This window comes from Budorcas taxicolor, chromosome 17 (assembly GCF_023091745.1).
Source record: "Budorcas taxicolor isolate Tak-1 chromosome 17, Takin1.1, whole genome shotgun sequence".
Lineage (NCBI taxonomy): Eukaryota > Metazoa > Chordata > Mammalia > Artiodactyla > Bovidae > Budorcas > Budorcas taxicolor.
Window position 1 is genome coordinate 42,289,651 of NC_068926.1, and position 144,179 is coordinate 42,433,829.

General features: G+C 38.5%; 1 protein-coding gene across 1 annotated transcript; it reads right to left on the reverse strand.

The window, feature by feature from the left end:
* Positions 1-11,706: 11,706 nt before the first annotated feature.
* Positions 11,707-102,403, reverse strand: GLRB (glycine receptor beta). Its single transcript, XM_052654786.1, has 9 exons — positions 102,282-102,403; positions 63,544-63,650; positions 61,799-61,866; positions 44,492-44,721; positions 44,301-44,383; positions 42,201-42,341; positions 34,343-34,495; positions 23,182-23,474; positions 11,707-12,003 (listed from the first exon to the last, which is right to left on the reverse strand). Exons 1-9 carry the CDS (start codon positions 102,401-102,403, stop codon positions 11,707-11,709), a joined length of 1,494 nt encoding a protein of 497 aa, XP_052510746.1.
* Positions 102,404-144,179: the final 41,776 nt, after the last annotated feature.

Below are 144,179 nucleotides of genomic sequence, written 5' to 3' on the forward strand. Positions count from 1 at the left end.
TTCTCGGCATTATACTTATGTTTTAGGTATTTAACAAGCCTTCTTCAATAAATGGATGAATACTGTGACTATAATATCAAACATATTACCTTAAGGAGAGTTAAACATGGTTTTATTACCTAGAGGTTGGTCTCACACATTTTTAATGTGAATTCTGAATGCAGCACATTACCATCTATATGGAACTGGTTAATTGGATATTTTTTAATTGAGAATAACCATTGTTCAGTAGTTGAATTACAAATCTTCAAAGAAGGAGAATACAATGAAATATTTACACAATAATACTATTGACATAATTTAGTGTTCTCTCTTTGTTTCTGAAAGAATTTTGCAAAGATGTAGTTTTCCAGGATGATCATTATGGGCATTAATTATCTTTTATTAGTACCATACATGCATGAGTTATAAGAGATCATGTAATGCATGAATCACTTCCATACATGCATGAGTTATTATAGCCTTCATTTGTACAGCCTGTTTAATGCATCTTGGAAATTCTTTTCCTTATTCTTTTTTTTAAATTCTGAAACATTCCCATTTATTTATTTTTCTTTTTATAGGATAAATGTAAACTATTACCCTTAACTATGTAGATTCTGAATTTTGGACATTCCATTGCCCACAGCCTAATTCCTAAATTATGGATCTCCAATTAAATAATCCAAACACTCCTTAAAATACTCCAAGAATATTTTAATGTACATTGATATTTCCTGCTATTGCTACTCTCTTTAAATTGTTTTATATTCAAAATCGAGCTCAATGATTATGGATGTCAGTGCATATGATTAGCTAATAGAGAGATTTTGCACTAATGAAGAAATTTTGAAAGATTGAAACTTCATTAAAAGTAGTGTAGTGCTAGAAATAGTGTAGTAGTAAAAATAGATAAAAGGAGATAATAATAACCATGATTTCCTGCACACTTACTCTGCACTGGGAACTCTGCTGAGTCTACATATAATAATACATTACATCCTCACATTAATGTTACTATATTCTTTTCATTGGGGAAAGTGAGGCTCAGGATGTTAAAAAATTTGCCAACATTTACTCTAGTGAATGGGACGCTACCTCAGACTACCTGCTTCAAAGTCTTTTGTTGTAAAACACTGTAAAAGATAGAATTGTATGCTGTAGTTGGTAATTTTTAGATTGTTTTTAATCCCTCTTTGAAAATAGGGTAATTGAGAAGAAGATTCTTTAACAAGGTCAGCAGGGTTGTAAATGACAAACCCAAAGCGATAACCACACACTATTATTTCTTTTAGCCCAATCTCTCTACTCTCTCCTGCTCCCTCTGTGATTACATACTGGATAGGCTTCTGACATAGCATAGACTCTGGGATTATTTCTGTAGGATGCATGTCCCATGTATATTTCTTGGGAAATTTCACATTTTTATTTGGACATTTAAGTTAATTCCTTGGAAATTTGAACGCTTCCGAGATGCCAGTGGACTGGTAGGAGACTCTAGTGATTTTTGAATGAAAGGGCTTTTGCGTATACAAAGGAATTAACCAGAGACAGGCAGCTGTGCTTAGAAACAGGCTTTATAATAGTCCAAGGCAAAATTTATTAGGTATTCCTGCTAATGAGTTCCATGTTATATTTTCTCAGTGAGTGAAATATCATCTTTGTAGCTGACAAGCCAGCAGATTCTGACTTAGATTTATGAAAAAGTGCTTACCTTTGTTAGTAAGCAGCAGAGATGCTGCTGCTCTTGTGTATCAAGTTCATGTCCTCAGGAGGTTTCTAAAAGCTTTATGGAACTAGGTTGTGGTCCTGCAAGAAAAGCAGCCAGAGCATTTACTATTTTGAAATGCCATGTTCCTTTGGCTACATTTGCAACTCCTATAAACACTTAAAAGCACATCCCTTGAGAACATACAATAAACTCAGCTGAGACTTTCAAAAGCTAAAATCACTTGCCTCTTCATCTTGTTTACCATCTAACAAAGTAGGTTTTCTGTTATGTGTCAGCCAAGGCATGGGGGCAAGGTAATGCTAATTGACTAATAAAATCCCTATTTGATGAGGTAATTGACTGCATTCTCACTGCATCACAGAGCACTCTGACTCCTGCTCGCCTCACTGTGAATCATATTAACTGAACTGCCATTGCCTCAGGCTACAAATGGAACTTTTTTTTTTTTTTTCTGAAAATTGTTTCAAGTTATAGGATTAAGATCAGATGGGGATTTTGGTTAAGAAACAAACACTAGGTAAATGTTCTACATCATCAGCTATGGAAAGTTTGCTTTCCTGTTCATTATTTGTTCCGTCACATTAACTAGGAAATAAAATTCAAATGGCACTTTAACTTTTAATGGCAATGTTTCTACACTTTACAGTTAGGACTTTTTCTTTTAGTTAATGTCCAGCTTCAAAATTCTGTGATCTGTAGTAAAATGACCTTTATTTGGCTGAAGCAATTTTTACTTATTTTTCTTTAAGACAAGGTATTTAATTTTAATGATTTTCTTCTCTTATGTTTTTAAATGATATGCATTATGCATTCTGATTTGTATTATAGTGATTTCTGCAATTAACATACTTATCTCTCTCATACTGTTGACTATCAGTAAGGAGTGATTCCACCATTAAATTTTTCTTCATTTTAAGCTAACACAAGACCTTGAATGTTTTTAAGTACCCAATAAGCATTTATGTATTTACAATTTTTTATTTACTATTCTACACTGAGAAGATTTAGAAAGACTGTTTTGGGCATGATACATGTTCATTTCAGTTCAGTAACTGATTCGGGTCCAACTGTCTGCAACCCCATGGACTGCAGCACATCAGACTTCCCTGTTCATCACCAACTTCCTGGGCTTGCTCAAACTCATGCCCAACAAGTCGGTGATGCCACCCAACTATCTCATCCTATGTCGTCCTCTTCTCTTCCTGCCTTCAGTCATTCCCAGAATTAGGGTCTTTTCCAATGAGTCACTCCTTTGCATCAGGTGACCAAAGTATTGGAGCTTCAGCTTCAGCATCATCCTTCCAATGAATATTCAGGGTTGATTTCCTTTAGGATTGACTGATTTGATCTCCCTGCAGGCCAAAGGACTCTCAAGAGTCTTCTCCAACACTGTATTTCAAAAGCATCAATTTATCAGCACCAAGCTTTCTTCATGGTCCAACTCTCACACCCATACATGACTACTGGAAAAACCACAGCTTTGACTAGATGGACATTTGTTGGTAAAGTAATGTCTCTGCTTTTTAATATGCTGTCTAGTTTGGTCATAGCTTTTCTTCCAAGGAGTAAGCATCTTTTAACTTCATGGCTGCAGTGACCACCTGCAGTGATTTTGGAGCCCAAGAAAATAAAGTCTCTCAGTGTTTCCATTGTTTCCCCGTCTATTTGCCATAAAGTTGTGGGACTGGATGCCATGATCTTAGTTTTTTGATATTCAATTTTAAGCCAGCTTTTTCACTCTACTCTTTCACTTTCATCAAGAGTCTCTTTAGTTCCTCTTTGCTTTCTGCCATAAGTGTGGTGTTATCTGCATATCTGAAGTTGTTGGTATTTCTCCCGGCAATCTTGATTCCAGCTTGTGCTTCATCCTGCCTGGCATTTCGCCTGATGTATTCTGCATATAAGCTAAATAACCAGGGTGATAATATACAGCCTTGACATACTCCTTTCCCAATTTGGAACCAGTCCATTGTTTCATGTCTGATTCTAACTGTTGCTTTTTAACCTACATATAGGTTTTTCAGAAGGCAGGTAATGTGGTCTGGTGTTCCCATCTCTTTAGAATTTTCCACAGTTTGTTGTGATCCACATAGTCAAAGGCTTTAGCAAGAAGAAGACCTTTTTCTGGAATTCTCTTGCTTTTTCTATGATTCAACAGATGTTGACAATTTGATCTCTGGTTCCTCTGCCTTTTCTAAATCCAGCTTGAACATTTGGAATTTCTTGGTCCATGTACTGTTGAAGCCTGGCTTGAAGAATTTTGAGCATTAATTTGCTAGTGTGTGAAAAGAATGCAACTGTACAGTAGTTTGAATATTCTTTGGCATTGCCTTTCTTTGGTATTGGGATGGAAACTTACCTTTTCCAGTCATGTGGCTACTGCTGAGTTTTCCAAATTTGCTGGCATATTGAGTACAACACTTTCACAACATCCTCTTTTAGGATTTGAAAGAGCTCAACTAGAATTCCATCACCTCCACTAGCTTTGTTTGTTGTGATGCTTCTTAAGTCCCTACTTGACTTTGCACTCCAGGATGTCTGGCTCTAGGTGAGTGATCACACCATTGTGGTTATCTGGGTCATGAAGATCTTTTTTGTACAGTTCCTCTTTGCACTCTTGCCATCTCTTCTTAATATCTTCTGCTTCTGTTAGGTCCATACTGTTTCTCTCCTTTATTGTGCCCATCTTTGCATGAAATATTCCCTTGGTATCTCTAATTTTTTTGTAGAGATCTCTAGTCTTTCGGTTTCTATTATTTCCCTCTATTTCTTTGCATTGATCACTGAGGAAGGCTTTCTCATCTCTCCTTGCTATTCTCTGGAATTCTGCATTTAGATGGATATATCTTTCTTTTTCTCCTTTGCCTTTCAGTTCAGTTCAGTTCACTTCAGTTGCTCAGTCATGTCCAACTCTTTGCAACACCGTGAATCGCAGCACGTCAGGCCTCCCTGTCCATCACCAACTCCCGGAGTTCACTCAGACTCACATACATCGAGTCAGTGATGCCATCCAGCCATCTCATCCTCAGTCATCCCCTTCTCCTCCTGCCCCCAATCCCTCCCAGAATCAGAGTCTTTTCCAATGAGTCTAGTCTTCGCATAAGGTGGCCAAAGTACTGAAGTTTCAGCTTCAGCATCATTCCTTCCAAAGAAATCCCAGGGTTGATCTCCTTCAGAATGGACTGGTTGGATCTCCTTGCAATCAAAGGGACTCTCAAGAGTCTTCTCCAACACCACAGTTCAAAAGCATCAATTCTTCGGTGCTCAGCCTTCTTCACAGTCCAACTCTCACATCCATACATGACCACAGGAAAAACCATAGCCTTGACTAGATGGACCTTAGTCAGCAAAGTAATCTCCCTGCTTTTGAATATACTATCTGTGTTGGTCATAACTTTTCTTCCAAGGAGTAAGCGTCTTTTAATTTCATGGCTGCAATCACCATCTGCAGTGATTTTGGAGCCCAAAAAAGTTAAGTCTGACACTCTTTCTACTGTTTCTCCATCTATTTTTCTCAGCTATTTATAAGGCCTCCTCAGACAACCATTTTGCCTTTTTGTCTTTCTTTTTCTTGGGTATGGTCTTGATTACTGCCTCCTGTACAATGTCACAAACCTCCATCCATAGTTCTCAGGCACTCTGTCTATCAGATCTGATCCCTTGAGTCTATTTGTCACTTCCACTGTATAATCATAAGGGATTTGAGTTAGTTTATACCTGAATAGCTTAACGATTTTCCCTAGTTTCTTTAATTTGAGTCTGAATTTTGCAGTAAGGAGTTCATCATCTGAGCCCACAGTCAGTTCCCAGTCTTATTTTTGCTGCAATGACTATAACCAACCTGATTTTGGTATTAACCATCTGGTGATGTCCATGTGTAAAGTTATCTCTTGGATTGTTGGAAGATGGTGTTTGCTATGACCAGTGCCTTCTCTGTTAGTTTTTGCCCTGTTTCACTTTGTTCTCCAAGGCCAAACTTGCCTGTTACCCAGGCATCTCTTGAGGAGAAGGGCATGGTAACCTACTCCAGTATTCTTCCCTGGGAAATCCCATGGACAGAGAAGTCTGGGGCACTACAGTCCATAGGGTTGCAAAGAGTCGGACATGATTGAGTGACTAACACACACACACACACACACACACACACACACACACACACACACACAGAGGTATCCCTTGACTTCTGGTTTGAGAAATTAAAAAAATACTTATGCGAGTCAAAATGCACTTATTTTTTGGAGTATAGAAATTCCAACTAGAACAGAATTCATGAATTTTCTCATTGCTCTTACTGGGTAAGGACAAAATTTAATAATACGTGTGTGTGTGTGTGTGTGTGTGTAGAGAAAATGCGTGTGTCTGTATCAAAATTAAAAATATCAAGTTTATGCATATTACACACACTGACATTATAATCACCTTTGAATATGGCATCTCTATTACCCATTAATATAAATCAAAAGTCTGTAAAGTATAGATATATGCTCCATTGATGTAAAGAAAGAACTGGGCACTAACCTCTTAAAAAGTTAAGACTAGCTTCATAAAAAATAAAGTTAGAGGGGAGTGAGTGAATGCTAGATCATTGATATGTTGTATAAGCATATGAATTTAATTTGAAAATATAGGTGGCAAATTCTGCTTTTCTAAAGCAATGTAATGATATTCTAACAATAAATCCTTACTAAAGGTTATAAACATTGTTTCAAACTATTTCTCATCTTAGGCTTGGTACTTTAAAATTTTATACCCAACTGTTTATTGAAACTGAAATTTTCCATTATATGGATGATGATAAATTGAGTGGGTTTTAGAGCAGCTTAATCTTTATACTGCATATGTAATGGTAAATATTTTAATTTCATTATTTAATAGAGAGGAAACTGCATAACTGAAAAATGCTTAATGTTGAATAAAAACACTTCAGTTAAAATAAGTGTTTGAAGACACACCATCCAAGAATGACCCACTTTAGAGAAATAATGAGACGTAAAATTAACCACTAGCCTAAAAGGAAAGGAACCTGGCTGAACTTAGCATTCCTGTCAGTGCTAAGTGTGAACATAAAGGTCAGCTTCAGTTTGGTTAGCATTTAAGACGTGAGCAGTATGAAATGGCTATAAAGTAAGTTAAACATTTAACAATCTGAATTCTGTATGTCAGAGAGTGGGTTTTTTACTTAGTTCATTGGGCAACACAAAGCTCTAAAGATACCTGAGCAGAATGCCATGATCTCAGCTTTGTGTGTGTGGGGGGTGAGGGGTGGGTGTGTAATCTCTAACTTTTCCTTGTTCTAAATTCAAGGGAGGATTTTCATTCTGGAATTGACTTTCCTGTCTTTTTTTTTTTTTTTTTTTTAATGGCTGTCCTGGTTCTTCTTTGCCATGCTAGCTCTTCTCTAGAGGTGGCGAGCAGAAACTACTCTGCAGGTGTGGTGTGTGGGCTCCTCATTGCGGTGGCCTCTCTTGTTACAGAGCACAGGCTCTAGGGCGTGCGGGCTCCAGCAGCTGCTGCACGTGGGCTCAGCAGTTGAGGCTCCCAGGTTCTGGAGCGTAGGTTTAACAGTTACGGCCCACAGGCTTAGCTGCTCTGGAACATGTAGAATCCTCTCAGAATAGGGACTGAACCCATGTCTCCAGAATTGGCAAGGCAGATTCTTTACCACGGAGTCACCAGTGAAACTGACTTTCACCTTCATTTTAAAGGAATTAACATCATGGCAACTAAGTAAAGAATGTGATATTGGATTGCATCCTGATCAAAAAAAGAAAAAAAAAAAGGTGGGACAATGGGCAAATTTGAATAAAGTCACTAGATTATACTAACTCATCAATGTCAGTTTCTTGATCTGGGTACCTAATGCATGCGTACTTAGTCACTTCAGTCGTGTCAGACTCTCTGCCACCCTATGGACCATGGCCTGCCAGGCTCCTTTGTTCATGGGATTCTTCAGGTGAGAATACTGGAGTGGGCTGCCATTTCCTTCTCCAGCGATAAAGTATGAAGTGAGTGAAGTGAAGTTGCTCAGTCGTGTCCGACTCATTGCAACCCCACAGACTGCAGCCTACCAGGCTCCTTCATTTGTGGAATTCTCCAGACAAGAGTATTGGAGTGGGTTGTCATTTCCTTCTCCACTGGGTACCTAGTACCACTGTGATTATGAAAGGAGTTTCATGTTTAGGAAACACACATTGAAGGGTGTAAGTGTAAAGGAACATCATCATATCTGCAACTTTCTTTTAAATGTTTCAGAAAAAAAGTGTCTCCTTAGCACACACAAAGTGAGAGAAAGAAAATAAAGCAACTGTCATGAAATACTAACCTTTGGGCACCTGGATGAATGGTGCACAGGAATTCTTTGTAATATTTTTGCACGTTTTTTGAAAGTTTGAAATAATCTCAAAAAAGTGTTTAAAAAAGAAAAGTAGTGTGTCCACAGCATACAACAGGTTAAGAGATGGCTAGGCTGTGAATGTTTGCACACAGCATCCTGACAATCTACTTTAGAGGAGTTTTGGAAGGACTTTTAGTAGAAACTACCAGAATTTAATGGGCTTTCCAAGTGGCACTAGTGGTAAAGAATCTATCTGCCAATGTAGGAGAGGCAAGAGATGTGGGTTGGAGTAGGAAATGGCACCCCACTCCAGTATTCTGGCCTGGGATCTTCCAGGAGCAGAAGAGCCTGGCAGGCTACATACCATCCATGGGGCCACGAGTTGGTCACGACTGAGCACACACAACAGAAATTAAAACACATTTTTCAACTCAGTAACTCCTCTTCTGATATCTACCTTGTGGAAATATATCCATATGTGAGCAAAAACATTTAGTGCAATGCTATTTTGCATTAGAAGGGATAAACAGAACGTCCCTGATGGTCCAGTGGCTAAAAGTCTATCCCAAAGCAGGGGTTCCAGGTAAATGACTGATCCCTATATTCCAGTTGCTGCAACTAAAGATGCCATGTGCCACTAAGATCTGGTGCAGCCAAATAAATATTTTTTTTTTAAAGATAATTTTTTTAAAAGAAAGCAAAAACAATAAAAATTTGTGTTTAAAAAGTAGCTAAATTCAGGTATATTCACACTGAAGAATAAGAGAAGGCCAACTATAGATGTGAAGAAGGAAATGGCAACCCACTCCAGTATTCTTGCCTGGAGAATCCTATGGACGGAGGAGCCTGGTAGGCTATAGTCCACGGGATCGCAAAGAGTCGGACACGACTGAGCAACTTCACTCACTCAAATGTAGGGGTATGGACATCTGATATGACTCCAAATAGAAAGATCCCCAATAGATGAAAAATTAATAAACTGAAAAACTGTACATATTATAAAATTCCATTGATGCTAAATTATTCTTTATATTTAAAAAGTAGATACAGGTTGTAGATGCCTAGAGTAAGGTCTAGATGCTCAAAGACAGTGATAACCTCTGGGAAGAGAGGAGAGTTTGTAGAAAGAAGGCAATAACACCAGCATTAAGTGCTTACTTTAAACACATCTGTTTTTCTAATGCAACAAGATATCTATGTATTACTTATGCAATTAAAAAATAAACATCACAAAGTAAATTCAAAAACAGAGTTATGAAGGAGGGAGCCTTCAGACTGCTGTAACAGTCTGATGAACATAAAAGGGAAACAAATTGGGTGGTGTTTGCAGAAATGGAGACCAGGTGGTCAGCGTAAGGGAGAGAAGTTTAGGGCTTGGAACTTGACATCGGGTACCATGTGAGAAAGGAAGGTGGATGGACCTCAGAGGACTGAAATAGTGAGGTTTTTTTTTTTTTTTTTTTTTTTTTAAATCAGGAACAGAAAATAAGAGAAGCCACTGATTTGTAAGGAGAAGATCATTTTTATTTTGGAAAGATCAAATTTGCAACACTGATATCCAGGTAAACACTGCAAGTTTCCTAGAAAGACATAATACTTAAAGTACACAGATCAGAACTACCCTGGGGTTAACTGGCTAAATTCTCAACGTAATGATAGAAAGCAACTGTTAGTGGACACTGATTGTACTGCATTATGGTCATTGTGTAATGTTCTATTTGTAGTTATATGTACACACTTAATCCTGGGGTAGCTATTTGTATATATTTGGGTAGTAAAATGGATCTTAGGAGGCTGCAATATTATATTACAGAAAGAAATTCATTCACATTATTTTCAAGAAATAAATTCTTACAAAATGAGAGCTATTTTCCATTGGGTACATATCCCACTTAAAACTGTATGGAAATCAAACTCCCTAATATGAATGAAATTTGCAAGGAGAAAGAAAATAGACTATAAGGAAGTATAATTATTATTAATACAAATTTAAATGGTTTAAGTCTTTTTCAAGACACTTTTTTCCTATCACAGTACCATTAAGATACTACTGCCCTGGGTCCTAGCAGGATGTTAAGTCTACCGATAGGGTGACTTGTGGCAATTTTAAAATGATTCAGATGGCTAAGCTTTTGCAACTAGAGGGTGCTGAAAGACCACAGAGGATTAGATACATCTCATTTTGTAAAGATTTAGTAATCAGTGACTCTTTTACAAATTAAAGTCTTCAATAAAATAGCCTTGAAATATAGGTTGCAGTTTGCATAAACTGTATGTAAACACACTTTATTATTGAATTAACCATCCAAGATCTCAGCTGCTATGAAATTCTTCACATAATGTAAATATACTTATTTGGCCTCATGTTTATGTTACGTGGATTACTGATAGTCCTAGTATCAGCTATGGAGAAATAAAAAGGTACTTTGGCTCTGATATTACTAGGAAATTCAAGTCTTATAGACCAGAAAGTACTTATTTTCAAGTTGGAATAAGATCAAAGCAAGTAAATTTAAGTAGTCCAGACTTTTAGCAAGAAAGAAAATCCAACTAGAGGTGAGGCCTAATGAAGTAATCATTTACTTAATTGTTAAATGTTTTGTAACAAGTCAAACATTATTCAAATAAGAAAAAAGGAAATGAAACAAATGAATTTTACTTTAAAATATGCTAGCATTTTAATAAAATAAAGAAGCTAAAATCTTTTAATGATTTTAATTTAATGATTATGGATTTTTTTTCCTAACTCAAGTTACTTCTAGTAATAAGGTATTTTCTTCTTGGTTTCTTAAAAATGGTATGAAATCACAATATTCATTACTATATTCCAATTTAAAATATTTATGACTCTTTAAGGCACAATGATTCTGTATACTCTGTATCAACAAAATAAAATCCATGAAAATATATTTAGGTTTTAAAGTGGACTAAATAGAGTTTCTTTTATCAGAAATATTTAATCAATATATCTACTTTCTTATCAGAAACCAGAATTCAGCATGAATGTAGGTAAATCTAGATTTCCCTTTGTTTCAAAAATGCTTACTGGATTTTATTTTCTGGCATTGCCAACATGGGCACACTTTAAAATTAGCTGACTTTACAAATTAGGAATCTTTTTGAACTTTATTTCTCCACAGCCCCCACATAATTATAGCTGATATATTTCTACTTATAAAGTTATACCATATGTAATATAATTTTGCTTTATCTGTAATAATACCATCTAAAATTATACAAGAATAAGATGGCTTTCTCTGAAAGTTACAAGGAAGATTTGAAATGCTACATACATTGGAATGCTGATCTTAACAGGGTTCAGCGTGCATACCATTTTATTATCAGAATTATCAGAAGTGTTTGCAATTTACACTAACTGGAGAGAATTGTTTAGGTTTTATTTTATGTAGTATGCTTATCCTTCATTTATTCCTGAAGCAATTATGTTTGCTTTACTTAAGTACATCATGATTAGAGCACAGACGTAACACAGTCATGCTGCCATTCCACATGAGGGTGCCATATTTGTGTTACAATCCCATGGCATCCAAAATGCAATACACTGCTATGAAAATGCAAAGATTGTTCACAGATTGGCATTTATGAAAGAGGTTGGTCACAATGCAATGGGATTTTACTTCATATGAATGGAAAGGGTTTATCATAAATATATAGACCAGTAGATAACGTTGAAGAATAAGAAGCAGAAAGGAAACAAGGCTCTCGCGTAAAGATCGATTCTCTTTGCTGCTGTCGGAATAATGGGTTTGGCAGGAGGCGGCTTCTTGTTGTTCTTGGCCTGAGACTTCCCAAGTCCGTTGTTGACCTCAATGGGTTTTCCATAGCAGTCATAATTGGACAATTCAAAATCTCTCGGTAAGCTTCCCACGATGCTGAAGTCGTTAGATCTCAGATCAGACTTGGACGTACAAACCTTTTTGCATCTGGTCTCACCAACCTGAGAATAACAATTAAAGACAGAGGGTATTGAGAATTTTTCTATTTATAAAGAATCTTCAAAAATGTATTTTTAAAAATTTGATGGTTTATTCAGTGGGCTAGTGTCTCATTTAATCCACTAACAGAAATAATAGTCCACTGATTAAACCACCTAATTACCTGAACATGCAGGGCTCTAAAATGTTGCCTATGTAACAAGGCTTAAGTCATGGACATAAACTTTCAGGAGGCTGTTTTATGTTAAGGGATCAAGGAATCTATCGTCATTTATCTTAGGTGCTCCCAGGCTTGTGAGAGTTCTCAGCTGAAAGACTGATTAATAATAAAAATCCAACATTGAACTATGACACATATCATTAGTAGACGATACAGAATACAAACATCTGGTGCTTCTAACCTTTGACTTTCCTAGGGATTCTATTTCCAAATTGAGTGGTTTATAAATGACTGAAGCATGTATCCCTTCAGTGAGACAGACTGCATCTATAAACCACACTCACGAAGAACTAAAAATGGTCACAATGATCATGAACCAAAGACTGATGAATGAACGGCACTCACCACTTGTTGACTAAAGATAAAATAGCTAGAGAATCCAAAGAAATTGGGTATATTTCAACCAGATTATATCCTACAGAAAATATTCAGTTGATCATCTCTGAATTTCTAAATTTGACTCAATTTCCTATAATATACAAAATCATTATTTCACACTGAACTCTCTCTGGCCATCAGAAAAGTTCCTGGAAAAGACAGATGTATAGTGCTGACCAGTGGTTTAAGAAGTGCCTCCACTGCTTAATCTTCCACTGTTCCTACTTTCAACCTTTGTGATTCACCTTTGGAGTCTTCACTAAAATATTTACTACTTTTACCAAAAAAGGAACCCATGTTACCATAACTCTCAGTATACTAGAGTTACACTAGTTTTTGCCTTATTATTATAATATGTTGAGTAATTTTTTGAATTCTATTTATATTTACTAGATTACGCCTGGGTAAAAATGACGCTCAATGTAAGACATAAACAAATTATTCTCCAGCAGTCTTCCAGGTACCAGGACACTGTCCTTTATCTGAACAGACACTGAGGCATGTTTTCTGGGCCAAGTCAACTGGCAGTGTTTAGAGGTGGATAGCAAAGACAACCAACATACACTGAGTCAAAAAACAAGTGAAAACACATTTACACATCATCCTGGCTTTGTGCATTTAAGTTATTTCTATATTTTTCAATCTTGAACAAGCACTAGCAATGTTTCTTAAAGCTGGTTTACAAATGTTGGCTTTACCATTATATTAGACCACACAGATATTTGTACAGTCCTGTTGGGTAAGAACTTTTGAAAAAGATGTTTAGGTAAATAAATAGTTTAGGTAATATCACAGGACAAAAGCACACAAGAAGTGGACTTCCCTGCTGGTCCAGTGGTTATGAATCTGCCTTCCATTGCAGGGAACATGGGTTAGACTGCTGGGTGGGGAGCTAAGATCTCACATACTGCACACAAGCTAAGCCTGTACACCCACAGCTACTGAGCTCACACGACTCAACTAGAGAAGCCCACGCACAGCAGCAGAAGACGCCATGTGTCTCAACTAAGACCCAGCGCAACCAAAGAAAGAAATAATAACACGCACCACAGCAGAAGACGCCATGGGTCTCAACTAAGACCCAGCGCAACCAAAGAAACAAATAATAAACAGGGAGTATACAAGAGACTGTTAATAAGTGGGAATGGGATGGAGGCTCTGGAAGTTCATCCTTCTTGAACGTCTTATATATAAAAAAAAAGGGGGGAATCATCAACATATTAAAACATTTAGAAAATGCCTATTTAGCTTCATCCTGGTTTGACTGGACTTTGAGCTAAAGGAAGCAAACCTGAAAAAAGGGGATTCCTGATCCCCATTTTTTAATGTGCAATTTCAGTCACCCCAGTGTGAGAGCTCAATGGGGCTTAAAGGGGATTTATGTCTTGATGGAGTCACTACTGATCCAGAGTCTGATCCAAATCAATTTTACACAGCATCTAGGAAAATGTCTGGAGAAAATAAAGACTCATCAATATAATGAGACAGAACAATGCTAGAAAATAGAATCGAAGTAACTGAAATGCAACTTTGGGGAATCATTCATATATATGCATGAATACATATATTTAAAATTTACTCCCATGTCATCTATTGAAATTCTCCAATTTGAAATTTTAAAAGGTCACTTTCAGCAAGCAGTCCATCATCATCTCACACACACACACACACACACACACACACACACACACGTTTCCACTCACACACCCTCCCAGTAAGTGTCACAAACAGAAGACACAATTTGAAGCTCCAGTTTTTCAGTGTAGTTTGAAGGATGTGTAAGCGAACTGCATAAAAATTGAATCACAACCTGCACTGGAACAGAAACTGGGAACAGCCTCTATGTAACAAACCTTTGCATTATTCTCACTCCCAGAGCAGCCTTCTGTTGGTACTTCAGACTCTTCCTCCCTTTAGAATCCTCCACTCCAAAAGCACTAATGATGCTTTGGAATCCACATATCAAAAGAAAGGAGGACTTAAGCTTCTGAAAGTAAATCAGGAAGCATGATACTTATCAGTTTCTTTTTCTTACTTTTTCACAAAGAAGGCTGTACACGTTTACTACAGAAATGCATTTACTCTGAGCTGTATTTTATTCATGACTTCACGAATGGTTTCATTATCTGTAAGTAACCAGACAAGTAGCCAAACTTATATGATACTATAATCGAAGTCATACATTTAAACACCTCAAATTTTCTAGTTTTTAAACATAATTTATTCTTATTACTAGATTCTGCTGCCACTCCAGTACTCTTGCCTGGAAAATCCCATGGACAGAGGAGCCTGGAGGGCTGCAGTCCATGGGGTCGCTGAGGGTCGGACACGACTGAGCGACTTCACTTTCACTTTTCACTTTCATGCACTGGAGAAGGAACTGGCAACCCACTCCAGTGTTCTTGCCTGGAGAATCCCAGGGACAGGGGAGCCTGGTGGGCTGCCGTCTATGGGGTCGCACAGAGTCAGGCACGACTGAAGTGACTTAGCAGCCAGCAATGTTAATCATTATAAAATTATATTAATATCTACACAGTTTATTAAAAATGTAGACAATGCACGTTATTTATTCTGAAAGATTGTTTAAATATAGTAAATACCTAAAAGAAGAATAATTACTTCAATGTTAAAGTGATAACATGAAAAAGCACCCCTAAAAGCTTCAGTTTGGTTACACTAAATTTTTAATCATTTAATTTATTAAACCCTTTTCTATAAATGTATTTGGAGATTTTGATATTTGAAATGAGGAGTGTGAGTATGTGTGTGTGTGTGTGTTGGGGGGGGAATGTCTACAATGGAAGTAATTTTCAATGATGTGACAGAATTGAGTAAGGAATAAAATTAGGTTCACTACCACTCATAATTCTTTATCTAGTTAACTGGTCTCGTCTTCTTCTGCTCATCAAAGACTTTATACAAACACAACTTTCTTTAGTTATCACTCTGCACATCGATATCAAATCAAATCTTTACACAAGAGTACAAAGATAAAATAAATACTATTTTGTACTTACAAAATAAACACTATTTAATAAATACTTAAATATCATTTAGTAAATACTATTATTGACAAAATAAATACTATTTTAAGCATCATAATATCATATGCATAGGGACTAAATGAACTACTTAAAGTAAGACAGTAACCCTAGTTAACACATTCTTAAAGGTGATCTTGGTACTATGATTCTCTAATTTATAATTCCCCCATTGCACCTCTTATGAACATGTGACTCATTTACTTTCATCATATAAAGTTGTCATTTCTGAAAATTACTGGTAGCAAAAATGAGGTATTAATGTTACGATAACGAGACTGTTGAGGATGAAAAATGATGCACATAAGAACTTCCAAAGGCTCCCAACTGTAGCCTCTAAGATTGTCTTTGTGGTCCTTCTCAGCTTGAATCTTTACACATGCAAAAGCGAATCACAGTAAACAATGTTTTTGTTTTTGTTTTTGTTTTTAATTTTAGGGAGATGTTGGCTGGAACAAAAAATAAACTCTTTTTCTCTTTTTTTCAATGATGATATTTCCTGGCCAGAAGACTTAGGTGTGATTTCATGGTGATAAAGTTATCCTCTACAGATGATAAAGATTCTCAGAAGGGAATAACTCTTATATACTTTACCATATTTAAATCAATTCTCATTTTAAAGTACATATCATTATCATAAAGAAATAGCAATCATATTCGTGCTTCATGAAATGCAGCTCTGACTAATCTGGTGGATGCTAGTGGTGGTTTAGTCACTAAGTCATGTCTGACTCTTGCGACCCCATGGACCCCGGCCAAGCTCCTCTGTCCATGGGATTCTCCAGGCAAGAATACTGGAGTGGGTTGCCATTTCCTTCTCCAGAGGATCTTCCCGACCCAGGAATCAAACCTCGGTTTCCTGCATTGCAGGTAAATTCTTTATTGACTGAGCTATGAAGGAAGCCTATGAAGGATACTAGGGGTTGGAAATAGGTTCATGTGAACAGCAATAGGTCCTCAACTGTTTTGACTGAATAAAAGTAGAAATATATGAATGAAACAAATCAATAAACAAAATATTAGGATTTGTGGAGGAAGTACCAGATTTGGGGAAGGGAGAAACCTAAACAATTATATATGCCTGATGGCAAGTGATCTTAAAAATCAGTATCAAAATATTTCTACAATTCAAGTTTCACTGTGTTTTCATTAATCACTATTGTTATTCTGTCTGAAAATAAGTGATATATTCCCTGATTGAAGTTACTGAGCAAAAATTTGTATTTTGAAAAGCAAAATATACTAGAACAAAGTATTTTGAAACTAAAGTCATAATTATATTTTACATCAGCAAATTCAATAAATTAAAAGGGCAATGGTTTCTAAACTTCCTTTTTCATATTTTCTTTCATGTGTCAATGTATAACAATCTTCTGAATTTGTCAATCTTACACATTTGCTGTAAGTTGGATGTGCCTATTAAAGTTGAGTTATTTTTGGACTCATTTTCATTTTGAAGATTTTTTCAGGATACAAATTTCACATACGTTCCTGTGCATCTTTGAATGTTCATTTTGTAAGAAATACGAGTATCTTAAATTGATTTCCGAAGATGAAAAGTGAAGTCAGTCAGTTGTGTCTGACTTTTTGCGATCTCATGGACTATACAGTCCATGGAATTCTCCAGGCCAGAATACTGGAGTGGGTAGCCTTTTCTTTCTCCAGGGGATCTTCCCAACCCAGGGATCAAACCTAGGTCTCCCGCGTTGCAGGTGAATTCTTTACCCGCTGAGAGACCAAGAAAGCCCAGGAATACTGGAGTGGGTAGTCTATCCCTTCTCCAGCGGATCTTCCTGACTGGGGTCGAACTGGGGTCTCCTGCACAGCATTTGGATTCTTCACCAGCTGAGCTACCAGGAAAACCATGGAGATGAAAACCTCTGGTCAACTTTTCAACTCTAAAGCATTATTCTATGACTTTAGTATCAAAATGTTCTAGTAGTTTCAGAATCCAGGCATGTATGCTATTACTCGTTGCTAAAAACATAGAGAATAAAAACATAGGAGTTTTAAAATATGTTGATTTATTTAAGTGTGTGTTTATTTAAATTATTTAAATATGTTGTTTTATTCATTGGGTAGTTATTTTAAAGCTTGAAAGCCAAATTTAGGATAATTCAGTCTAATATCCTGGATCCTACTTATCTTTTATATCTATGTTCACAGATCATGCTGGCATGTTCTCTATTACTCTGAAAATCTGAGTGTAAAGAATCTGCTTCCACCAAGGCACTGGTTCGTGGAATTAAGACCTAAAATTCTGCTGGCATGTCAGTAAACAAAGAATGTTGCAGTCATTAACCAATCATGTAACAGCCACCACCCTCCTCTCTAGTGAGCCCTGAGGGAACTCAGGACAATAAACGGGATGCTCTTCATTTGGCAGTCAGTCCCGCAGCCACCCGCAATGATGCATCCGAAGGAGACTCAGGATGAGAAAACACAGGTGCACATCAGAGAAATGACTTCACTAAGCCCAGACTCTCGCATCTTCCCTTACAGAGAAAAGAGTAAAATTCATTACCTTGAGAAGTCTGGTTTTTAATCTGTTAAAAGATTAACAATAACCTTTTGTTCCACCCACCTAGTCTTTTTTGTAAAGACTCTTGTGTAAGCTGGCTCCCCTCTTCCTCTTTGGAGCAGTTCTCTCAGGGTTCTCTGAGAGGCAGCCTCCCAGGACTGAAGTCCTAAGAATACCCCCCAAATAGAACATAAATCTCAACTTTTAGTTTGTGCATTTTTCTCCAGTCAGCAGAATATGTTAAGATTCCAAGTTCATGGGACATTCTCTGTGATTGGGAATTTCTGCAGTTAGTCAGGTCCCAGGACATTTCAGTCAACGCAGCTGACTCTGACACTGCTGGAGATCGGACACCTATTCTTTAGCACAGCTTCACTGTGTGAATCCAGATCTCTTGACCAGGGTTCAGGTCAGTGCATTGGGGGATCAGTGGGCTGGAAACATGAGGAAGTGGGAAAAGACAGGGAGACATGAATGGAGTGGTTGACAGAGTCAAAAACTCAAAGAGTGAACATCACCCTGGGGTGTAAGGGCCTCAGGGATCCCTCCTTCTGTTAGTGCCCTGGAGAAACACGTGTATGTTTCAGAAGGAAATCCTAAGCTTCTCACAAAGAAATGCCAGTTCTTTGATGTGCCAACACAAGCCTTTCATCAGTCATTGGCTCTTTTAGGTACCACTGGGTGGCACTGGTGGTAACAGAGAAAAAAGTAAAATCCTGGGAAAGAGAACCGTGATTTCTTTGAGAAGGTGTGTTCCTGATGCATGAAGGCAGTCGGTCTGAACTGGATTAGTAGATAGGAGGGTTGCAACATGAACAGATGCTTAAGAGCAGCCCACTGATACAACTCTATTCACGAGAATGAAGGAGGCAAGGTACAGTTACAAGGAATGCTGAGGGCCCTTGAAAGAACATGGGGCCCTTCTGCTCCCAGGAAGGTTGAGGGGGCACACCCTGGACATTATAAAAAGCTAACATAAGGCTGTGGAGGTGGAGAAAAGGAAGCAGGTCAACTGGAGACCTTGGGGGCCAAGGAAGGACACGGTGGTGAGTTCTTGCATTTCTTTTTTGCTTCAGATGTCCTAGATTAGGAACTGAAAATGCCAATGGGTATAGACAGAAATAGCCCCAATAACAGCCCCTCCTTCTAGACAGAGGACAAAGGAAGGGGCAGCTTAGGGAGACAGAAATCTTTGATATAATAACCTCTCTACTGGAGCCCAGCGTCACAGAAACAGCTGTGGCCCCACCCCTATTCACACCAGCAAGGACCAGGCAGGTAGCAGCATCCTGCCTTCCAGATGCTGTGACAGGTGCCCAGCCCTCCCTGGAGGGTACTGCAGTAGGCCAAGCAGGGAGCTGGCCCTCATTCCACCTGGACCAGTAACAAGGCCCTGCTCCCTGGGGAGCGGTGGGTGTTGGAGGGGATGGTGGAGGCAGGGCTGCCTCCCCACCCAGCAGCAAGCACCACATTGCTTCTCCCCTTCCCCTGGGTCATTGTCCTAGGAGGCAGGGCTCTCCCCATGGCCAGGCATACGGAGGTACCCCAGTGTCAGGAGGCTACACCAGGAAGAAAAGATGCCCAATGCCACCAGGCAGCAATGGGACCCCTCACCTAACTGTGAGGGGCCCATCTAGCAGCAAGGAAAAGCAGTCTTCCTTCTCCTGGAAGAACACTCAGGGGAAGGCAGCAACAACAGAAAGTTTACAAAGATGCAGAACCTTATCACATAATATGAAATGTCCAGGTTGCAACAGAAAAATCACTCATCATACAAAGAGCAGGAGAAGATATAAAATTGAAATTAAAAAAAATACAATCAGTAGAGATTAACACCAAGGTGAAACATGTTAGAATTATCTGAGAAAGGTTTTAAAGCATGCATGACAAAAATGCATCAATCAGCAATTATGAGCATGCTTGGAACAAATGAGAAATGGGAAGCCTGAGAAAAGAAGTACAAAATCCCTGAAAAGACAGACAGAAAAGAAAGGAAGGAATGGAAAGAAAGAAAGAAAAAAAGAAAAACCAAATGGAAATTTTATAACTGAAAAACATGTTAAACCAAAATATCAATATCAGTGGATAGGCTCAACAGGAAGATGAAGGGTGGAGCAAAGAATCCATAAACTAAAGATATAACAGGAGAAATTACTGGGTCTGAACAAAAGGCAAAGAACTGCCTAGGATGATGAGCTGAGCATTGGTGACATATGGGCCCATAACAGAGCATCTAACATTTCTGGCATCACAGTCCTGAAAGGACTAGGTAAAGGTACTCAAAGAAATAATCACTGAAAAATGTTCCCATTTGGCAAGAAGCCTAAGCCTGCATCTTTTTTGTCCTTTTTTAAAATTAATTTAATTGGAGGCTAATTACTTTACAATATTGTAGTGGGGTTTTTTTTTTTTTTTTTACCTATACAGTTTTGTTTTTTTTTAATTTTTTTTTTTTTTCACTTTACAATACTGTATTGGTTTTGCCATACATCAACATGAATCCACCACAGGAACTTATGTACAGCCTGGATCTTTTTATTTTAAACTTTTTTATTTTATATTGGGGCCTGGAAAATCCCATGGACAGAGGAGCCTGGTAGGCTGCAGTCCATGAGGTCTCGAAGAGTCGGACACGACTGAGTGACTTCACTTTCACTTTTCACTTTCATGCATTGGAGAAGGAAATGGCAAACCACTCCAGTGTTCTTGCCTGGAGAATCCCAGGGATGGGGGAGCCTGGTGGGCTGCCATCTAGGGGTTGCACAGAGTCGGACATGACTGAAGCGACTTAGCAGCAGCAGCAGCATAGCCAATTAAAGATTTAATAGTTTCAGGTGAACAGCGAAGGGACCCAGCTATACATATGCATGTACCCATTGTCCCTCAAACTTCCCTCCCATCCAGGCTGCCACATAACATTAAACAGAGTTCCATGTGCTATACAGTAAAGCCTGCATTTTTAACAAGCTGAACAAACCCCAAACAGGATGAACCCTAAGAAAACTGCATCAAAATATATAATTAAACTTCTCAACAGTAAAGACAAAAAAAAAAAAAAAGTCTTAAAAGCATACAGAGAAAAATGACTTTACCTAAAGAAGAAAAACAATGTGAATGAAACAGAGTTTTCAGAAGTCACGGAGGCCAGAAGGAAGGAACACAGTATTTTTTAGGTGCTAAAATAAAAGAATCATCAACCAGGAATCCTATTCCCAGTGGAAGCATCCTTTGGGAATGAAGGGAAACCAAGACATTCCCAGATGAAGGAAAACTAGAAGGACCTGTCACCAGAAGAGCTATCTAAAATAATGGATAAAGGAAATTCTCTAAAAGGAAAGAAAATAATAAAAGAACTTGTAAAATTACAATAAAAGAAAGATCAAAGAAATGAAAAGCATCCACAAATACAAAAAAGTTTCCTTCTCCCTTTGAGTTTTCCAAATTATTTTTGATGGCACAGCAAAAATTATAACAGTTTCTAATTAGGTTCTAAGGAATATTTTCAATAATTCTGTCATATAGAGAGGAAAATAAAAGGTGTTAAGAGAGGTAACATCACACAAATTTGTAACATAATGACATTAAGAGTGTGAAAAAGTCATGTATATATATAATGCAACACCTAGAACAATGATCAAGCAAGGTAGTGATACACTTACAACCAATACAGGAAACTCAAAATGTCATGCTAGAAACTGTACAAGCAATCCACACAACCGGGGAAAAAAGAAAAATTTAAAAAATATAGAATACACAGGAAATAAAATATAAAATCAACTGAAGCCCTAACATATCAATAAATTCATTAAATTTAAATGATCTAAACATAAAAATTAAAACATGATCACAGCAGAGAAGATTAAAAGCCATCAGCCAACCATATGTTGCCCACAAGAAACTCACTTCACATAGAATGATATAGACATGATGCATGGAAAAGGATGGAAAGAGATATGTTAAAGACACAATTTCGTTAAGGCCATGATAACTCCACATTAATGGATATTTTATACTTATTCTTCATGAAGAGGAATAGGGTATAAAGAGCTCTAGGGCCTGAGGAACCTCCCTACAAGGTAGCAATGAAGAATTTGCAAGCAGACTTGACTGAAGGCTCAGAAAATGAGTTGATGACTTAACAGAAAAACAAAAAAAGAGCTGCAGGCAGAACCACCTGAGAACAGTTTACTGGCCTCTGTATCTAAAAGTGTGTCTAATACTCTAGGGTTCACTGGTGGTGGTGGTGATGAGCAAATGGACATGGTCCAGGGCCAGGGTAGGCAGGCAGGCAAGCTTTCCCAGCTGCAGAATGGTCTGGACCTGTTAGTCTCCTGTGGAACTTCCCATGCTAAGTTCCATGGAATTGGTCCCCTGGATAAGGGTCTTCTCGACTTGAGGATATCAAGTAGGCATAATGGCATAAGTGGACAGGTGTCCTTAACCCATGACATTGCCTGTGGCTCAAGGACTTGTCATTTCCTGAATCTGGAGGCATTGTTCACTATTCTTAGCCTGATCACCAAGTGACAAGGCAAGGTTATGTTTTTTCAGTTCTTCTCCAGCTACTCACCCTGCACTGGATATATACCAAACCATGGGCATAGTTTCCCTATGGGCCAGGCATCCAATAAAGAAGTAGCCTGCCTGACATGTGCTTTGTGAATCCCTCCAGCTTGATGAGGAAGAGGTGGGAGATTGAATCAAGAACATGGACTCCCTATGCTTTCAGCGCTCCCCTGACAGCCCCCTGGCTGTTCATGAAGGATTGGCACATGAGAAACTGTAGGAAAGACTGGAGTTTGGGGTCTGGAGTTCGGGCAAGACCTCCACATTTGACTGTGAACATGATACTGAAGGAATTTAAGCATCCTTGAATTCCACGGAAGTCATCTAGCAATTTGATGGTTGATTCGGCTTAATCCCTTCTCATCTGTGAGCAATAAATGAGTGTGAATCAATTCTACAAACCTTTACACCCACAGAACGCATTTCACTGGCCAACGTCAGACACCATCCTTACCTGCAAGGTGCTGATGTGAACAGGTGTGCCTGCGCCATTCACAGTGCTCTTTTTAGCCATGTTTCCCCCCTTCCCATCTGCTTGCTCAGCCTTGGCAATTCTGGCTTTTTCTGCTTCAACTCGCTTGGGGTTATTGAGCATCACCTGGACGACTGCATACTCCACCAGGGACGCAAACCCAAAGAGGAGACATGCGATGAGCCACACGTCCAGCGCCTTCACGTAGGATACCTTGGGAAGTTCTGCAGCCAGGGTTGTGCACTCAGAGGCCAAGCTCAGTACTGAGAAGATTCCTGCAGGACAGAGACCAGAATTCAAGATGCTTCTTGTTGCTGCTGCTGCTGCTAAGTCGCTTCAGTCGTGTCTGACTCTGTGCAACCCCATAGATGGCAGCCCACCAGGCACCTCTATCCCTGGGATTTGCCAGGCATGAATACTGGAGTGGGTTGCCATTTCCTTCTCCAATGCATGCATGCATGCTAAGTTGCTTCAGTCGTGTCTGACTCTGTGCGACTCCACGGACAGCAGCCCACCAGGCTCCTCTCTCCACGAGATTCTCCAGGCAAGAATACTGGAGTGGGTTGCCATTTCCTTCTCCAAGATGCTTCTTACTCCCATGAAATGTTCTACAATCACTGCTCTTTGATGAAATCTGTCTCCAGTAACTGGAGAAAGAAATGGCAACCCACTCTGGTATTCTTGCCTGGGAAATCCCATGGATGGAGAAGCCTGGTGGGCTACAATCCATTCAGGTCACAAGAGTCAGACATGACTTAGAGACTAAACCACCACCACCTCTCCAATAACCCACTGTCACTCAAGTTCCTTTAAAGCAAAAAGAGTAGAAGAAATACTATGTATATAATTTTTATGAACAAATTATTTAATGTGAGTGAGGATGCATGTAAACACCTAACATGTTTTAAAAAATAAATATAAATGTAAACCAAGGTATAAAACCCACCATTTGGATCTTATCTAAATATTAAAGATATCCAAAACTATTCCATAGTATCTCTAAGGAAGCCACAGAGCTCTCTGATTAGAGAAGTTATTTCACTTCTTAGCTTTACTCTAAACATTTATAGTGCTGAGTTTTGCTTGCTGAACCACTAAGTCAGAACAAGAATAGAACATATAAAGCAATTTTCTGATAAGGTTCAAAATTTTTAAAAATCTAATAGAAAAGACAGAGCAGAGAACATCCTGGATTATTTCAGGGAAAACAAATGATTCTAGTTTTTTAAGGAAAGAATGAAATCTTCCTATATGTTTTATTAACTTCTGTGGGATGCTAACTATTTGTGTATCAATTTAAGACAAATAAGTATAAAATCTCAAAGGAGAATAGCAATAATTCACCTCCCTCTTTCTCTCCCCTCCTGCCACACTCCTAAGCTTTCCCCGGGTCTTCCTTCCTCAGTATTTTCAGAAGAGGGGCTGGGAAGCCTGACTTGTTGGGAAAATCACCACCACATACTGGGCTGAAGCCTCAGGGAAAGTCAAGGAAGCCTCACTCTAAGTCAAGCAGGAGCGGGTTTTACCTCGGCTCTGAGAGTGAATTTCAATTATGGGGCTATGTGCACCTTTCTCTTCCTAGATGTGACCACTTCTGAGAGCCAGTGAATATATTACCCTAATGATTAAAGATGTACTTGGCTCTCTTTGCTCTTGCACTGGGAATACAGTAAGTACTATACTAGGATCAATAATCAGCTAAAACATTGAAAAATATATATTCCATCAGTTGCATCATTTCAGAGGCTTCTGAGAGGTGTAGAGATTTTTTATATTGAAGAAGAGCTAAGAGACTCTCCCAGAAAGAGAGACTTTTTGTAAAATATAACTTCTGCAGATAGAAACAATATTAAGTATATACATATACATATATAACAATATTATATATATACATGTATATAATAATATTACATATATATTTAGGCTTGCTAAACATCTCATTTGCTATTATACTAACTATCCTTCATCCTGATGATAACTAATTATGTAACAGCACTATATTTTAAAAGTTAACATAAGTTTTAATGTTTTCTAACCTGGAAGTGAAAAGTAGCATAAAAATCCAAGATCTTCTCAATCATTGCCCTAACCTCAGTTAATTATACTTATGGGCACTCATTTGGTAAGTCATTTTTCCAAATCATTTTTTCTTAATTTTTAATCAAATGTTATGTCAACTTAAGTAAAAAGGGGCCTTGAGATAGACTATACTGATCGTTCTGTGTTTTCATAGCATTTCATTTTCATCAATAACAGAATGTATCACATTGTAGCAAGTTTCGTAGCATACCTTAACCTTTATCTTGACATATTAGCAACCTTATGAATGAAATGGAGAATAGTGCCAGATTATAGAAGGTCTTGAAAGTCCTAGTGTGGATCTCTAATTGTATTTGGTAGAGAAATGATATTATCAAAAGAATGTTTCAGTAATGCCCCTCTAGTAGGGATATAGAAATAGACTAAGAAAGAGAAAATAGGAGATGCAGAAACAAAGAATAACAAAATGAATGATAGGATTGATGTAGAAAGAGGGATTTTGGAGGAAACATTTTTTAAAACTTGGTTACTGATTAAAGAAAGAAGGTAGACTGAGGCAAATCTCTGCACAGAACGACTGGGGAAGCATGAAATACATAATAGGAGTAGGAGGCCATAGAAAAGATGTGACTTTGAAAGGAAAATACCTAGTTAGGTCAGATAAGGGTCTAGAAACAAAAAACTGGTAACCACCACTCAGCACCAGGCACCTGGGAACTTGTTAAAGGACAAACTGGGCAGTCAGTATCATTCAGGGGCGTCATGGTGAAAAGGGGAGGGACTCAGGAAGGGATGCTCGGGCGTCAGAAACAGGGTATCAAAGGAGCAGAGAAGAATTAGGAGGAATAGAATATTAATGGACATTTGAGAGGTATTTAAAGTCCTGGGTGTTAAGTGAATAAAAACCATGGTGGCCAGTTCCACTAAGATTTGTATCATTTTGAAGAAGCAGGAATGGAAATGGAGATGAATTGAGGGACATGACTGTGTACCTTGTTTATAGGAAATCATTAAAATAGGAAACGTCCATTTGCTCTTTTATCCTAAAATAAGAAATTTGAGAAAGTAATATTTCTCTAGACAAATAATTCAGTATTTTCTTAAGACAGCTGTCAGATGGGATTACTTCACTTCCAACTAACCCATAGTGAAATTTTGCCTGAATTTTACTATATTATGAACCAATAAAAAGAAACGTGAAGCCCATCATTCATACAAATGTGGATTTTTATAATTTTAATATTGTATTCTTAATAAAATACCCCTATTTAATGGAGCACCTCTCTAACAAATGTCAGGACTTCTTGGTTTAATATTTCTAAAAATAATATAAATTGAAGCAATAATAAATTACATGAAGAATTGACTTGGACAAAAACATTTATAAAGAATTCAGAGTGAAGAGAAAGTTGTTTAGCTCATCAATATAAAGAAAATACTACAGTGATAAAATTCTTACAGGACCACTATTTTATAGTGAACTCTGATTGACTGCGGGATGTCCAGAGAGTTCTCATTCGGCCAATCTCAGAGGAAACATCTGTAGGATGATTCTTTAATAGCATGTATGCTAGGAATGCACTTAATTAAAGAGAAATACCCAAAACTAGAAGACCAAAAAAGGAAAAGAAGAAAAAAAGGAAAAGTGTGAAGAATGGAAAGGAAAAGAAAGGGAGTTCTATTCACAACAAACAGAACCAACAGAGCGAGTTTAGGAGAAATTGTGCATAGCAGCTACTATCTAAACCTAAAATCCTTTTTATCCCACACTGAAATGAACTACAATACTCTCTAAATTCCTATGTATGTAGTTGTTATTAATAACATGAAAATTCATTTAGAAATACTGCTAAATTATTATATCAGCATGTTATCATTTCACATCACTCTAACCAGAGGACAGTTAAAAGCAAAACTACAGTTGCTACCATGTGCAAATCCAAAAATACTTTTGAAATTTTTGAAGGAGTTTCTTACAATCAAAAAGATCTTGAACCATGCTCCAGATGATAAGAAAAGACTATAAGAATCAAGAAAGGTACTATACGTGGCCTGCTAGAGATCTGAATTGTGACCTGAGTTACTCATCTTTTTACATTTATGATTGAAAATTATTTGTTTTTAAAAATCCTTTTTTAGCAGCAACGAAAGCATTTTATCTACCAGGGAAAAAAATGTTAAAGCTTACTTAGAGTAAGAAGTATAAGACATTCCTGCAACAATCACTTTTATAGTTAAAGAAATAGCTAGAGACAAAGCCTACGTAAAATTCACAGAAGCTTTGATTTTTGTTAACAGTGAAGAATGTAAATCAAAAAGACAGGAAGAAAAATAAAGCTAGAATACAAAACCGATCCTTTTTTAAAAAAGCAAAATGAATCTAGGATAAATGATACATGTTTTTCTCCTAAATTTTGAAAAATAATATGAGCCATCCTAGGAAAAGATTGGAAAATTAATTTTGTAATCTTTTGAAACAATGTAGGGAAAAAATAGAGAAAGGAAATATACACTGGGGCAAAATAGCCATATTGACAGAATATCCTGAAATTTAATCTAAGTCAGTAACATGATTTCATTTTTCTTTTTGGGTAAAATTATAAATATGTGTAAGTCTAACATCAGAGCTTCAAAATACCTGAAGCATAATTCCATAATTAGAGTTGGAGATTTTAACAATACCCTCATCAATAACTATGACCTAGACAAAACACAGGAAAGATTTTAAAAGTACTGTCAACTAACTTGACTGCATTCTTATTTATGAATACCACACCAACAATGACAAACAAGCATTGCAAGTGTACCTGGGATGATGCTAGGAAACATATGCTAGGCTGAGCCATTAAAAAGGCTCAGTAAACATAGAAGTATTGAAACCATAAAGTTTGTTCCCTGATAAAATTAAAAACAAATTGTATTCAAGTACTTATGAAAATCCTAAATATCTGGAAACCAAACTACACATATCTAAAAAATCCATGGGCCCAATAAGAAATCATAATGTACATAAGAAAAAAAATTTAATGAAAGAAGGTAAAAATATATCAACATTTGTGCACTTCAGCTAAAGGAGGGCTTATAAAGGAAATTTGTAGCTTTAAGTGCTAAAATTAAAATAGAAAAAAGACCTAAAATGAACTGAGTTTCTACTTTAAGCATCAAAAAAAAGATCAAATAAAATCTATTAGAATCTAAAAGAGAGTAGGTGTATATTTCTGTATGGCTGATTCACTTTGCTGTGCAGCAGACACTAACACAACGTTATGAATCAACTATGCTGCAATAAAAATTATTGCTCCTAACAAATTAATTTTAAAAAATTAAAAATCTAAACTAAGTGAAAAGAAAGAATAAAGAGCTAAAATCAATGAAAAAGAAAAATAAATAGAAAAAATGAATGAAATCAAAGCTGATGTTTTGAAAATACCAAGAAAATGGAATAAGACTTTAGCTAGAGCAGTAAAAAAAAAAAAAAAAACTCACCAGTTAACAATATCAGGAATATATAGGAATGAACATATTGCTACAGCTAGACATTAAAAGGAAAAATCAATATTATGAACATGTTTGCACTAATAATTTTTTCCAACTCATCTATCATCTAGGAATCAATTGGTAAAATTCATCAAATAAAGGGAAACAACATAAACATTTAAACATACACAGAGAAAGCAACTGGCAAAATTCAACAGTCATGATCAGTTCAGTTCAGTTCAGTCACTCAGTTGTGTCTGACTCTGCAAGTCGGAATAGAGAGCTGGTATGATATGCAACAGTGAATGCTTCAACTATTGCTACCCAGGGTCAGGAATAAATATCTCTCACAATTCTATTCAACACTGTACTAGAGGCACCACAAGAAGACACAAAAGTTAAGTGTTTGGGGAGTATGTGACAGAGGAGTATATAAAACAAGCAAAATGATATCATTACATTGATAAACACTATTTTAGAAAAGTAAGACATACTTTCCCCATAAAATGAAGAAATCTCATTTCTAGGTGTTTATCCAAAAGTAATGAAAACATATGCCCTCACAAAGGCTTGCACATAATTATTCCTAGCATCATTTGTAATACTCCAAAACTGGAAACAACCCAAATCTCCAACCACTGTTTAACAGGAAAGCCTACTATTGAAGTGGAGCAGGACCCTATGGTCTTTGTCCCTCATGTCTTCTGTCTGCCGTCTGTCTGTGGAAAAACTTAAGCCAAGGAATAAGTTTAATCAGAGAAGTGAGAAAATGCAGAAACAAAAGAAAACAAAGGACACCAAATGATAATAGTTTAGTCGTTAAGCATAGTCAAAAACCTTTGGCTTCCCTAGTGGCTCAGCGGTAAAGAATCCTCCAGCAACACAAGAGACTCAGGAGATGCAGGTTCTATCCCTGAGTTGGGGAGATCCCCTGGAGGAGGAACTGGCAACCCGTTCCAGTACTCTTGCTGGAAAAATCCCGTAAACAGAGGAGCCTGGTGGGCTACAGTACATGTGGTCACAAAGAGTCAGACATGACTAAGCATGTGTGCATGCATGCACAAGAATCTATAGTTCCTTCTCAGAAGCTAGAGATAATATTCTGAGTCATATCTTGTGAGCCGTCATGGAGATGATGAAACCCCCACCAGGTGGAGAAGTTAACTACACGATTACCAGACTGTAGCCATGACATGTGCACTTAGCTTAGTCCTGTCTGACTCTTTGTGACACGACTCCATGGACTGCAGCCCGCCAGCTCCTGTACCCATGGGATTTTCCAGGCAAGAATACTGGAGTGGGTAGCCATTTCCTTCTCCAGGGGATCTTCCTGACCCAGGGATCAAACCCAGGTCTCCTGCATTGCAGGTGGATTCTTTATCGTCTGAGTCACCAGGGAAGCCCAGCTATGACATATGCTACCAACATATTGACTGATCCCAGTTTAAATTTATGATCATTGACCTCAAGAAGTCCAGGATCCTACCAGGTAGTCAGGGTGTATTTCCTCTGTTCCTTTACTACTTTCTCTCTCCCTTCAAACCCACAACACTCTCTCATACCACACCTGCAACTCATGATTTTTCTTACTACTTTATTAAGAAACCAAACTCAATGACAAGCCCCATGACCACATTTGTCCACGTTCTCTTTGCCCACTTGCTCTGCCCTCTCTCGTGATCCTACAGACCAGGGTCAGTCATCTCAATGCACAGGGCAAATGTAACTCACCACTTATTTCTATAAATCAAGTTTTATTGGGACACATCCTCATTTCTTCAGCTATGTATTGTCTAAGGCTGCTTTAGCACTATGACAGAAGATTTGGGGGGTCTCAACAGAAACCTAAAATGTTTACTCTCCAGTCTGTTACAGAAGGAGTTTGCCGACCCCAGGGAAAAACTGACTTTGATCTAGCAAAGGCCAGTCTCTCCCTTCCCTACCACTCATCCTCCCTCACTACTGCTGCATTTCTTCCATTGCTCAGTTTTTCCTTTCCTACTGATTATTTTCCACCGAAAATAACCATGCACTGATAGTCTGCCTTAAAAAAAAACAATACCAAGAAATCTTCTTGACTCCCATTACCACCCTTACCATTTACCCATCTTCTTTTACTTTTGGCACCTAACAGTGTCCAACAAGTTGTTCACACTGCCCATCTCCAGGTCCCCCTCCTATGCTCTCCTGAAGTCACTCCCACCAGGCTTTCTCCTTCTCACTCCATGGACACTCTTTGTCCTGCACGCCAGTGACTCCCCAGGCTGCTAAAGCCAAGGGCAATCTTTAGCCCTGGCCTTGACCTACAGGCACTGACTGGTCACTCTCCTTCCCTGAAAACACATAATTATCCACTTGGCAGGATTCTAGGAAACCACATCACATGGGTTGTTCCTCATCTTCTCAATCTCAAGGATTTAGCCCTAAGACTCCGCTACCTCCATTCCACTCATCCCTCTAAATACCATCCAAATCCTGAGAAATCTCAAATTCATATCTCCAATTTTGTTTTCTCCAAGACACCCTAGACTTGTACAGCCTACTGCCTACCTGCTATCTCCACCTAACAGATATCTCAAAGTCAGTGCATCCAGAACCTCCCCACATTCTCAAAACTACTCTACCGGAAGCTTTACTCACCTCTGTTAATGGCAATTTCATCTCTTAAGTTTATTCTACTTTCTTAAATCCCACATGCAACACATTACAAACCTCTCTTTACCACATCCATCATTGAATATTCATAAATACCTCCACTAACACTTCCTGGCTCACACCAGAGATTACTTCAGGCTTCCTACCTGCTGTCCTTGCTTCTATTTTTGCCGCTTGCTGCCTTTCAGCCTATTCTAAACAAAGGAGTAAAGAGAAACAGTTACAGTTTCAGTCAGATCATACTCGAAAGCCCTCAGGGCCTTCACATTTCACTCGGAATAAAAGCCAAAGTCACCAGAATTCCTTATGAAATGTTCCATAGCCCATCTCTCACCACTGTTAATTTTCTGATCTCACCTACTGATTCCCCCTTCTCTCACTGGACTCCTTAGTGTCCTAGGGAGGCTTCTGCCTCAAGGATGCTGCCCTGATCACTAACCGGTCACACTCCCTTCCTAGAAATCCACAGTGGTCCACTCACTCCCCTCCTTCCTGCTCTTCTCAACATCACTTTCTCATTGAGGCAACTCTCCACAAGCAGGCTGCTGCCCTCAACTTTCCATTCTGTGTCTCCATCTTACATATTATATGTTGTACTTATTTGGTGTCTCCTTCTTCCCAAGAGAGCATAAATTAACTGAGGCTGAGTTGTGCTTTTTAAAATCTATTTTATAAACTATTTTTTCACTAGTTACTCTTTAACCACATCCCCATCATTTTGCATAGTACCTAGCCCATAGTCAGTACTCAATAGGTATCTCCTGAATAACCCAGAATGTGTCTAAGTGCTTTGCAAAGTAATATGTAAATGAGGCACATTATGAACTCATAGATGGGCTTAACATTCACTTTTTTCCCCAAACTTCCAAAAGTCCCTGCAGTACTTTTCCATCCCTGTTGATGTCCAAGAGTATGTTCATAGAGGCTGGATCTGATGGCTAGTTGTTACAACTGGTAGGCACAGAGATGGAATTCAGGCCTGGTTTGATTCTAGAGATTGATATTTAACCATTAACTTCTTTCTGAATAGTGGGTCTGCTGGATGCTAAGTGATAGCTCAAGAATTTTATAATCAGAAGTCCTACAAGAGATGAGGGTTTACAGAGAGTTTCCTCCAAAAAGAAGTCAGAGATTGGGATGTCTCCACAGCATCCTTGGAAGGCTGATATTTCCATTTATATCACTGCATGAGAGTAAGAGAACTCTTAGCAATTTAAGGGAAAAGCATGATATTTTTGACAAGCACAAGACTTTAAATCAAGTTTGAGGTGTTTTAGTCCCCGTACAATATCTACAAAGTTAATTCTACTTTCCTACAGGATTAATCTATCAATTGTATTGTCTTCATTAGAGATACACAACTCTTAGGATGAAATTTCTCACTTTTTTTGCTTATTAAGATATAGATCTGGTCTCTGTGGTTTTTATTAGAGAAAAATCACCAAATTTCTTATCTGGATAAAATTGTCATTTTCATTGGCTCTTTCCTGATTTCTTATTCTTTAATATCTGTATTTCATTTAATTCCTCCAGTAAGTCAGGAGGAAGGCTTGCACAAGGCCTTTTTGATGATAGGAAAAAAAAAATGCTGAAACTAATCAGGTTGCTGAGAGGTCAGATATTTCATAGACTTACCTATATAAGTTCCATGTGATGTTCAGAAAACACACACACATACACATGAGCAAAAAATTTTAAAACTCTCCACGCAATCAAAATGTGTTGTTACGATGCTCTTACTTTGAAGTTTATTCACTTTACCCAGAATAAGACTCTCAATTATTTTCCCATTGAAAGAGACACATGTACCCCAATGTTCATCTCAGCACTGTTTATAATAGCCAGGACATGGAAACAACCTAGATGTCCATCAGCAGATGAATGGATAAGAAAGCTGTGGTACATATACACAATGGAGTATTACTCAGCCATTAAAAAGAATTCATTTGAATCAGTTCTGATGAGATGGATGAAACTGGAGCCGATTATACAGAGTGAAGTAAGCCAGAAAGAAAAACACCAATACAGTATACTAACACATATATATGGAATTTAGAAAGATGGCAATGACGACCCTGTATGCAAGACAGGAAAAAAGACACAGCTGTGTATAACAGACTTTTGGACTCAGAGGGAGAGGGAGAGGGTGGGATGATTTGGGAGAATGGCATTCTATCATATATACTATCATGTAAGAATTGAATCGCCAGTCTATGTCTGACGCAGGATACAGCATGCTTGGGGCTGGTGCATGGGGATGACCCACAGAGATGTTGTGGGGAGGGAGATGGGAGGGGGGTTCATGTTTGGGAACACATGTAAGAATTAAAGATTTTCAAATTAAAAAAATAAAAAACTATATAAAAAAAAAGCCTTAATACAGATATCATTTGCAACTCTGGCAATTGGTGTTTCTATGTCACAGAGCATTAAAAATAACAAACAGGCTTGATATACATCTATAGGATCGCCAGATTCTATTTTCTCTAGCTCTCCTGATGGTACCCACACAATAATTAGTGTTCAGGAAAATGATGCCAAGTCATTTTTAAAATGATAAATGTTATTACACATTTCCTGATGAAAAATATGAGATAGTATATAAAATGATTTAGAAAGATTTCGACCCAAATAGTCATTCATTTTCAAGCTTGGCACTACTGGGGATTTTAGGCTTCCATTATCCCTGAAAATCGCTTATTAATAATTATTTCATGAGCATCAATTTAGGATGGATTAACTGCTTAAAGTACCCCAAGGACACAAAAATAGAAAACTTGGTTTAATTATAGAATGCATAAACAGAGTGAAAATCTAGTTCAATGTCAAGGATTGGAGAAAGTATGAGGAAAAGGTTACAAACCATTCCAAGACTCATTGTTTCTAAATGATTTAGTATGAATTCAAAATTATGCAGTCACTTCTATAAAGACGCAAGCACGCTCCTGACCCCCCAAGAGAGACACTTTACCCAGGGGCACTCTGGCAGCACTGGCATCGGGGTTGATCCAGAAGGAAAGCCAGGAAAGAACCACGATGAGCAGGGTCGGGGCATAGACGCCCATCATGTAGAAGCCCACCTGCCTCCTCAGGGTGAAGATGACTTCCACGCACGTGTAGTACCCTGCCAGACACAGAGGCAGATAGGAGTGAGGTTCCTGACACATCCGACTGCAAAATGAGTGTGCACATAAATTAGGAGTCATTTCTGCTTCAGGCAATTTCACAAAGTGACCTCCACCAAAAATGGAGTATTTTTTTCTGTAGATATACATCATTTATGTGATCTAAGAGGATGGAATTATGGGACCTGTTTCACCCAACCTTTCGCAACTTCATTCTGAGATTGAGAAGCAGATATCAATGCTGCTCTGTGATACCCAGTCTCAAATTTTAAGTCTTTGTTCAGAGATTTTTCAATGACTTAAACTTTTTATTATCCTTGGGTACTCAGAGCCACTGGGAATAGCAAATCGAAGCAGCACAAGTTTACAAAGAAACACTCCTGGATTATGCATTGTCAACATAACTTTCAGCCCTGTGAACCACTTCTTATCTGGGAGGACTGGCCAACTACAGTAGCTCATATGCATCAGTTCAGTTCAGTCGCTCAGGGGTGTCCGAATCTTTGCAACCCCATGAATCGCAGCACACCAGGCCTCCCTGTCCATCACCATCTCCCTGAGTTCACCCAGACTCACGACCATCGAGTCCATGATGCCATCCAGCCATCTCATCCTTGGTCGTCCCCTTCTCCTCCTGCCCCTAATCCCTCCCAGCATCAGAGTCTTTTCCAATGAGTCAACTCTTCGCATGAGGTGGCCAAAGTACTGGAGTTTCAGCTTTAGCATCATTCCTTCCAAAGAAATCCCAGGGTTGATCTCCTTCAGATTGGACTGGTTGGATCTCTTTGCAATCCAAGGGACTCTCAAGAGTCTTCTCCAACACCACAGTTCAAAAGCATCAATTCCTCGGTGCTCAGCCTTCTTCACAGTCCAACTCTCACATCCATACATGACCACAGGAAAAACCATAGCCTTGACTAGACGGACCTTAGTCGGCAAAGTAATGTCTCTGCTTTTGAATATGCTATCTAGGTTGGTCATAACTTTTCTTCCAAGGAGTAAGCGTCTTTTAATTTCCTGGCTACAGTCACCATCTGCAGTGATTTTGGAGCCCCCCAAAATAAAGTCTGACACTGTTTCCATTGTTTCTCCATCTATTTCCCATGAAGTGATGGGACCGAATGCCATGATCTTCGTTTTCTGAATGTTGAGCTTAAGCCAACTTTTTTGCTCTCCCCTTTCACTTTCATCAAGAGGCTTTTTAGCTCCTCTTCACTTTCTGCCATAAGGGTGGTGTCATCTGCATATCTGAGGTGATTGATATTTCTCCCAGCAATCTTGATTCCAGCTTGTGCTTCTTCCAGGCCAGCGTTTCCCATGATGTACACTGCATAGAAGTTAAATAAGCAGGGTGACAATATACAGCCTTGATGTACTCCTTTTCCTATTTGGAACCAGTCTGTTGTTCCATGTCCAATTCTAACTGTTGCTTCCTGATCTGCATACAGATTTCTCAAGAGGCAGGTCAGGTGGTCTGGTATTCCCATCTCTTTCAGAATTGTCCACAGTTTATTGTGATCCACACAGTCAAAGGCTTTGGCATAGTCAAGAAAGCAGAAATAGATGTGTTTCTGGAACTCTCTTGCTTTTTCCATGATCCAGTGGATGTTGGCAATTTGATCTCTGGTTCCTCTGCCTTTTCTAAAACCAGCTTGAACATCAGGGAGTTCATGGTTCATGTACTGCTGAAGCCTGGCTTGGAGAATTTTGAGCATTACTTTACTAGCATGTGAGATGAGTGCAATTGTGCGGTAGTTTGAGCATTCTTTGGCATTGCCTTTCTTTGGAATTGGAATGAAAACTGACCTTTTCCAGTCCTGTGGCCACTGCTGAGTCTTCCAAATTTGCTGGCATATTGAGTGCAGCACTTTCACAGCATCATCTTTCAGGATTTGAAACAGCTCCACTGGAATTCCATCACCTCCACTAGCTTTGTTCGTAGTGATGCTTTCTGAGGCCCACTTGACTTCACATTCCAGGATGTCTGGCTCTAGATTAGTGATCATATCATCATGATTATCTGGGTCGTGAAGATCTTTTTTGTACAGTTCTTCCGTGTATTCTTGCCACCTCTTCTTAATATCTTCTGCTTCTGTTAAGTCCATACCATTTCTGCCCTTTATCGAGCCCATCTTTGCATGAAATATTCCCTTGGTATCTCTAATTTTCTTGAAGAGATCTCTAGTCTTTGCATTCTGTTGTTTTCCTCTATTTCTTTGCATTGATCGCTGAAGAAGGCTTTCTTATCTCTTCTTGCTATTCTTTGGAACTCTGCATTCAGATGCTTACATCTTTCCTTTGCTCATATGCATATTTATACCTTAACCCTGAAGACAGTGTTAGAGGTAAACATTAGCAAGGGTAAGAAATGAATGTCCCCAGTCCATGGAGATGAAAGGTGACAGACAGCAGACATCTGATATCTCTCCCCAGCCTCCCCTGGCTCCACTCCAGGACGTGGAATGTTCCCTAACTGAGGGAAAGGATGTCACTTTCACAGACATAGACTAAAGCAGACACCACTTTACATCATTCTAGAGCTACCATGATATCAACTAGTCTCCCAAATTAATCACAAATTATGGCCAGCCTCATAACAACCTTTGCTGACTGGAGAAAGAAAATAAGTGACACAAATATTCTCACAGCACTGGCATAGAAGAGACATTTCCAGATGTCTGAGATGATTTCTTTTAATGCTTACTTTAGATAAAAATGTCATTTCCCATTCAACAAAAGGAAGGTTATGTATGAACTTCAAAAAGTTAAAATATTCTCAGCTGTGCTCAGCTTAAACTGTACAAAATTATTTTCAAATGTCAAAACAAATGAATGAACAGTGAATAAATAAAATAATTATGGGGCAAAAGGCAATATTACTTTTTACTATGCTTTAGTTTAAAAAGTTGGATTTATCTCTTTTTGCTAGTTGGGAAGAAGACATATACTTCAGATGCTAGAATAGTTGTCATGTCATTTTTATTCGTTAGTAGTATCTAGATTAGTAATGGCACACAATCCACATCTTAAAAACTGTTGAATAAAAGAATGGCTATTTTTATCCTTTTATCAAATAGCTTAGACTAGAAATCTATCCTTTTCCTAATGTGAATTATAATGATTGATACCTCGGAGAGATTAGAAAGATATTAGGGCTAATACATAACAAATATAAAGAGCTGATTTGAACTGAAGTAAATTCTAATTATGCCAAATGTTTCCATATTATATCAAAAAAAGCAATGCACAGTGTTTGTCTTTTTTAAATTTTAATTTCACTGAAAGTGAAAGTGTTGACTGCTCAGTGTGTTCAACTCTTTGTGACCCCATGGACTGTAGCCTGCCAAGCTCCTCTGTCCATGCAATCATCCAGGCAAAAATACTGGAGTGGGTTGCCATTCCCTTTAATTTCATTAAAACTAAGCAATTTGTGAAAATCGTGCACAGGTTCTAAAAAGACATGAAAGGCAAACCGATGGAAACTTCCTCTCCTTTTTCAATGCCCATCTCTTATTTCAACCTCTTTCCTGGACAAATAAGAACAAAAGCTTCCAACTAACAAGCATGTTCAAAACTTCCAAAAAGTCATCTTTTACAAGTCTATTTGCTGTGATCAAGAAGGCCCACAGAGTTTTCTATGAGTGGTTCTGAAGTACCTTGCTTTGTAAGAGCATCACTTTTTCATGGTAATTTCACATCCACCTAGTGCCCATGAAGTAGGGAAGGACACATATGTGTTTATTATGTATCTTTAGGAGCCTGGTTCCAAATAGGAAAAGGAGTATGTCAAGGCTGTATATTGTCACCCTGCTTATTTAACTTATATGCAGAGAACATCATGAGAAACGCTGGGCTGGAAGAAACACAAGCTGGAATCAAGACTGCTGGGAGAAATATCAATCACCTCAGATATGCAGATGACACCACCCTTATGGCAGAAAGTGAAGAGGAGCTAAAAAGCCTCTTGATGAAAGTGAAAGTGGAGAGTGAAAAAGTTGGATTAAAGCTCAACATTCAGAAAACGAAGATCATGGCATCTGGTCCCATCACTTCATGGGAAATAGATGGGGAAACAGTGGAAACAGTGTCAGACTTTATTTTGGGGGGCTCCAAAATCACTGCAGATGGTGATTGCAGCCATGAAATTAAAAGACGCTTACTTCTTGGAAGAAAAGTTATGACCAACCTAGACAGCATATTGAAAAGCAGAGACATTACTTTGCCAACAAAGGTCCGTCTAGTCAAGGCTATGGTTTTTCCTGTGGTCATGTATGGATGTGCGAGTTGGACCATGAAGAAAGCTGAGTGCCGAAGAATTGATGCTTTTGAACTGTGATGTTGGAGAAGACTCTTGAGAGTCCCTTGGACTGCAAGGAGATCCAACCAGTCCATTCTAAAGATCAGCCCTGGGTGTTCTTTGGATTGAATGATGCTAAAGCTCAAACTCCAGTACTTTGGCCACCTCATGCGAAAAGTTGACTTATTGGAATAGTCTCTGATGCTGGGAGGCATTGGAGGCAGGAGGAAAAGGGGACAACAGAGGATGACAAGCCTGGATGGCATCACCAACTCGATGGACGTGAGTCTGAGTGAACTCCGGGAGATGGTGATGGACAGGGAAGTCTGGCGTGCTGCGACTCATGGGGTTGCAAAGAGTCGGACACGACTGAGCGACTGAACTGAACTGAGGAGCCTAGGTTGTCACAAATATCATAATAATTTTCTATAAGAACATCACTTTTTCAAGGTAATTTCACATCTACCTAGTGCCTATGAAGTAGGGAAGGACACATATGTGTTTATATGTGTGCTCACATAAGTGAGCAGCCAACAAAATACAGGCAAATGTATTTTGTATCCTATCCCCTCACATTTAGATGACAGCCTAGAAACTTAAGTCCTTCATCTGAAGGCAACCCCCGAGGGAACTTCCTAGGACTTGGATGCATTTGGCAGAGAAATACATGCTTGGATATAACAGTGATTAGCTCCATAAGCTTTTATCAGAAACATTTCTTGATCTTCTTTGATGTTTTTGTGGTACTGTTAAATTTATTAGAGGCAGGTGGGCAGCTAATTGATATAAATGTTCATCGGCGAATTCAATTTACTATTTCCAATGAGGCTTTATTTGATTATTATTCACTCAGGCTTCCAATGTAAGTAGAGAAATTGAAGTTGGAATTATACTTGCATACCTGTATTTTTCTCCACCTGTGTAATTTCTATAATTACAAAACAGTAATTTTTAATAAAGTTAAAGCCAAATCATGATTTTTGGATGATTTTATACAAATTAAAGAAAATATTGGCCATCCTTTTTGTACATGCTGCCCTCTGTCTTATCTACTATTCTACACTGTTAAGCATTCCATATATTTTGAATGTTCTATTTTTCTACATACATTTCTAAGTATTATCCAAACACTAAAATGTTTCTTATAGACATACAACGATTCATATAAATGTTGATAAAGCATGTTTACTGAAATACAGTTTCAATTATTACTCTCTTAGCCATGAGTTTTTATTTTCTGTAAATAATGAGATATAATTGACTCATTTATGATAAATCAAAAAATACCATACCCAAAAATCTAGGAAAGATTTACTAATCATAAATCTTGAGTATTTCCCCAAATACTCTCCACCACAGCACACCCTAGTTCCTTCTTCGAAATAAAAGGGATTATATTTCATTCATTCATTTGCCATTGGATCTATAAAAGAGCAGGGGTCTATCCTTTATTTTCTGCTGAATCCCCAAATGAAAACTTTTAAATGCAGAGCTTAAAGGTGAAAAAATGAATAACACCAGAGTTTTCAATGCTTTTACATAATTTTATACTACATAAAATTAGATATAAAATTACTAATTTTATTTTCATCTCTAGATGAAGTTTAAAACTTCAATAAAAGATATTTCAAGCTTCTCAAAACAATTTAGAGATTATTCATTTTAAAATGTGAAGCATATAATCTGGATGTGGGTAACTATTTTCCAAGTAAAATAACACTCACTGAACTCATAACATTCCTGTGAGGATTAAATTATGGAATTCCTACAAAGCACTTAAAACAATGCCTTACAGCAAGAACTCAAAAAGCCATCTACTAAATGTGTTTCTATACAACAATCCTCCCAAAAATACCTCTCTCAGCTTTCAAGTTCATTTTTTCAGTTGATTTGTAAAAATCCCTAAAAACTGTAGTCAGGCTCTATAATTTGAGTGAGGAGCAGAGAGAGGAGAAAGAACACTGTGCCCAGGTCACAGCTGACAATGACTTGTCCCCTGACATTCAGTAAGTCATTCGCCGTGTGTTTTAGTTATTTTATGTGTTCAATACAGGAGCTGGCTCAGAATGAGCAAAAAGATCATGTCCATATCCGACAATCATTGAAATCTATGATTTCTTCATTGAGTACACTGACGGTCAGATTTTTAAGAGTGCTCCTTTTTTCCAGTAAAAAAAAATTGGCAATTCTTTCAGTAGTGTATTTGCTTATTTTGCTTCTTGTCCTAAAATACTATAAACTCTACAAGAGAAGGGACTCTTTATATATAAATGTTATATAATCTGTTAATTTATTTGAAGGTCAGTGATAACAGATGCTTAAACTAACTTTATTTCCGACCTGGCCTCTGTCATGTTTATTACAATGATGCAAATATGCAACTGTTCACGCTTCTATTCTAGTGTCAGATAGGAATGTTTTAAGTCATATCTTGTCCTTGCTTAATGATGTCACAATGGCAGAATTTTAGCGGAAACATTTGATCTCTGTAAATTTTCCACAATCACACTATGTATTTTTATTTTTGCAAAGTCAACATAAATGTTGCAAAATCTTAAACTTTAATTTCATCTATTCATAAATATCTCTGATTTATTTCCTGATATAGATTTAGAACTGTATGGTAATTTACAAGTTAGACTGATTATTAATATGAATGTAATGATCAAAATCAATCATCTTTTTATTTACATTGCTAAGGGCAATAGCACTATATTTAATATCTAACATCCTCAATAACCTATAACTACCATAGGAGACACAAAGGTTTGAATACTAATCATATTATGAAAGTATTGATCAGTGAGTACTGCATTTTCACTTCTGCAAAGCTTGATGTAATTTAATGAATGAGATTAATTCGTGGAGATTTCATAATTGGCTGTTCCATAACCTAGGCTGAGAATATTATGTAGTGAATATTTACCAATGTCCAATTACCTCATGTGCTAATTATTTCCTGCAGAGTATAAAGATGAATGCTTTTGAAAATCAAGAATATGCAGTCAACTAACATCAAAAAACTGCCCTAATGACAACAGATGACTATAAATGGGTTACAAGGTTCACATCCATAATGTCTGGCCCTTGCCAAAGCAGAATTTCTTGGCAACATCTAAGAATATCACTGCCTGGAAAATAAAATATAAAATAAAATAAAAAAATAAAAATTTAAAACTCTTTTATTTGTAATTATATAAAGAAAAGTAAAACTATCTACTGAGTAAAAAAAATGTTTAACTTTACTGAATGTAATTTTATGAAAGATTTAAATATATCAGTATGAACCATCTATAAATTTTGAACTTTTTAACTAGTTTTCTCTATTCTGTCCTCAGCATATACAGTATTGAAATAAATCTTTGGAATAGGACTTCATTTTGTTTAATTTAAAGGACATTACTTACCAGTGCCTTTATAGTATTTTGTGCAGTTACCATATTCAATATCTTCCTTTTTAATATCAAATTGAGGCAAGGCAATTTTTTCTAACTGGACAGGATCCCCCGACTGCCAGATAAATCTTAAGTCATCAGTTGTGTAACCAACTATAAACAAAAATAAACAAAATACTAGCTTGGGATATAACATTAATACTTTTTCAATATTGAAACATCCAAATATTAAATATAGAAATGGTAAAACAATAGGCCATTCTTACATGAAACTTCTGTTAGAAATGTAAAGAGGTAAAAATCTATGGCCACTAATGCAAGTATTCATACAAAAGTTACAGATAATTGGCTTAAAGAAATGACAAGCTAAAGTAATCAGCATATGGCAAATGGTTAAAATCCCAGGGTGTCAAAAATGGTAGTACATTTGTCATTGTCAGAATTCTGAACTGTCATCAATAAAATAGTAAGAAATAAGTGATACTAGCTTCCTGAATGTAAACATTGACAAAACATGCCCATATGCTACCTGGAAATTTTTAGAGAAACTTAAGCACCAAAACAAATTTTCTGGAATAATTAACTACCAACTTCCTTAAAGGAGTTGCATGACCTCAGAAAAACAGTAAAACAGCTCCTCAGAGGGACATCACTCCATCACTAGTGCCTCTGGGAGCCCACACTGTGGGCTTAGGTAACCTGGCTATAATGCAAGGGCCCATGGCTTTATGGTATGTAATAGCCTACCATTCAACTCTTACATGCCTGTATTTTTAAAAGCCATACTTTAGTGTATACAGTAACAGAAGTGAATATATATACACATTTGAAATTTATACAAATATATACTGATACACAGACACACATATACAACACATACACAAAGTACATACATACACTTCCATCTGCAAAATCTCAAATTATAGTCAGAAAGCAATAAATATTGCTCAAATTTAGGATCCAGCTTCAGTAAATTAAAAATAAATAGCAACAACAACAAATAACCACTAAGTAACTGTAAAGTGTATCATCAAGTACATATAATACATTTTATAAGGTTATTCTCTGTAGAAATAGGACACAGAATATGGGTATTCAGGCTGAAGACTCCTTACACTAGTGTTATTTTTTCATGTTTTATTACCTACTTTTATTTTCACGTGACAAGATTCATAGCAATTTACCTTATTTTAGAGCTAATCCTTTTGGTGAAGACATATATCTTTCAGAAACTGAAAAATACATGATCACAGAAGCAAAGAAAATACAAAATCCAATTTTGTAAACAATCTTTTTATAGATCCATAGAAAGTGAATGCTTGGTAAAATTTAGTTAATATTTTTTCAGGGTTTTCCAAATTTTTTGCTGTGATAAATATAGTTTTAACATTAGAAAAGTTATTAGGAGAGACATCATCTTCTCCTTTACATTGTCTATATTACTAATTCAGATGAAGATGGCAATTGGAATAAGTTAGAACTGTACAACTACACCTAAACTGAAATTTTAGAAAAACTAATAAAATGCCAAAACAAAATAGCAAAAGATTATCTTAGTACAAATTATATAGTAAAACATAATTCTAATAAAATATAAAATATTTGAAATATAAAATTTATAATTTCCCTACATAAATTACTCTAATGCCTGAGGTGATCTGAAAGTCACTCAGTCATGTACGACTCTTTGGGACGCCATGGACTGTAGCCTGGCAGGCTCCTCTGTCCATGGAATTCTCCAGGCAAAGAAAACAGGAGTGAGTAGCCGTTCCCTTCTCCAGGGGATCTTCCAAACCCAGAGATCAAACCCAGGTCTCCCACATTGTAGGTGGATTCTTTACCTTCTGAGCTACCATTCTAATGCCTGAAATGAAGTGAAGTGAAAGTCTCTCAGTCGTGACCGACTCTTTGCGACCCCTTGGACTATACAGTCCATGGAATTCTCCAGGCCAGAATACTGGAGTGGGTAGCCTTTCCCTTCTCCAATTCTAATGCCTATTTACAATCAAAAGCATTAGTTTCAGCATTGCTATCTATGATATTAGTAGCACGTATTGTCTCGAAATTTTAAGCATTTTATTCCTATAGTCACTTAGGGTCTCATTTACATACAGCTCTCAAGTTGCATCTTGCAACGCTGTGTATCCATGGGAAACAAGGTCAAGTCCAAAGGGCAGGAAAGAGTAATAGATAACCTGAAAGCAGAAGCAGAGGTCTTAGAACTCATTTAACACATGCCTCAGTGACACATTGATTTTTAAAGAAAAATATAAATCCACAAATATAATCCATAAAAAGAGTACCTCATACTGACAAGGACATCTCCATCTCGAAAAATGAAGAGAAGTATGTTTTCCTGGGTGACATCATGAAAATTGGCACTTTTTTCATTTGCAAAAAATAAATCAGGTTTCCACAGACATTTGTACATTGTGGGGTCCACGGTCAGGGCATCTGAGCCCCGGAAATCACTAGGGAGCTTCAACCTGGGATCGTTCCATTTTTGCCTCAGGAAGATGTTGACTCTATAATCCTGGAAAAAAAATATGCGTGCATGTGTGTGTTTATTGCTATTTTTAAGAACACGTTCAGCACCAGAATAAAATGGGTTCAAAGATTAGCAGCACAAACATGCTTGCTCGTCTAACATCAACTAGGATCACAATAGCTTGGGTATCGTTTGTGTCTTTCTAATGACTCTACAGATATCCTCTTAGCACTTGCAAGTTCAAACATCATCACAGTACTTTACCAATAATTGCTTTACCCTAACACAAACACTAATTATACCAGGGGGTTAGTTGGTATTGCCATAAAAGCATATGGACTGCTAAATGTTACCATTATTCTTCCCACCAAAGTAGGATAAATTTTAGTTAAAAATAAACAAGAAGCCAAGAGAAAATATTTCACTTGTCTTTTACTCAACAGCAAATTATGAAAATAATTTATATATATATAAAACTACAAGGGTGGTGGTGGAGGCATGAAGTGGGAGTTTGGGATTAGCAGACGCAAACTATTATATATAGAATGAATAAACAATAAGGACCTACTGTACAGCACATGGGGAACTATATTCAATATCTAGTGATAAACCATAATGGAAAAGAATATGCAAAAAGACTATGCCTATGTATAACTGAATCACTTTGCTGTACAGCAGAAATTAACAGTACAAATCAACTATATTTCAATAAAAGTAAAATAAATAAAAATAAAACTATATATAACACTGGATTATATATATATTTGAGAAAGAAAAGAAAAATTATCCTCAATAACTCATATAAGTAAATGATTAGAGAGGTATTCAAATAAGATTTGGATTATGCAAAAGAGTAGAAAGTATGTACAAAAGTATGTACAAAATTTGTACATGTCATGCTATATTCAACAATAGTAGAAAAAGGTTTGGAAATCCACTAAATAGCTGCTTACCTCAGTTTTTTGCCTCTCTCTAAAGTTTTAATTTTACAATTTTGTAAAAGGTGAATTATATCAAGACACAGAGATTCTAAGAAGATATGACCCTAGAAACATATTTAACACCTTAATACATTTATTTGCCAGTGAAATGGCATTCTGACACACATTGGCTTGTTAATATATAAACTCAAACTCAGCATTGTGGCATCATGCTCAGGTCTTTTTTAATTTTAGATGCTGAACTGAGAATACGCACAAAAATGTCCAAGGTGTAAACCACTTTGACTTAAGCATCCTTATTTTCAAGTATTCAAAATTCACAAAATATTACCTATCCATAGCCTTTTGATATGATAAAAATGAAATAAATCATCATTTTCAAATCAAAATGTAAATATTTAAACAGGAAGGGATAATAGCTTATCTTTTATTAAATAATAAGATCTAATATTACTATTAGAAGTGAGAAATAGCTCCACCCATCAACAGAAATTTGGGTTAAAGATTTACTGAGCATGGCCATGCCCATCAGAACAAGACCTAGTTTCCCCCTCAGTCAGTCTCTCCCATCAGGAAGCTTCCATAAGCCTCTATCCTTCTCCATCAGAGGGCAGACAGAATGAAAATCAAAATCTCAGAAAACTAACCAATCTAATCACATGGACCACAGCCTTGTCTAACTCAATGAAACTATGAGCCATGCTGTGTAGGGCCACCCAAGACGGACGGGTCATGGTGGAGAGTTCTGAAAAATGTGGTCCACTAGAGAAGGGAATGGCAAACCATTTCAGCATTCCTGCCTTGAGAACCCCATGAACAGTATGAAAAGGCAAAAAGATAGGATACTGAAAGATGAACTGCCCAGGTCGGTAGGTGCCCAATATGCTACTGGAGATCAGTGGAGAAATAACTCCAGAAAGAATGAAGGGATGGAGCCAAAACAAAAACAACATCCAGTTGTGGATGTGACTGGTGATGGAAGCAAGGTCTGATGCTATAAACAGCAATACTGCATAGGAACCTGGAAAGTTAGGTCCATGAATAAAGACAAATTGGAAGTGGTCAAACAGGAGATGGTAAGAGTGAACGTCAACATTCTAGGAATCAGCGAACTAAAATGGACTGCAATGGAAGAAAAATAGCAAGACCATCTCCAATAAAAACAATTGCAAAAAAGCAAAATGGCTGTCTGAGGAGGCGTTACAAAATACCTGTGAAAAGAGGAGAAGCAAAAAGCAAAGGAGAAAAGGAAAGATATACCCACTTGAATGCAGAGTTTCAAAGAATAGTGAAGAGAGATAAGAAAGCCTTCCACAGTGATCAATGAAAAGAAACAGAGGAAATAATAGAATGGGAAAGACTAGATCTCTTCAAGAAAATTAGAAACACCAAGGGAACATTTCATGCAAACATGGGCTCAATAAAGGACAGAAATGGTATGGACCTAACAGAAGCAGAAGATATTAAGAAAAGTTGGCAAGAATACACAGAACTATACAAAAAAGATCTTCAGACCCAGATAATCACAATAGTGTGATCACTCACCTAGAGCCAGATATCCTGGAATGTGAGGTCAAGTGGGTCTTAGGAAGTATCACTATGAACAAAGCTAATGGAGGTGATGGAATTCCAGTTGAACTATTTCAAATCCTAAAAGATAATGCTGTGAAAGTGTTGTACTCAATATGCCAGCAAATTTGGAAAACTCAGCAGTGGCCACAGGACTGGAAAAGCTCAGTTTTCATTCTAATTCCAAAGAAAGGCAATGCCAAAGAATGCTAACTACTGCACAATTGCACTCATCTCACACGCTAGTAAAGTAATGCTCAAAATTCTCCAAGCCAGGCTTCAACAGTACATGAACTGTGAAATTCCGGATGTTCAAGCTAGATTTAGAAACTTCAGAAGAACCAGAGATCAAATTGCCAACATCTGCAGGATCATGGGAAAAGCAAGAGAGTTCCAGAACACCCAAAGCCTTTGACTATGTGGATCACAACAAACTGGAAAATTCTTCAAGAAATGGGACTGTGAGACCACCGGACCTGCCTCCTGAGAAATCTGTATGCAGGTCAAGAAGCAACAGTTAGAACTGGACATGGAACAATAGACTGTTTCCAAACTGGGAAAGGAGTACATCAAGGCTGTATATTGTCACCCTGGTTATTTAACTTATATGCAGAGTACATCATGAGAAATGCTGTACTGGATGAAGCACAAGCTGGAATCAAGTCTGCCAGGAGAAGTATCAATAATCTCAGATATACAGATGACACCATCCCATAAGGATGGCAGAAAGCGAAGAGGAAATAAATAGTGTCTTGACGACAGTGAAAGAGGAGACTGGAAAAAGTTGGCTTAAAGCTCAACATTCATAAAACTAAGATCATGGCAGCTGTCCTATCACTTCATGGCAAACAGATGGGGAAACAAATAGTGGAAACGGTGACAGACCCTTTTTTTTTTGGCTCCAAAATCACTGCAGATGGTGGCTGCAGCCATAAAATTAAAAGACACTTGCTGCCTGGAAGGAAAGTTATGACCAACCTAGACAGCATGTTAAAATGCAGAGACATCACTTTGCCAACAAAGGTCCATCTAGTCAAAGCTATAGTTTTTCCAGTAGTCATGTATGGATGTGAGTGTTGGACTATAAAGAAAGCTGCTGCTGCTGCTGCTGCTAAGTCACTTCAGTCGTGTCTGACTCCGTGAGGCCCCATAGATGGAAGCCCACCAGGCTCTCCCATCCCTGAGATTCTCCAGGCAAGAACACTGGAGTGGGTTGCCATTTCTTTCTTCAATGCATGAAAATGAACAGTGAAAGTGAAGTCGCTCAGTCATGTCTGACTCTTGGCAACCCCATGGACCACAGCCTACCAGGCTCCTCTGTCCATGGGATTTTCCAGGCAAGAGTACTAGAGTGGGGGGCCATTGCCTTCTCCTGAAGAAAGCTGAGCACAGAAGAATTGATGTTTTTGAACTCTGTTCTTGGAGAAGACTATTTGAGAATCCCTTGGACAGCAAGGAGATCCAACCAGTGCATCTTAAATGAAATCAGTCCCAAATATTCTTTGGAAGGACTGATGCTGAAGCTGAAACTCCAATACTTTGGCCACCTGATGGGAAGAAGTGACTCATCTGAAAAGACTCTGATGCTTAGAAAGATTGAAGGCAGGGCAAGGGGAAAACAGGATGAGTTGGTTGGATGGCATTATCAACTCAATGGACATGAGTTTGAGTAAGCTCCAGGAGTTGGTGATGGACAGGGAAGCCTGGCCTGCTTCTGTCCATGGGGTCGCAGAGTCAGACACAACTGAGCAACTGAACTGCACTGAATAATCCGTCAAAATGATTGGTATTCCAAAAGTATATACACTAAAAGCTATTTTATTACCTCCTCTAACTGCTGTGGAGGGTTTTCTTGGTGGCTCAGATAGTAAAGAATCTGCCTGCCAAGTCAGGAGACATGGGTTGGACTCGTGAGTCAGGAAGATCCCCTGGAGAAGGAAATGGCAACCTACTCCAGTATTCTTGCCTGGGAAATCTCATGGACTGGAATTTCCCATGGAAAATCCCAGAGGAGCCTGTCAGGCTATAGTCCATGGGGTCACAAAAGAGTCAGACACAACTTAGCCACTTAAACAACAACATAACTACTGTGTCTTATCAAATCATCAAAAACTGCATCTTTAATCCTCAGTATCTCAAATATGCATTTGTGGTATTATGATAAAATACCATGTCCTAAAGTTATATTTAAGGGTTAGATAACAGTGCCGATGTATCTTTTATAAGTGTGTTATTAAAGCCATGTTATCTTATTTCGGTCAGTGATCATGACATGAAAATTTTGAAGATGATTTAATTTTTCACTTGTTTAATCCATATAAAACTATAATATCATTATACAGGTATTTACTGTGTGCTAGGCATATTTGATCTAAGTGCCTTACAAAAGATCTTTGTATATGCTTCCTATTACTGGGAAATACAATGTAAGCCTATCATCATGTTTTCCTTTTTGTCTGGCATTCAGGGAACTAAAAGCTAAGCCATAGAGCCCAGCAGTCCCCAACCTTTTTGGCATCAGGAACTGGTTTCCTAGAAGACAATTTTTCCATGAATGTGGTAGGGAGTGGGGTGGTTCAGGCGTAAGGTGAGCAATGGGGAGTGGCAGATAAAGCTTCACTCGCCCCCCCCACCAGCTGTTCACCTTCTGCTGTGTGGCCAATTTCCTAACAAGTACTGGTACTGGTTCCCAGCCTGGGGATTTAGGGATCCTTGTTATAGACAACTGAATTAATGCATAGCTCACTTCCTGATATGAGTATTATTGTTTGCCTGCTGAACATTTAGTACTATTTCAATTACTTCGTCGTATTTTTGTTATTATTAGATACCACAAATCACCTCTAGAAACAGGGCTGGATAAAAATGAAGTAACTGTTGAGACATTGCCACATACTGACAAGAGTCTTTCAGCATTATTTAGGCATGGCTCCCAGGCAACTTTGCCAGTGTAGCTGCTAAAATCAGGATGATGGTTCCCTTTTTAATGAGTTAAATGAATCACTGACATGTCCTCACAAAATGCAGTTGTTTCAACCTTTTAAAAATTGTGCTTTGTTCTCAAAAAGCAAAACACAAAAGTACCATATGACCCAGCAATTCCACTCTGAGTCATGTGCTCCTAAAAATTAAAAGAAGAGACAACAACTGATATTTGTACACCCTTTTTCATAGCAGTGTTAATTATAATAGTGAAAAGGTTAAACAGTGCAAGTGTCATCAACAGATGAATGGATAAACCAAGTGTTGCATACACATATACATCATAGATTATTACTCTGCCATAAAAAGGAAAGAAATTGGGGTACATGTTACAACATGAATGAATCTTGAAAACATTACCCCCTAAAAATCAGGACTAAGGAAGAATTTGCCTAGTATTACTACTTAGAGCAGGGATACAAGGGCAAAGCTAACCCTGGGGAAGAAAAGCATTTAAAGGGCTGGCTAGAAGTCTGAGAAAAGGTAGGAAACCCTGGGAATGTGATTTCACCAAACTAGAGTCAAAAGCTTTAAGATGGTCAACAGAGTAAACACCATCAAAGGTCAAATACAATCAAACTGAATACCTTGAGCAAATGAGGAAGCCACTGACAATTTCAGCAAAAACCCTCATGGAAGGACAGAGGAGCCTGATGGGCTACAGTCTATGGAATCACAAAGAGTCAGACACGACTGAGTGACTACCCACAGCAGAGCGGCATATAACGAAAGAAGATGGCAGAGGGTTAAGAGGTGAACAAAGATTCCTGTCTATCAGATGGAGATAAAATAACACACCCACAGTACAGGGTTTTCATAAGGAATAAATGGGAAAACATACGTAAAGTACATGAACTTCACCTGACTATATTATGTGCTAAGCAAGCATTTTGTTTTATTGGGACATACTCATTATGTTGCTATTCTTTTATAATGTTGGTAATAGTGGTTAATAGGCTTTTTGCTAAAAAAAAAAAACCTGCCTATACTGTAATTCATTGGGTTTGCTCAGTACTGTGCCAACTGACCTACAATTGCACTATTTAGTAAGCCCTTTCTAAGGTCACAAATCTTGAAACTGTGCCTTGAGCATCTACTGAAATTCTTGCTTCTAGCTGCACTGGGATAAGCTCGAAACACTATTAGTTTGGGCTCTCTACTATAATCCTGTATCAAATTTTATTTCTTAATAGAACTCCAGAGTTGTTTTAGAATGAGCATCACTGAAAAACTGGAAATCAGTTACTTCATTGTATTATTCTTGGTCATTACAATTTATTATCTCATAATGAAAGTCCTTCCAAGATGCTTTTCTATCAGCTACGTAGCTACATATTATTATAGTGAATACAAGTTGTTGCAAGTTTATATAAAGGGTGTTTAAAATTTTTACAATTTAAATTAATAGCTTTGGCTCCACATTCATTAGAAGATAAAAGCTTATTAGTTAGGATGCTTTCGTTCATTTTTTTATGAGCATTTCTAAATAATTGCTAGTTACTGGCATTTCAAATGCTCTATGTTAACTAATTTGGAAACCTATTTATTTTCATTTTCAATTACTCAATCACTATATTTACAACTCTATCATATTATTTTGCAATGAAGAAATTCCCATCAGAAAGACTTCTTTTATCACTGGAAAATTACTTAATTGTTTTGAAAGAACTTGGTGACAAATACTATCATTGTTCATCACAAATAGCACACTAACAGTCATGATCTGGAAAATGGATGTTCTCCAAGATTTTCAGTACCAATTAACACCCAAATTAAGCTACTCCTCAAGGCAATAAAAATATCACAAGAAGACATTAAAACTAGTTTGTTTCATTAATGATATTTTAGTTTTAAGAACTGTTTTATATCTTGTGTTATCATTAGGATAGTTAGCATGGTTACTTGTAATTTTTACCTAACACTTATATATGCAATTTTTACTCTTTTATTTTCTTTATGATAAAAAATTGGTGTTCATGGAAACAAAGAAGATCAAATCTCATGGTATCCGGCAGGATTACATTTAAAGTTCTGGCAACAGAGCTTGTTTTTCAACCAAGCCTGGTTTGAAAAGGATTTAAATTTAATCCTTAGTGAGGTTAGACATTTCATGCAAGAACTGCAAGCTAACCAAACGTCAGTAAAAATTCTTAGGTTACACTTTATTTTTCTCAATATGACATTTTAAAAAGTTTTATTAAATACTGTTCTGTAACACCATATGACTATCTAAATTTTTCTAGAGCTATGCCAATATTCCATTTTGATTGGGGGTACCTGCTATGTGGTGCAGTGTGGCCACTTTAACTATAACCTCCATAAGCGTTGCAATCTGCCAGATCAGATACACAGAAAGTTCTCAATATATTTCTGTTAAATACAGTAGTGAAGAAGTAATTTCCATGACATTTCAACAGATTAGGAGATTGGTCCAGCATTATTTACACCACTTATGTAATGGTGCAAATTTTCTATATCAGTTGATAGTGACAAATTACAGGAAGGGAAAATAAAACTGGGGTGTTTCTCATCCTTCCTGATGGTCTAAGACAGGTGACTTTTGCACAACGCTGGGTTAGTAGTGCTTACCCGCCATGCAGCTAAAAATCCACATGTAACTTTATTGTTGGCCCTCTGTATCCATGGATTAAGCCAACCAAACAGCCATACCTCATACACAGATAGTACTATGGTGAAAACGGTAAAAGCAGACCCATACAGTTCAAATTCGCGTTGTTCAAGAGCCAACTGCATAATACTATGACTTATGATGTTGAGTCACCAAAGCTTCTGAACAAAACAGCTAGAAGAAATAGAATAAAAAGGATTTACCATCATTTTGAGGTAAATCCACTAAAAAGTAACTGACAAGGAAAAGACACAGAAATACAGTATATATTAACTAATAAAAACATAGCTTCTCTTTCTGGTTATGTCCTTTTGATGATTAACTTGAGTGAGACTTTTAATAATCACTGCACAAAAAATGACTAGCTATTTTGGCATTTCCATATATGGAAACAGTAATGTATGTAATCAGATAGCCCTCTAGCAACATTAGGGAGAAAGTCATATGTAATCAGAATATTCTCCGAGAATTTGGGAGAAAAAATTATTAACTTGTGTCCACCAGCATGTGTATCAGTTCCTGAATGCTGCTAAAACTATTACCAACAGTCAGTGGCTTAAGGCAAGACCAATCTTGACCTTCTAGGTCTGGAGTTCAGAACATCAGAATCAGAGTCACTGAGCTGAGGTCCAGGCTGGTTCCCTCTAGGGGTCTGAGCAGCCAGTCTGATCCCTTGCTTTGCCCAGCATGGCAAGGCTGTCTGCATCCCTTCACCTGGATCCTCTTCATGTCACCTCCCCTGCACTGGTTACATCACATCTCCTGTTACTGACTCTCCCTTCCTGTCTCCTCTCCTAAGGACCCTGGTGATTATACTGGGCCCACTTGATGATCAGGATAATCTGCATTGCAAGACTTTTAATTTAATCACAGATGCAAAGTCTCTTTCACTGTGTAAAATAACATATTCACAGGTTCCAAAGATTAGGAAAAGGTCCTCTTTAGGGGACAACTATTTAGCCCAGCACAGGGCACAAGCCCTGAAGATGAATAGCAAGAGAAGAAATTAAATATTTTAAGATTCGAGTATCTAAGATGCAAAGTAGACAAAAAAAATGGGGCAAGCATGTCAATATTATCCTATAATAAATGAAACAACATTGGAAAGTTAATAACAAAAGCAATAATAAAAATTTAGATAGTCATATGGTGTTACAGAACAGTATTTAATAAAACTTTTTAAAATGTCATATTGAGAAAAATAAAGCAAAAAGCAAAAAGAATAGTAAACTAAGACAAGTTTTAAGAAAAGAAATTTAAATTTACATATAGAAGAAAATATATAAAATAAAATTGTTTTAAAACAACAAAGATAAGTAATTTCCAAGAACCAGAATTAAGCTCTTTTCAGTTCAGTTCAGTCACTCAGTTGTCTCCGACTCTTTGCGACCCCATGAATCGCACAGCACTCCAGGCCTCCCTGTTCATCACCATCACCCAGAGTTCACTCAAACTCATGTCCATCAAGTTGGTGATGCCATCCAACCACCTCATCCTCTGTTATCCCCTTCTCCTCCTGCCCCCAATCCCTCCCAGCATCAGTGTCTTTTCCAATGAGTCTACTCTTCACATGAGGTGGCCAAAGCACTGGAGTTTCAGCTTTAGCATCATTCAATCCAAAGAACACCCAGGGTTGATCTTTAGAATGGACTGGTTGGATCTCCTTGCAGTCCAAGGGACTCTCAAGAGTCTTCTCCAACACCACAGTTCAAAAGCATCAATTCTTCGGCGCTCAGCTTTCTTCACAGTCCAACTCTCACATCCATACATGACTACTGGAAAAACCACAGCCTTGACTAGATGGACCTTAGTCGGCAAAGTAATGTCTCTGCTTTTGAATATACTATCTAGGTTGGTCATAAGTTTTCTTCCAAGGAGTAAGCATCTTTTAATTTCATGGCTGCAATCACCATCTGCAGTCATTTTGGAGCCCCAAAAAATAAAGTCTGACAATGTTTCCCCATCTATTTCCCATGAAGTGATGGGACCAGATGCCATGATCTTCATTTTCTGAATGTTGAGCTTTAAGCCAACTTTTTCACTCTCCACTTTCACTTTCATCAAGAGACTTTTTAGTTCCTCTTCACTTTCTGCCATAAGGGTGGTGTCATCTGCATATCTGAGGTGATTGATATTTCTTCTTTCTTTCTGGCAATCTTGACTCCAGCTTGCGCTTCTTCCAGTCCAGCATTTCTCATGATGTACTCTGCATATAAGTTAAATAAGCAGGGTGACAATATACAGCCTTGACATACTCCTTTTCCTATTTGGAACCAGTCTGTTGGTCCATGTCCAGTTCTAACTGTTGCTTCCTGACCTGCATACAGGTTTCTCAAGAGGCAGGTCAGGGGGTCTGGTATTCCCATCTCTTTCAGAATTGTCCACAGTTTATTGCGATCCACACAGTCAAAGGCTTTGGCATAGTCAATAAAGCAGAAATAGAAGTTTTTCTGGAACTCTCTTGCTTTTTCCATGATCCAGTGGATGTTGGCAATTTGATCTCTGGTTCCTCTGCCTTTTCTAAAACCAGCTTGAACATCTGGAAGTTCACGGTTCAGGTATTGCTGAAGCTTGGCTTGGAGAATTTTGAGCATTACTTTACTAGTGTGTGAGAGGAGTGCAATTGTGCGGTAGTTTGAGCATTATTTGGCATTGCCTTTCTTTGGGATTGAAATGAAAACTGACCTTTTCCAGTCCTGTGGCCACTGCTATTTTAGCTGAACCCAAATATGAGTTTTTTCTTGTCAGGTACAACTGTGTTGCCCAAACAGAAATGAAGCCTACTATTAAAACACATACAAAACTCATGCAGCAGAAAGGCATAGAAAGTTTGGCAGGATCATGGATTGTAGTGTAAGAATAATTCGATATAATTACAAAGCATATCTACACTAAAGAAAATAGATTTTATAAACAGGCTCTATTTCCATGAAAGAGTTCTTATGTATTTCTGACAAGGCAAAATATGTATATAGTTTGTTATAATATATCATAATACTTAACTGTCTCCCATGAGTACAAAAGTTTACATTTTCTATTATAAAAACCCACAGATTTCAGTCAAAGGTAGGAATCAAATGGAGAAATCAACAAATATTTTAAGCATAACCGTAGAGCAGATGCCACTTTGCCTCTAACAAACCTATATTCTCACTGATTTGAGGGTCTTAGTTCAGTTGTCACCAGCAGTAGCATATAAACTGATATAATAAATGACTGTCGTAACAACTTCAAAAGAGGATGATTATATTTATTTGATGATTTTGGTGAAAGTGAAAGTGAAATCGCTCAGTCATGTCCAACTCTTTGCGACCCCATGGACTGTAGCCTACCAGTCTCCTCAGTCCATGGAATTTTCCAGGCAAGAGTACTGGAGTAGGTTACCATTTCCTTCTCCATTGGATCTTTCCAACCCAGGGATTGAACCCGGGTCTCCCACACTGCAGGCAGACGCTTTATCATCTGAGCCACCAGGGAATTACAGCATTAATCATAGACCTTACAGAAATGGAAGGCAGCAGAATGTAGATGAAGACAGACATGAGAAATAGGAACCATAAAGCTAAAAACTGCGATGCGAAAACTAGCTGAAGGAGCACATAGCCCTGGAGGTTGGAGAGTTTCAGGAGTATTCATATGGCTGTGATTTTTCTTCTACTACACAGTTACAGATTGTGAATAAATGTGAAATTGCTTTCTGTTTAGCCATTGACATTTAGCATCTGAATTAAAAGACAAATAAGCAGGAAGGAATGTTTTACAAACAGAATTGGCTAAAATATCATTACAGTGTTAATGCCCATCACTTCAATGGATTCTTTGTTAGATAATGAACTTTATACACTGGGGAAAAGGGCTGCCCACTTCCTTCAAAGGTTGCTTCACCTCTGTCTGCAGCTCTTAATGTTGCATCCACCACCAGGCTCTGGAGTTAAAGCAGAAAGGCTTGAACTGCAGAGGAAAGCTCTGGCCAATACTGAAGCTTCCAAATTTTAGGACTTCCTTTATTTCAGCAGACCTTTGTAGGGAAATTTCTAAGGGGATATTAATAAACAAAACCTCAACTGTACAACAGAGTTAGTAACAAATGGTTCATTTTCTTTAGGATGAGATTCTACTGTAAAATATGACATTAACTTGCAGATGCATCACAACCCTACAGTCAATGTCCTTTAGGGTGGCGATGCCAGAAAAAATATTGTTCCTTAATTTCTGTAGTTTTTTCACTCATTTTAGGGTGTAACACATCAAGTACACAAAAGATTCAAGCACAAGCCTCTCTGTTCAGCATACTATTACCATGAACTATTACTATATAACACTGTTCAGCATACTATTTCCATGAACATATATTCTGTATTTAGACAAATCTAAGTCTCTCTACTTTTCCAGCCTCTTGTTCTGGAGGTATCTTTTTGCTTATTTTCTTTTGTTTTTTAAGAAATATGCTCCTTCAGTTCAGTTCAGTTCAGTCGCTCAGTTATGTCCGACTCTTTGCGACCCAATGAATTGCAGCATGCCAGGCCTCCCTGTCCATCACCAACTCCTGGAGTTCACTCAAACTCATGTACATCGAGTCCGTGATGCCATCCAGCCATCTCATCCTCAGCCGTCCCCTTCTCCTCCTGCCCCCAATCCCTCCCAGCATCAGAGTCCTTTCCAATGAGTCAACTCTTTGCATGAGGTGGCCAAAGTACTGGAGTTTCAGCTTTAGCATCATTCCCTCCAAAGAAATCCCAGGGCTCATCTCCTTCAGAACAGACTGGCTGGATCTCCTTGCAGTCCAAGGGACTCTCAAGAGTCTTCTCCAACACCACAGTTCAAAAGCATCAATTCTTCGGTGCTCAGCTGTCTTCACAGTCCAACTCTCACATCCATACATGACCACTGGAAAAACCATAGCCTTGACTAGATGGACCTTTGTTGGCAAGGTAATATCTCTGCTTTTGAATATGCTATCTAGGTTGGTCATAACTTTTCTCCCAAGGAGTAAGCGTCTTTTAATTTCATGGCTGCAGTCACCATCTGCAATTGGCTATTACCAAAAAAAGACGAGATCTAACAGAACTTTGTAAATCAACTATATGATAATAATTTTTTTTAATGAGAAGCAGTAACAAGTTCTGTTTAGAATGTGAAGAGATTATACACTATTAGTGGAAATTCAAACCAGTAAAGCTACTATTGAAAACAGTATGGCGATTCTTCAAGAAACTAAAGATAGAACTGTCATAAGATCCAGCAATCCCACCTCTGGGTATATGCCCAAAGGAAACGAGACATCTAGAAGAGATGCTTGCATTTGCATGTTCACTACAGTATTATTTACAACAGCTAGAGTATGGAAACAACCTAGGCACCCATCAATGAATGAATGGACAAGGAAAACACGGTACACACACGGACATATGCATACATATAAAGTAGAATATTATCCAGCCTTAAGAAAAGAAGGAAAATACTATCATTCACAACAACATAGATGAACTTGAAGAGCATCATGCTAAGTAAAGCAAACCAGACAGAGAAAGACAAACACGCCATGGTATCACTTATATGTCGAATTAAAAAAAAAAAAAAAAAAAGGTCAAATCCATAGAAATGGAGAGTTGAAAAGTGATTGCCAAGAATTTGGAGTATGAGAAACAGGGAGAGGTTGGTAAAAGGTATAAATGTACGGTTATAAGATGAATAAGGTTTGAGGATCTAGGGTGTAACATGGGGACCACAGTTGTTAACACTACTGTGTACTTGAAATTTGCTAAGAGAACAGAACTTAAATGTTCTTACAGAAGAAAAAAAATAGACACGAGATGATGGATGTATTAATTACCATGATGGGGGAAATCCTTTCACAATGTAGAAGCGTATCAAATCATCACACACGTTTTAACTTTCTTACAATTTAACCTGTCAGTTATACCTCAGTAAAGCTGAAAAGTAAATAAGCCCACTCTTGGTGACTAGGAGGAAAAAAAAAGAAATACTTGCTTATAATATAACTGCTCTCCACACCTGTGTATCTTCTTAGTTACCCTCCTGAGTCATCGCTACTATTTCCAATTGTTATTTGTAACAAGTCATGAAGAACAAGCTTTGTCTTCAACACATTTTTCCCCTTAGAAGACATACAGTGTTACCTCTATACGGATAATAGCTTGTACCTTTCCTAACTATTACATAACAAGGTATTAAAGAGTTTGTTTTTTGGAAAAAGTGAGCAAATCTATAAAATATCACAGCCCTGAAAGAGACATCTGTAAAAATCTGTCTTAGAAGTATGAAATAAACATTGCCAAAACCAAAAAAATAATCATTACAATAAAGTAGATTATTTAAGTCTATTTGATGAGCATGGTTTCAATTCTGAACCTTTAGGCTATATCTGCACAACACAAAGAGAAAGATAGGTTATTTCCTCAAAAGAAATAGCAAATATAAATAATTTGGCTCCCCTGCATAAAGGTCTCTAAATTGACAAAACTAACACTCTACTGTAATAGCATTCTTTACTTTGTTATTTAATCAATAAATTCAACATGGTCTTCCCAGGTGGCGCTAGTAGAAAGAACCCACCTGCCAGCGCAGTAGATGTAAGAGACTCGGGTTCAATTCCCGGGTCAGGAAGATCCCCTGGAGGAGGGCATGGACAGAGGAGCCTGGTGGGCTGCAGTCCATGGAGTTGCAAAGAGTTGGACACGGCTGCAGCACTTGGCACGTACACACACACACATTCAACACGAGTCTATTTTTAAAGTTTGCTCTGCCAATACTTTTATGGTGACCTGGGCTCACTTTTTGCTAGGCAAAAGCAGAATTTATTAATTTATTTAATCAATATTAGTTAATAATACGGCATTATTTATGGGCTCACTCATTGAGGGCTTACTGTCTTCTGTATTTTATGGAAAATGAAGAAGCAGAATGCACTGTTTCTGACTTTGAGAGATTAGTACTCCATCAGAGAACAAAATTAAAACACACAAAAAGAGCTGAATTACAGTCAAGAAGCGAACAGTTTAACAAACAAATAAATGATAGAGATGAAAGACATGGATGGAAAAGGCGGCAGAGAGTGAGTGAGTGTAGCTCAGAGTAAGAGGCTCTGCTCAGACAAGAGATGGAGGTCAGAGGTAAGAGCGCAGGCTGAAAACCGGTGGAATCTGGCCCCAGCAATTGGTGCTCTGGGTTTGCTACCGTGAAGAGTGAGCAGAAGGATGAGAGAAGATCATATTGAGAAACCATGCACTATTGTATTATGATCCTCAAATAACCTGTGAGAAAGCTCCTACCCCTTTTCTGTCAGCCTTTTACCCCAGGTATTTTCAGCTTGATACAATCAAAGATGGACTGATGGGACCAAAAGTGCAGTGTCTGTTAACTGGAAGGCATTCAATATTTATTAAAGAATAGATACATTAATGGTACTTAATGAGCTAGGACACATGTGTTGCTCTTGTGCAAATGAGAAAAAAAAAAAAAAAAAAAAAACAACAACCACCCTGTCTTAGTTGTCCTAAAATGCAGGATAGTTTTGGGGATGTTTCCAACAGGATGCAACACCTCAATCATGGTGTTTTAGGGGCAGTATAGTGGTGCCATGAAAGATAAACCAGGGTACAGGGAAAAGCACAGATACCAAATAAATTTCCTAGAAGTTTCACCTTGAGAAAATTACGCTTCTCACTCTTCTTATGGGAAGTGCTTAAACTAGTCATATTTTCAAATGATGAATGCAACTCTTGTCTCCTCAGTGATACATACTTGTCTTTACATTGTTTAAGCACTTTCTTGCTCTATAATATACTAGATATACAGCCATTTAGGTTAACTAAAAGTCACTGGAGTGAATTTTGGACTTGATTTCAAAATAACTAATTATTCAAACTACACACTCTCTAAAAAAAATTAAGTATTCAGAGTTAAAGACATGCTTGTATGAAAAATAAATAACATTCTCATCACAATATATTTTACTATGATATTAATTAATATAAAAATGTGTCATAATTTAAATGCAACATACAATTTTATAACATACTATGCTGCTCCTAGGAATACAGGAATACATTCTTTTTCTGGTCTGAGATATTCCCTGAAAAGATACACTGTGTTCTAATCATTACTATTAAGCTTTTAATCTACACCTTATATTATTACTTAAGAAACATATAAGTATCTCAAAAAATGATGCCGAAAACAAAACTTTTAAGCCTTCTTCCTCCCACCTGAAATACCATTTCAGCATGTGGTTTTTCAGAAAGGGTATATTAATATTTTAAAACATTAATAAGCAAGTGGACTTTCCTGAATGTCTTTGAGAAGCTGAAGGGTAATTGAACCACACATCACTCAGGGAATCCACAAATCATCCTTCACAAGCTTCTTTGTCCCTAACACCCAACTCATGCCAGTCAGCAGCCCCACCCCAAGCCTCTCTTTCCTGTTCTTCCTTTTCTTCCTGGGCCTTTCCTTGTTCTTTCTTCCTATAACATAATCTTTTCAGGGAGCTCTGTTGCTCTACTTCAGGAAAATCAAATTTGCTCTTTACAATTCTCTGCTTCACACATCACAAAATTAGTACAAGAGAGAAAACAAAGATTATCCTCAGGAGACTAGAAGACAAAAAAAAGACCATGAACACAAATATTTTTTAATGCTCATACACATAAGCATCTTAGGAAACAATGTTGCACCAGAATATTAATTGCACAAACCCCTTTCCCAGGTGGCATCCACTTAGTTGTTCAGAGTGAAAATGTAAATTCTCCCAATTCTGTAAGTTTCAATGCAGTATAAAGACTAAATGTGAACTGCAAAAATACAAAGGCATTGAAATCACTAATTCAACAAAACCCTGAAATTTGAATATTTATACTAGGAAAGAGCATGCATTTTCTTTTTCCTGGAAATTACTCCTTATTTTTCAGTTATAATTTCTTCTAATATTTTCCAGTTAAACTATTCACAACTAAAAATATGAAATGAGTTTTAATCTTACCATTGTTGTCTCTTGAATAGATCCAAAGCTGTTGATAAAAATGTTGACTACTACATCAACAGGAATGCCTGTCAGTAAAAATTAAGGACATAGTTTAGTGGCTGTAAAAACCTTGTCAGAATCTTCATATTTTTATGGTTGATACAGTTGATTGTTATATTTTCTCCAATCTACACAGATGTATAAACCTATGGTTTCAAGATACATGTTTACAATTGCTATTAACTTATTCTTCTAAATAGGGATCAACACACAAACAAAAAATGAGTTATGTTGTTCTTCATAGCATTATTTATTCAGAAATATTTCTCTCTTAAATTTTAGGGACTCTGGGAAAATACATTTACCTTAAAAATTTTTCAACTGAGCTGATGCATTTACTATAAGATATTATAAATTATTTTTTAAACATCACTTAAAAATATGATTTATGTTTTGCATTTTATAGTCTTTCAAATTTTTACCTTAAATGGCAGGCAGAATACAACAATTACTATATTTTGATTTTTAATCCATGAAAATGTAAACTTAATCAGACATACAACAGAATCATTATAAAGATTTTTGCCTGACCTGTTGGAAAATAATTTTAGAGTTCATAGAGTGAGAACTAAGGTATAATGCTGCCAATTTCTTTTTTGCTTTTTTTTTTTTTTTCACTCATTGTGGGTTGCTGCTTGGGCTAACAAAGGGAAAATGTGAAGTTAGCCTTTTGGCCACATAACCTCTGACTGATGAAAAACAGGTGTCCAATCAATACATGGTAGACATGTGACAACCCAGACCATGGCGCTGTTGAAAGTAACAGAGTAGGTTCTGGTAATGAACAAAAAACTCTGTTTTTACATCGTTGTATAACTTCAGTTGACTAGAAGCAGCTGCAGGCTTTTCTTTTGTTTTTGTTTTTTTTCCTTGTAAAGGAAAAAAAAAAAAACACAAGCCTCCTAATGTTAATGCGATCTACATTAATACCTGTCCTTAGCCAGCAACAAAGATGGCAGTTTTCCAGAGATATGTTCGTATAACTTCCTAACTCAGCAAGAGGAAGAAAGTAAGAGGGAAAGTAGTAAAGAAAGAAAGGAGGGAAGGCAGAAAGAAAGGCAGGCAAACGTATACAATCTTCCCACAACTTTTACTGCAAGTACAGTTTTGGTTTTTAAATGGTGTGACAGGTGGTAATATTTTACTGGAGTAAAAATATAGTCACGTTTATTCACAAAGTTAACATGTTTTTAAAAACCATATGGCTTTTTTTTAGCCAAAACATAGAGGGATTTTTTTTTAAAATCAATGTAAAAAACTAACAAAGAGTAAAAAAATAATTTAAATGCCTATCAGAGCTTTCTCTATTCTGAAATGAGTATATGGCTGTTCTCCTACAAAGTAGAACTTTGGTGTCTGAATGAGAGCCAGAGCCTAAGTTTAAATTATTAAGGTTAAGGATACAAAGTACTTAGAAAACTCATCACATGGGTTAGCCTATTAATTCACAATAGAAAACCTGTCACTTGGGTTAGCCTATTGATTCACAATATACCTTTTTCTTTTAAACCCTAGAACCATATACAACTATTACAAGTAATGTTTTGCTTATCTTTAAACATTTTTTGCATTTAATTGCTCAGACATAAGAACATTACAGAACAGTTATTACTGTTTTGAATATCCAAAACAAATGATTTTACACAGATAAAATTAGGTTTTAAACTGCAAAGAATGGAGATATTGATGGGGGGGAGACAAACCTTTGAAATTTGGTCTTATCCTGGGATCATAACTGACCAGCAGCCTGTTCAAGATATTGCTGGTGGAGTTGGCGGGTACTCGGGCTAAGTCCTCTGCTGACTGTTGCCTATGAGAGAAAAACCAAAACCCTGGTAAGTATTTAGAAACAGCAAGCAACAGGCATGGGTGATTTTCACTAGAGGAAAGACTTTGCTTTTTGAGACAAATATATAGCATGTCTTTTCCAAATAGAAGTGAAAAGTAATAGATATTATCAGAAGCCCCAAAGATATCTGTCATTAAAAAAAAAAAAAAAACAGAAAAGTAATGCAGCATTTAATTTTAACAAATGCATAAAACACTGCCCCAGATAATCCATGTTTCTTTCTTTTAAATAAAATTAAGCAGACCTCTTTCTTGTCCTGAAGCAGTATGCAATCAAAATCTAGACAAGCACAAAGGAAGGGCAGACAAGGAGTTAAGAGAAAAAAGAGATAGTTTTTGAATAATATATAATGTTAACCTTCTATCTAAGCAAAAAAGTATGTGAAGACTACAAGATGATATGGACAAAGAGACAGTCCAAGAATTTATAAAATTTATAAAAGTCATCTGACACTTATAAAATGATACTGTGTAAGAAACACGCAATGAATGCTCTCTCTGGAGTTCGTTGTTGTTTAGTTGGTAAGTCGTGTTTAACCCTTTTGTGATTCCATGGACTGCAGCCTGCCAGGCTTCTGTGTCCATGGGATTTTGCAGTCAACAATACTGGAGTGGGTTGCTACTTCCTACTCCAGGGGATCTTTCGGACCCAGCGATCAAACCCTAGTCTCGTGCATTGGCAGGTGGATTCTTTACCACTGAGCCATCAGGGAAGCCATTAACTCTGGATTGGTAAACGCAGCTCTTTTACTATCAGACCAATTAAATTAAGGAAAGTATAGAGGTCTGAGATACAGCTGCCTTTTTCTTTTATTCAATATATGTACATATTTGCTATCAACTATCAAAAAGAGAAAAAACTGCCATATTTTTCTATTGTAATTAACTTTGAACAATGAATCTTGACTAAATTGGTAGTTGCTTGGGAGCACTTAAACTCTTCCTTGGAGGTCTTTGAAAACTGTTCTGTTGTTTACTGTTTGTTTGGGATCTATTACCACCTATAAAATCTTATCATATAATCATTTCCCCCATCCAAAAATCAGTTCAGTTCAGTTCAGTTGCTCAATCGTGTCTGACTCTTTGCGACTCTATAAAGTGCAGTACTCCAGGCCTCACTGTCTGTTGCCAACTCCTGTTTACTCAAACTCATGTCTATTGAGTCGGTGATGCCATCCAACCATCTCATCCTCTGTTGTCCCCTTCTCCTGCCTTCAATCTTTCCCAGCATCAGGGTCTTTTCAAATTAGTCAGTTCTTTGCATCAAGTGGCCAAAGAATTGGCATTTCAACTTCAACATCAGTCCTTCCAATGAATATTCAGGACTGATTTCCTTTAGGATTGACTGGTTGGATCTCCTTGCAGTCCAAGGGACTCTCAAGAGTCTTCTCCAATACCACAGTCCAAAAATAATATCCATGAAAATCACAAGGAAGATTAAAACTACACTTGAGCATCCAGCATTGTCTGTTCTGTATCAATATGATGCGCCCCTGTGGCTCAGTCTCTTCAGTCCTGTCTGACTCTTTTGCAACCCCATGAATTGTAGCCTGCCAGGCTCCTCTGTCCATGGAATCCTCCAGGCAAGAACACTGGAGTGGGTTGCCATGTCCTCCTCCAGAGTATCTTCCTGACCCAAGGACTGAACCTACATCTCCTGTATTGCAGGCAAATTCTTTACCCACTGAGCCACCTGGGAAACCCCACTGAGATGGTAAAAGTGTCAATTTCATAACTGACATTAATTTATAGGAAGCAAATAATGTAATACACTTGCTTTGTTTTGAGATCCCAGCTCTGATGTATCAGGCAATTTTGTTCTTTGTTAATTATGCTACTATGTGCTGATAAAATATAACCACTATAGGTGAAATATGACTTAACTAGCATTCAAAAAAAAAATCTAAAAATACCACGAGTTGATACAGACAAACTTTTCAAGTAGCTATCAGAAAGAATCCAAAACATTGGAGAAATGAAGTGAAAACCAATTAGTCAAATCTCCCCAAAGTGCAGGAGATTAAGCAGGTTTAAGTTGTATCTCTTGACTTTATCAGCTCTCATATCCTACCTAGTTGCAGGTTTGGGGGACAGGTAATGAGATTTTTCCATTTCATTGCAAGGGAAATTGTAACCTTCTTAGAGCCAACTGTCATTCCTAAGCAAAAGGTAGAAAACTTCAAAGAAAATGAGGCTATTTCAGAAAATTGGATATTAGGATGCAAATTAGTGTCCAAACTCATCTACAGGTTTTCTCATTCAAGGAAGGAAGATAGAATTGATGGATTACAAACTACACTTGAATAGGATCAATTAAGAACTGTTATTATTATCTCTCAAAGTAAAATCTTTCAAAAGTCTGTTTCTTCTAAGTAATGGAAGAACCAGACATCATAAAGACAATAAATAATAATTTACCTATTTATTTTTTTGGCCATGCCATGGAGGATTAGTTCCCCAACCAGGGGTCAAATCTATGCCCCCTGCATTGGAAGTGTGGAGTCCTAAATATCAGCCAAGTCTCACAATAATTTTGTGGTAGAGAACTTTTCAGCCTGAATTTTTTTTTCCCAGCTGTGAAGGGAGGCAGAATACAACACCCCACAATCTATACCTCTTCAGCATAAAAATTATTTTGAACCAAAAGCACTTGAAGAAAAGCAAACAGAGGGGCAGGATTTCTCTAAATTCTTCTTATCTGCCTACAGTCAGACATACTGCTATATTTAAAATTGATAACCAAGAACCTACTGTAGAGCATGTGGAGCTCTTTTCAATGCTATGTGGCAGCCTGGATGGGAAGGGAGTTTGGAGAAGAATGGATACAGGTTGATGCATGGCTGAGTCCCTTCGCTGTTCACCTGAAACTATGACAATATTGTTAATCAGCTATACCCCCAATAAAAAATAAGAAGTTCAAAAAAAACCACAAAAAAACAGAGAAAGAGTTTCTCCAAAAGGAACCCTCTTGTCTTCAATCCCCTTCCCAGAGGTTTCATCAACTGGGTAAGATGACTCATCACGGGAGAGGACACCAACACTTGATCCACACCCAAGAAAACTGAGTCACAAACATCACACCTCTTTCACCTCTTCTTCTCCAGACCAGTCATCTTTTCTAAAAGTCATCCACTCCCTCTGGAGCCCCACATTCTCCTCCCCTCCCTCTTTCAAGATGATATATAAATTCCCAAAAGTCACCACTCTCTCCCATATTTAATTTTGTTTTTCTCTGATGCTGGCCCATATGTACATAACATTAAAAATTAATAAATGTGCATATCTTTTATTCTGTTAGCATGCCTGTTGTCAGACTACTTCACAGACCCAGCTATTGAGGATGGGATGGGGAAGAAAAAGAAACGTTTTCTCCCTTACAGCTGTAAGTCAAGTTACCCAAACTCGTCTTTTAGCCCTTCCAACTCACTACCAGATTTTATTTTTCTCCCGATTGTCAGCCCCCCTTAGTGGAAAATCATAATTCCTACTCATCATTGAACTAATCTACACTGTTCTTTAATACTGCCCCTCTAAAACGACGCTTCAATTATACTGGTTTACTCTAATAAACTCAAACTGAAAAGTATACTCTTGGGCCAACATCCATTGGATCATAGAGAAAGCAACAGAGTTCCAGAAAAATATCTACTTCTGCTTTATTGACTACACCAAAGCCTTTGACTGCGTGGATCACAACAAACTGTGGAAAATTCTTTAAAAGATAGGCATACCAGACCATCTTATCTGCCTCCTGATAAATCTGTATGCAGGTCAAGAAGCAACATTTAGAACTGGACATGGAACAATGAACTGGTTCCAAATTGGGAAAGGAGTACGTCAAGGCTGTATATTGTCAGCCTGCTTATTTAACTTAAAGGCAGAGTACATCATGCAAAATGCCAGGCTGGATGAAGCACAAGCTGGAATCCAGATTGCCAGAAGAAATATCAATAACCTCAGATATGCAGATGACACCACCATTATGGCAGAAAGTGAAGAGGAACTTCGGAGCCTCTTGATGAAAATGAAAGAGGAGAGTGAAAACACTGGCTTAAAACTCAACATTCAAAAAACTAAGATCATGGTATCTGGTCCCATCACTTCATGGCAAATAATGAGGAAACAATATAAACAGTGACAGACTTTATTGTTTGGGGCTCCAAAATCACTACAGATGGTGACTGCAGCCATGAAATTAAAAGACACTTGCTGCTTGGAAGAAAAGCTATGACAAACCTAGACAGCACATTAAAAAGCAGAGACATTACTTGGCCGACAAAGGTCTGTCTAGTCAAAGCTATGGTTTTTCCAGAGTCATGTATGGATGTGAGAGATGGACCATAAAGAAAGCTGAGCACCAAAGAATTGATGCTTTTGAACTGTGGTGCTGAAGAATACTCTTGAGCGTCCTTTGGACTGCAAGGAGATCCAACCAGTCCATCCTAAAGGAAATCAGTTCTGAATATTCATTGGAAGGACTGCTGCTGAAGCTGAAGCTGCAATACTTTGGCAACCTGATGCAAAGAACTGACTCATTGGAAAAGACCCTAATGCTGGGAAAGATTGAAGGCAGGAGGAGAAGGGGATGGCAGAGGATGAGATGGTTGGATGCCATCACTGACTCAATGGATATGAGTTTGAGCAAGCTCTGGGTGTTGGTGATGAACAGGGAAGCCTGGCGTGCTGCAGTCCATGGGATTCAAAGAGTAGGACAAGACTGAGAGACTGAACTGACTGAATTTTTGATAGCTTTTTTCATATCTATGTGTATATTGCTAATTATATTGAATGTACTGACTGATTCTTGAGGGAACCATAGCTTCTGTGTTTTGTAATTCTCTACACTCATGTGGCAATAAATATATAATACCCCAGGCACTCTCCACCTGCCAGCTTTTCTATGTCACTTTCAGTCTCTGGATGCCGGGCTGTACTATAGTGGCAGCAGCTTTGCTCTACATTTCCACATGAAGAGCATTTGCTCTTCAGAAATTCTCTTAGGAGAAAGGTTTTTTTGTTTGTTTGTTTGTTTTTGTTTTTTCCTCAGAAGCTTCCCAGAATTGGCCACTCCTGAACCAATCACTAGTAAGGAGGAAAAAGCAATCATGATTGGTTCAGATCTATAGTCTGGTAAAGAAGAAATACTGAAGAACCAACCACCATGGCCCTTACACGATTTCACTTGATCATCACAAACACTCACTTGGTTACATCGGAGAGCCATGAACCACACAGAGAATAGTTTTTCAGCAGAGAAAGAGGAAAAAAGAGATAGGTAGCGAGTGAGCAATAGATGAGTCAGTTCAGTTCAGTTCAGCCGCTCAGTCGTGTCCGACTCTTTGCGACCCCATGAATCGCAGCATGCCAGGCCTCCCTGTCCATCACCAACTCCCGGAGTTCACTCAGACTCACAGCCATCGAGTCCGTGATGCCATCCAGCCATCTCATCCTCTGTCGTCTCCTTCTCTTCCTGCCCCTAATCCCTCCCAGCATCAGAGTCTTCCAATGAGTCAACTCATTGCATGAAGTGGCCAAAGTAAATGGGGCCATAAGGTATGTATATATGAAAACCAGGACACAGCAAGGTTCAGAGATTTTCCGAGGTGGGAGAGTCAAGATTGAACCCTGGTAACCCCCACTACTACCCATCATTTCACAAACTTGCCATAATAAAAGTGGAATATTATCTATTTTTTATTACTGTCCATCCAGTACTCTTGCCTGGAAAATCCCATGGACGGAGGAGCCTGGTGGGCTGCAGTCCATGGGGTCGCTAAGAGTTCGGCACTACTGAGCAACTTCACTTTCACTTTTCACTTTCATGCATTGGTTAAGGAAATGGCAACCCACTCTAGTGTTCTTGCCTGGGGAATCCCAGGGATGGGGAAGCCTAGTGGGCTGCCATCTATGGGGTCGCACAGAGTCGGACATGACTGACGCGACTTAGCAGCAGCAGCATATACTCCTTTATGTGATAGAGGACGTTAATCTTACCAATTTCCAAAATCATTTATCCTGACAATCTGAAGTTACCCTTTCTACAACTTGCCAGGGTCTCTCTTTCCTGTAGTCATCTTCAGATGCTTGGACTTCTCTCCACAGTCAAACTTTAAAATATCTTACTTGCTAGTAAGCACAAAAGCAGTTTTGGTTGACAAAAAAAAAATCTCTTGAAATGAAAACAAGAGTATATCAAATACGTTATAGATCTTTTTCTTTATTCTTATTTGTGTCAGTACATATTTTCATGTCTTTGCTGCAAGCAACTGGATACGAATCTTTAATTAACACTTCACCTTTCTTTATATTAGAAATTCAAAGATATTTTAAAATTTAAGTGAAGTCTCATGTAGTTTCTTTTCACATACATGAATCCAGGGCATTTTCCCTATCTAAAAAAACAGAAATCTTTTTTTTTCAGCTTCATCAATCCTTAAACAACATTAAAGTCATGTTTACCCATTAAGTATATATATATAAGCCACTTTATTTTCTTTCAACCAATCTGTCAACAGTTCTGATATTATTATACAACAAGATTGATTTCATGGAAATATGATATTAATTTAAGACAATAATTGAGTCTATTCTGGCAAAGTGATCAGATGACTAGAGAAAATAATGTCTTGGACCAAAAGCCTTTTTACAGTCTGTCCTCTTTTGTTCACTTGCTTAAACTTGAACTGATGTCATGACTAATATATAAAGATATGCATGGAATGGACCAGGCTGTATAGCTGGATGATGTAATGTTTTCCAGAACTAAAGGGAAAATCCAGAAATGTCTTTCCAAAGGGGGAAGCTCAGTTTTCTGTTAACGGCAGAATGTTCTTATTTTCCGTGACCCTTTAGTGGCCACACTGCACAGCAGCACTTCAAAACTGGGGTGCACAGACATACTGGCTCTATGTCCTCCCTCAAACTAGGAACCTGAGACAAAGGATCATTTTGTTTTTCCGGTGAGGTACAATGCAGCAACAATATCACACATCTTCTCAGACCTGGGTGTGGCATGGATCTCTCCAGATCGGGTCATCTTAAGCTGGGAGCTGCAGAGTTTCCTACAAGCACAGGACAGCAAGCAAAGAGTGAAGTTTGCACAATGTGTAGGTTTTATTATTTTTCCTCTTTACAAGGCAGTGGTTGTTTCATTCTTTTTTAGCACCACAGACATGCTGAGAATCTGATAAAAGTTATGTTCTTTCCTTAAAAATTGCCCACAAATTTTGCAATTCTGAGGTTTCCCAGACTGTGCCCCACAGATTAAGAAACCCTCGTTCAGGACCTCCCTGGCAATCCAGTGGTTAGGACTCTGAGCTTCCACTGCAGGGGACACAAGTTTGGTCCCTGGTCGAGGGACTAAGATCTGGGATGCCATGGAGCATGGCTAAAAAAAAAAAAGAGAGAGAGAGAGAAAGAAAAGAAACCCTTCTTCATGGAAACTAGTGCTGTTATCCTCACCTAAAGTGAGATAAAGGAAGATTTTTTTTTTTTTAATGAGACTCTGATGGGACTTTGTCAAAAAGACACAGGAACAAACTGAAAGAGCTTCCTATGGCCAAATCTAGGATGATTTCAGCAACAAAATAAAATCAAGTTGGGTTATACTCCAAAGTACAAAATAAAAACCCATAAGTCCATAAAGATGTAAATAAAATGACTGATTGAATAAATAAATAAACGGTAGAGAAAAGACAAATCTCCCATGCAAACTTCCAAGTAACTTGCATAGATCTCTGTCCTCAAACTGGTACAGCATCACATCCCTCCTTGGTATGAGCTGTGCATAGAGACATCCTTCCAAAGACCACAGGATGGAAAGGGAGAAAAACAGCAACTTCTACACTGGTGAAGCCTAACAAATACAACCTTACCCAGGTGATTAAACTTAACCTGTCAACCCCATGATAAATCATGCTGATTCTGCATACCTTCAATATAGTATGATGAGAATGTTACTTCTAAACATGTGTTCTTCCTCCACAGAACACATAACCTCAGTATAACCATGAGAAAAACACTGGACAAGTCCCCGTGGAGGGATGTTCTGCAACTACCTGACCACTGTTCCTCAAAGCTGCCACGGTCATAAGAAACAAAGTCCGAGAAACTGTCACAGCCAAAATGAGCCTGAGGGGACATGAGGACTAGATGCGATTTATAACCTGAGTGAGATCCTGGAACAGAGAAAAGACATTAAATAAACACTAAGAAATATAAATAAAGCATAAGTTTTAGTTAATGACAATATACCAATATTCATTCTTGAATTGTAAAAAAAAATGTGCTAAACTAATATAACATGTTAATAATAGAGAAAACTAGGCACAGAGTATTGGGAACTCTATATCACTTTGACAATTTTTCTATAAATTGTCAATTCTAGAATTGACATTTTAAAATGTCAAGTCTAAAGCTGTTATAACTTTTTCAAAGTGTTTTTGAGAAAAAAAGAAGAGGGGGTAAATAATAATAATAAACACCTCTGCACAGGTGAGCAAGATGACAAATAGCAAGTGAAAAGAAGCCCCACATCCTGTATCACCAAGGAAATGCAAATTAAAACAATAATGAGGTACCACAGCACACCTATTCGAATGGCCAAAATCCAGAGCCCTGACAATACCAAATGCTGGCAAGGATATGGAGCAACAGGAACACATATTCATTGCTGGTGAGAAAGCAAACTGGTACAGCCACTTTGCAAGGCAGTTTGGTGGAGTTTTACAAAACGAAACCTATTCATGTAGTATGATCCAGCAATAGCACTCCTTGGTGTATACCCAAAGGTGATGAAAACACGTTTACACAGAAACCTGCACACAAGGTTTACAGCAGCAGCTTTATTCATCACTGCCCAAACTGGAAGTCACCAAGATGTCCTTCAGTAGGTGAATGGATAAACTAACTGGCAAACATCCAGACAGTGGAACAGCACTAAAACAAAATAAACTGCCAAGCCATGAAAGTAAAAGAAGCAACTGAAATGTGTATTTCCAAGAAGCCAACATGAAAAGGCTGTACATTTGCAACTATATAGCTTTCTGGAAAAGGCAAAACTATGAGAGACAGCAGAAAGACCAGCGGTTGCCTAGAGGTTGGAAGTTTAGAGGAAGGAAGACCAGATGATGCACAGAGGATTTTTAGGGCAGTGAAAACACTCCATATGACATAATGATAATGGATATTGTAATGGATGAATAACGTCATTATACATTTGTCAAAATCCACAGAACTTGGACAACACCAAGAGTGAATCCTCATGTAAACCATGGACTTTGAGTGATTATGAGGCAGGGTCATCAACTGTAACAAAGGTACCATCTGGTGGAGGATGTTGATGATGTGGGAGGCTGAGCAGGGTACCGGGGAAATCTCGTACCAGCCTCTCAATTTTGCTATGAATCCAAAGAAGCTCTAGAAAAGCGAAGTTTAAAAAAAAGGAACAGGAAAGAAGCTAAAAGATTTAAGAGAGGCAATTAACACTTTCTTATCCTAAAATCTTTCTTACTTCATAACTCTGTAAACTCTGTATAAAATCGTGTAAAACTGACACTATGATCATATGTGAAGGCTGGGGCTTATGATAAACCGCTGCTACAAGTCCATACATATCGCCTCACCAGAAGGTTCTATTTTTCATCCACATGGAATAATTTTCAGTTGAATAATCAGATAGACATACAAAGATAGATAAACACTTTCTATATCCAGGTAATAAATTTGGTCAGTAGTTATTTAAGAATCTCAAGAATCTAGATAATCTTGGGGTTATTATAGAGTATTTTAGTTTGCTTATTATTTGCCTAACTATAGTGTAATTTATTATCATTTCTCTTGAAATCGTTTGTATTTATTTTCCACTTGGTTTTCCCAGATTAAATTATGAATTGAAGGTTTAAACATACAGGGAGTGATACCCTCTACCATCATTAGGTCAGTTTAATTAGTTTATAGTATTTGAAAAGAATGTGTTTATGGGTATATGTGTATGTGGGTGGTAAAGTGTGTTGTGTTAAAATTGGCTAAGAATTGTAATTACCAACAGTGTTCCTCAGCAATTGTTTTATTTATCACCCCAGTTAGGCTTAAGGAACTGATGAATTCCATGGAAACATTTTAAAATCTTTCATATCTTAAATTATGCAATTACTTATCCATGGCTCTTTGAAAAATATATTTCACAAAGTAGAAACACCTCTTTGGGAGGTGCTGTATACTGGATACTGACAATTTCCAAAACTCATCAAAGGCTACGGTCCTTTGGATAGAAGCCTCGTGACACAATGAATTAAACCTCAATCCAAAGATAATGTTTCCTGTGCAATTATTTTCCATACTATGCAGAAATCGTATTCCACCTAGCCCAGCAGATCGGTATCCATAGAAATACTGCTGACTCTGAGACTAATTACAACTGGAACAGGACTTATCTTCACTCAGCTTTTCCCACACACAGCATTAATATAAAATATTTCCTGTCTGGCTTAATATAAGTGGTAATAAGAGAAGCCCCACAGTCACATAATAAAGTTAAGTGCGAATATCACTGAAGAAACCCTTAAGGGTGGACACGTGTTCTAGTGTCAGGCAGGCTGTGAGAGTCCGATGTGACAGCAGTGAATCACTTACGTTCTCTGAGCCTTCGTGTATTCCATGCACTTTAAATGAAGGTTTAAATGAGGTGACTGATAAGATCCTTCAGGTTACAATCCGAATCGCCCTGTGATGAGGGCTGTGACCTTGTGCCCCTCAGATCACCCAGCAGAACTGAGGCTGCTGAGAGCTCAGAGATCTGAGCTGCAAAACTCCGGGAACAGCCTTTAGCTGACAGGACGTGTCTTGCCCTGGAGGCAACCTGACTCTGAAGACTCTGATAGGGGCGGGTGGGGTGGTGGGGGGGACACCAAGGCACCAAGTCCCTCTCTACTAACTTTAGCGGCCACTCTGAAAGTCCATCCCAGTCTCAGAGCTCCCGGGGCACCAACTAAAGCCTCAGTTTCATCTGCATTGTTCCTGTGCTTGAATCCACCTCTCTCAGATCCAAGAGGTCTTTTTCTAGAAACAATCTCTTTCTACAGGGAAATCTTCATCTCAGAGGCTGTTTCTGAGAAAATTCAACTGATGATATAAACTAAATAACATTCCTTAAAGAACACCAAAGCTTCACCAGTAATGCAACTACCAATATGCTACATGTCTCTTCTACTTTAATTTAATTTAATTTAAAAAGGTTTCATTTAAGAAAGCTCTTGGCATTCACAACATGCCATGTGCCAGTTATGCATAGAAGAGTCAAAAACACATGTGGATGATTCTGACATAAAATGAACTTGTCCAGTAATTCTAAGCTTGGTTGCACTGAACCCACCTGAGGATCTCAGCAAACTGCAGGTGCTGAGCCCCATACCCCACCTGCAGGTTGAGTCAACATGGGATCAGGATTTTAAAGGCTTCTCAGATGATCTGAATGGTTAGACAAATCACTTGTTAGAAAACAAAGCTCCATGAGAAGCAGACATGGATTGTAATATGAGGAACCCCAACATTTAAGGAGCAGATGGAAGAACACAAGCCAACAATTAAAACAAAGAATGAGCTGCCCAAGAAGGAGGTGTGACCTACGAATGTCACCTGCCCCGTTAGTAAGCAAAGAATGCTGCAACCATCAAGCCATCAGCTGCTGCAACTGCCCCAGCTATGTACCCCGAGGGGATTTAGGATGAGACTCACAGGATGCTGGCCCCAGAGAGCTGAGATACACATCAAAGAAATGACTTCAGTGAGCCCAGACTCTTGTATTCCCCCATACACAGAAAGCACTAAATTCCTTAACTTGAGATATCTGGTTTTCCTTAATCAACAGTAATTTTTCAAGTTTTGACTGTGTGATCTTTGTTGCAGAAACTCTTATATAGCCTGGTTCCCCTTTGCCTCTTTGGAGCCATCCCTCAGAGCTATGTGAGATGCTGCATCCCAGGTTTACATCCTCAGTTTTGTCCACCAAATAAAACATAATCTTCAACATTAAGATTGTGAATTTTTTAAGTCAACAGAGGAAACCCATAGGTGTGGTATCAACAGAAATCCAGGAAAAAATATTTGATGGAGGGGTTGGTTTACAGGACCAAGGCTGCTGAGAGGTCAGTAAGATGAGACTCGAAGACCTTTCCAAGGATTTAGCAAAAGGGAGAGGTGTTTTCAGATGAGGGAGAAATAGAAGCCACACTGGAGTGGGTGGATTGGTCAGAGGCAGGGAGGGATAAGGACTGAAGAGCTTGACTGGAGAGACTTCAGAAATCAGAGCAAGAACTGCTGTACTCTCCTTCCCCTGTGGACACACTGACTCCAGAGCATCTCAGAGATCCATTCCCTTTGTGAGAAATCCGGAAATTAGCTGAGAGGCTTCTCCACCTAACCAGCCCCAATGGCACCAGTAAGAAAAGGGGAGATACCATCTCCCCAAGAGCACCCACTCCCAGATATAGACCACTGAGAACAGGGAAAGAGTGGGACCAGCATCCCAGCTCACCCAGGTACCACCCCAGGTACCACCCCAGTCTCAGGACCATGAAGGGGCTGGCAGCCTCCATTCCCTGTGGACCACTAAGAACAAAGCTGGGACTGGAACTAAGGGCACTGGTGACACCCTTCCTGCCCCGTTAGCACACAGTGTTGGGCTCTAAAACCCCAGATCCTCCCCATATCTGCACCCCCTGGAATCCTGCTGCACTCTGCACTATGGACAGCACGTGGAAACAACCCAAAGTCTATTGACAGATGAATGCATTTTTTAAGAAGGCAGTTTATACCTATAATGGAATATTGCTCAGCCCTGAAAAGGAAATCCTGCCATATGCAACAACACAGATGGACTTGGAGGGTGTGATGCTAAGTGAGATAAGCCAGGGAAAGAACAAAAACTGCAGGATTCCACTTATATGAAAAACCTAAAAAAGACACTAACATAAACAAAGGAAAAAATGGAAGTTGGCTGGAGTGGGGGCGGGAACTGGAGTCACTCATCAACAAGTTTAAAATTTCAGTTAAGGAAGATGAATAAGTCCTAGAAGTCCCCTGTACAACTACCTACAGTCAACCATGCTGTATTGAACACAAGAATTGGTGAAAAAGGGAAGGTCTCATGTTAAGTGCCCTTGCCACAATGAATTTTTTAATTAAAAAAAATTTCCAGTAACAACTTCCCCAAAAAGAAAATCCACACTTCATGTATATATATATTTTAACTGAGTTACTGCTCAATTTAATAGAGAAAAAAGCAGTCAAATTATTAGTTTGCTTTTTTTAAAAGCAAATAGATTATTAAAACTATTTCCATAGCTAATATTTAAAAGCCAAATTTAAAGCCCTGGCTTCCTTCTAAGGAAAATCTGGCCCATGAAGAGATTAAAAACTGAACATTAGCAGGACAAAACATCATTGAATATATTTCATGAACACTTCAACTTCAAAAATCAATAAAATAAATCTACCTTTTTTAACCACCCTCCCCCCACAAAGAAGACTTTAACTACTGATTCCGGAAAAGGAGAACAAGTGACTAGAAAGAGGTAAGGGTTTCAGAGACACATGGACATTTTTGTTCACCTTAGTCTGTGATGTAAAATCCAAGTATGTAACGAAATATGCAATTGAGTTGATAAACCTGAACAAATTAATCTCAATTTCAGATTACCCCCCAAAAACAGGAGTCAATGAAATCTACATCATAGTTTAGAGAATTAGCCTTGGCTGGATGAAGGGAGCCCCTTCTCTGAAAGAGATGAAGGGAGAAGAGGACACAGGCAGGATCACATGCCTAGGGATAGCTGAGTCAGACAGACGTCCTGTCCTCAAAAGCTTCATGATAGCAATCCAGAACAATTTTCTTGTTTACCTGCCAATAATTAAGTTATCACACAAACACCTAGAAGATAAATGAAATACACTGAATTGTATTTTAAAACAATTTTGAACAGTAAAGGTAAACAAAACATCAGTGTAACTGATTTTGAAATTAACTCTTTAGGACTGTTGCAAAATGACTCACTAAGCATGGTTATTTTCAATTGGTTTATAGTTGCTTATATTTGTTAACACATTTTGGGGATGGGGGGTGTTCTTTGAAAGTAAATTTTCAAAGAGTTGCAAATAATTCTCCCTCACAGAACTCAAACTTAAATAATCTTCGATTCTGCATACACAGCATTACACAATGAGCCAGCTGCAGCTAGGTATTTTCCTAAACATTGGAAATGCACAAGCAAAACAACATACAAACACACTGTCCTCACAGAGCTCAATCCCTGACTCACGAAGTAATCGTCACTGGATCAGTTCAGTTCAGTCGCTCAGCCGTGTCCAATTCTTTGCGACCCATGAATCGCAGCACGCCAGGCCTCCCTGTCTATTGCCAACTCCTGGAGTTTACTCAAACTCATGTTCACTGAGTTGATGATGCCATCCAGCTATCTCATCCTCTGTCATCCCCTTCTCCTCCTGCCCCCAGTCACTCCCAGCATCAGGGACTTTTCCAATGAGTCTACTCTTTGCATGAGGTGGACAAAGTATTGGAGTTTCAGATTTAGCATCAGTCCTTCCAATGAACACCCAGGACTGATCTCCTTTAGGATGGACTGGTTGGATCTCCTTGCAGTCCAAGGGACTCTCAAGAGTCTTCTCCAACACCACAGTTCAAAAGCATCAATTCTTCGCCACTCAGCTTTCTTCACAGTCCAACTCTCACATCCATACATGACCACAGGAAAAACCATAGCCTTGACTAGACGGACCTTAGTCGGCAAAGTAATGTCTCTGCTTTTGAATATGCTATCTAGGTTGGTCATAACTTTCCTTCCAAGGAGTAGCGTCTCTTAATTTCATGGCTGCAATCACCATCTGCAGTGATTTTGGAGCCCCCCAAAATAAAGTCTGACACTGTTTCCACTGTTTCCCCATCTATTTCCCATGAAGTGATGGGACCAGATGCCATGATCTTCATTTTCTGAATGTTGAGCTTTAAGCCAACTTTTTCACTCTCCACTTTCACTTTCATCAAGAGGTTTTTTAGTTCCTCTTCACTTTCTGCCATAAGGGTGGTGTCATCTGCATATCTGAGGTTATTGATATTTCTCCCGGAAATCTTGATTCCAGCTTGTGTTTCTTCCAGTCCAGCGTTTCTCATGATGTACTCTGCATAGAAGTTAACTAAGCAGGTTGACAATATATAGCCTTGACGTACTCCTTTTCCTATTTGGAACCAGTCTGTTGTTCCATGTCCAGTTCTAACTGTTGCTTTCTGACCTGCATATAGGTTTCTCAAGAGGCAGGTCAGGTGGTTTGGTATTCCCATCTCTTTCAGAATTGTCCACAGTTTATTGTGATCCACACAGTCAAAGGTTTTGGCATAGTCAATAAAGCAGAAATAGATGCTTCTCTGGAACTGTTGCTTTTTCCATGATCCAGTGGATGTTGCAATTTGATCTCTGGTTCCTCTGCCTTTTCTAAAACCAGCTTGAACATCTGGAAGTTCACGGTTCACGTATTGCTGAAGCCTGGCTTGGAGAATTTTGAGCACTACTTTACTAGTGTGTGAGGTGAGTGCAATTGTGTGGCAGTTTGAGTATTCTTTGGCATTGCCTTTCTTTGGGATTGGAATGAAAACTGACCTTTTCCAGTCCTGTGGCCACTGCTGAGTTTTCCAAATTTGCTGGCATACTGAGTGCAGCACTTTCACAGCATCATCTTTCAGGATTTGAGATAACTCAACTGGAATTCCATCACCTCCACTAGCTTTGTTCGTAGTGATGTTTTCTAAGGCCCACTTGACTTCGCATTCCAGGATGTCTGGTTCTAGGTGAGTGATCACACCATCGTGATTATCTGGGTCATGAAGATCTTTTTTGTCCAGTTCTTCAGTGTATTCTTGCCACCTCTTCGTAATATCTTCTGCTTCTGTTAGGCCCATACCACTTCTGTCCTTTATCGAGCCCATCTTTGCATGAAATGTCCCCTTGGTATCTCTAATTTTCTTGAAGAGATCTCTAATCTTTCCCATTCTGTTCCTCTATTTCTTTGCATTGATTGCTGAGGAAGGCTTTCTTATCGCTTCTTGCTATTCTTTGGAACTCTGCATTCAGATGCTTATATCTTTTCTTTTCTCCTTTGCTTTTTGCTTCTCTTCTTTTCACAGCTATTTGTAAGGCCTCCTCAGACAGCCATTTTGCTTTTTTGCATTTCTTTTCCATGGGGATGGTCTTGATCCCTGTCTCCTGTACAATGCCACGAACCTCTGCCCATTGTTTATCAGGCACTCTGTCTATCAAATCTAGTCCCTTAAATCTATTTCTCACTTCTACTGTATAATCACTGGATAGGAATCCCCAAACCCCCAGTTCCCAGTCCTAAAAAAATATCAGTCAGTGCTAAGGTTTGCATTTGATATGGTTTCAAATACCCACTATCCAGCCACAGTTATGAAAAGACGGTTATTGAAATGTTACGAAAAATATCCTCATTCCCAATTAATTTGCTTTGCCTATTTTCCCCATGTATGATGACTGTGGGCTTTGCTCCAGCTGGCAAATCAGATTCCAACCGTGCGCCCAAGCATCCTGTAGCCTGCACGCCTGGGTTTCAGAACCCTCCTGGGCCTCCAGGCACAGCTCCTCTACTGCTAATTTCACACTGCACTTTCTTCCTCTCTCTCCTGGGATCACATCTGAGTTGCAGGAAGGACTCAAACTTTCTTTCTCCTGACAAATAGTTAACATAGTTCCACTCACAGCAACCTCTTCTGTCTGTTCCTGTCTGCCACCCACAGTCACAGCCATCCCTTCACTTCCATGGGGTCCAGGGACCAGGTGGCCATGAGCCCCCCCACTCAGGGGACACAGGTGACTCTGCCTCTGGAGTCACCTAGAGAAGGAAAAGCATCCTCTCCATCTGCTGGGAACCATGAGAACTGCCACAACACCTCCACAATCTCCTCCAAAGAGGCTCTCCCACTGGTCTTCTCCATTCTAACTCTGCTGGGCCATGGATGCAGATGGTGGGCTGGAGGTCCCACGACCATGACTGCATCAGAGGTCTATTTCCCAACTCTAGGATGCAGGCATGTTTGTTCTTGGCCTTTGGAACCTCACTAAAACTGATGCAGAAAAAAATCCTACTTCAAATTCTGGACATACTGAGCTAACTTTTAACTCCCCTCCTCTGGTTATTGCCAAAAGAAAATATAATTATAGATTACTTATATAAGTTACATAAGTAAAAGTACTATTTACTTAATAATTAAATATAATTAACTAATATGGTCCTTAATAACAAACAATCAATTATCATGTCTGTTTTGGATTCTGGCTGGACACACTCTGAGGACAAAAGACTTTCTAATGTGACAAGTGACTGTGAATTAATATAGGCAGATATTATTAATATATGATATAAGCTAGGCAGGCTCTTTAAAGTAGAAATTTAAGAATTTTCACACGAGGTAGGATTTAAGAATTATGAACATTATCAATCAGAATTTTAATAAGTTGGCTTTTTTAATTAAATACAAATTCTCTATTATACTTAATAATTGAATGAGCCATTGATTATTTTGACATAAAGAGCTAATAAAAACTATTTCAAAAACATTTCATTTCTGATGTGAAGCGCTTAGAATAGCATGTAAAAGAGAGTAGAGAATCATGTCATAATCAATGCTATTTTCTGCTATCCACAAGGAAGTCTTATTTTAATATTCCCATTCAAGTAGGTTTTCCTGTAAAATGTTACACACTTTTAAAAGGTTATTTGTGCAAATACTGCTTAGAAATAGGCCTCCAAAGACAGACAGACAAATATGTATAGAGAAAACAATCTGAAACGCTGTAAATGAATCTTCTGGAACTCAGGGAAACAGAACGATGAACCACACCCATAATCCACTGCACAGCACAGTCACTTAATGCCTACACAGGTTTTACAGATCCTGTGTGCTTCTATAACAGAGGCTTAGAAGAAATACTGCTATGTTCTGTCATCAGAAGATATTGACTCTTATAGCTGTGTATGGAATTTATATGTATGTAAAGTATTTTGTCTTGAATCTGTGTCTTAGCACAGAATAAACGGTAAGGTTAATAGGTGCACAGTGAAGAAGCTCAATATGTAGAACATAGAAAAAACGGTACTGATGAACTTATGTCAAAGCAAAAACAGAGACACGGACATAGAAGACACAGACATAGAGGACCTTTGGATACCAAGGGTGAGGGCAAAAAGGTGGAATGAACTGGGAGACTGTGACTGACATATATACACTACTATGTATAAAATAGATTATGAGTGAAAACATACTGTACAGCACAGGGAACTCTACGTAGTACTCTGTGGTGACCTAAATGGGAAGGAAATCCAAAAAAAGAGAGGATATAGGCATACATATGTATGGGATCGCTGAGCTTCCCAAGTGGCTCAGTGGTAAAGAATCCACCTGCCAAGCAGGAGATGTGGGTTTGATCCCTGGGTTGGAAGAATCCTTGGAGAAGGAAATGGCAACACACTCCAGTATTCTTGCCTATTAAATCTCAAGGGCAGAGGAGTCTGGCCAGCTACAGCCATGAAGTTGCAAAAGAATCAGGTACCACTTAGCAACTAAACAAGAACACAGGTATACATACAGTTGATCCACTTTTCTGTACAGTAGAAACTGACACAGCATTGTAAAGCAACTAAACTCCTACTTAAAAAAAAAAGAAAGAAAAGAAACTCCTACTTTAAAAAAAGAGAGAAAAAAGAGTAATTGAATAAGTTAAACAATTCCCTTTTAAAAAAATAAAATTAGAAACAGCAAGCCAGTTATGAGTCATAGAGAAATCATTTTCTATTTACTCTAAGTTGGAAGTTTGCTTAAGATTTCTGAAATCCCAGAATAGAATATTATAAATGCATTCAAAGTGCTAATGATTGTACCTTTTATTTAGAGTTAACTATAAGACTACTACCATTTCATTGATAATTCAGAGCTGCCTAGACACATCTAATTTTGCTAAGCAAAAAGATGCATGATAATTCCAGGGATAACTTAAAGGGGTTTGTCTTTATCTTGGATATTTTAATTACAGCTTCAAAGGTGAATTTTGCCTTTTTCATACAATTCTTATTCTAACCAACTCAATCTATTTTAGTACTACTAAAGTTCTGGTCACCTAGCGTGAGTGATGTTAAATATTATTTTAGTCTGAAAAATTTTGAATCCTCTGGAATCAAAAAAGCATGGACAAAGCTAAAAAAGATGAATTATACTTCTGGTAATTACAAACAGTGCTTGTATAAACATTTTGTTCCGTATTTTGGTAAACATGTATACATGTTTCTGCTTAGTATCTATATATATGAATAGAATGCCTGAGTCATAGGGTGTATGGATTTTCAGTTTCAGGAGACACTGCCAAGTGGCTTATCAAATGGTGCTGCCTATGTGGACTTTCACCAGCAGAGAATGAAATTGTACCTGTTCACATTCTCATGCACACCTAGTATTTCCCTTTCACTTCCACTTTAGCCACTCTGTTGAGGATAGAATAGTGTCCCACTGGCATTTTAATCTATTTCCTTGACGAGTAATGCAGTTGATCATTCTTAAATATGGCTCTGGCCTTTTGGCTGCCATCATTTGGGCATATCCAATTATGCTGTCTGCCTTTTTCCTAATGATTTCTAAACGTTTCTTATATATTCTCCATAAAAGTCTTTATTAGGCTGTGTGTGTGTGTGTGTGTGCACGTGCGTGTCTATCTATTTGGAAACAACACAAATGTCTACAAAAAGGAGAGAAAAATAAAACACAGTGATTTCTATCATGAACTATTATGCAGCAATGAAAAATGGTTGAACTCTTGCTACATTTAACACTGTGGATCAATCTTACATATATTTACAGGATTATTCCATTTATCATATTTCAAAAATGGGCAGACAATAAGTGTCTTCTAACTTGACAATATTCTATTTCTAAATCCAGGTGCTGGTTACATAGTTACATCTGAACACTTAAGCTGTGTGCTTAAGATAAATGCACTTTTCTATATGCAAATTACACTTTAAAAATGTTTAAAAACAATAACACACAAACAATTTTGTCACATTCTGTTATTTACAAAGAATGCATTCCTTGTTATTTACAAAGTACTTCAATAAGTTTTAAGTCTTAGGAAAAGCCTACAATAAACCTAATACATGTTTCTTAAAAATATACAAAGTGAAATCAAGATAAAGTGTTCTTACTGGTGAGGGCAACAACTAAAAAACCACAAACATGGTGGTAAGGAAGCTCATGGAAAGACCTGGACTGGAAATCAGAAGTCTATGTTCCCCTCTGGCTCCTGGCCAGGACTATGCCCTTGGCAAAAAAAATCTTACCTCCTGGGACCCCAGCATTCTTATCTCCTAGATAAACAGGATAAACTATGACATGTACCCAATGATCAAAAAAATGAGCCACAATACCCACCAGAGAGTATCACTGGAATATCACTGACTAATCTTATGACCTTAAGAAACACATGCCACAAGTTGCTCATGTGTAAAGGGAGGGTGGCACTGCCTGTTGTATCAACTCATCTGAGAATCTGCCCAGCTCTGAGTCTCACACATAGCTCACAGTGCTGGCCTGGCACAGATAGGTGGGACATGTGTTGTACTCACCCCAGTCCTAAAATCCTGAATGTTAGGAGAATATGTGCAATAAAGTGACACAGGTATTGTTTAGCTGTAAAATTAGGTTTTCTGTCTCTAAAAATTAGCTTAAGTCACAATAGAAGAATAACAGCTAGAATCATGTAACATATGCAAAACCCCTTTGAGCTCTTTCAAAGAAACTCAATATCACAAACACAGGCAGTCCACTTTACAGAATGTTTAGGGTTCAAAAGATAATTTCATACACAATGCCAAATTATATTGTCAGATAAACACTGTAAACCAGTTCATCATTTCTATTTTACAGATAAGAGAACTGAGCACAGGTGGGGCAAAAGAAAGGTCACAAATGTACTAAGTGATCCATCCCAGAATAGTCCCTTTGTGCTCAAGACAACGTTGTTCCCACCTATTAAACCTCCAGAGCAAACTTCTCTTCCATTGAATATGAAAAATTCATTAATTCTTTTGGCAGTTCTTTCATTTTACAGATCAAGACTATTAAGGTCCACAGCAACTTATCTGAGGACACAAAGAAAGTTAGTGACAGAGTGAACTAGAACCCCATTTTTCTGAATTTCAATCCCATTCTTCCTCTTCTGTATCAATTCAATTAATTCCACATTAATATCTGTCCACATTAATATCCACATTAATAAAGATGAGATGATCAAGGTGAATGCCTGGGACAGAATGGAAGATATTTAAGCCCTTTCTCATGAAAGGCCAGGTGCAAAGCTAAGGAAGGTTGAGAGCAGAGCCAGCTTGATACATTAACTCTGAGATCCAGGGGAAGTTACAAATAATTAACTGGAATTCACAAGAATAACTACACCTGAGATAAGGATGTATGCATAACCCACAGATACAGGTAGAACTTAGGAGGAAAGTGCTAAGAAAATAAAAGGACCAAGGATGAACCTCTAGCAGCACTGAGGCTATGGATATCTGGTAAAATCCACTATTTCTTGACAGACATAAAGGAATAGCTAGGGAAGGTGTCTAACCAGATACATGCTGGAAGGCAAATTGGGACTGGTGGGGGACATGGTCATTTCAGAACACAGAAGACAAACATTAGTCCTTATCAAATATTACAAGGTCTCAAAACAAATTTAGCATATTTTCTTTAAAGGGACAAAATGAATATCTTCATCAAAAAACAGAATGGCTGGACTTCCCTGGTGGTCCAGTGGCTGAGAATCCACCTGCCAATGTAGGGGTCATGGGTTCAATCCTTAGTCCAGGAAGATTCCTCTTGCCACGAGGCAATGAAGCCCGTGTGCCATAGCTACTGAGCCCTCACCCTAGAGCCCTTGTTCTGCAACAAGTCACCCCAATAAGAAACCTAAGCACTGAAACTAGATTAGTCCCTGCTCCCTGCAATTAGAGAAAGTGAAAGTGAAGTCGCTCAGTCGTGTCCTACTCTTTGCAACTCTGTGGACGTTAGCCCACCAGGCTCCTCCGTCCATGGGATTCTCCAGTCAAGAATACTGGAGTGGGTTGCCATTTCCTTTTCCAAGGGATCTTCCTGACCCAGGGATCGAACTCAGGTCTCCCACATTGCAGGCAGACACTTTAACCTCTGAGCCACCAGGAAGCAATTAGAGAAAGTGCACACATAACAACAAATAAGTAAATAATGAATAAATAAAGGGAAAAAGAGAATGGTGACAGGAGTCAACGTGAATGGGAGAATTAATGAGGTTGCATTGCTTCCTTTGTTATAACAGTAATGTCTGGCTTTTGTAATTCAAAGAAATTCAGGGAAAAAAAGGAAAAAATAGTGAATTAGAGCTGAGAATGATCTCAGTGATCCCCCTTCATGGATCACTGCTTTGTTGTGGCTAAGGGCTTGTGTAATTTGATGAAGCTATGAGGCATGCCAAGATGGATGGTTCATTGTAGAGAGTTCTGACAAAACGTGATCCACTGAAGGAGGGAACAGCAAACCACCCCAGTATACTTACCATGAGAACCTCATAACTGTATGAAAGGACAAAGATATGACAATGAAAGATATGGCAACTTCCCAGGTTGGAAGGTGTCCAATATGCTACTGGGGAAGAATGGAGGAGAACTACTAATAGCCCCAGAAAGAATGAAGTGGCTGGGCCAAAGCGGAAACGATGCTCACTTGAGGATTTCTGGTGATGAAAGTAAAATCTGATGCTGCAAAGAACAGTATTGCATATGAACCTGGAATGTTAGGTTACTGAATCAAGGTAAATTGGATGTGGTCAAACAGGAGATGGTAAGAATAAACATCAAAATCTTGGGAGTCAATGAACTAAAATGGATGGGATTGGATGAATTTATTTCAGATGACCATTATATCTACTATATAGAATATATAGTAGAATATATTCTATATAATATACTATATAGTACAGTATACAGTATGAAGTGAAGTCAAGTCACTCAGTCGTGTCCGACTCTTTGCGACCCTGTGGACTGTAGCCCTCCAGGCTCCTCTGTCCATGGGATTCTCCAGGCAAGAGTACTGGAGTGGGTTGCCATTTCCTTCTCCAGGGGATCTTCCCAACCCAGTGATCAAACCCGAGTCTCCTGTATTCCAGGCAGACGCTTTATCCTGAGCCATCAGGGAAATAGCATATAGTATAGTAGTGTATATATAGAATATATAGTGGGCGAGAATCCCATAAAAGAAATGGAGTAGTCCTCATAATCAACAAAAGAGTATAAAATACAGTACTTGTGTGCAACCTGAAAAATAACAGAACGATCTCAGTTCATTTCCAAGGCGAGCCATTCAACATCACAGTAAGCCAAGTCTATGTCCCTATCACTGATGCCAAAGAAGCTGAAATTCATTAGTTCTATGAAGACCTAGAAGACCTCCTAGAACTAACATCAAATTAAAAAAAAAAAAAAGATATTCTATTCATCATTGGAGATTGGAGCGCAAAAGTACGAACTCAAGAGATACCTGGAGTAACAGACAAGTTTGGCCTTGGAGAACAAAATGAATCAGGGCAGAGGCTAACTGAATTCTGCCAAGAGAAGCCATTGGTCATAGCAAATACCTTTTTTCAACAACACAAGAGACAACTTTACATGTGGACATCACCAAATGGTTAATACCAAAATCAAATTGATTACATTCTTTGTAGCCAAAAATGGAAAAGCTGTATACAGTTAGCAAAAACAAGACCTGGAGCTGACTGTGGCTCAGATCATCAGCTTCTCATAGCAAAATTCAGGCTTAAACTAAAGAAAGCAGGGAAAATCACTATGCCAGCCAGATATGACTTAAGTTTAATCCCCTATAAATATGCAGTGGAGGTAACGAATAGATTCAAGGGATTAGAACTTGGAGAAAGTGTGCCTGAAGAACTATGAATGGAGCTCCGTAATACTGTATGGGAAGCAGTAAACAAAACCATCCCAGAGAAAAAGAAAAGCAAGAAGGCAAAGTGGTTATCTGAGGAGGCCTTACAAATAGCTAAAGAAAGAAGAAAAGTGAAAAGCCAGCGAGAAAGGGAAAGGTATGCCCAACTAAATGCAGATTTCTAAAGAACAGCATGGAGAGACAAGAAGGCCTTCTTCAATGAACAGTGTATAAAATTAGAAGCAAACAACAGAAGGGGAAATACTAGAGATCTCTTCAGGGAAATTGGAAATATCAAGGGAACATTTTGCCCAAAGATGGGCACAATAAAGGACATAAATGGTAAAGACCTAGTAGATGCTGAAGAGATCAAGATATGCAGATGATACCACTTTAATGCCAGAAGGTGAAGAGGAACAAAAGTGCCTTGTGATGAAGATGAAGGAGGAGAGTGAAAGAGCTAGCTTAAGACTAAATAGTAAAAAAGCTAAGATTATGGCACCTGGCCCCATTACTTCATGGCAAATAGAAGGAGAAAAGGTGGATGCAGTGACAGATTTCCTCTTCTTGGTTCTAAAATTATTGCAGATGGTGACTGCAGCCATGAAATCAGAAGATTGCTTCTTGGCAGGAAAGCTGTGACAAAGCTAGACAGTGTGTTGAAAAGCAGAGACTTTACTCTGCCAACAATGAACCAACCATATAGTCAAGGCTATAGTCTCCCCAGCGGTCACATACGGCTGTGAGAGCTGAACCATAAAGAAGGCAGAATGCCAAAGTGGTGCTGGAGAAGAGTCATGAGTCCCCTGGACAGCAAGGAGATCAAACCAGTTAATCTTAAGGGTTAACTGGACACTCATTGGAAGGACTGATGCTAAAGCTGAAGTTCCAGTATTTTGATCACCAAATGCAAAGAGCTGACTGATTGGAAAAGTCCCTAATGCTGGGAAAGACTGAGAGCAGAAGGAGAAGAGGGCATCAGAGCATTAGACGGCTGGGCGGCATCACCGATGCAATGGACATGAACTTGGGCAAACTTTGGGAGACCGTGAGGCCAGAGAGGCCTGGCGTGCTTCCATCCATGAGGTCGTAAAGAGTTGGATATGACTGGGCAACTGAACAACAGAGCTGAGAAAGTAGAGGCTGCTGTGGGCTGTCACTTTAAGAAGCATGACAATGAACATAGGGGAAGAAACAAAGTTGATGAAACAGGAATATAAAAACTACTCACTTTTAATATTTTAAATGGATGATAGTGAATAAGGATCTACTGTATAGCACAAGGAACTCTGCTCACTGTTATGTGGTAGTCTGGACGAGAGGGGAGTTTAGGGGGAGAATGGACACATGTATATGTATGATTAAGTTCCTTTGCTTTTCACCTGAAAATATCATGATGTTGTTAATTGGCTATACCCAAACAAAAATTAAAAGTTAAAAAAAAAATTACACACTTTTTCAGGTAGGCGAAACTTCAGCATATTTTTAAGCCCTTGGGAAAAAGAGCCAAAGAAGAGAAGATGATGACACATGGTAGAGCTGAGTGCAGTGATGGGGAAGTCTCAGAGGCGTGGGGGGTGGAATCCAAGACCCTTCCTCTAGGTCAGGAGGCAACAAGAGAAAGGATGATGTCATGGGCAGCTTTGGAGGGAAGAAGGAGGGGTTCGGGGAGCAACTGTCCAGTGGCTTCTATTTTTTCTTTTCCTTTAAAGCTGAAGTTCACACTGTAGGCAAGGACTGAAAGGGGTGTTGATCAAGGACTGAAACCGCTGTTAGGAAAAGAGAACAATGGAGCCACTAAGAGCCAAGTAAATGTGGAGGCCCCGCAATGAAGACCCAGAAAAGGCGAGATCAACACACAAAACAAACCAACGGAGATTCCAAGCAACATTTGGAAAATGAAATAAAAATATTATAGACATTCTAATCAAATAAATTTGGAACTTCTAGGAGATATCAAAGAATGTTGCAATAAGACCTTGGGGGTGTCTCAGCCGCAAGGTTCATGGTGTAAATCAGAGCTGAACAGTGATGCACAGAAGGCTGCAAATCCACTCACTAAAGGTGGGCCTATTCTATTTGGTTACTCTCAGGCTCAGAGTCCTAAACCTCCCTGAATCCTGAATCATCATGAATTCCTACCACTGTCTTCTCACAGGAGGACTCGTACAGGTCAGATATTTCACATTCTTTAACAGAGTCTATTAGTGATTTAATCAGTGTTTTGCTATTATTCCAATCAGAGCTCTGAGAAATGTAATTTCCTATTTACATCATTTCTCAGAGGAGCTATTTATACGTACATAAATTTGAATAATTTGCTTTATGAATTCTACATGTAAATTTCCATAAAAATGTTGGGGCCAGAAGAACTCATTTATGAAGAGTTCTCTGTTCTCAGGAGGACAGCAGTGATGTGCCTTTTTCAGGCAGTAGCATAGTGAGAATACAGGAAACTTCTGCAAAGCTACTGCACGCTGTACTGCATTACAGAAAGCATTCACCTCCAAAAGAAACAAAAAGCAAACACAAGGCATAAGTTTGTGAGTCAAATTCCACATTTTGATAATTATAACTTGTAAAGAATTATAGAGCTAATTGGTATTACTCAGCCATTAAAAAGAATACATTTAAATCAGTTCTAATGAGGTAGATGAAACTGGGGCCGATTATACAGAGTGAAGTAAGCCACAAAGAAAAACACCAATACAGTATATTAACACATATATATGGAATTTAGAAAGATCATCACGATAACCCTGTATGTGAGACAGCAAAAGAGACACACATGTATAGAACAGTCTTTTGGACTCTGTGGGAGAGGGAGAGGGTGGGATGATTTGGGAGAATGGCATTGAAATATGTATAATATCATATAAGAAACGAATCACCAGTCTAGGTTCGATGCAGGATACAGGATGCTTGGGGCTGGTGCACTGGGATGACCCAGAGAGACGGCATGGGGAGGGAGGTGGGAGGGGGGTTCAGGATTGGGAACACGTGTACACCCGTGGCGGACTCATGTTGATGTCTGGCAAAACCAATACAGTATTGTAAAGTAAAATAAAGTAAAATTTAAAAAATTTAAAAAAGAATTATAGAGCTAAGAACACTGATTATTCACCTTGGACACATGCCATTCTTTGATTTGGAAGGACAGTTACATACCTATATTTTGCTAAGTCAAATCTGCAATCATATCACTTAGTAATTAACTTGCTTAAGAAATAGAATTTTGTATATTCTCTTTCCATTTTTTAGGCTTGATTGGTTCTAAATCAGAAAACAAAAAGATTGTGACAAAAAAAATAGCCCTGAATATTAAGGTACCAAAACAATCATAAATAAAACAGGATTGTATCATAATAGATAGAACTGGAATAAATAAATGAAATGAGGAGACTACTGAGATAAACTGTTTCACCATGCAGTGAGAAAATTGATACCAAGATAAATTAAATGGCTTATGGAAAATCATAAAGCCCATCAGCAATAGTTCTGAGATACAGCAGTGCTCCTTCTCTCCAATTACAGTGTTTATTCCATCAAGATTAAACAGAAATACAGAGGGAATTTAAATGGCACATGTTCCAAGCTGATCTCTAAATAGGGCCCCAGGGAGCCGCTGAATTAATTTATGATTAACTTATGATTTTTCTATATACTCCGTCACCTGTCTGATTCCATTTGATTAAGTATTAATACAAACAGAGCTCAAATACAAAGAACTCTGAAGTAGGCAGAATATGAAACTATATAATTTATGAAATTATATATATAATTTCATATGGAACTACATATTCATATCTATATTCTATATAAGAAACTATATAGAGAAACTCTATTTATATATACACATACACTTTCATAAAGTATATACATATTTAAATATATATATATTCTGCCTACATCAAAATTCTTTGCATAAGAGCTTCATTTATGCATACTAAGTTAAAGTGTATATACTATAATGAAAGTGGAGAGAGTGCACATCTCATCTCAAGTATTTGTAATTTAGCTAGAGTTAATATAAACATTTTAGTCAGAAAATAAAAGCTATCATATACAGAGTAATAATATTAAATCTAATCAAGTGTCAAAATATACAAGATAAACAAAAAGAATTCTAGGAGGTCAAGAAGAAGTTTAATTTTAGTTTTAATCATAAAGTCTAATCAAGCTTCCCAGTGACGCCTGGTCTGGGTGTTGTCCCTAGCCAAGCATGTTGATCACTCTGGTGGCAAAGAACCACCCAAGGAAATTCATTTTTTCTTTGGATAGTTATATCCTAAACTATAAAACTGAAATGTCTTCTTGTATGTTTCTCTCTCTGGTCTTGGTTCTGTAACTTGAGGTCTAAATACAAACTCCTCATCTATTCTTAAAGAAAACAACTCAGAGTACAATCAATCAAACCACAGACTTTCATGTTCCAGCAAACCCTGATCATGGTTCTTGGAAGAAATTCTCATGTAAATCCAACCCTCATAAACAACAGCAGCCAGAATTCCACACAAGGTTCCAGTTATGATATACCTGCCAGGAAATTAACATTCTTTTCTATCTAAACACTGTATTTCCATCAAGGTCTAAGAACTCAATTTATTAACAACTTCAGCATGCTATTAATTTGTATTAATATTTTTCTCAATGGAAATTTCTAATCATTTTACAAGTTTCATTAGGCAAGGTAATATGATGAACTTATTTACAAAACAGAAACTCACTCATAGACATAGGAAACAAACATGGTTACCCAGAGGAAAGGTAGGAGGAGAGATAAATTGGGAGTTTGATATTGACAAATACCATTATATATAAAATAAACAAGGACCTCATGTATAGCACAGAGAACTATACTCAATATTCTGTAGCAATCTAAATGGGAAAATAATTTGAAAAGGAATATATTATATATATATATATATATATATATATATATATATATAATACATACACATACATATGTCTAAGTCACTTTGCTGTATACCTGAAACTAACACAACATTGTTAATCAACTATACTCCAATATAAAATATATATATTTTTTAATTTCATAAAGCAAGGTAATAGCTGAGATGTGCCTGGAAGGACCACATAGATTAAGCAGGAAGTTGTCATCCCTTGGACTACAAGGGGATCCAACCAGTCCATTCTGAAGAAGATCAGTCCTGGGATTTCTTTGGAAGGAATGATGCTAAAGCTGAAACTCCAGTACTTTGGCCACCTCATGCGAAGAGTTGACTCATTGGAAAAGACTCTGATGCTGGGAGGGATTGGAGGCAGGAGGAGAAGGGGACGACAGAGGATGAGATGGCTGGATGGCATCACCGACTCGATGGACGTGAGTTTGAGTGAACTCCGGGAGTTGATGATGGACAGGGAAGCCTGGCATGCTGTAATGCATGGGGTCGCAAAGAATCCGACACGACTGAGTGACTGAACTGAACTGAACTGTCATCCTCACCAAAAGCCTGTCTAAGCATAAGTGGCAGACTGGCATAATGACAGACTGGCCTTTCTGAGATAAGAAAGTAGTTTTATGCAAAGTTCTGCATGTAAATCAGAGAGGCCTTTCAAAGTCATAATGAAGAGTCTGCCCTGGATCCATCAAAGAATAAGACAACACTGTGGGTCTTGAACATAAGATTAACAAGATGAAAATGGAAAAAATATATAAGGTGAATAATAATGAGCAGACAAAAAATACAGTAAATAAGTATGCAGCTATTGTAGCAGATATGTTGAACATGGTGGTAAGCACAGATGCAATGAATAGGACAGATATAGGAGATCACTTTAAGAGAACACAGGTTGCATTTAAGCTTCATGCCCAAATAACTGAAATAAGGAAGAAGCTTATTTTAAAACCTAGGGAATTATTTGTAAAAGGAAGATCATTAATTCAACTGACTGCAAAATAATAGCATGTCATTAAATTAGAACTGTTCAATGGCTAGTAAGAAAATACATAACTGCCCATCGATGAAAAATTTGCTCTACTTCGTTATAGTGATAATAATATAGGCAATTTTCAATTGCATCCATTGTACAGGCTCTCCAGCATTCCATTTTTCTTGCCAATGTATTTATCTTGAACATTCCCATTAGGTAGTTGAAAAATCAACCCATTATATTAATAGAATTAATTACTATTAATGCATAAAAAGCGAAAGTGAAGTCGCTCAGTCATGTCCAACTCTTTGCGACCCCAAGGACTGTAGCCTACCAGGCTCCTCTGTCCATGGGATTTTCCAGGCAATAGTCCTGGAGTGGATTGCCATTTCCTTCTCCAGGGGATCTTCCCAACCCAGGGATCGAACCCAGGTCTCCTGCATTGTAGACAGACACTTTACCGTCTGAGCCACCAGGGAAGTCCTACTTCATAGTAGGCAAAAAAATCAGAATAGGAAGAAAATGGCTAACATTATTTACAAAACACATGATGGCTTTAATCATTCACAGTAATCCAACCCTCCTTACTACACAGAACTGCTGTATACAGATGCTATCATTAAATGGTACGACAGCTCTCTCAAGGAGACAAAAAATTCTCGAACACATTTATACACACACAACTTTCTCAGATTGTGAACAAACTGGTAAAAATAAGTCATATTGTTTCCCATTACACACAGAGAGAACCACAAATCTTTATGCCATGATTTTAAAGCTAGAGTGCCAACAGTAAGAGGGCTTCCCAGGTGGCTCAGTGGTAAATAATCTGCCTGCTAATGCAGGAGACACAGGAGATAGAATCCCTAGGTCAAGAAGATCCCCTGGAGGAGGAAATGGTAACCCACTCCAGTATTCTTGCCTGGAGAATCCCAGGGACAGAGGAGCCTCGTGGGCTACAGTCCATAGATTTGCAAAGAGTAGGAGATGACTGAGCATGCGTGCACCAACAGTTTGACAGAAAGATCATTAAGAAGATAAATACACGCAAACATGACCACACACTCAGAAATAACAGCTGCTGCTGCTGCTAAGTTGCTTCAGTAGTGTCCGACTCTGTGCGACCCCATAGATGGCAGCCCATCAGGCTCCACCATCCCTGGGATTCTCCAGGCAAGAACACTGGAGTGGGTTTCCATTTCCTCTTCCAATGCATGAAAGTGAAAAGTGAAAGTGAAGTCGCTCAGTCGTGTCCGACTCTTAGGGACCCCATGGACTACAGCCTACCAGGCTCCTCCGTCCATGGGATTTTCCAGGCAAGAATACTGGAGTGGGGTGCCATTGCCTCATCAAGTATCAAGTAAGGGCTTCTTATATAGCTTCTTCACACCTAAGATAGAAATATGGGCCCAAAATGGGAGAAGTGAAAGTCTCTCAGTCATGTCCGACTCTTTGCGGTCCCATAGACCATACAGTCCATGGAATTCTCCAGGTCAGAATACTGGAGTGAGTAGCCTTCCCCTTCTCCAGGGGATCCTTCCAACTCAGAGATTGAATCCAGGTCTCCTGCACTGCAGGCAGATTCTTCTTTTTTTTTGCAGGCAGATTCTTTACCAGCTGAGACACAAGGGAAACCCAACAAAACTGGAGTGGGTAGCCTATCCCTTCTCCAGCAGATCTTCCAGACCCAGGAATCAAACCGGGGTCTCCTGCATTGCAGGCAGATTCTTTATCAACTGAGCTATCAGGGAAGCCCGAGAAAGGAGATTTCAAACGTAGCTTGCAAGCATATTAGTTACACCTATCAGTGAGTGAGCAGGTGAAATTCAAACAGTCCTTCATTAACAGTAGAAGGTTCCCTAACTCAGTGATGCAGAAAAAGGTAATATGTACCAAAAGGTTATGATCTGGCCAAATTCAGTATTAAAAAGTGTTATTATGTCTGCCATGAGCACAAATAAACATGATAAATTATGTTTTGGTTTTGGTTGTGATAATTCTATTTTGTTTTGCTTTTGCTTATTCAATCAAGAATTCTGTAAGTATATTTTAGAAAGTTCTGGTTTCATATACAATAGAGACATAAATACAAATCTATGCCTCCTGCATATCAATTATGGCAGGCATTCATTAGATAATTTATATTTGTCATCTGTCAATGACTATTTCTTGAAATTAATAGTAGCTTAACACGCTTATTCCAGAAAAAAAGATGGTGTGGTTTTAAAAGATACTAAAAAATATCTGATTACTCATGAAATTTCAAGAAGAAATGCTATCACTGAAAGTTGTTAAATTCTTATTATTAGACCAAGATATATTTATTTTATATGGTAGAGCTTTCCAAGACAATGCACCAAAAATAGCAGCTGATCTATTTAAGTCTGGATGGAGATAAAATTTTTAAAAGATGATTCTGTATCATTCTACTGTTGGATAGTCATAAGGCTATCATCACATACAATATATTAGAATCAAAGAATCTTTAAAATCTCACAAACTGAAATGTCCATAAATATTGCCATCTGGCCTAACCACCTATTCAACACCCAAACTTTCTATAAAATATGCCGCCAAGCGATTATTCCCCATGGCTGAGTGCTTGGAGTCACTGGGAACTCCACTATCTCCCTGCCTAGGCAATTATATCTGGCAGACTGCTATCAGAAAATTCTTCCTAATTTGCAGCCAAAAATATTCCTCCTCGTGTCTTCTACTCATTAGTCCTTGTTTTAACTATTGGTGTCAAGCAGCAAAGACTTTCTCATCTAAATCACAATTTTTCAAAAAATTGAAGACAACTGTCAAATACCTCAGTTCTTTTAGCTCTTCCAAATATGACATTATGGTAATTACCTCAACTATTCTTATTTCTCTCCCCTGAAAGTACCAACTATCACAGTACAGAAAGCTCTGTAAAACCTGCTCTAAATAACTGAATTCTTTTAAGTGAAGTAATATGCTTAACACAGAATTAGTAAAATATTAACACTAGTTTCTTTCTTAAGTAACTAAATATAGTTATATACAGCTGAGAAAGATATGGAAAGAAAGTATATAGTTACTCATCTGTATCATGTATATTCTAATATACTATTCTCTATTATACTATATTATGTTACATAATGCTTCATCTGTGTCATGGTTACCTGTTAATATACTGGTTACAATATTAATATATTATAAATAGGGCTTCCCTGGTAGCTCAGGAGGGAAACAATTTGCCTGCAATGCAGGAGATCCTGGTTCAATTCCAGAGTCAGGAAGATCCCCTGGAGAAGGGAACAGCTATCCACTCCATTATTTTGGCCTTAGAATTACACAGACAGGAGCCTTGCAGTCCATGGGGTCGTAAAGAGTCAGACACAACAGGGCCACTTTCACTTTCATTTTTTTTTTGAACACTATTAATAGCATCTAACATTTTTTCCATTTGCTCTCTGCCAATCTATGCTTTCCCCATTCTATATACTTGGACACATGTTTTCTGAAAGAAAGTGCAGTTTATATTTCAATTTTGTTAGATTCAGCCCCTCACTTTGGCCATTCAAGACCATGAAAAGTGAAAGTGAAAGTTAAGTTGCTCAGTCGTGTCTGACTCTTTGCGACCCTGTGGACTGTAGCCCACCAGGCTCCTCCGTCCATGGGATTCTCCAGGCAAGGATACTGGAGTGGGTTGCCATTTCCTTCTCCAGGGGATTTTCCTGACCCAGGGATCGAACCCAGGTCTTCCGCATTGCAGGCAGATGCTCTAACCCCTGAGCCACCAGGGAAGCACATTCAAGACCATATTAGATCTTAATTCTACCTCACGTATCCACCATCTATTTCATTTGAGTGTTTCCCTTGTACAGTCTTATTTTAGCCATTGGTAAAGATGTTTAACATGACAAGGCCAAACTTTCATCAGGAAACATCATGCAGGTTGAAATGCTGTACTAGCTCCCTAGTTTAACTAATTTTCCCAGTACTCAGACTGTACGTCTAAATAAATTCCACAGAGATCTATATATTATTTTCCAGCACTGTAACAAAATCTAGATACAATGACATAAGTCATTCAATGATCTGATGTTTGGATTCATTTTTTAAACAAATGTTTGTTCCATGTACATTTAGTACCTGGCATTATGTTGATCTCTGGTGACTAAGGCAGTAAGATGCTGCCCCTCAAGGAGCTTACAGTCTAGTGGGAAAGCAGACAATTACAGGTGATATCATCGGATAGCCTTATAAACGGGACAGGCAATTAGGGAACCACAAAGGAACAGAGTGTGATTATAGAAATCAGATTGTTAGGCTTAGGAAAGGTCTCCCAGAGCAAACAGAAAGGTTTGTGTGGAATTGAGTTTGAGGTCCTTATAGAACAGTCAGATTTAAATGTTGGTTGTGTGGGTGTGGTGCTCTCTAGACAAATCTGGGCTGGACATATAGAAGTCAACAGTGAAAATGTAGTATTTGCAGCTGTGGATCTGAATAAGAGCCCTGAGTCAGAAGTTAATGAAAGAAGGAAACCTCTGGCATTTTGGTAAAATGGAAGAACATTTCAGAGGTCTGAAACATCAAGTGTATATGACACCTGAGTAAGGGTGTGGGTTGGATGGAGAGATAGAGCTGGGGGAGTCAGAGGCCAGTTCAGCAAGAGTTCTGTGCCAAGAAATGATAACCTTTTCTAGAAGGCCATGGGATCCCTAAAAGGGCTCTAAGCACTGGAATGACTTGAGTAGATTGAAGAAAATACACGCTAGGGTTGATGTGGGGTAGAAATTGATGAAGGACAAGAAGCAAGAAGACTAATAAAGTGAAAAGAGATTAATACAAGGAACTAATACAGGCAAAACAGGTGAGAGGTGGAGAGAAAGCAGGGTCATGATAGGGATGGGAGTGACTGACACACTCCTAACATTGTGCAGACTCTGACCTTGGAGTCTGTGTGATGACTGACTGGATTTGAGAAGCTAAGGTAGAGAGAGGGTCCCAGGTAATCCTCAGGATCTGAGCTTGGATGGAAAAGAATGCAAATGGAAACACCACTTTGGGAAAGGATGGGGAGGGTTTCAATACTTGGTTTTTATCACTTTAAATTGAGTTTTAAGATCAAGACAGGAAAACTAGGTACTAATAGAAAAGTTGGATGTATGAGTATGGCTTGAGCTGAGAGGTCTGAGCTAAAATCAGAGCCTGAGGAGTTAATAGTGAATGGATGGAGTTACAGTCAGTGATTTGGACACAACCACTAAAGCAGAATATATAGGAAATAAGACCAAAAGATTAAGATCAATGTAAAATTCAGCCTGTAAAAGAGAAAGCTAAACAGTGTCCAAGGACTTAATCAAAAATATATTTTCTAACTTTAAGTTTATTTTATATTTATTAATAGAAACTAAATTTCTGAAAATTTTTAACTCAAATTTATCAGGTAGTTTGTCAACCTGGTACTGCTGCTTTCATTGCAGACCATAAAAAATGAATAATGGCATAAATTTGTGAGTGTCAAGGTTCTCAAAACAATGTAGGTTAAAAAAATAATAAAAAGCCAGGAAAAGTTTACCATAAGATTCAAGCTTCACGCTGACCTAGAATATGAAGGGTCCTAAATTCTTTATTTTTTCTACATTTAAAAACATTTTCCCCCTTATTTCTCATCTTTGGAAGGAAAAGTTAAGAGTAAAATGGGAAGTTTTTGCTCATGTTTGCAACATGAATACAACACATTAACTGTGTATATCCATCCAACTCCATTATTCAACTCTATTCCAAAAATAGTTTAAATAAATGAAAATATCACTGGGCAAATTTCACCATATTGAAGAGTATACAGTAGTCCACCTGACTTCTTGGTTTTGTGATCTTAAATACTCCTCTTAATCAAGATGATTAATGTTTAATCAACTTACACAAGATGGGCAAACTGAACCATATGAGATGCAAATAACTTGCATATTCTTTCTCAGCCCATTGTTATAACTGAGATTCCAAATCTGGATGTTCAAAGAAAAAAACCTTAGTCTTCAGAGGTTTGCTGCTGCTGCTGCTCAGTTAATTCAGTTGTGTACGACTCTGTGCAATGCCATAGACGGCAGCCCACCAGGCTCCCTCGTCCCTGGGATTCTCCAGGCAAGGATACTGGAGTGGGTTGCCATTTCCTTCTCCAATGCATGAAAGTGAAAAGTCAAAGTGAAGTCGCTCAGTCGTGTCTGACTCTTAGCAACCTCATGGACTGTGGCCTACCAGGCTCCTCCATCCATGGGATTTTCTAGGCAAGAGTACTGGAGTGGGGTGCCATTGCCTTCTCCCTTCAGAGGTTTAGTGATCACTTAAAATCAAAATTCCTTATAAAATGCTCAAAGAAAAATTATACTAGTCTAACTCTCCAAAGTACATCTACTTTTTAATAAGTTGGATTTGGGGTAGCATTTCTATGGCCGCTGTTAATAAGTTTTATTTAGTCTCATTATTATTACACAAAAGTAAGTAATATAATCAAAATTTGACTACTGTGGTTGAGATAGATTTCTCAACATATCTAAAATACTGTGATATGGGCTTACCAGGTATATACTGGGCCTTCCACTTAGAGATCACCAATATGTGCCAAAGAGAACCTTCGGAGTTTCACTCTTTATCAGATTTAACTTTAAAAATCTGTCTTAATGGTAGATACCCTAAGCATATACAAGTCAGTTCATGTGTGTGTGTTCAGTCATTCTGTCTTGTCCAACTCTTTGCAACCCCAGGGACTGTAGCCCACCAGGCTGCCCTGTCCATGGAATTCTCTAGGAAGAATACTGGAGTGGGTAGCCATTCCCTTTTCCAAGAGATCTTCCCAACCCAGGGATCCAACCTGGGTCTCCTGAACTGCAGGCAAATTCTTTACCATCTGAGCCAACAGGGAAGCCCTAGGCAATAGAATAATTGTGGGAAAGGGTAAGTGTGAAAGTCATTCAGTTGTGTCCAACTCTTTGCGACCCCATGGACTGCAGCCTACCAGGTTCTTCTGTCCATGGAATTCTCCAGGACAGAATACTGGAGTGGGTAGCCATTCCCTTCTCCAGGGGATCTTCCCAACCCAGGAATCGAACAGGGTCTCCTGCAAGCAGATTCTTTACCAGCTATGCTATCAGGATGCCCTCTAAAAGACTCTTATAAGGCTTGCAGTTGCCACATTCAGAACTCTGGTTCATGACATTTGATGGGGGACTGGGTGGGAGAAGGGCAGGGAGACAGGATTCCTATCAGCTTCCTCAGTGATCACAGATGACTTGACTGCATAAACCGAATCACCAGGACTATAAGACAAATGCAAAAGTTCATGTCAATATGCTATGATTTATCAAATAAAAGGTTAATATAAAGAAGATCCAAAACAAGACAATGTGTCCTTTTGCTTGGGAAGAGTAAGGCCTGACCATGTCCAGTTCCCTAAAACGCTCATCTCCCAGCTGTTGCACAAAAACTGTATCAGTGAAGCTGAGTGACAGAGGCAGGAGGTCACACTCAGCCAGGCAGTTGGGGCCATCCTGTCACACCCAGAACCCGGCCTGACATCAGACTGTGTAAACTGGAATAAGCAGAATTGTTATAGTTGTAAACCAGGAGGTACTGTTTAACAGAGAGATTTATGCACAATAAGGCTTTATGTGGGTCACCATACCAGCCCCAGAACTTCTGTCTCACATATTCATACAAACATCCACCCTGAATACAAACTCCAATATATTTTCTTTAAAAAATACACTTCCTAAAATGTACCTTAAAAATTTTTATGGAACATCTATGAAATTATACAGTCTATATTTAAATAATGATGATGCTGGAATAACGTTACCCTAGATCAATATGGCACTTAAGAAATCTTAATGTAAAAATAATCAGTATCAGCAAATTAATTTTTATTCCAGATAACTGCATACATTATAACATTACTACCTAAAAGCACATATTTTGTGACAGTTATTTATATATATACTATTATTCACCAATAATATTAACTCTTTATTTTACAAAATGGAGTCCAAACCACAAAACCTTGCTGGTTTTTTTCTGAGTGGAGAGGGAGTGGGAATTAGACTTAGATTTTTTTTTTACAAGTAACTTCAAAATTAATGACATTTTCTGAGAAATATCCTACTTTCCTAATATAAATCTTTTACCAAAAAAAAAAAAAAAATACACTGAAATGGAAAACTGATCTAACATGTGAATTTTCTCTTGCCATGCATTAATATGAATTAAATAGACCTTAAAATTATAGTTCCAGGTATCTGATTTTTTAATGAATATTCATTTTTAGGAGTGGTTTTTAAAAAGTTAACTTTTTGAACTGGTACTTGCTCAAAACACATAATCTCAGTATCCAAAGAATTCATGGTAAGAAAGAAATAACTTTTTTCCTACTTTTATAAAAGATGTGTAAAATTATATAAGTCCAGGGCATGAACAAACTTGATAAAACTCTACTAGTTTCGTCTGAAAGCTGAGAACTAGCTTTCACACACTAAAGCCTTCTTCACTCTGTCACTTTCTACCTATGAAACAAATGGGTACATATTCTGATTGGAATAGTCCTGATGACGTGTTTCAGTAAACCACTTTACTTTGATAAAAATGCAATAACATCTCTCTGTATAAGAATATAAGACATGAAGGACATACGATGGACATAGGTACTGCTTCTTTTTCCCCTTCCCTTTCTTTGAAGACTTTTCTTTTGAGTAGGCTTCTTCAATACACAAGGAAATTAAAATAAAAAAGGCCACTGCCAATAAAAACTTCATCTTGAAAATTTAAATTTCAGAAGATGGATCTACAAGAAAGAACAAGAAGATATTTACATTCATGAGACAAATGACAATTACATGACTCTTTAAGGATTATGACTGTTGCTACCATGGACAGGGCGCTTGTACATCACATTCTCACTGCTCCTGGCAAACATCTGTCTTCCATACATGCACAAACATGAAGGCTTTGTCATATTTTAAGCTTACTAAATACATTATATTCAGTAAAATTTTCTATTCTTCTTTCTCTTCTTTGAAAGAAAAACTCTGTAAATTGTATCTCTGTAATAACTGCATGTTACTTTATATTTTGTGATGCTCTGTGATGGTTTCATAGTAAAAGTTAGTTTAAAAATTGCTTCATAGAAAATAAGACCATGAGGAATAAAAAGTAAGTATGTAAAATTTTCCACTATATAGTTTCACAAAATTATAAATTGATACTGAATTACAGAGTGTATCAATACATGCTTAGAAAGATAACTGGAAAGATGTCTACAAGGTGTTAAGATTGTGCTTGTACATTTAAATTTATGTTTTATTTTTTAAATTTTTTCTGTTCTTTGATTTTTATTTTTCCAAAAACAATATAAATTATTCTCAAGGAAAAAGTTAATTCTAATTATTAAAGGACTGACAGAAATAAAAGAAAAAAATAGTATCAAAGTTTCACCCTCTAAATTCATGGGTTTTTTTTACATACATTAAATTTGCAAGTTACCTTTTACCCAAAAAAGGAAGGTGCATAATATTTTAAGTTAGCGCTCTCCTGTTCTACTCAGACGGTACTAACATTTCTCATTCAATAGATGATATCTGACTCTAGAAATTCTAGGCAACACTGCAAGAAATAAATTAGCAACTATAGCCAGATTCCTCCAAATAATCTTCTTAGCCATATTTTAATAACATTTTTCATGCTCCAAGAGAATTACATTCTTGCCTATCTGATGCAACAACAACAATACAAACTTAAAGCATCTTCTAAACACTGGAATATTTAAATCTCTTCCGCATCCTTCATTCCCAAACCATAAACTGTTTCTCCTTCCTTGTTTCCTGCCGAGTAAGAGACCGGCCTGTTCCCCAACATTAACTTGATTCCCAACTCCTCATATTTTTGCTTCTCCTGTGGCATGTTTTCCGCCTATCTTCTTCCTAGGAACTCTTATTTTCCCACATTTATTCTTCACAGTCCCTAAGCAAGCAGTGAGGGCTTCCTCCCTGGTCTTTCTCCTGAAGACACGCCAGAGGGGACCTATCAGGCCCCCAGCTGCCCTCAGTCAACTCGCAACACTAGACTTCCTACCCCTCCCCCCACGCCCCAGCCTAGGGGGACATCTGGTGCAGACACCTTTGCCCAAGGCCGCAGGTACTGTGCCCACATCTTTGCCCACTCAGCCCCAGGAGCCCAGGAGCCCAGAGGCCCTGGAGGTCTGAGGGTGGAGAAATTCCACCCTGTCTCTCTCTATCCACCCCCCACCTTCCGAAGGGGCTGGCTACAGGAACTGAAGGACCCCTCCAGACCAAAGGACGCCAGCGGCGCCTCTGGTCCTCCGCTGCCAGCATCCCTCCAGCCGAGCACACCCACACCGCTGACCCGCGGGGATGCGCTCGCCGCCGCCACCAGGGATGCTCTCGCCTCCTGCTCTTCTCCCTCCTCCTCGCGCCGCCGCCGCAGTGCCCGGTGCCCCCGCCAGGCCTTGCCGCAGAGGTGCGCATCCCTGGACCCCCGCGCCGCCCCTTCTCCCGGAGCCGACTTACCTGAGGCGCCCCTCCCGCAGCCCCGGGAGGACGCGCGCTCCGCCGGACGCGCCGCTGCGGGAGGGGGGCCGCGGGGGGAGCGGCCGCGTCCGCGTCCCCGCGTCCCCGTCCCCGCGTTCCCGCGGTGGGCTGACGCGCCTGCTCCGGCCGAGGAGCCTGCGCCGTGGTGTCCGCGCCGGTGCGGTCTGGGCGCTGCGGGGCCCGCGGCACAGCCCGAGCGTGGCGAGAGGTGGGCCGGGCGGGACTGCAGAGGTGTCCCGGCTGCGCGCGTGTCCCCTTCCGGCCTCTGAGGGGAGGAATGCAGTCCTCACCAGGGCTTAAGAAGATGGGGGCGGTGGGTGGGGGACAGGGCGCGGAGGACAGCTGGGTTACTTCGAAAGGAAAAACCTTTCAAGGAGCTGGAATCCTTTAGGGTCTATTTTTTTTTACCACTAGCAACAAAAAACAAGCAAACAACAAATGACCTTCTGAGACCTAAGCAGACAACAGTTTCTGTGACTATCATTTTTATGGTCTCCTGGCATCTAACTTCCTCTCCAGTCTTAAAATATTTCTCTAAGCCTGACCTTTTTAAGCATGCTGAAATTGATCAGAATTAATAAAACCATACAATCTTGGACACAAGTTGATTCATATCTTGGCTATCATAAATAATGCTACTATGAACATTGACGTGCATGTATTTTTACGAATTTTCTTCAGATAGATACTCAAAAGTAAAATTTCTGGGTCATATGGTATCATCAGTTCTGTTTTTGTTTTTTTTTTTAATTTTTATGCACCCTCCATAGTGGCTGTACCAATTTACATCCCCACCAACAGTACACAAAGGATCCCCTTCCTACACGTCCTCACCAACGCTTCTTAGTTCTTGTGTGTTTTGATAACTGCCATTCTGACAGGTGTGAGGTGACAGCTAATTGTGGTTTTGTTTTGCATTTCCCTGATGATTAGTGACGTTGGGCATTTTTTCCTGAGTCTGATGGCCATTGGTATGTCTTCCTTAGAAAATGCATTATTGAGTCTTGTGCTCATTTTTTGACTGGGTTGCTTGTTTTTTGATATTGAGTTGTGTAAGTTCTTTCTATGTTTTAGAGGTTAATTCCTTACTGGACATACCATTTGCAAATATTTTCTTCCATTCAATAGACTGCCTTTTTGTTTTGTTGATGGTTTCCTGTGTTTTGCAAAAGCTTTTTAGTTTGACTAGGTCTTATTTACTTACTTTTGCTTTTGTTACCTTTGCTACAGGAGATAGATCCAAAAAATATTGCTAAGAGCATACTGCCTGTGTTTTCTTTTCTTCTCAGAATTGTATAGTTTCAGGTCTTAAATTTATATCTTTAATCCATTTTCAGTTTATTTTTGTATGTAGTATGAGAAAACATTCTAGTTTCATTCCTTCATGTATAGTTGTCCAGTTTTCCCAACACGACTTATCAAAGGACTGTCTGTTCCCTATTGTGTATTCTTGTCTCCTTTGTCAGAGATTAATTCATTCATACATGTGTGGGTTTATTTCCATGTTCTCTGTTCTACTCTATTGGTCTATGTGTCTGTTTTCCTGCCGGTACCATACTGTTTTGATTACTATAGCTTTGTAATATTATTTGAAGCATGGAAGTGTGCTACCGCCAACTTTGTTCTTCTTTCACAAGATTGATTTGGCTATTTGGGATCTTTTATGATTTCATACAAACATTGAAACTGTTATTAACGTTATAAGAAAATTTCTTGGGTACTTTGAAAGGAATGCCATTGAATCTGTAGATTGCTATGGGTAGACAATATATTTTTGTTGCTGTTGTTGTTCAGTCACTAAGTCATGTCTAACTCTTTGCAACACCGTGGACTGCAGCATGCCAGGCCTCCATGTCCTTCACTATCTCCTGGAGTTTGCTCAAATTCATGTCCATTGAGTCAGTGATGCTATATAACCATCTCATCCTCTGTCACCCGCTTCTCCTTCTGCCCTCAAACTTTCCCAGCATCAGAGTCTTTTCCAAGAGTTGGCTGTTCACATCAGGTGGCCAAAATATTGGAGCTTCAGCTTCAGCATCAGTCCTTCCAATGAATTTTCAGGACTGGTATCTTTTAGGATTGAATCCTTTGATCTCCTTGCTGTTCAAGGGACTCTCAATAGTCTTCTCCTGCACCACAGTTCAAAAGCATCAATTCTTCAGTGCTCAGCCTTCTTTATGGTCCAAATCTCAAATCCATACATGACTACCAGAAAAACTATAGCTTTGTATATGGACCTTTGTCATCAAAGAGGTACCTCTGCTTTGTAATACACTGTCTAGGTTTGTCTAGCTTTCCTTTCAAGGAGCAATCGTCTTTTAATTTCATGGCTACAGTCACCATTTGCAGTGATTTGGGAGCCCAAGAAAATAAAATGTGTCACTGCTTCTACTTGTTCCCCTTCCATTTGCCATGAAGTGATGGAACTGGATGCTATGATCTTTGTTTTTTGAATGTTGAGCTTTAAGCCAGTTTTTTTTCACTCTCCTCTTTCACCTTCATCAAGAAGCACTTTAGTTCTTCTTTACTTTCTGCCATTAGAGTGGTCTCATCTGCTTATCTGAAATCATTGATATTTTTCCTGGCAATCTTGATTATTGCTTCTAATTCATCCAGCCTGGTATTTCACATCTTGGACTCTGCATATAAGTTGTACAAGCAGCATGACAATATACAGTCTTGCCCTACCCCTTTCCAAATTTTGAACCAGTCAGTTGTTCCATGTAAGGTTCTAACTGTTGCTTCTTGTCCTACATACAAGTTTCACAGGAGACAGGTTAAGTGGTCTGGTATTCCCATCTCTTTAAGAATTTTCCACAATTTGTTGTGATCCACACAGTCAAAGGCTTTAGAGTAGTCAATAAAGCAGAAGTAGATGTTTTTCCTGGAATTCTCTTGCTTTTTCTATAATCTGCCAGATGTTGGCAGTTTGATCTATGATTCCTCTGTCTTTTCTAAGTCTAGCTTGTATATCTGGAAGCTCTTGATTCATGTGCTCTGGAAGCCTAGCATAAAGGATTTTGAGCATTACCTTGATAATGTGTAAAATGTACTATAGTTTGAACGTTCTTTGACATTGCCCTTCTTTGAGACTGGAATGAAAACTAACCTTTCCCAGTCCTGTGTCCACTGCTGAGTTTTCCAAATTTGCTGCCATATTGAGTGTAGCACTTTCACAACATCATCTTTTAGTATATGAAATAACTCAGCTGGAATTCCATCACCTCCACTAGCTTTGTTTGTAGTGATGCTTCCTAAGGCTCGCTTGACTTCACACTCCAGGATGTCTGGCTCTAGGTGAGTGACCATGCCATCATGGTTATCTGGGTCATAAAGACTTATTTTGTACAGTTCTCCTGCTGCATTTTATTTCCACCGCTTCTTAATCTCTTATGTTTCTGTTAGGTTCTGCTATTTCTGTCCTTTATTGTGCCCATCTTTGCACGAAATGTTCCATTGGTATCTCTAATTTTCTTGAAGAGATCTCTAGTCTTTCTGTGTATTGTTGACTTATGAAGGCTTTATTATCTCCCCTTGCTATTCTTTGAAACTCGAGTATATGTATTCAGTTGAGTATATCTTTCCCTTTCTCCTTCACCTTTCACCTTTCTGCTTTTCTCAGCTATTTGTAGGGCTTCCTCAGACAACTATTTTTCCTTGTTACATTTCTTTTTCTTTAGGATGGTTTTGGTCACCGCCTCCTGTACAATGTTACAAACCTCTGTTCACAGTTCTTCAAGCACTCTGTCTGTCAAATCTAATCCCTTGAATGTATTTGTCACTTCCACTGTGTAATCATAAAGGATTTTATATAGGCTATATCTGAAAGGCCTAGTGGTTTTCCCTACTTTATCAATTTAAGTCTGAAATTTACAATAAGGAGATCATGATCTGAGCCACAGTTAGCTCCCCGTCTTGTTTTTGCTGACTGTATAGAGCTCTCCATCTTTGGCTGCAAAGAATATAATTAATCTGATTTCCTTATTGGCCGTCTGGTGATGTCAATGTGTAGAGTTGGCTCTTGTGTGGTTGGAAAAGGATGTTCGCTATACCAGTGCGTTCTCTTGGCAAAACTCTGTTAGCCTTTGCCCTGCTTCATTTTGTACTCCAAGACCAAACTTTCCTGTTACTCCAGTATGTCTTGACTTCCTACTTTTCCATTCCAGTCCCCTATGATGAAAAGGACATCTGTTTTTGGTGTTAGTTCTAGAAGGTCTTGTAGGTGTTCATAGAACCATTTGCCTTCAGCTTCTTCAACATTAGTGGTTGAGGCATAGACTTGGATTACTGTGATGTTGAATGGTTTGCCTTGGAAGAAAACTGAGATCTTTCTGTCATTTTTGAGACTGCGCCTTAATTTCTGTATTTTGGACACTTTTCTTGACTATGAGAGCTACTCCATGTCTTCTAAGGAATTCTTGTCCATAATAGTAGATGAGTTTCTCCAGGCAAGAATAATGTAGTGGATTGCCATGCCCTCCTCCAAGGGGTCTTTCCAATGCAGCGATCGAGCCCACATCTTTTTGTTTCCTGCGTTGGCAGACAGACTCTTTACCACTATTGCCAGCTGGGAAGTAAAAGAAGGTATTCCTACATATTTTATTCTTTTTGATTGACTGTAAGTGAAGTTGTTTTCTTGATTTCTCTTTCTGCTATTTCATTATTACTGTACAGAAATACAATAGATTTCTGAATACTGATTTTATCCACTGCAACTTTACTCAATTCATTTCTTAGTTCTAAGTGTTTTGCAATGGAGTCTTTTGGGTTTTCCATATATAGTACCATATTATCTGCAAATAGTAAGTTGTTTTTCCTTCCTTTTCACAGTCAATGCTTTTCATTTCTTTTTCTTCTCTGATTGCTGTGGCTAGGGCTTCCAATACTTTGTTAAATAGAAGTGGTGAAAGTGGACATCTTTGTCTTCTTCCTGATCTTAGATGAAAAGCTTCTGTCTTTTCATTATTGAGTACATTAAATGTGAGTTTGTGATTAATTGTTTCAATTATTTTTGGATATGTTACCTTTGTACCAGCTTTATTGAGAGTTTTTATTATGAATGGATTTTAGAATTTTATCCAATGCTTTTCTACATCTATGGAGATAAACATGTGGTTTGTACTATTTGTTATGTTAATGTGGTGTTATTTCATTGATTGATTTGTGAATATTGATCCATTCTTGCATCCCTGGAATAAATTCTAATTGATCATGATGTATCATCCTTTCAGTATATGGTTGAATTTTGTTTAATAGCATTTTGTTGAAGATTTTTCATCTATGTATATTAGGGACATTGTCTGTAATTTTATTTTTTGTAGTATATTTTCCTGGTTTGAGTTTCAGGGTAATACCGGTCTCTGTGTATATGTTTGGAAGAGTTCCTTCCTCTTTAGTTTTTTGGAATATTTTGAGAAAGATAGGTTTTAACTCATCTTTAAATGTTTGGTAGAATTCCCCTGTGAAGCCATATTTTTTGTTTGTTTGGAATTTCTTTGATTACAGATTTAATTTCATTACTAGTAATTGATCCGCTGGATCATGGACAAAGCAAGAGAGTTCCAGAAAAACATCTATTTCTGCTTTATTGACTATGCCAAAGCCTTTGACTGTGTGGATCACAATAAACTGTGGACAATTCTGAAAGAGATGAAAATACCAGACCACGTAACCTGCCTCTTGAGAAATCTGTATGCAGGTCAGAAAGCAACAGTTAGAACTGGACATGGAACAACAGACTGGTTCCAAATAGGAAAAGGAGTACGTCAAGGCTATATATTGTCACCCTACTTATTTAACTTCTATACAGAGTACATCATGAGAAATGCTGGACTGGAAGAAACACAAGCTGGAATCAAGATTGCCAGGAGAAATATCAATCACCTCAGATATGCAGATGACACTACCCTTATGGCAAAAAGTGAAGAGGAGCTAAAAAGCCTCTTGATGAAAGTGAAAGAGGAGAGTGAAAAAGTTGGCCTAAAGCTCAACATTCAGAAAATGAAGATCATGGCATCCGGTCCCATCACTTCATGGGAAATAGATGGGGAAACAGTGGAAACTTTATCAGACTTTATTTTTTGGGGCTCCAAAATCACTGCAGATGGTAACTGCAGCCATGAAATTCAAAGACGCTACTCCTTGGAAGAAAAGTTATGAGCAACCTAGATAGTATATTCAAACACAGAGACATTACTTTGCTGACTAAGGTCGGTCTAGTCAAGGCTATGGTTTATCCTGTGGTCATGTATGGATGTGAGAGTTGGACTGTGAAGAAGGCTGAGTGCTGAAGAATTGATGTGTTTGAATTGTGGTGTTGGAGAAGATTCTTGAGAGTCCCTTGGACTGCAAGGAGATCCAACCAGTCCATTCTGAAGGAGATCAGCCCTGGGATTTCTTTGGAAGGAATGATGCTAAAGCTGAAGCTCCAGTACTTTGGCCACCTCATGCGAAGAGTTGACTCATTGGAAAAGACTCTGATTCTGGGAGATATTGGGAGCAGGAGGAGAAGGGGACGACAGAGGATGAGATGGCTGGATAGCATCACAAACTCGATGTTACATGAGTCTGAGTGAACTCCGGGAGTTGGTGATGGACAGGGAGGCCTGGCATGCTGCGATTCATGGGGTAGCAAAGAGTCGGACACGACTGAGCGACTGAACTGAACTGAACTGAACTGGTCTGTTCAGACTTTCTCTTTGTTTCTGATTCAGTCTTCTGATTAAAAGTCTTAGGAATTTATATATTTCTTCTAGGTTGTCCAATTTACTGGCATATAACTGTTCATAATATACCCCTATGATTGTATTTCAGTGATATCATTTGTAACTTGTTTTTTAATTTTATTTACTAGGTCCTCTTTTTTTCATGATGAATCTGGCTACGTATTTATTACTTTTGTTTATCTTTTTCAAAACACCAGTTCTTATTTAACCAACCTTTCTTTCCTTTTTTCTTTTTTCTATATTTCATTTCTTTCCACTCTTACTGCAAGTTATTTTAACACCCTATTTTCTATGAAATACCAGAGGCTAAGAAAGGGAATTTACTTCTTTGGGATAATAGAATTGAAAGGGAAGAGATGGGATTATGTTATCTTTAATGTCCTATTAGAACATTAAAACTCCAGTTCTAGTTGCATGTAGGTGTGTTAAAGCAGCTTATGTTTTAGACATAGACCTGGTTTGTACAGAATTCTGACTGCTGCATAGCCAGTTGAAGTAAAGAGACTGTTCCAGTAATAGATTCAGAATCTTTACCTCCAACTTTGGATTAGTCCTAAAGATTAACATGTGAATCATTTCTCACTTAATTTTTGTTTTTGTTCCACATAATAGCAATAATGATAACTCTCATTTTGATGGAGGGCATACTGTTTTCCAGATGCTGCACAAGTTTATTATCTCCTCTACACCTTTATGAATTTAATACTATTCTTATAGGGCTTTCCAGCTGGCACTAGTGATAAAGAACCCACCTGCCAATGCAGTAGATATAAAGATGTGAATTTGATCCATGGGTTGGGAAGATCCCCTGTAGCAAGGCATGGAACTCACTCCAGTATTCTTGTCTGGAGAAACCCATGAACAGAGGAGTCTGGCAGGCTACTGTTCATTGCAAAGAGTCAGACATGACTGACGGGACTTAATAAGCACAAACTCACTATTCTTATAACAAATTATAGATAAAGATCCAGAGTCATCACATGACTTTTCCAAAGTCTGTTAATCACTTTCCTAATAAATGATTGAGAGAACTATGCACCTAACTGTGTCTGATTTTGGAAACTGGGCAATATTTTTGTGTGAGTGTAAATTGTATATTTAATAATAGCTCATGACACCCAAAATAACATTTGTATACAACCAAAACTCATTAACTGTGATATAATTTTGAGAAGATAGAAGTAGAAATATGAGTAAGAAACTCCTACTTATGAATTTGAACATTGTATTGTTTCATCTAACTGAGAAAACAGTTCAGAAAGGCCACTGAATATCTGACAGTCCACCTCAGTCCTAACCTAATAGAGAGGAACTATCTGTGCTTGGAGGTATATGGTTATCCAGATTTTAATGTTTTGCCAGAATATTCAGTGTAAAACCACCAAGATCATATCATAAAATTTTTAGATAAATTAGATATACTGTATATCCTAAGTCCTTAGAGAAAAAAGAGAATTACTTACCTCTTTGTAAATGACATGATGCTATCACCGCACTTTAAGAACACACCTTAGGAAAAAAACAAGTGAACTTAGGGATTATTTAGTGTCATCTTTATTGAGCCAAACTTGGGTTCACTTACCCATGCACAGAAAAGCCAGTCTACTAACACCAGTAGAAAGTGCAGAGTTTATTGCAGGTACCAACAAGGAATCAGGCAGCTTACGGTCAAAAGTCCTGAACTCCCGATAGCTTTAGGGAAGGTGTTTTAGGGATGGTGAGGGAGGGAGCTGCAGGATGCATGATCAGATCATGCACAGTATTAGACTGGTTGGCATTAAGGTGAAGTTTCAAGCATCATCAACCCTCTGGTTTCAACTAGTCCAGGGTTATGTGCTTGTGGTCATCAGTTTTCAGCTGATGGGGATCTGCTTTCTGTAAAATTAACTTGAAACCATTATCTATTTCTTAAAAGAAACTGGGAGTTTGGGGGTTCTGTGTGGCAGATTTATAGTCTAAATTGTTACCAGTTCTCCAGTCCAAGAGCTGTCATTTGTTTCTACGTCTTCACATCTCCTAATCATTAACTCCTTTAAAAAAGGAGTTTTTTTCATTTATTTATTTAATTTATATGCAAGGAGATCCAACCAGTCCATTCTGAAGGAGATCAGCCCTGGGATTTCTTTGGAAGGAATGATGCTAAAGCTGAAACTCCAGTACTTTGGCCACCTAATGCGAAGATTTGACTCATTGGAAAAGACTTTGATGCTGCGAGGGATTGGGGGCAGGAGGAAAAAGGGACGACAGAGGATGAGATGGCTGGATAGCATCACTGACTCGATGGACGTGAGTCTGAGTGAACTCCGGGAGTTGGTGATGGACAGGGAGGCCTGGCGTGCTGCGATTCATGGGGTCGCAAAGAGTCGGACACAACTGAGCGACTGAACTGAACTGATATATATATTATTTATAAATATCTTATTTATTTATTTATTTACTTTTGGTTGTACTGGTCTTTCTTGCTGTGCATATTTTTCTCTAGTTGTGGCGAGCAAAGGCTACTCTCCATAGTTGCAGTGTGTGGACTTCTCACTGCTGTGGTTTCTCTTGTGGAGCACAGGTTCTAGCATGCATGGGCTTCAGTAATTGTGGCATGTGGGCTCAGTAGTTGTAGTTGGTGGGCTTAATTGTTCCAAGGCATGTAGAATCTTTCCAGACCAGGGATTGAACCCTCATCCCCTGCATTGACAGGCAGATTCCTATCCACTACACCACCAGGGAAGTCCATAATCATTAACTCTTGAGGCAGCCTTTTCTTTCCAATGACAAGGACACAGGGGTTTGTACATAGTCTCATTACAAAGGCTCGTCCAAATATCAACAATATCAAGATCACTGATTTTTGCCAAATCTCTTCCATTCAGATAGGGGTTTCCCTGATAGCTCAGTTGGTAAAGAATCTGCCTGCAATGTAGGAGACCCCAGTTCAATTCCTGGGTTGGGAAGATCTGCTGGAGAAGGGATAGGCTGCCCACTCCAGTATTCTTGGGCTTCCCTTGTGGCTTAGCTGGTAAAGAATATGCCTACAATGTGGGAGCCCTGGGTTCAATCCCTGGGTTGGGAAGATTCCCTGGAGTAGGGAAAGGCCAACCACTGTGGTATTCTGGCCTAGAGAATTTCATAGACAGTTTATGGGGTCACAAAGAGTCAGACACAACTGAGTGACTTTCACTCACTTTCATTCAGATAGGTATTTTGAAGAAATTGTCATCCACCCATTCCTTTTCTAAGGGGGCATATTTATACTGAAGCCATTTTTTCAATCTAGAAGAGTTAGTGTAGATAAGGTGATGGTTTGAAAGACAAGGTCTTATTAGAAAGATGTAGACCTGGGATTTAAACAATGCACCAATCCCCCATATAACAAATGTAAAATAGTTATCAGTAATTGAACATTTGTTTTTGTATGCCTTTTAAAATGTAATCTAAAGGTGTCATATTATTTCAATATGTGTCCCCATATGCATCTCAGCTCTGCAAGCCATAGCCACCTTCACATGTCACAACAATGTCATTTTCATACCTAGCAAAATGAAGAATTGCTTAGTATCACCCAAATCCTGCCCATAGTTAAAATTTTCCAGTTATTTTAAAATATATATAAGCATAGATTTTTTTTCGTATCTTACACCCACTCACTCTCTCTTGTTGATTCCTGACTTTTCTCTGTGTGTTGAATTATTCATTCTTCTGTCTTGCAGTTAGCATGTGACAGGTCAGTGTGTTCCTACTGCTCAAAGCCAAATGCTCCTCTGAAACAACAACGATAATTCCTGGGGCAGAGGTAGATGAACAGTCACTCAGGTCTGCACATCTTCCAGGAAAATAGAATCTCCAACAAAAGCATTTTTAGTTTATACCAAGTCTAAGCAAAGTTACGTGGGCTGCCGTCTGTGGGGTCACACAGAGTTGGACACGACTGAAATGACTTAGCAGCAGCAGTAGCAGCAAGCAAAGTTATAGTTGCCTCTTGACCAGTTTGGGATGCGCCTGTTAGCAGAGCTGCAGGTCTGGGAAGAGGTCAGGCTCCTCTCCCTCAGCCAGGAGTTCACGCCTTCAAAGTTCATAACAACAGCTGTCTTCTGGTAACCAGATGTGTCTTATCAGTTTAAAAAGCAACCCTGAAACCTCTTTTAGAAACTTGCAACCAATGTCAGCATTCATTTATTTTTGCTTATTATCTACTTATTTTTAAGACCTAGGTAAATAATATTGGAGAAGTATTATCTATGAATGATATTAAGAATTTATTTCTCTAGGTTTTCTAATATCAAGCTAGATTAGCTGGAAGTTCCACAAATGCATATTGTGGATTCAAAATCTGTTTCATTTTTGGAAAGGTTTTCTATTTGCCCACAAGCAAATTCTACTTACAATTTTTGTCTCTAATGTGAGAGATGATGACTAAAAAGATCCTATCTTAGCAACTGTTTAGTAGAATTAGCAAGTAAATGTATAATGGTAGTACAAATATTTAAAAGTAAGTTATAGAAAGGAAGCCATGAGCTTCATCGAATTATTATGGTTTTAAAATGAGATTTAAAATCAGGCTCGTGAAGCAAACTAAGCTCATCATGTTATCATTAAATAACTACTTAAGCTTTCTGTGCCTGGTTTTTTGTTTTTGTTTTATTTTTGCATCTCATAATTTCTGGTTTTATTTCACTAGTGTATATTTCCATTTTTGTATTTTCATGAGCCATCTCTCCAAAGATTATTTTAAATGCTCTGAATACATTGTTTTCTTCTCAGAATCATGCATTTCTTCTTAGAGACAGGGACTAGAACCATAGTTACCAAAATTATTCCAAAGAAGTGGGGCACAGACAGTATTTTGGTAATAGAAAGCTATATTGCTGGAATGTTTTCTTAGTTTTTTATGGTGAGTGGAGTTTCATGGTAGTGTATATGTTTTTTTAAAAAAAGAAAAGATTTACTTTGAACAAAAGACAACTATAAAGGTTTAAGTATTCTAAGCATGAATATTTAGGCAAGAAGTCTTCTTAAATTGTTACAGAGAAGTAATCGGAATCTGTTCATTTTTGTGACACCACCCTTAGAAATCAAGATGAATGTTTGTTTTATTAGATTCAATCACCTAACAATAATGGCTGATATACTAATTTACATAAACTGTTTTTTTCCAAAGATAACTCTCATTAGCATTTATTATACACCATTCTAGACATAAGCTTGCTGTGCATTTTAAACATATCTCTCTAATCTAATTTTTAAATTTTTATTTGTTTATTTATTGGCTACCCTGTGTCTCCCTTGCTGTATACAGGCTTTCTCTAGTTGTGCAGAGTTGGGGGCTACTCTTCACTACTGTGCATGGCCTTGTAGTGGCTTCTCTCATCGCAGAGCATGGGCTCTAAGGTGGATGGGTTTCAGTAACTTTGGCGCATGGGCTTAGTTGCCCCACACGTGTGGGATCTTCTTAGACCCAGGATTAAAGCTGTGTCCTCTGCACTGGCAGGCAGATTCTTAACCACTGAACCACCAGGGAATCCCCTTCTCTAATTTAATTTTTAAAGCTTACTTTGGGTTTCCCTGGTCGTTCAGACATCAATAGAGTTTCTGTATAGTCTTAGTGCAGAAGAGAAGGACATTTGTTCTAGGTTAGCAGCATTAGCAGAGGGAATGAGGGCACAAAGATGAAGATCTAGTTCTGAAGCTGGTATGCGGGCAGAGAGAAGGCAACAGAAAAGTAAGCAAAGCTTTAAGTTGGGTTAGAAAAAGTGGGTTAGAATAAAATGTTTGGATGCAATTCTCTTGCACTTCCTAAAGCAGGTTGTCTACAACATTAGCCCTCAGTGTGCTTAATGGGGAAAAAAGGGAAAATGTTAATGCCTAAAAGCTTGGATATTTTCATCTATACTGTCTTCGAAGACTTATAAAGTACCCTAGCAGATTAAACGTTTTGTTGTCTTAAATAAACATTTCAACGTTGCTTAACCAATGTTGTTAAGCTAGTTTCCCCAAAACATTTTTGACCAGAAAATGTTTTTATGCTATGTCTATAAATACTCCATATACGAGTCTAGAGTTCCGATAAATATAGCTCAGAAAACTGTTCTGTGCAAAAACAATATAATAGGCTCTTGTTAGGTTAAACAAATGGTGAAAGCGTTGCTTTTTTCTTTATATATATAGTTAATAAAGTATTATTGATTTACAATGTTGTCTTAGTTTCAGGTGTACAGAAAAATGATTCAGTTATATATGCATATGTATCTATTTTTTTATACTCTTTTCCCTTATAGGTTATCACAACATACTGAGTATAGTTCCCTGTGCTATGCAGTAGGTCCTTGTTGTTCATCTATTTAATATATAGCAGTTATGTCTGTTAATCCCAATCTCCTGATTTATCCATTCTCCCCACTTTCCTCTTTGGTAACCACAAGTTTGCTTTCTATGTCTGTGGATCTACTTCTATTTTGTAAATAAGTTGATATCATTTTTTTAGATTCTGCATATAAATGACATCACACGTTATTTGTCTTTCTCTGTCTGGCTTTCTTCAATTAGTATGACAATCTCAATGCTTTTTATGTCTCATGTCAGAATAGAATATTAGCTAAAACCAGGGAATAGTGGCACTATCAGGGTAGCACTAGAGTTTTTTTATTACAACAAAAGACATACATGAGGTACCCATAGCTCCCGTGGAGGGAGTGATAGGGCATGGGAAAGATTACCATTTCTCTTTGAAATGTTGTCTGAGTTGGGTTTTATAGATCACTGTGCCAGACTGACCAAAGGGAATTACTAACAAGTGGAAAGATGTGTGTCAAAACATAAATGTACAATACATAGTGTGCAGATGTTTCCGTAGAGTTTTATTTTTCTGGAACCTAAAGGATTCACAATTCAAGAGACAGTGACAGAAAATGAAGCTGGACAGGTTCATGGACCAGACAATGAAGGGCCTCATTGACAATGATGTTTATTTTATAGGTTGAAATGAAGAGGGAAGTGTCTTAAGAGAAGGGAATCATGTAACTGGATTTGCTTTGTAGAATGAGCACTTGAATCATCTGAAGAGAATGATGGGAGAGACAAACAGGGAGCAAGAAGGGCATTGAGGAAGTTGGCAGTAAGTAGAATAAGAGAGACACCAATGACACAAAATTCCCAGGGTCGGTGATGTCCAGACCTTCAGGGTGCACAGCAGACCGTGAGAGGATGCGGGTAACAGAACCGAGTGTGCAGAGGGCCAAGACAGGCCCGGAGGCTAGTTATTCTTGGCTTGAATATTTGGTTGGTTTTCAGTGGCTGACAGGGTGATGCAAACTGTGGTTGGGCAGTTTCCAAGAATATCTTTCTTATCAATATCTTTCTTATCAATATCCTGCACTGCAATGCTACCTTTCCTGGACAAAATTCCAATCCTGTGCGAAGCCCATCACCTGCTTTCTCCAAAACTGAGTGGAAAATTACTGTCAATTACTTCTCAGGATAGCTTTGATGGCATTTATAGTAGATGGGCCTTAACGATGTTTGTTCTGGTTTCCATGGTTATTGCATACACTCTCCATGATACTCAAACCCCCAGCACCCCTGTCCTTATTCACTTTCAACAGATAAGAAAGCAGAAGTCATCATTCACTCTACACTCATTCAACAACGTACTGAAGAGAAGTATTTTGCTTTTCTCCTTCCATTTCAGCTAAAAGAAAACATTTCTTCTCCTTTTCTCCTGCTGTCCCTCATCAGCTCTGAATCCCAGCCCTCTCATATGTTCAGGGACCAGTAATACTTGCCTTCTTCTCTCCCTCTCCTTCCCTTTCATCTTTACCCTCCATCATAAAACAATGCTTCCATCATTTAAAAATAAAAACCTTCTTCTGAAAACTAAGTAATTGACAATAAACTTTAATATTAAAGAAAGATAGAGTCATATTTGTAGAGACATGGCTGGACCTAGAGTCTGTCATATAGAGTGAAGTAAGTCAGAAAGAAAAAAACAAATAACATATGTTAACGCATATGTGTGGAATCTAGAAAAATGGTACAGATGAAGTTATTTCCAGGGCAGGAATAGAGACACGGATGAGAGAAGAGCTATGTGGAGCCAGTGAGGAGGGGGATATGAGTGTATAGGGGGAACAGAATGTATAGAGGAGAGATTTCAAAAGAAGGATCCACACTACTCAAAAACCGATTGAAGTGTGTAAGATAGTGAAAAGCTCCCAAAGACAACTCACAGGTTTTGAACTTGGATGAGTAAGAGGCCAATGGGGCATTTATACAGTTATGGAACACAAGAAGTACAATTGTGGGAAGAAATACAGAACATTTTATTTCAGGGGCATTGAGATTGAGACACCAAACCAACACTTAGGAGAAAGTCAAAGATGGAGAGTTAAGAGCGGCCACAATACCAACCAACACATTGAGGAAGACTGCAGAAAGAGGGGATGCTTACACTTAGAGGAGGAAAGAAAGGAAAACTGTTAAAACTGATAAGAAAATAGAATTCATGGAAGTGAAGAAAGAGTTTGAAAGAAAAAAAAAATCTTCAGAAACTAGGGCTGCAATATGTTATCTTCAATGAGTAAGACACAGCTCACAAGAAAAAGGAGCAGGAAAACACACACAGATTAGTTTCTTTACATCAGAAACTTTATGAACTGCAGGTATTGAATTTCACTTTCTCCTATATGTTGGAGCCACTTGAAGTCTAAGTGTTTTCATTTTCATACTCTGCTTCATGTAAAGGATTTATAGTAGATTACCTGTATGGAACATCAAAAATAAGGGAACTCAAAATACAGAATTGAATGGAAAATAGAATTGGTAAGAATAAATGATAGACTGGGTAATAAATAGATTGATGCTTAGGAAATGGCAGCCCACTCCAGCCTTCTCGCCTAGAGAATCCCAGGGACAGAGGAGCCTGGTGGGCTGCCGTCTGCGGGGTCACACAGAGTCGGCCATGACTGATGTGACTTAGCAGCACATCAGTTCAGTTGCTCAGTCGTGTCTGACTCTTCGCAATCCCATGGACTGCTGCATTCCAGGCTTCCCTGTCTATCACCAACTCCCAGAGCTTACTCAAACTCATGTCTTTTGAGTCAGTGATGCCATCCAACCATCTCATCCTCTGCCATCTCCTCCTTCTGCCTTCAATCTTTCCCAGCATCAGGATCTTTTCCAGTGAGTCAGTTCTTTGCATCAGGTGGTCAAAGTATTGGAGTTTCAGCTTCAGCATCAGTCCTTCCAATGAATATTCAGGACTGATTTCCTTTAGGATTGCCTGGTTGGATCTCCTTGCAGTCCAGGGGACTCACAAGAGTCTTCTCCAACACCACAGTTCAGAAGCATCAACTCTTCAGCGCTCAGCTTTCTTTATAGTCCAACTCTCACATCCGTACATGACCACTGGAAAAACCATGGCTTTGACTAGATGGACCTTTGTTGGCAAAGTAATGTCTCTGCTTTTAAATATGCTGCCTGGATTGGTCATAGCTTTTCTTCCAAGGAGCAAGTGTCTTAATTTCATGGCTACAGTCACCATCTGCAGTGATTTTGGAGCCTCCACCCCCCAAAAATATAGTTTCTCACTATTTCCATTGTTTCCCCATCTATTTCCTATGAAGTGATGGGACCAGATGCCATGATCTTCGTTTTCTGAATGTTGAGCTTTAAGCCAACTTTTTCACTCTCCTCTTTCACTTTCATCAAGAGGCTCTTTAGTTCTTCTTCGCTTTCTGCCATAAGGGTGGTGTCATCTGTGTATCTGAGGTTATTGATATTTATCTCGGCAATCTTGATTCCAGCTTGTGCTTCATCCAGCCCAGCGTTTCACATGATGTTTTCTGCATATAAGTTAAATAAGCAAGGTGACAATATACAGCATTGATGTACTTCTTTCCCAATTTGAAACTAGTCTGTTGTTCTATGTCCAGTTCTAACTGTTGTTTCTTGACCTACATACAGATTTCTCAGAAGGCAGATATAGATAGATTCCAAAAACATTAGTAGAAAGCTAATTCTTATTAAAGAGCCTTCTTTTGAGACTTTCTGGACATTTTTCAACCTCATATATAAGGCACCAAGTGCCAATAGCAGGAGATGTCATTAGTTGAAATTGATAGTACCAAGTAAATACTGTTAATCCCAAGATGTAAGAATTAGCTGTACTTTTGATAAAGATTTTTGTGTTATTATTTTGACAACTTCTTTTATTTATCGATTGTGATAAATTCAACAGTTTTCTATACTTTATTTGTGAATTATTAAAACTTAGGATCCAGTTATTGAAAGCTGGTGAAGGTGGAAATGATAGAGGGTTAGAACAATAACATCAGATGTTATTTATTTTGGTAAGAAAATGACTCATTAAGGCTGATGAAATGACACATATCTAAATTTTATTCTATTTTTTCTTTTAATAAAAATATATTCTAAATATCTACTCTGGGCCAAACATTGTGGGGACAACTGAAATACAGAAACTAGTAAGAAATTGTACTAACACTGAAGCCATCCATCCAAAGTAAGGGAGACAGAGCTCTCAGAGGACACAGTACAGACTGGGAGAGTTATGAGTGTTTACCAAAGGAGATGAGCATTGTGGAATAACTGGAAGTTAGCAGGATAGAAGTTCCTCAAGTACATGTATTTTTTTCCTAAAGAGGATGTACATGAGCATATGAATTGAATATGAGCCCCAAAGCTATTCGGAACTACACCATGGTGAGAACATGATGGGGGAATGGAAAATGAGGATGAAGCCAAGAGGAGAGTAAAACCAGGTAATAAAGAACATTGAACAGTGTGCCTAAGGGTTTATTTTCACTTTATTCTGAAGACTATGAGAGCTACTGAAGAACTTTAAGTGTGAGATTAAAAGTCCAGACTTGCATTTAAGACGTATGATGAGCAAAAGAACATATTGATTTTATTGAATGTCTTTAAAACAGATTAAGCAAACACTGTAATGAGTTTGCACTGAGAGTAAATCTCTTTCAAAGTAACATTGTGATTCCAAAATAACAGACCATTATTTCAGTTTTATGCTATATTAATTTCTTTTAGGTAACTTTATTAACACAGCAGTAAAACAGACCTAAGAAATTATTTATGGTATTTGTTCATGTAAATCTCTCCATTAACCAATTCTGTCTAGAACATGACCACCAACCAATTTCTATCCACAATTGACTGGCTCTATTTCAATATTTGTTAGGTAATTTTGCACCTAAAATTTCTTTATAAATAAAAATGGCACTGGCAGAAAAGAAAGTAATCTGAAAAAATATACATGTATGTATGTAATTGAATCACTTTGTTGTATACTTGATACTAATACAACAACAGAAATCAACTATACTTCAATTTTTTAAAATACTGGGTAAAAGTAGTTGTTCTAACACAAATCAGTGTTACGCAAGGGAGTTCCACCTGTGCTGCCATGAGCACAGCCACTTGCTGAGCTTCTGGAAGCCTGATGCACAGAATAAGAGTGTGTGCATGCTGTGGACAGGATCGCGCTGGGAGTATTCAAACAGGAAGAACAGGTTGAATGCGGAGCACTCCTGGGGACTCCCTTCCACTAGATTTATGAGCTAAAGATTTTATCTTCCTAAGGCCCGGAGAAATATATATGACACAGCACGGTCAGAATTCCTAGCTATTTAATATAAGTCTCTGTCCATGGAGTTTGGAAAACTTCCAGATGAATCATACATTTGAATTTCATAAGGATAAAATATTTGCCTTTTTTCTAACCTAGAATATAATGATACGTATTTTGAAAGACAAACTTACAAAAACAGATAAATATTATACTTGAGACAGAAGTCTACACCTCTTGGAAGATTATGGGGTTTTGTTTGTGTGTTTGTTTGTGTTTTGTCTGAGTTTGTTTACTCAAAGAAATAAAAGAAATCCAGAAATAGTTCTTCCTTTATTCCATTTGGTTGGTATAAGTGCAAGAAAAAAATATGTGCAGTTGATTGAATTAATTGTTTCCATTTGAAAACCAAGACAAATAATGGCTTCTCCAAATACCAAACCAGGTACAGTGTTACTGATGGAATAGCTAAAAGCAAAAGAGGCTTTATTTGACTAGTGGAAGAATATATTTCAGATTTATAATAGAAGGCATTTAGCGCAGTCCCACTGATTTCATTATGAACACTTAAATGCTGCTTTTAACAAATTTGTGTCTCCAAATCAAATGGGAATTGATCTGGAAGATGAGAAAAGCCAGGAAGCAGGAAGTGTGCCAAGATTTAAGGAGGTCGAAAAAGCTCAAATGTTAACATGTGAATGAAGCTCAGCAAATTTAATGCTATTTCTGTTGTTCTGAAGCAATATATTTTACATTCTCCACATTGACAAGTAGGACAAAATGTATTTCAAGAAATAGGCCTCTTCATTTTCACAATTTATCAGGATAACATTTTTTTGTGAATAAATAGGGCAGCCTTGATTTGAGAGATTTCACTTGGCCAGATGCAAAATAAGAGTTGAAAAGTTTGTCAAATACATACAAATACAGTTTTTTACTTTAGTTAATTCAAATGTGAGGAACTCTTTTACTTATAGAAGATGAAATATTGAACATTCTTTAGTTATCATCAGGCACACAATGCTGCAATTTTGCAGACTGCAATATATCAAAGTGTTGCTTGTCTAACTTTTTTATTCAAGAAGATGGAAAAAAGTTAACAACCAGCAAAAGATTCTATAAAGATGGCTTCCTACGCTGCTAATGAATCCTTATTTAAAACAAGAAAAATTTCCTCTAGTCATCTGAGTGTGTGTGTGTTCTAAGATGTTGGGCCAAGGGCTACAGCTTAGGGTGAAGCAGGAGGTCACACAGTTTCTTGTACAAGCTGCTCTTTCCAAGGGGCCCTGCGAGGAGCAGTGTCCATCACAAGGCTTTGCAGTCTGAAAGGACAGGCCACTGGGGAGACACAGGTGATGACATCCCAAGCTGTGGTTTTCATGGAGAAACATCCCTGTCTGCTTTATGATCATGGTTCTAGGAAAAGCATAAAGCTATTACCCATCCTATTCCTCTAAGGAGAACTGGCCAGGGGGCCAGGAAGCCAGGAGAAGAATGTCTCTCACTGTTCCCTCTGTAAGAGCTGACAAGCCTGGAAGCATCCAAATGAAGTCACTCAATCTGTGGTTAGCTTTCCAGCCCATGCTTGTTGCCAACTGGTAATAGGATTCATTTTTAAATTCTCACCACCTGGGTGACACATTCCCCATGACTAAGTAAGGAAATAAAAATGGATTCTTAAAATAATACAAGAAAACACTTCAAAAAATGAGCAGAGAGCAACATATTTTAAACTGTAAAACAGCAACAAAATGATATTTGTAAATTAACGAAAATAAAAATAGACTACATTAACACTTCATCAGCAGAAGAGTGGATAAAGAAGCTGTGAGATGCATATATACAATGAAATATTCAGTTCAGTTCAGTTCAGTCGCTCAGTCGTGTCCGACTCTTTACGACCCCATGAATCACAGCACGCCAGGCCTCCCTGTCCATCACCAACTCCCGGAGTTCACTCATACTCATGTCCATCAAGTTGGTGATGCCATCCAGCCATCTCATTCTCTGTCGTCCCCTTCTCCTCCTGCCCTCAATCCCTCCCAGCATCAGGGTCCTTTCCAATGAGTCAACTCTTCGCATGAGGTAGCCAAAGTACTGGAGTTTCAGCTTCAGCATCAGTCCTTCCAATGAACACCCAGGACTGATCTCCTTTAGGATGGACTGGTTGGATCTCCTTGCACTCCAAGGGACTCACAAGAGTCTTCTCCAGCACCACAGTTCAAAAGCATCAATTATTTGGAGCTCAGCTTTCTTCACAGTCCAACTCTCACATCCATACATGACCACTGGAAAAACCATAGCCTTGACTAGATGGACCTTTGTTGGCAAAGTAATATTTCTGCTTTTGAATATGCTATCTAGGTTGATCATAACTTTCCTTCCAAGGAGTAAGCGTCTTTTAATTTCATGGCTGCAATCACCATTTGCAGTGATTTTGCAGTCCCCCAAAATAAAGGCTGACACTGTTTCCACTGTTTCCCCATCTATTTCCCATGAAGTGATGGGACCAGATGCCATGATCTTTGTTTTCTGAATGTTGAGCTTTAAGCCAACTTTTTCACTCTCCTCTTTCACTTTCATCAACAGGCTTTTTAGTTCCTCTTCACTTTCTGCCATAAGGGTGGTGTCATCTGCATATCTGAGGTTATTGATATTTCTCCCAGCAATCTTGATTCCAGCCTGTGCTTCTTCCAGCCCAGGGTTTCTCATGATGTACTCTGCATAGAAGTTAAATAAGCAGGGTAGCAATATACAGCCTTGACATACTCCTTTTCCTATTTGGAACCAGTCTGTTGTTCCATGTCCAGTTCTAACTGTTGCTTCCTGACCTGCATACAGGTTTCTCAAGAGGCAAGACAGGTGGTCTGGTATTCCCATCTCTTTCAGAATTTTCCACAGTTTATTGTGATCCACACAGTCAAAGGCTTTGGCATAGTCAATAAAGCAAAAATAAATGTTTTTCTGGAACTCTCTTGCTTTTTCAATGATCCAGCAGACGTTGACAATTTGATCTCTGGTTCCTCTGCCTTTTCTAAAACCAGCTTGAACATCTGGAAGTTCACGGTTCACATATTGCTGAAGCCTGGCTTGGAGAATTTTGAGCATTACTTTACTAGCGTGTGAGATGAGTGCAATTGTGCGGTAGTTTGAGCATTCTTTGGCATTGCCTTTCTTTGAGATTGGAATGAAAACTGACCTTTTCCAGTCCTGTGGCCACTGCTGAGTTTTCTAAATTTGCTGGCATATTGAGTGCAGCGCTTTCACAGCATCATCTTTCAGAATTTGAAATAGCTCAACTGGAATTTGCAGCAACAAAATAATGTCATTTGTAGCAACATGGATTGTCATACTAAGCAAAGGCAGGCAGATAGAAAAAAACAGATATTCCTACGTATTTTATATAAGTAAGATGAAAAGACAGTCTTCAGAATGGGAGAAAATAATAGCAAATGAAGCAACTGACAAAGAACTAATCTAAAAAATATACAAGCAACTCCTGCAGCTCAATTCCAGAAAAATAATGACCCATTCAAAAAATCAGCCACTTTACTATATTCATTGATTAGCTCTAGAGACACAGATGTATGGAACAGTCTTTTGGACTCTGTGGTAGAGGGCGAGGGTGGGATGATTTGGAAGAATGGCATTGAAGCATGTATAATATCATATATGAAATGAATCACCAGTCCAGGTTCGATGCATAATACAGGATACTTGGGGCTGGTGCACTGGGATGACCCAGAGGGATGGTATGGGGAAGGAGGAGGGAGGGGGATTCAGGATGGGGAACACATGTACACCCGTGGCGGATTCATGTTGATGTATGGCAAAACCAATACAATATTGTAATTAACCTCCAATTAAAATAAATAAATTTATATTAAAAAAAGAAAAAATATATTATCACTTATATGTGGAATCCAAAAAAGAATGCTACAAATGAACTTAATTAGGAAAGAGAAATAGAGGCACAGACGTAGAAAACAAACTATGGTTTCCAAGGGAGGAAGGAGGGAGGAAGAAATTGGGAGACTGGGCATGACATATACACACACACTACTATGCAACCTACTCCAGTACTCTTGCCTGGGAAATCCCATGGACGGAGGAGCCTGGTAGGCTGCAGTCCATGGGATCACTAGGAGTCAGACATGACTGAGCGACTTCCCTTTCATTTTTCACTCTCATGCATTGGAGAAGGAAATGGCAACCCACTCCAGTGTTCTTGCCTGGAGAATCCCACGGATGAGGGAGTCTTTTCGGCTTCCGTCTATGGGGTTGCACAGAGTTGGACATGACTGAAGCGACTTAGCAGCAGCAGCAGCAGCATATACATGAAAGATGGACAACTAATAAAAGCCTACTATATAACACAGGAACTCAACTCAGTACTATGTAATAACCTACGTGGGAAAAGAATCTAAAATCAGAATGGATATATAGTATTGAGTTGAACGCCCCCCCCATGCTATACAGTAGGTTCTTATTAGTTATCTGTTTTATATATATAATAGTGTGTGTGTCTGTATATTTATATATAATATTTTAATGTAAAATAGCAAAAGAATGATATTTATATATAAAGAAAAGGTTAAAAAGGAAATTTAAAATATACACAGATATATGTATGTATAACTGATTCACTTTGCTGTAAACCTAAAACTAACATAGCATTGTAAATCAACTATACCCCATTAAAAAATATTTTTAAAAAAGAATTTTTAACCTGATACAAGAAGACACTTCAAAGAATTGAGCAGAGAACCCCAAAAATAAAAAAATTAAAACAGCAAGAAAATGATTTCTGTATATTAAGAAAATGTTAATAAAGGTAATTAAAATAGACTGCTAAAAACAAATCATGAATTTGGGAAATCAAGGTCAGAATCCTCACATCACAAAGCAACAATGATGGTACAGCAGTTATATGTTGAGTTGTCCTATTAAAAGACAAACACTAGTTTGGATTAACAAAACAAATCCAGCTATGTGCCTTTCAGAAGGAATAAGACAAAAACAAAGTCACATTAAAAGGCTATCAGTAACAAAACATTGAAGGATGTATTAAACAAATGATAAATTATAAATCAAATAAGGTGCACTGTAACATGAAAAGCAGTAAATGAGACCCAAAGCAAGTATACTTACAATGAGAGCCTAGATTAAGGAACTCTAGTTTTGGACGCAGAGAACTGGGAAGAGCCCAGAAGTTGTAACTTCTGTATTTAAGGCAAGAAAAAACTGAACAAACTGAAAATCAGTGATTTTCCTTAAACCTTTCAGAGTACTGAGTCTAGTGAAAAGCTCCATCTGAAATTCTGGGAAGACTGGCAAATCTAGAGCTTCCTAACTGAGATCTGGACTAGGCTTTCCTGGAGGCTCAGATGGTTAAGAACCTGGCTGCCAATGCAGGAGACAGGGGTTTGATCCCTGGTTTGGGAAGATCCCCTGGAAAAGAAAATAGCAACCCACTCTAGGATTCTTGCCTGGAGATTTCCATGGACAGAACACCCTTAGTGGACTACAGTCTATGAGGTTGCAAACAGTTGGACATGACAGAACAAGTAGCAATTTCACTTTCTTTCACCTGGAGTGGAAGCCCCCAAAGCTATATATGGATAGGCACACTTACAGGTGCTTTTGTCAAACTATTGGAGACAGAATGTGGACTAATGTAAAAGTGAGACCCTCCTGGGTGCTGAGGGCCTAGTAAGCGCCACGCTTCTTGGACTTCACCTCCAGGGACCTCCCTGACTGTCACAGTGGAGTTGGAAGAAAAGGTCCCTTTAGTGGCTCTCACAGCGGGAGGGAAAAGTGAGCTTTGTGACAGATGCCCAAGGCTTCTCTATAACAAGAGCCTCCTCCACAGGGGAAAGGAATTCATCAGGACCTGGTCCCAGGGTTGTGTGGGAAGGATGTTCCTCTCCCCACCTCCACCACCCCCAGCCTTCCTGTCCTTGTCAGAGGAGAAGCCATACAGGAGAAATCACTCATGAAGGTCACAGTCAGAGATATAGTTCCCATGAAAGAGATTTAACGGAAGTTTACAGAATGCCCTCTCTCACCCATGTGCTGTGCTATGCTTAGTCGCTCAGGCACATCTGACTGTTTGCCACCCCATGGACTGTAGCCTGCCAGGCTCCTCTATGCATGGAAATCTCCAGGCAAGAATACTGGAGTGGGTTGCCATGCCCTCCTCCATGCTTTCACCCATATCTTATAATAAAAATGATTAATAATAATAATAATAGTGGATTACAGCTGTAAGCAAACAGACTCTCTCTCTGAGAAGTACTTACAGTCCAAGAAGGAAACAACATATGACACAAGAAGAATCTGAAGCCTTGTCACTCAAACCACAGCAAACAGTAAGAAAAGCCCAAATCCTAACCAGATTAGCTCAGAACTAAAGGCCTCTCCCCTCACTTCCCATTAGCCAGTAAAATATGTTCTGATTTCATGAAAAAATGACAAGGCAATCTAAAAAAAGAGAAAAAAACCATTTGAAGAAACAAAACAAGCATCAGTCCAGATTCAGATATGGCACAGGTATTTGAATTTTCAAACAGGAAACTTAAAATAACAGTGATTAGGGAATCCCCTGGCAGACCAGTGATTAGGACTCAGTGATTTCATTGCTGTGGCCCAGGTTCAGTCAGTGCCTCGTCAGGGAACTAAGATTGTGCAAGCTACATAGCACAGCCAAAAAAGTAAATAAATAAATAAAAACTAAATAAATAACCATGATTAACATGATAAAGGCTCTTATGGGGAAAGCAGCAACAGGCAAAAACAAGTGGATGATATAAACAGACAGATGGATCTTCTAAAAAAGAATCAAAAGAACTGCTAGAAGTCTAAAAGACCTAGCAGAAATGGGAATGCCTTTGATGATTTCATTAGGAGACTAAACTCAACAAGGAAAGAAATAGCTTACCTAAAGAATATATGATAATCATGAATTTTCTTGCCTCATATGCTATAGGTAAGGCATGTACAGCAAAAATTTATATTAATTTTAAAAAAAAGTGTGCAACTCACAGTGAGAGATTTTCACATGCATCTTTTAGAAATGGTCAGATGAAGTGAATAGAAATGTATAAAATTTGTTTGCTTTTTGCTTCTGTGTGTTTTATTAACAAGATATATAATTCTCTTTGCCCCTGAGTAAGTCTGTACTGCATAAAATATGAAACATTTAGTAGAATAACTGTCAGTTTCATCTCCACACTGTCTCTCCTCCCCACCTTTTCTCATCATTCAGGATTAAGGACAATATGATTCTCAGGAGAGAATTCGAATGATGCAATTAACATGATTGATCTAATATAGACAGAATTTTATAGCAGAAAAAATTATAGAAAAAAATCACATATATGTGTTAGTATACTGTATTGGTGTTTTTCTTTCCGGCTTGCTTCACTCTATAATCGGCTCCAGTTTCATCCACCTCATTAGAACTGATTCAAATGTATTCCTTTTAATGGCTGAGTAATACTCCATTGTGTATATGTACCACTGCTTTCTTATCCATTCATCTGCTGATGGACATCTAGGTTGATTCCATGTCCTGGCTATTATAAACAGTGCTGTGATGAACATTGAGGTACACGTGTCTCTTTCAATTCTGGTTTCCTCAGTGTGTATGCCCCGCAGTGGGATTGCTGGGTCATAAGGCAGTTCTATTTCCAGTTTTTTAAGGAATCTCCACACTGTTCTCCATAGTGGCTGTACTAGTTTGCATTCCTACCAACAGTGTAAGAGGGTTCCCTTTTCTCCACATCCTCTTCAACATTTATTGCTTGTAGACTTTTGGATCACAGCCATTCTTACTGGCGTGAAATGGAACCCCAAGCATCCAGTATCATGCATCGAACCTGGACTGGCTATTCATTTCATATATGATATTATACATGTTTCAGTGTCATTCTCCCAAATCATCCCACCCTCGCCCTCTCCCACAGAGTCCAAAAAACTGTTCTATATATCTGTGTCTCTTTTGTTGTCTGGCATACAGGGTTATGGTTACTATCTTTCTAAATTCCATATAGAGGGATGGTACAGGGAGGGAGGGGGGAGGGGGTTCAGGATGGGGTACACGTGTATACCTGTGGCGGATTCATGTTGACGTGTGGCAAAACCAATACAATATTGTAAAGTAATTAACCTCCAATTAAACAAATTTATTTTAAAAAAAGAAAAAAGATCACAAAGAAATTTTAACAATCCATACATATTCTTACCCCAAACCCTAATTCTTTGACCCTGCAACAGTAGATCATGTCCATGTATAAGGCCACAATGAATAACTCGATTAATTCCAGGAAAAAGAATTTATACAGGCCTCATTTTCAAGCCACAATGCAATATACTAGATATTAGCTGGGACTTCTCTGGTGGTCCAGTGATTAAGACTCCACACTTCCACTGAAGGAGGCATGGGTCTGAGCCCTGGTTGGGGAACTTAGATCCATCATGTTGCATGGTCCAGCCATATATATATATAAATATATATATATATATGCATATATAATATATATATATATAATATAATATATATATAAATGGGCTTCCCTGGTGGTTCAGCTGGTAAAGAATATACATATATGTATATATATACACATATATATATATATGTATATATAATATATATATAATATAATATATATATATATAAATGGGCTTCCCTGGTGGTTCAGCTGGTAAAGAATCCATCTGCATTGTGGGAGGCCTGGGTTTGATCCCTAGTGGGAAGATCCCCTGGAGAAGGGAAAGACTACCCATTCCAGTATTCTGGCCTGGAGAATTCCTTGGACTGTATAGTCGATGGGGTTGCAAAGAGTCAGACATGACTGAGAGACTTTCACTTTCATATATGTGTGTGTGTGTATATATATATATATATATATATGCTACAAGTGATTCAAAATGTACACTTATATTAGCTCCAAATGACACAAAATACATACATACATATAAAGTACTATATCCAAAAATTTGAAGGTCATTTCTAAAGAAAATATGAGTTAAAGAGAAATCAAAAGCAAAGATTCAGTTCAGTTCAGTCACTCAGTCGTGTCCGAATCTTTATGACCCCATGAATCGCAGCACGCCAGTCCTCCCTGTCCATCACCATCTCCCGGAGTTCACTCAAACTCACATCCATCAAGTCAGTGATGCCATCCAGCCATCTCATCCTCTGTCGTCCCCCTCTCCTCCTGCCCCCAATCCCTCCCAGCATCAGAGTCTTTTCCAATGAGTCAACTATTCGCATGAGGTGGCCAAAGTACTGGAGCTTCAGCTTTAGCATCATTCCTTCCAAAGAAATCCCAGGGTTGATCTCCTTTAGAATGGACTGATTGGATCTCCTTGCAGTCCAAGGGACTCTCAAGAGTCTTCTCCAACACCACAGTTCAAAAGCATCAATTCTTTGGTGCTCAGCCTTCTTCACAGTCCAATTCTCACACCCATACATGACCACAGGAAAAAACATAGCCTTGACAAGACGGACTTAGTCGGCAAAGTAACGTCTGCTTTTCAATATACTATCTAGGTTGGTCATAATTTTTCTTCCAAGGAGTAAGCATCTTTTAATTTCATGGCTGCAGTCACCATCTGCAGTGATTTTGAAGCCCAAAAAAATAAAGTCTGACACTGTTTCTACTGTTTCCCCATCTATTTCCCATGAAGTGATGGGACCAGATGCCATGATCTTCGTTTTCTGAATGTTGAGCTTTAAGCCAACATTCTTTCACTTTCATAACAGGCTTTTTAGCTCCTCTTCACTTTCTGACATAAGGGTGGTGTCATCTGCATATCTGAGGTGATTGATATTTCTCCCGGCAATCTTGATTCCAGCTTGTGTTTCTTCCAGCCCATCGTTTCTCATGATGTACACTGCATATAAATTAAATAAGCAGGGTGACAATATACAGCCTTGATGTACTCCTTTTCCTATTTGGAACCAGTCTGTTGTTTCATGCCCAGTTCTAACTGTTGCTTCCTGACCTGCATACACATTTCTCAAGAGGCAAGACAGGTGGTCTGGTATCCCCATCTCTTTCAGAATTGTCCACAGTTTATTGTGATCCACATAGTCAAAGGTTTTGGCATAGTCAATAAAGCAGAAATACATGTTTTTCTGGAACTGTCTTGCTTTTTCAATGATCTAGCGGATGTTGGCAATTTGATCTCTGGTTCCTCTGCCTTTTCTAAAACCAGCTTGAACATCAGGGAGTTCACGGTTCACATATTGCTGAAGCCTGGCTTGGAGAATTTTGAGCATTACTTTACTAGCATGTGAGATGAGTGCAATTGTGTGGTAGTTTGAGCATTCTTTGGCATTGCCTTTCTTTGGGATTGGAATGAAAACTGACCTTTTCCATTCCTGTGGCCACTGCTGAGTCTTCCAAATTTGCTGGCATATTGAGTGCAGCACTTTCACAGCATCATCTTTCAGGATTTGAAACAGCTCCACTGGAATTCCATCACCTCCACTAGCTTTGTTCGTAGTGATGCTTTCTAAGGCCCACTTGACTTCACATTCCAAGATGTCTGGCTCTAGATTAGTGATCACATCATCATGATTATCTGGGTCATGAAGATCTTTTTTGTACAGTTCTTCTGTGTATTCTTGCCACCTCTTCTTAACATCTTCTGCTTCTGTTAGGTCCAGACCATTTCTGTCCTTCATCGAGCCCATCTTTGCATGAAATGTTCCCTTGGTATCTCTAATTTTCTTGAAGAGATCTCTAGTCTTTCCCATTCTGTTCTTTTCCTCTATTTCTTTGCATTGATCGCTGAAGAAGGTTTTCTTATGTCTTTTTGCTATTCTTTGGAACTCTGCATTCAGATGTTTATATCTTTCCTTTTCTCCGTTCCTTTTCGCCTCTCTTCTCTTCACAGCTATTTGTAAGGCCTCCCCAGACAGCCATTTTGCTTTTTTGCATTTCTTTTCCATGGGGATGGTCTTGATCCCTGTCTCCTGTACAATGTCACGAACCTCTCTCCATAGTTCATCAGGCACTCTATCTATCAGAATAGGCCCTTAAATCTATTTCTCACTTCCATTGTATAATCATAAGGGATTTGATTTAGGTCATACCTGAGCATGGTCCACTGGAGAAGGGAATGGCAAGCCACTTCAGTATTCTTTCCTTGAGAACCCCATGAACAGTATGAAAAGGCAAAATGATAGGATACCAAAAGAGGAACTCCCCAGGTCATTAGGTGCCCAATATGCTACTGGAGATCAGTGGAGAAATAACTCCAGAAAGAATGAAGGGATGGAGCCAAAGCAAAACCAATACCCAGTTGTGGATGTGACTGGTGATAGAAGCAAGATCCGATGCTGTAAAGAGCAATATTGCATAGGAACCTGGAATGTCAGGTCCATGAATCAGGGCAAATTGGAAGTGGTCAAACAAGAGATGGCAAGGGTGAACGTCGACATTCTAGGAATCAGTGAACTAAAATCGACTGGAATGGGTGAATTTAACTCAGATGACCATTACATCTACTACTGCGGGCAGGAATCCCTCAGAAGAAACTGGAGTAACCATCATGGTCAACAAAAGCGTCCAAAATGCACTACTTGGATGCAATCTCAAAAACGACAGAATGATCTCTGTTCATCTCCAAGGCAAACCATTCAATATCACAGTTATCCAAGTCTATGCTCCAACCAGTAACATTGAAGCAGCTGAAGTTGAACAGTTTTATGAAGACCTACAAGACCTTTTAGAACTAACGCCCAAAAAAGATGTCCTTTTCATTGTAGGGGACTGGAATGCAAAAGTAGGAAATCAAGGTACACCTGGAGTAAAAGGCAAATTTGGCCTTGGAGTGCCGAATGAAGCAGGGCAAAGACTAATAGAGTTTTGCCAAGAAAATGCACTGGTCAGAGCAAACACCCTCTTCCAACAACACAAGAGAAGACTCTACACATGGACATCCCCAGATGGTCAACACTGAAATCAGACTGATTATATTCTCTGCAGCCAAAGATGGAGAAGCTCTATACAGTCAACAAAAACAAGACCAGGAGCTGACTGTGGCTCAGATCATGAACTCCTTATTACCAAATTCAGACTCAAATTGACGAAAGTAGGGAAAACCGCTAGACCATTCAGGTATGACCTAAATCAAATCCCTTATGATTATACAGTGGACATGAGAAATTAAAGCAAAGGTTACAAACTTTATATATAAGACGTGAATCTCCATATATCAGAAGTAATGGATTTAGACCAAAGCAGTACTGAGAGGAAAATTTATGACTATAAATGCATTCATTATAATTCAAGAATATTTTAAATAAATAAATTAAACATTCAATCCAAGAAATTACAAAAAAGAACAAAGCTAGTTTTTAAAAAATAGACAATACAATCAGAAATAAAAATTCATTAAAATAAATAGCAAATAAATTATGCCAATTAAGTAAAATAGCATCTAGCCAAGTCTTGTTTTTATCAAAATAGAAGTTATTATCAACATATTACTAGCAATGAAAAAAACAGACAGAAAAGATAAATAAAGATGCAATAGATTATAGTCAATTAACAATGTTGTGATAGTTTCAGGTGAAGGTTGTGAAATAGTTTCAGGTGAGCAGTGAAGGGATTCAGCCATACATATATATGCATCCATTCTCCTGCAAATTCCTTTCCCATCCAGGCTGCCACATAACATTGAGCAGAGTTCTCTGTGCTATATAGTAGGTCCTTGTTGATCATCTCATCCAAGGATATATATAAATGACCAAAACTGACTCAAAAACACGTAGAAAACACAAAAAGACCAATACCCACAGACTATACTGAAAAGAATACTGCCAATTACAGGAGATGAAAAACCTGGATTTTCTGTAAAAAGTCAGATAAAGAATATCTTAAACTTTGCCAGCAATATTGTCTCTATCATATATGTGTGAGTGCTATCTCTTCAGTCATGTCATACTCTGTGCAACCCCATGGACTATAGCCTGCCAGGCTCCTCTGTCCATGGAATTCTCCAGGCGAGAATACTGGAGTAGGCTGCTGTGCCCTCCTCCAAGGTGTCTTCTGGACCCAGGCATTGAACCCGAGTCTCTTACGTCTTCTGCACTGGTAGGCAGGTTCTTTACCACTAGCGTCACCTGGAAACCCATCGTTTCTATCACAAGTACACAACTCTGGAGATGTATCAAGATGGCAGAGCAGGAGAGCATGGAGTTCACTTTTTCCCACAAACACATCAAAAAAATCTACAGGTGGAATAGTTCTCAGGGAAGATACCTGGAAACAGGCAGAAGGACTCCTGTACAACCAAGGCTGTAAGAAAAATACACAGGTAATCAGGTAGGGAGGGAAACACCATCACGTGGGACCTGGACCCCTGGGAGGGAACTCAGAGGAAAAGGGAGACAGCCCAGGTAGACACCTGTCCCAGGGAGTGAGCCATGAGAGCCACAGATTGGGAGCTCCCGTCTTGGAACCCTACATGGGGAAGACAAGCCCCCTTGCTGCTTGGAGGGCCTCTGGGAGTCTCAGGAGGGCTGTGGAAGCCTGGACTGTGCCCTTTAGGGTTGCATGTACTGGCTTGTCCACAGGCAGGACACAGAAAGGTCTGTTCTAGTCACTGCCAGGCTTGTTGCAACTATTCCAGCCCTAGTGGAGCAGACACTATGGTCCCACTCACTCCACGTCACAGGGCAGCACTGGGTCTGTGCAGCCACAGGTGGGGAGAAGACTGGACCTTCACACAGAAGATCCCTGGTTCTGGGCAGAGCCTGGGTGGACAGGGGTACCACTGCTGGCACTTACCCTAATAGCACATTGGAAGCAGCTCACATCTGTGACAAGGCTGCTCCAGCACAGCCATCCCCATCCACACTCGGAGCCTGCAGACCACACTGGTTTCTGTACTCCCCCTACCCACCCACACCACGTGGAAAGGATCTCCTTGTGGGGAGGGGAAAACATACCTCAAGGGTAGAGATCCCACTTAGGCAAGGATCCACAGGGTTTCTGCTCCAGAGACTCAGGGTCAGACACCACCCCCAGTAGGGCAGTGATGGCCACTGAGCAGAGAGGATGGCTTGCATCAAATCAGCTTGCAACTCCATCCCTTCTAACTCAGTCCTACCCGACCAAGGTGACAGCTGCCTGCCTTCCTGGGGAAAGATAGGCTTGCATCCACATCAAACTCAGCTCTCCCCACAAACGCTTTGGACACACAGTGTATATAGGGATGGTCCCACATAAGAACACTGCTTCAAGACCACAATGGATAACAGTTTTACCTAAATTCACAGATGCAGAGGAAGTTAAGCAAAATGAAATGACATCGACAGATGAATGGATAAAGAAGTGGTGGTACATATATACAATGGAATATTACTTGGCCACAAAAGGGAACACATTTGAGTCAGTTCTGGTGAGCTGGACGAACCTAGAGCCTGTTATAGAGTGAAGTAAGTCAGAAAGATAACAACGCATATCACATTTGTAGTATAACACAGGGAACTCAATCCAGGGCCTGCCTCCCTGACAACCTAGAGGGGTGGGATGGGTGGAGGATGGGAGGAAGGTTCACGAGGGAGGGGACATCTGTATACTTATGAATAATTCATGTTGCTGGTATGGCAGAAATCAACACAATATTGTAAAGCAGTTGTCCTCCAATTAAAAAAAAAAAAACAAAAGAAATGGCAAAGGATCTGCTCTCAACAAATGAGAAGGAGAAAACCCATAAAAAACAAATAACAAAGTGAACAATTTACCAGATAAAGAGTTCGAAGTATTGGAAATAAAAATGTTAAGTGAATTGGGAGAAAGAATATATATATATATATTTTTTTTTCAGATTCTTTTTTCTTATAAGTATGTTTCCCTATACTACACAGTAGTTGCTGCTGCAGCTGCTAAGTCACTTCAGTCATGTCCGACTCTGTGTGACCCCATAGACGGCAGCCCACCAGGCGCCCCCATCCCTGGGATTCTCTAGGCAAGAATACTGGAGTGGGTTGCCATTTCCTTCTCCAATGCATGAAAGTGAAAAGTCAAAGTGAAGTTGCTCAGTCGTGTCCGACTGAGCAACCCCATGGACTGCAGCCTACCAGGCTCCTCCATCCATAGGATTTTCCAGGCAAGAGTACTGGAGTGGGGTGCCATTGCCTTCTCCATATATAGTAGTTACTTGTTGGTTATCTATTTTATATATAGTAGTGTGCATCTGTTAATCCCAAACTCCTTATTTATCCCTACACCCTCCCCTCTTTGGTAACCATAAGCTTGCTTTCTATGTCTGTGAGTCTATTTCTGTTTTGTAAATAAATTTACATCATTTTTTTTAGATTCCACATATATGCAATATTATATGGTATTTGTCTTTCTTTGTGTGACGTTTCATTCAGTATGAGGATCTCCAGGTCCATTCATGTTGCCTCAAATGGCATTAGTCTGTTCTTTCTTATGACTGAGTGATATTCCATAGGGCAAATGTACCACAGCTCCTTTATCCATCCCTCTGTCAGTGGACATTTAGGTGGCTTCCATTTCTTGGCTGTTGTAAACAGTGCTGCTATAAACATTAAGATGCCTGTATCTTTTCGAATTATGGTTTTCTCTGGTTTTATGCCCAGGAGTAGGATTTCTGGGTCATATGGTAGCTCTATTTTTAGTTTTTGGGAACCTCCATGCTATTTTCCATACTGTAAAAAGGTTCCTTTTCCTTTACAGCCTTTCCATTATTTACTGTTTATGAATTTTTTGATGCTGGCCATTCTGACTGGTGTGAGCTGATACCTCATCTTAATTTTGATTTGCATATGAACTGTTTATGATCCTCTTTGCTAGCAAGAATGGAAAATACCAAATTCCTCAGATCAGGAGCCATACACAGAGCACCTGTTATTCTACTCGAGCAAAGGCGATCACATCTGGACGAGCAGCTGCAACTTGGATGACGACGTGGTGGACTTTCCAGTAGTCGGCTTCATCTTCCCTCCAGGCAGCAGCCAGCCAGCCCTGAAATCCCGTATTAGCATCTGCTCTTTAGAACACTCCTGGCACTAGCTACTGCAATTTGGCCTCCCTATGAAGCAGGCTCTGAGATGAAGATGAGTTTGCCAGACGTTTGTTAAAGAGTGCCCTTGGGACCCCACCAGTGTGGAAGAGATGGAAAGGAAACAGGACTGGACAGAGAGAGAGGCTGAACTGTGACGACGTCCCAGTAAAAGCCTCCCCGTACTCCACGGCCTTTTGGAGTTGGGGAGAAGGGGCTGGGTCACTGAGTGCAGGCGAACTCCAGAAGCAGCTGTGACCTTGAGCTGGCCAGGTTGCTCCAGCCGAGGATATCCCCACAAATAGCCAACAGTCAAGAAGCATCTTGCAGCAGGTTCCTCAGCAGCTTCATCATTCTCAGCAGCTGACAGAGGCAGTCCTTCTTTTGTTAAGGGAAATATGGGCTGCTCATCGGACCACCCACCACTGTTGGGTGACAGGCTACGGGCCACTTCTGGGCTCTCAACTTCTCTATCTGTGCACAAATATCACATTGTTTTCATTATACTGCAGCTATTTGGAAATGTCTAGCATAGTACTTCCAAGGGTCATAAATTATCCCTCCATTTACTTAGTCTTTCATCTTAAGAAGGATTTTATTTTCTAGTGTGGAGTCTTTAAACATCTTTTGATAGATTTATTCATAGATATTTGGTGGTTGTTGATGTGATTATAATGGTACAATTTTTTTCAGTTTTTGTTGTTTTGTAGGTGGAATGCAAATGATTTTCGTTGATTGAACACACATGCAATAACTTTGCTAAATTCACTTATCAATTCTGAATGTTTATGAACTCTTTATCTTTTTTAGGCACACAAAAACTATGTCTGAATAATGATTGTTTTATTTCTTCTGTTTTGGTTCTTATGTCTTTTTTCCTTGTCTTATTTTACTGGTTGAATTTTTAGTACAATGTTGATAACTGAATAACTTTATCTCATTCCTAATTTCAAGGACAATCTTTCCAATATTTCACCATTATGTAAGATGTTTGTTCTAGGTTTGCTTAATAGATACTTTTATAGATTACTTATAGTTTAAGATATTTCCCTTCTGCTTCTAGTGTTCTCAGAGCTTTTAATCATGAGTGGGTTGAATTTTGTCAAATGATTTTTCTCTGTCTAAATAACCATGTGATTTCCCCCCTCTCATTTATTCTCAATGTGTTAAATTACACTGATGGTTTTTCAGTGCTCAACTAACCTTCCATATGGAAAACCCCACCTGATATCAGTATATATATGCACACTCATACATACACATATACTGAATTGAAATTGCTAACATTTTATTAAGAAGGTTTGTAACTATGTTCACTATTGGTCTGTAATGTTACTTTTTTGTAGTTTCCTTGCCAGGGTTTGGAATCAATGAACAGATGCTAACCCTATTTTTTAAAAAAAATTTTAAAACTAAGGAATTATCCCCTTTTTCCATATCCTAAAATAATTTATGTCTGACTAGTATCACTGTTTATTTACCTTTCTTCTTAAAAGTTTGGAAAGATATATCAGTGAAACTTCCTGGGTCTTGTATTTTTACTATGAGAACGTTTTTTAAATGATGTATTCAACTCTAACTTCTAGACTCTTAAGGAATGATATTCAAGGCCCATTTATGGAGTGTATGTTACCTACCAAACTACTCATTGAATGTATATACTGTACCATTGTGGTAGAAGTCAATGACAATCCTGAGTGTAAATTGAATTTGTGCTGAAAATTCAGAAGTGAGATGCATGGGCCTTCTTTTGTGGAATACACTCTAGAGGGTGCTGCTGCTAAGTCGCTTCAGTCGTGTCCAACTCTGTGCGACCCCATAGACAGCAGCCCATCAGGCTCCCCCGTCCCTGGGACTCTCCAGGCAAGAACACTGGAGTGGGTTGCCATTTCCTTCTCCAATGTATGAAAGTGAAAAGTGAAAGTGAAGTCGCTCAGTCGTGTCCGACTCTTTGCGACCCCATGGACTGCAGCCTACCAGGATTCTCCATCTATGGGGTTTTCCAGGCAAGGGTACTGGAATGGGGTGCCATTGCCTTCTCCAATGTCTAGTGGCTAGTGTAAGTCACCCAGTCATGTCTGACTCTTTGTGACCCTTGTACTATAGCCCTCCAGGTTCCTCTCTTCATGGAATTCTCTAGGCAAGAATACTGAAGTGGGTTGCCATTTCCTTCTCCCTAGAGGGTAGATAAGGTTTTGTTATATAGCAATAAACATAAGATTTCAATTTTTACAAGTTTAAATAGAGGTTCTGGGAGCCATGAGAGTTAATAACATGAAGATTTGATCCCTAGGCACATTAGAAACAACTTTTTAAAGAAATAATATGTGCATAATTACTTTATTTTACTTTACAATACTGTATTGGTGGAAAATAAAGTAAAAAGAAATAATAATAATGAAATGAATTTTTAAAAAGAAATAATATGTGCATAATTAAATGTTTTCAATGTATCTGTATTTATATCTTTTCATTATTCCTCTCATCTTTGTATCTGTTAACAAGCTGCTCCTCCGCGTTGCTACTTCTCCAAGATGGGCTGTAAGTGTGGTAGCATCTCTCTTACAATTAAGAACATCTATCCCATGGACGGAGGAGCCTGGTGGGCTGCTGTCGTCCATGGGGTCGCGAAAAGTCGAACACGACTGAGCGACTTCACTTTCACGTTTCACTTTCATGCATTGGAGAAGGAAATGGCAACCCACTCCAGTGTTCTTGCCTGGAGAATCCCAGGGGCAGCGAAGCTTGGTGGGCTGCCGTCTATGGGGTCGCACAGAGTCGGACACGACTGAAGCGACTTAGCAGCAGCAGCAGCAGCACCCTGGGAGGAGAGTCTAGCCAGCCTTTATGGTCCTCCGCTACCCAAAGCTGTTTCTCATCCGCCTCCTGCTGCCATTGCTTCTCCCCGCCACAAGGTGTCTCTGTTGACAATTGGTCCTCCACAGCTGTGACTCCACAGTCACCTAGGAGATGAGTCCCTGAATCTCCAAAGGATTCTGAGAATATCTTGGAACAAGGATCCCCACTGCTTGAATGTTCGTCGTTCTCTACTTGTGCGCTCTCGTCTCTCCAAGCCATCCTCACCACCCCCCAGACTCAGGGAGCACTGCGTTCACATTTTTTCAGAAACTGTCTTTGCATTTCTGAACCTGCCCCTTTATAATTCTCAAAACCCAAGGGCTCCATAAGCCCCTTGTCTCCAGTTGAACACCTACTTTTGTAAGTATCATTGGACTAAATATCCCAGGTCTAGAAAACCAGGCAAAACACAAGAGAAACAGAGAGAGCCCTTTTCTAGACCAAGGAATCTACTCTGTTCAAATAAAGAGAGGGTTCTATTTTCAGATCTCTAGGGAGATTTCTCCTTCTAAGGATTACTGAGGTAACTTTCTAACACTCTGCTTGCTAGATCAAAGAAATGGCAAAGCAAACACACGTTTAACTGGGGGGTATATATACAATTAAATACTCTGTAATTAAACATCTTTCTTTTGTTCTAGCAAACACTGGGGTGGAGAAAAAACAATAATTAGTTGCAATCTGATAAAATACCTCATGTATCTAATAATAACAATCAGGCTGTCCCACGGGCTTTTCTTCTCATAACACAGTTCTTTAAAACTTTCCTCGGGTTATTATTTTTTGTCCCTTCATTTTCCTCATTCCTTTCCCATCTTTTCCAGTTTGTCCACATCTTTCAGAAACTATGGTGACCCAAAGTAGCCGCAGGATCCTAGTGTAGCACTCATGAATGCATAATATAGCAGGAAAATTGCTTCCAAATGCCCCATGAATTGTTCCTTTTAATAAATTCCAGTACCCTCACAGCTTGGGTTCAGCATCCAGCCACCAGGTTTTTCTCCTATATTTTTGTGTAGTTGATCCTTTCCATTTTTTTCCTACAAAGTTTTATCCTGCTTTATAAACCAATATTTTTGCTAATGTCACTTTGATTCTTATTTTCACATTTCAGAAAAAAAATGACAAGATTTCCAAATGCTAAGTTATTTCACATCCCAACCCTGATATATATATGAGATTGATTCTTCAGTGGTTTCAATTTATTGGCCTTAAAAGTGATTAATTTGTATTCATCCTCCCCCAGTATTTTAACATTTATTTTTTAAAAGCACAATTTAGACAATAACTGAAAATGTCCTGATCCTGAAAATTTAAGTGCATTTTGTCCAATTTTAGCAATGATGCAGCCATTCTGTACCAAACAAAGACCCAATTCTATCATGCTTCTTTCAATAAAGTGCTAATACTAAAGAAGATATTTTATTTTAGTATGCTAAGTCCGTCTAGTCAAGGCTATGGTTTTTCCTGTGGTCATGTATGGATGTGAGAGTTGGACTGTGAAGAAGGCTGAGCACCAAAGAATTGATGCTTTTGAACTGTGGTGTTGGAGAAGACTCCTGAGAGTCCCTTGGACTGCAAGGAGATCCAACCAGTCCACTCTAAAGGAGATCAGCCCTGGGTGTTCTTTGGAGGGAATGATGCTAAAGCTGAAGCTCCAGTACTTTGGCCACCTCATGCGAAGAGCTGACTCATTGGAAAAGACTCTGATGCTGGGAGGGATTGGGCAGGAGGAGAAGGGGATGACAGGATGAGATGGCTGGATGGCATCACCGACTCGATGGACGTGAGTCTGAGTGAACTCCGGGAGTTGGTGATGGACAGGGAGGCCTGGCGTGCTGCGATTCATGGGGTCACAAAGAGTCGGACACGACTGAGCAACTGAACTGAACTGAACTGAATCATATGGGTAGATAGGATAATTTCTTCATATTCTTTATAGCACTATTATTTTAAGTAAATCTTATGTATAAATTCTATAGCTTATTATTACACTGTTCAGCAAACAGTAAAATTCATTGTATTGTTCTCTCATAATTCATTGAATCAAACACCCACCTACCCACTCCCATCTATGAATCTTGAAATGACATTACAAATCACCACGTAAAGTTCCACAATTAAAACTATGACATTCAGGCAACTTAAGAGATTTGTCCAAAATCAGGTAGTGACCAAAACTGTATTAGAAACCTGATGCAAAATCTAATGTTCTTTCCTGTACATAATATCATCCTCTGAATTTGCTATTTCAGTAACTTTTAACTAAATGTAGAGTTTAATGAGTAATATATAAAAATTTTCAGTCTATGAGCCTAAGCACCAAAGAATTCTGGCTATATAGCAGAAAAATCATTTTCTTAGTATCAATTAATTTGTTGTAAATATTATTTATAATTAGAGCTAAATGAACTTTCATAGGTGTTTTCAAAGGTCTTCTTCAATAAACAATGCAAAGAAATAGAGGAAAACAGAAGAAGGGGAAAGACTAGAGATCTCTTCAAGAAAACTGGGACTATCAAAGGAACATTTCATCCAAAGATGGGCACAGTAGAGGACAAAATCTGTGAAGACCTAACAGAAACAGAAGAGATGGCAAGAATACACATCAGAACTGTACAAAAAAGATCTTAATGATCAGGGTAACCATGATAGTGTGGTAACTCACCCAGAGTCAGACACTCTGGAGTGTGTAGTCAAGTGGACCTTAGGAAGCGTTGCTGCCAATAAAGCTAGTGGTGGTTGTTGTCCAGTCACTCAGGTG

What these genes read in the sequence shown, in the direction of transcription:
- GLRB (XM_052654786.1), bottom strand. Translation starts at nt 102,403, where the DNA reads ATGAAGTTTTTATTGGCAGTGGCCTTTTTTATTTTAATTTCCTTGTGT. An exon ending in CAAGATGCAACTTGAGAGCT is followed by an intron (nt 42,342 to 44,300) that starts GTATGTAAATGA and finishes TTTTGTTTATAG; the next exon opens with TTGGTTACACAACTGATGAC. An exon ending in TGCTGCCAGAGTGCCCCTGG is followed by an intron (nt 23,475 to 34,342) that starts GTAAAGTGTCTC and finishes TCTGTCCTGCAG; the next exon opens with GAATCTTCTCAGTACTGAGC.